At 44.1% G+C, this 144,179-nt stretch overlaps 7 protein-coding genes and 1 pseudogene across 10 annotated transcripts in view; 6 read left to right on the top strand and 2 right to left on the bottom strand.

Annotated features, from left to right (window-relative positions):
- The window catches only part of LOC115128557 (ubiquitin-conjugating enzyme E2 E2-like), a 58,814-nt gene extending 35,580 nt beyond the window's left edge, over positions 1-23,234 (bottom strand). Inside the window, exons 1-3 of the mRNA XM_029658479.2 lie at positions 23,063-23,234; positions 16,071-16,274; positions 12,479-12,529 (exon numbers count right to left, since the gene is read on the bottom strand). Coding sequence (XP_029514339.1) covers positions 12,479-12,529; positions 16,071-16,267 — 248 coding nt within the window. The 5' untranslated portion in view covers positions 16,268-16,274; positions 23,063-23,234. The remainder of the gene's footprint in view (positions 1-12,478; positions 12,530-16,070; positions 16,275-23,062) is intronic.
- A 6,039-nt stretch (positions 23,235-29,273) lies between these two features.
- Positions 29,274-34,597, top strand: LOC115128556 (splicing factor 3A subunit 3). Its single transcript, XM_029658478.2, has 15 exons — positions 29,274-29,492; positions 29,780-29,827; positions 29,984-30,036; positions 30,133-30,238; positions 31,385-31,457; positions 31,542-31,633; positions 31,723-31,805; positions 31,979-32,117; positions 32,204-32,340; positions 32,587-32,694; positions 32,792-32,861; positions 33,225-33,389; positions 33,556-33,666; positions 33,917-34,007; positions 34,262-34,597. The coding sequence occupies exons 1-15, from the start codon at positions 29,397-29,399 to the stop codon at positions 34,393-34,395; spliced, it is 1,506 nt and encodes a 501-aa protein (XP_029514338.1). The 5' UTR covers positions 29,274-29,396; the 3' UTR covers positions 34,396-34,597.
- Positions 34,598-38,124: 3,527 nt separating this feature from the next.
- Positions 38,125-52,798, top strand: LOC115128794 (metal regulatory transcription factor 1-like; annotated as a pseudogene).
- Positions 52,799-73,790: 20,992 nt separating this feature from the next.
- On the bottom strand, positions 73,791-87,012 carry LOC115128555 (glycoprotein endo-alpha-1,2-mannosidase-like protein). Its single transcript, XM_029658477.2, has 4 exons — positions 85,359-87,012; positions 85,014-85,123; positions 81,155-81,231; positions 73,791-76,345 (listed from the first exon to the last, which is right to left on the bottom strand). The coding sequence occupies exons 1-4, from the start codon at positions 85,864-85,866 to the stop codon at positions 75,709-75,711; spliced, it is 1,332 nt and encodes a 443-aa protein (XP_029514337.1). The 5' UTR covers positions 85,867-87,012; the 3' UTR covers positions 73,791-75,708.
- Positions 87,013-91,751: 4,739 nt separating this feature from the next.
- LOC115128793 (protein lin-28 homolog A-like) lies at positions 91,752-110,037 on the top strand. Its single transcript, XM_065018137.1, has 4 exons — positions 91,752-91,812; positions 95,102-95,277; positions 100,689-100,867; positions 105,006-110,037. The coding sequence occupies exons 1-4, from the start codon at positions 91,752-91,754 to the stop codon at positions 105,226-105,228; spliced, it is 639 nt and encodes a 212-aa protein (XP_064874209.1). The 3' UTR covers positions 105,229-110,037.
- Positions 110,038-111,182: 1,145 nt separating this feature from the next.
- LOC115128554 (serine/threonine-protein kinase pdik1l) lies at positions 111,183-121,785 on the top strand. 2 transcript variants are annotated; one of them, XM_029658475.2, is made up of 3 exons: positions 111,183-111,342; positions 114,393-114,688; positions 117,982-121,785. In XM_029658475.2, exons 2-3 carry the CDS (start codon positions 114,404-114,406, stop codon positions 118,720-118,722), a joined length of 1,026 nt encoding a protein of 341 aa, XP_029514335.1. In that variant the 5' UTR covers positions 111,183-111,342; positions 114,393-114,403; the 3' UTR covers positions 118,723-121,785. The 2 variants fall into 2 exon arrangements, with proteins under 2 accessions (XP_029514335.1, XP_029514336.1); XM_029658476.2 differs by lacking the exon at positions 111,183-111,342 and adding an exon at positions 111,519-111,796.
- A 1,681-nt stretch (positions 121,786-123,466) lies between these two features.
- Positions 123,467-127,734, top strand: LOC115128553 (replication protein A 32 kDa subunit-like). 3 transcript variants are annotated; one of them, XM_029658473.2, is made up of 8 exons: positions 123,469-123,600; positions 123,729-123,823; positions 123,979-124,077; positions 124,258-124,371; positions 124,505-124,579; positions 124,669-124,845; positions 126,805-126,905; positions 127,021-127,563. In XM_029658473.2, exons 2-8 carry the CDS (start codon positions 123,749-123,751, stop codon positions 127,100-127,102), a joined length of 723 nt encoding a protein of 240 aa, XP_029514333.1. In that variant the 5' UTR covers positions 123,469-123,600; positions 123,729-123,748; the 3' UTR covers positions 127,103-127,563. The 3 variants fall into 3 exon arrangements, with proteins under 3 accessions (XP_029514334.1, XP_029514333.1, XP_064873873.1); XM_029658474.2 differs by lacking the exon at positions 123,729-123,823 and having other exon boundaries at positions 123,467-123,600; positions 127,021-127,734; XM_065017801.1 differs by lacking the exon at positions 123,469-123,600 and having other exon boundaries at positions 123,624-123,823; positions 127,021-127,564.
- Positions 127,735-127,742: 8 nt separating this feature from the next.
- LOC115128552 (nuclear inhibitor of protein phosphatase 1-like) lies at positions 127,743-133,119 on the top strand. The gene is made up of 7 exons (XM_029658471.2): positions 127,743-127,848; positions 128,360-128,420; positions 128,950-129,103; positions 129,337-129,557; positions 129,692-129,836; positions 129,984-130,048; positions 131,942-133,119. The coding sequence occupies exons 1-7, from the start codon at positions 127,799-127,801 to the stop codon at positions 132,311-132,313; spliced, it is 1,068 nt and encodes a 355-aa protein (XP_029514331.1). The 5' UTR covers positions 127,743-127,798; the 3' UTR covers positions 132,314-133,119.
- Positions 133,120-144,179: the final 11,060 nt, after the last annotated feature.

The raw sequence follows: 144,179 nt of genomic DNA, 5'->3' as shown, positions 1-144,179 counted from the left end.
ATAGAGCTCCATTTTTATGGAATGATCTGCCTACCCATGTAAGAGACGCAAACTCGGTCTCAACCTTTAAGTCTTTACTGAAGACTCATCTCTTCAGTGGGTCATATGATTGAGTGTAGTCTGGCCCAGGAGTGGGAAGGTGAACGGAAAGGCTCTGGAGCAACGAACCGCTCTTGCTGTCTCTGCCTGGCCGGTTCCCCTCTTTCCACTGGGATTCTCTGCCTCTAACCCTATTACAGGGGCTGAGTCACTGGCTTACTGGGGCTCTTTCATACCGTACCTAGGAGGGGTGCGTCACTTGAGTGGGTTGAGTCACTGATGTGATCTTCCTGTCTGGGTTGGCACCCCCCCTTGGGTTGTGCCGTGGCGGAGATCTTTGTGGGCTATACTCGGCCTTGTCTCAGGATGGTAAGTTGGTGGTTGAAGATATCCCTCTAGTGGTGTGGGGGCTGTGCTTTGGCAAAGTGGGTGGGGTTATATCCTTCCTGTTTGGCCCTGTCCGGGGGTGTCCTCGGAAAGGGCCACAGTGTCTCCTGACCCCTCCTGTCTCAGCCTCCAGTATTTATGCTACAGTAGTTTATGTGTCGGGAGCTAGGGTCAGTTTATTATATCTGGAGTACTTCTCATGTCCTATTCGGTGTCCTGTGTGAATTTAAGTGTGCTCTCTCTAATTCTCTCTTTCTCTCTTTCTTTCTCTCTCTCTGAGGACATGAGCCCTAGGACCATGCCTCAGGACTACCTGACATGATGACTCCTTGCTGTCCCCAGTCCACCTGGCCGTGCTGCTGCTCCAGTTTCAACTGTTCTGCCTTATTATTATTGGACCATGCTGGTAATTTATGAACATTTCAACATCTTGGCCATGTTCTGTTATAATCTCCACCCAGCACAGCCAGAAGAGGACTGGCCACCCCACATAGCCTGGTTCCTCTCTAGGTTTCTTCCTAGGTTTTGGCCTTTCTAGGTAGTTTTTCCTAGCCACCGTGCTTCTGCTTTGAGACATCAGCTGATGTACGAAGGGCTATATAAATACATTTGATTTGATTTGATCCTGTAGCAAACTCCAAAAAGTTCATGGAGAATAAGAGCACCTCCTCCCAGCTGCCCACTGCACTGAGGCTAGTAAACACTGTCACCACCGATAAATCTACTATAACTGAGAATTTCAATAAGCATTTTTCTACAGCTAGCCATGCTTTACACCTGGCTACCCCTACCCCGGTCAACTGCCCGGCACCCCCCACAGCAACTCGCCCAAGCCTCCCACATTTCTCCTTCACCCAAATAGCTGAGATTCTGAAAGAGCTGCAAAAATTGTTGCAACCCCTATTATTAGCCTGTTCAACCTATCTTTCATATTAGCTGACATTCCGAAAGATTGGAAAGCTCCTGCGATCATCCCCCTCTTCAAAAGGGGGAGACACTCTAGACCCAAACTGCTACAGACTTATATCTATCCTACCCTACCTTTCTAAGGTCTTCGAAAGCCAAGTTAACAAACAGATCCCTGACCATTTCGAAACCTACTGTACCTTCTTCGCAATGCAATCTGGTTTCAGAGCTGGTCATGGGTGCACCTCAGCCACGCTCAAGGTCCTAAACGATATCATAACCACCATCGATAAGATGCAGCCGTATTCATTGACCTGGCCAAGGCTTTCGACTCTGTCAATCACCACATTCTTATCGGCAGACTAAACAGTCTTGGTTTCTTAAATGACTGCCTCGCCTGGTTCACCAACTACTTCTCTGATAGAGTTCAGCGTGTCAAATCGGAGGGTCTGTTGTCTGAACCTCTGGCAGTCTCTATGGGGGTGCCACAGGGTTCAATTCTCAGACCGACTCTTCTCTGTATACATCAATGATGTTGCTCTTGCTGCTGGTGAGTCTCTGATCCACCTCTACGCAGACGACACCATTCGGTATACTTCTGGCCCTTCTTTGGACACTGTGTTAACTAACCTCCAGACGAGCTTCAATGCCATACAACTCTCCTTCCGTTGCCTCCAACTGCTCTTAAATGCGAGCAAAACTAAATGCATGCTCTTCAACCGATTGCTGCCCGCCCGTCCAGTATCACTACTCTGGACGGTTCTGACTTAGAATATGTGGACAACTACAAATACCTAGGTGTCTGGTTTTAGGGAGCATTTGACAGTGAAGAGGGGTGGTCGTTTGACTGCAGACCCATTATGGATGCAGGCAATGAGGCAGTGATCGCTGAAATCTTGGTTGAAAACAGCAGAGGTGTATTTGGAGGGCAGGTTGGTTAGGATGATATCTAGGTTCATTGTACCTGGTAGGTTCAGCTATGATCCCTTATTAATGTTAAATCCACTTCAATGAGTGTAAATAAAGGGGAGGAAACGGGTTAAATAATGATTTTTTTAAGCCTTGAGACGTGGATTGTGTCTGCAGACCCATTCAGAGGGTGAATGGGCAAGACAAAAGATGTGCCTTTGAACGGAGTATGATAGTATGTGCCAGGCGCAACGGTTTGATTGTGTCAAGAACTGCAATGCTCCTGGGTTGTTCACACTCAAGTTTCCCGTGTGTATCAGGAATGGTCCACCACCCAAAGGACATCCAGCCAACTTGACACAACTGTGGGAAGCAATGGAGTCAACATGGACCAACATCTCTGTGGAATGCCTGGACAACTTAGGGCTGTTCCGAGGGCAAAAGAGGGTGCAACACAATATTAGGAAGGTGTTCCTTATGTTTTGTACCTTCAGTGTATATTATCATCAACAAGATGATAACATTCCCATCTGAATGCTCATATCTGATTATGTCTGAAACCGGGAGACTGATGTAAGTCAATAACATGCAAAGGAATTTGAGGCATATATTAGTCAATCACACACTACCACCGCCCTGAAAATCAGTGTGGAATGAGATATTTTCTCCTTCTGTAGTTCTCGGTTACGGTATGCCTCAATGCTTTCTATTCCACTTCATCACTTACCACTAGTGTTCATTTAGAATTGATTGCTCTGGAACAACACACAATGTTCCTGGGATTATGGATGGAGGGAGAGAGAGAGAGAGAGAGAGAGAGAGCAATCCTCCAGGGGATCCACATTGTTTCCTTCTGCCAAAGGGGATTCTTATCAAAACACTGCCAGGACCACCATGAAAGGAAATGGTAATTAACACACACACACACACATGGTATTTACATAGACTTGCAGAGCGCTTGTCACATTCAATTAATTACTCTCTGCTCGGGTGACAAACTTGATTAAACAAGAGAAAATATCCCCATAACATCCCATAATATCATCCACGTCCTGCATGCTTGGCTTGCTTCCTTTCAACATATCAAATCTCATTTTATTTGTCACATGCGCTGAATACAACACCTTACAGTGAATTACAAGCCCTTAACCAACAATGCTTTAAGAAGTTAAGTAAAAAAAAAATAGAAAAGAAAGTAACAAATAATTAACAGAAGCAGTAAAATAACAATAACGTGGCTATATACAGGGGGTACTGGTACAGAGTCAATGTGCGGGGGCACCGGTTAGTTGAGGTATGAGGTCATATGTACATGTTGGTAGAGTTTAAAGTGACTATGCATAGATAATAAACAGAGTAGCAGCAGCATAAAAGAGGGGTCTGGGTAGCCCTTTAATTAGCTGTTCAGGTGTCTTATGGCTTGGGGGTAGAAGCTGTTTAGAAGCCTTTTGGACCTAGACATGGCGCTCCGGTACCACTTGCTGTGCGGTAGCAGAGAGAACAGTCTATGACTAGGGTGGCTGGAGTCTTTGACCATTTTTAGGGCCTTCCTCTGACACTGTCTGGTATAGAAGTCCTGGATGGCAGGAAGCTTTGCCCCAGTGATGTACTGGGACGTACGCACTACCCTTTGTAGTGCCTTGCGGTCGGAGGCTGAGCAATTGCCATACCAGGCAGTAAAGCAACCAGTCCGGATTCTCTCGATGGTGCAGCTGTAGAATCTTTTGAGGATGAGGACCCATGCCAAATCTTTTCAACCTATGAGGGGGAATAGGTTTTGTCGTGCCCCCCTCATGACTGTCTTAGTGTGTTTGGACTATAATAGTTTGTTGGTGATGTGGACACCAAGGAACTTGAAGCGCTCAACCTGCTCCACTACAGCCCCGTCGATGAGAATAGGGGCGAGCTCGGTCCTTTTTTTCCTGTAGTCCACAATCATCTCCTTTGTCTTGATCACGTTGAGGGAGAGGTTGTTGTCCTGGCACCACACGGCCAGGTCTCCGACCTCCTCCCTATAGGCTGTCTCATCATTGTTGTTGATCAGGCCTACCACTGTTGTGTCATTGGCAAACTTAATGATGGTGTTGGAGTCGTACCTGGCAATGCAGTAATGAGTGAAAGAAGTACAGGAGGGGACTGAGCACGCACCCCTGAGAGCCCCCGTGTTAAATCAGCGTGGCGGATGTGTTGTTACCTACCCTTACCACCTGGGGGCGGCTCATCAGGAAGTCCAGGATCCAGTTGCAGAGGGAGGTGTTTAGTCCCAGGGTCCTTAGCTTAGTGATGAGCTTTGAGGGCACTATGGTGTTGAACGCTGAGCTGTAGTCAATGAATAGCATTCTCACATAGGTGTTGCTTTTGTCCTGGTGGGGAAGGGCAGTTTGGAGTGCAATAGCGATTGCAACATCTGTAGATCTGTTGGGGCAATACACAAATTGTATTGTGGTCTAGGGTTTCTGGGATAATGGTGTTGATGTGAGCCATGACCAGCCTTTCAAAGCACTTAATGGCTACAGACATGAGTGCTACACGTTGGTAGTCATTTAGGAAGGTTACCTTAGTGTTCTTGGGCACAGGGACTATGGTGGTTTGCTTGAAACATGTTGGTATTACAGACTCCGTCAGGGACGGGTTGAAAATGTCAGTGAAGACACTTGCCAGTTGGTCAGTGCATACTCGGAGTACACTTCCTGGTAATCCGTCTGGCCCTGCAGCCTTGTGAATGTTGACCTGTTTAAAAGGTCTTACTTACATCGGCTACGGAGAGCGTGATCACACAGTCATCCAAAACAGCTGATGCTCTCATGCATGCTTCACTGTTACTTGCCTCAAAGTGAGCATATAAGTAATTTAGCTTGTCTGGTAGGCTCGTGTCACTGGGCAGCTCGCGGCTGTGCTTCCCTTTGTAGTCTAATTGTTTGCAAGCCCTGACACATCCGGCGAGCATCGGTGCCGGTGTAGTACGATTCAATCTTAGTCCTGTGTTGGACAAGGCTAATTGCCAAATACATTCTTTAAAATGAGACACGTTTTGTTGAAAGTTAGAATGTTTTGTTTTCTCAAGGGGGAAGTATCACGACTCCCTCTCCTCTCTTTAAAATAGGGATGAAAAACAGACCGAGAGGGGGAGGAAGAGAAAGAGAGAGCGAGGAAGGGAGAGTGATAGTTGTGTTTTATTGAAATGAGGAGGAACAGAAGTGGTTCGCTGCAGAAGGAGAAGGATGGAGAAAAAATAAAGAGAAGCTAACGGGCGTCAGTGTCCACTCCTCACATATGCCTCTCCCCCTTCCTGTCCTCCTTTACAGTGAGTATTAATACTGTTGTCACATCAATTAGTCACGTATGTGAGGACAGGCAGAACACACAGCCTTTGATAAACAGATGGTGGATGTTTCTACCTGTTGCTCTATAAAAAGGAACACAGTACAAACCAAGAAGGGAATTAGCCTCGTATCTTTGAATCAGTGGTGGTTGGTGACATTTGGGATGAGGGAGGACAATATATTGTTTTTTTTAGGAGCATGGCCATATTTCTATTACAGAATATTGGATGACTGTCATTCACATTCCATTCACCCAGCTCAAATGTAACATCAATAGGTTTAGGCTACTACACGATACTCTAATTTTCCCTATACCCATCATGAGGTTGCTACAACCTAACCTATGAATGAAAGTTTACAATGTAACTAGGTGCAGAAGTCGAGAGAATTTTGAGTAATCAAGGTGACAGTGACACATTCAATACTGCCTTGCACACTCTTGCCTAAATCTAGCTGATCTACAATGTAATTATTAGTCCAGCAGTTACAAACAAGAGGTTGGGATAAATTCCGGTATGTTTATCCCCGTTTCTCTCCCGTTTGTTTCGTTTAACAAACATTTTTCAACAGAATCGGTGGAACGAATACAACCCTGATCACACGCAAACACAGTTCACTATCATAGCAGTCACATAAAAGGGGCGGCAGGGTAACCTAGTGGTTAGAGCGTTGGACTAGTAACTGAAAGGTTGCAAGTTCAAATCCCCAAGCTGACAAGGTAAAAATCTGTCGTTCTGCCCCTGAACAAGCAGTTAACCCACTGTTCCTAGGCCGTCATTGAAAATAAGAATTTGTTCTTAACTGACTTGCCTAGTTAAATAAAAAGGTTAAAAAATAAAAATACAATGAGCAAATTTATCATGCTGTTTGTATAATTCCCTTCTCAAATCTATACTCTTCGCTTGTGGACTTCAGTGCCCGCTACAATCCTACAGTCAGCAAGCAGTTACACCGCTGGGCCCCGGGGGCAATAAATTAATAAAACCAAAAGCTTACCTTGACTTGGAAGAGTTCCAGTGTTGGATAGCCATAGCCAGCTAGCTAACATAGCATCCCTCTCTGTTTTAGCCCGGTGTTTGAATAGGCTTAACTAGCTAGATGTATTCACTAGCTAAGTAAAAAATAATAAAATACAACAAAATATAGCCTCTCGCTTCTGCTTTTAAATAATTACATTTGTTCAAAACTCTTCAACTATTGGTCTTTCTCTCTACTTTTGACATTTTATGCACTGCAGTGCTGGCTAGCTGTAGCTTATGCCTTCAGTACTATATTCATTCTCTGACCCTGATTGGGTGGAAAACATGTCAGTTCATGCTGCAAGAGTTCTGATAACTTCCGCAGGATGTCCTCCAACCTGTCATAATTACTGTGTCTATGGAAGAGGGTGAGAACAATGAGACTCCAAGGTTTTGTATTGAAGTTAATGTACCCAGAGGAGGACGGAAGCCAGCTATCCTCCAGCTACACCATGGTGCCACCCTACAGAATGCTGTTAAGGCTACTCTAGACCTTCATTTCAAAACAGTGTGTTTTAATCAATTATTTGGTGACATGAATATATTTTGTATAGTTTTATTTGAAAATAATTATTTCTTCAATGTTTCACCATGTCCATTTTTATGACATTCACTTAGGGACATTGTCCTCCTCTTCCACCTCCGAGGAGCCTCCATTGCTTCTAATGTGTTGTGTAGGCTACCATAAATTATCCTTATGGTGTATTGCAGCCATATACACTAAACAAGTATGTGGACACCCCTTAAAATGAGTGGATTCGGCTATTTTAGCCACACCAGTTGCTGACAGGTGTATAACATCAAGCACACAGCTATGCAATCTCCATAGAAAAAGAATGGCCCGTACTGAAGACCTCAGTGACTTTCAACATGGCACCGTCATAGGATGCCACCTTTCCAACAAGTCAGTTGGTCAAATTTCTTCCCTGCTAGAGCTGCCCCGCTCAACTATAAGTGCTGTTAAAGTGAAGTGAAAATGTCTAAGAGCAACAACGGCGCCGCCGTGAACTGGTAAGCCACACAAGCTCACAGAACGGAACAGCCAAGTGCCTAAGCGCGTAAAAATGATCCGTCCTCGGTTGCAACACTCACTACCGAGTTCCAAACTGCCTCTGGAAGCAACGTCAGCACAAGAACTGTTTGTCTGAAGCTTCACAAAATGGGTTTCCATGGCCGAGCAGCCGCACACAAGCCTGAGATCACCATGAGCAATGCCAAGCGTCGGCTGGAGTGGTGTAAAGTTCGCCGCCATTGGACTCTGGAGCAGTGGAAATGCGTTCTCTTGAGTGATGAATCACACTTCACCATCTGGCAGTCCGATGGAAGAATCTGGGTTTGGTGGATGCCAGGAGAACGCTACCTGCCCGAATACATAGTGCCAACTGTAAAGTTTGATGGAGGAGGAATAATGGTCTGTGGCTGTTTTCATGGTTCAGGCCCCTTAATTCCAGTGAAAGGAAATCTTAATGCAGCAGCATACAACGACATTCTAGATGATTCTGTGCTTCCAACTTTGTGGCAACAGTTTGGGGGAGGCCTTTTCCTGTTTCAGCATGACAATACTCCCATGCACAATGCGAGGTCCATACAGAAATGGTTTGTCGAGATCAATGTGAAAGAACTTGACTGGGCCTGCACAGAGCCTTGACCTCAACACCATCAAACAACTCTGGGATGAATTGGAACGCCGACTGTGCCCGACCTCACTAATGCTCTTGTGGCTGAATGGAAGCATGTCCCCGCAGCAATGTTCCAACATCTAATGAAAAGCCTTCCCAGAAGAGTGTAGGCTGTTATAGCAGCAAAGGAGGGGGACCAACTCCATATTAATGCCCATGATTTTGGAATGAGATGTTCTATGAGCAGGTGTCCACATAAACTACATGGCCAAAAGTATGAAAAATATTAAATCACACATTGCTTTTATCTTACAAAATACACGTTGAAATGTTATATTGTTGTGTCGACTTTTACAAACCAAACACTAGAAAAGCCCACATGGGTTTATAGAAGACTTGGAGGGGAGCTTGGGCCTGTTTCTGTAAGAATGAACAAAACACCCCAAAAGGGATTCAATACAGAAATCTACAATTCAATTGTGTGAGAGCTCTTCCTCACAGTGCACTGTACTGAAAGATACTCCAGCAGTCTGTGGCCAATTCTTCACTCATCTCTCTCTCTCTCACACACACACACACACACCTCTCTGAGGTAACGAAATTGCCGCTGCCTGATGTCGAAGTGAATCCATTCGTCATGAAACTGCTTTCAGAATGGACATCCTTCAAATAACACATTTTCATACAAATGTAATTTTCAATACAAATGTCTCCCCATGAAATCTATTTCCCCCCTCTCCCTTTGTCAGTGAATATAATAGCATGCTTCATTGAGATTATCCATAGCTGAGGCTGAGGGCTACACCTCACGCTAAGAGAGGTATAACAAACACATTCTAACGAGGGGGAAATAGTTTTAGTTCCGTGACGGGAGTGTTTTCAGTCATGAAGTTTATTTTCTCTCAATCACCCATACCTTCACCTTTCTCAGCTCATACAAACACTTCTCTCTCTCTCACACACACACACACACACACACACACTACTTCCCCAAGGCGTCAGTCTCTCCGACAACAAACGCTAACTCGCCAAAGACCCACACAATGAAAACACACAGAAACTCTTGATTGACAGGCGTGCCCCCCTACCACTATGACTTAGTGTAAAATCAACTATAATTGCTTAGCCAGTGTGTGTGTGGATTGAAAATGGTGAGAGTGCCTTTCCCAGCCGCGGGAGTCAGAGCAAATACAGCAGCGAGCAAGCAACATTACTAGATTGATCTTAGTAGTGAACACACTGGCCAATCACTTCTCTTTCTACTCTTGCTGTGACTCACAACTCAGACAGCTCTGATAGGTACACTATACATAGCACCAGTCTAAAGTTTGGATACACCTACTCATTCAAGGGTTTTTCTTTATTTGGACTATTTTCCACATTGTAGAATAATAGTGAAGACATCAAAACTATGACGTAACACATATGGAATCATGTAGTAACCAAAGAAAGTGTTAAACAAATCAAAATAGATTTGATATGAGATTCTTCAAAGTTCCCACCCTTTGCCTTGACAGCTTTGCACACTCTTGGCATTCTCTCAACCAGTTTCATCAGGTACTCACCTGGAATGCATTTCCATTAACAGGTGTGCCTTGTTAAGTTAAATAGTGAAATGTATTTCCTTATTAATGTGTTTGTGCCAATCAGTTGTGTTGTGACAAAGTAGCGGGAGTATACAGAAGATAGCCCTATTTGGTAAAAGACCAAGTCCATATTATGGCAAGAACAGCTCAAATAAGCAAAGAGAAACGACAATCCATCATTACTTTAAGACATTAAACTTCCTATGGCTTGAAACCAGCTAACGGGATCTAACGGGATATGACAACAGCCAGTGAAAGTGCAGGGCGTCAAATTCAAAACAACAGAAATCTCAAAATTAAAATTCCTCAAACAAGAAGTATTTTACACCATTTTAAAGATAAAACTTGTTGTTAATCCCACCACAGTGTCCGATTTCAAAAAGGCTTTACGACAAAAGCACACCAAACGATTATATTAGGTCTGCACCTAGTCACAGAAAAACACAGCCATTTTCCCAGCCAAATAGAGGAGTCACAAAAAGCAGAAATAGAGATAAAATTAAATCACTAACCTTTGATCTTCATCAGATGACACTCATAGAACTTCATGTTACACACACATGTATGTTTTGTTCGATAAAGTTCATATTTATACACAAAAATCTGAGTTTACATTAGTAGTTCCAAAACATCCGGTGATTTTGCAGAGCCACATCAATTTACAGAAATACTCATAATAAACATTGATAAAAGATACAACTATTATGCATGGATTATAGATACAGCGGTTGCATTAAGGAGAAGTGTGTCAGATTTCAAAAAAGCTTTACCGAAAAAGCACACCATGTAATAATCTGAGTAAAGCGCTCAGACAACAAATCAAGTCATACACATATCCGCCAAGAAGTGGAGTCAACAGAAGTCAGAAATAACATTATAAATATTCACTTACCTTTGACCTTCATCAGAATGCACTCCCAGGAATCCCAGTTCCACAATAAATGTTTGATTTGTTCGATAAAGTCCATAATTTATGTCCAAATACCTCCTTTTTGTTCGTGCGTTTAGCCCAGTAATCCAAATGCATGACGCGCAGGCCAGACGAAAAGTCGAAATGTTCCAATAACAGTCCGTAGAAACATCAAACGAAGTATAGAATCAATCTTTAAGATGTTTTTAACATAAATCCGGAGAATTCCTGTGTCTTCAGAAATGCAATGGAACTCAAGCTAACTCTCACGTGAACGCGCGTGACCAGCTCATGCCACTCTGCCAGACCACTGACTCATTCAGCCCCCCCCCCCTCCTTCACAGTAGAAGCATCAAACAAGGTTCTAAAGACTGTTGACATCTAGTGGAAGCCTTAGGAAATGCAATTTGACCCCATAGACACTGTATACTTGATAGGCAAAGAGTTGAAAAACTAAAAACCTCCAATTTCCCACTTCCTGGTAGGATTTTTTTCTCAGGTTTTTGCCTGCCATATGAGTTCTGTTATACTCACAGACATCATTCAAACAGTTTTAGAAACTTCAGAGTGTTTTCTATCCAAATATACTAATACTATACATATATTAGCAACTGGGCACGAGTAGCAGGCAGTTTACTCTGGGCTCCTTATTCATCCAAGCTACTCAATACTTCCCACAGCCATAAGAAGTTTTTAACGTCAATGTGGAACATTTCAAGAGCTTTTAAAGTTTCTTCAAGTGCAGTTGCAAAAACCATCAAGCGCTATGATGAAACTGGCTCTCATGAGGACCGCCACAGGAAAGGAAGACCCAGAGTTACCTCTGCTGCAGAGGATAAGTTCATTAGAGTTATCAGCCTCAGAAATTGCAGTCCAAATAAATGCTTCACAGGGTTCAAGTAACAGATACATCTCAACATCAACTGTTCAGAGGAGACTGCGTGAATCAGGCCTTCATGATCGAATTGCTGCAAAGAAACCACTACTAAAGGACACCAATAATAAGAAGAGACTTGCTTGGGCCAAGAAACACGAGCAATGGACATTAAACCGGTGGAAATCTGTCCTTTAGTCTGATGTGTCCAAATTTGACATGTTTGGTTCCAACCGCTATGTCTTTGTGAGACGCAGAGTCGGTGAACGGATGATCTCAGCATGTGTGGTTCCCACCGTGAAGCATGGAGGAGGAGGTGTGATAGTGTGGGGGTGCTTTGCTGGTGTCAGTGATTTATTTAGAATTTAAGGCACACTTAACCAGCATGGCTACCACAGCATTCTGCAGCGATACGCCATCTAGTTTGCGCTTAGTAGGACTATCATTTGTGTTTCAACAGGACAATGACCCAACACACCTCCAGGCTGTGTAAGGGCTATATGACCAAGAAGGAGAGTGATGAAGTGCTGCATCAGATGATCTGGCCTCCACAATCCCCTGACCTCAACCCAATTGAGATGGTTTGGGATGAGTTGGACTGCAGATTGAAGGAAAAGCATTCTAACAGACAAAGAAACCACATTGTAAATGCAGGCAGCACTACAATAAGGTTGCTATCTGTATACCATTCATCTGAGTGACTCAGCCAACATAGCACAGGCCCTTCACCATCCTCTTTCCTTCTATGCCATGCACAGCACAGACTGACAGAGTGCTTCAGGTGTCACAGACACATAAAACAGGCGGAACATGCTCATATACACGCACAGACCACTATAAAACAGGCGGAACAGGCTCACACACACGCACAGAGCGTCATAAAACAGACAATCAACAAGCTCCTACCTGCAGTTAGGTGGCGGGTCCAAGGTTATCTCAGCGAGCTCCTTCTGAATCCTGGGGAAAGAGATGGAACTTACATGTGGTGGAACACACACACACAGATCATATACTGAGTGTACAAAACATTAAGAACACCTGCTCTTTTCATGACAGACTGACCAGGTGAAAGCTATGATCCCATATTGATAAATCCACTTCAATCAGTGTAGAGGAAGGGGAGGAGACAGGTTAAAGAAGAGTGTTAAGCCTTGAGACATGGATGCTGTATGTGTGCCATTCAGAGGATGAATGGGAAAGACAAAAGATTTAAGTGACTTTTGAATGGGGTATGGTAGAAGGGTGCCGGTTTGTGGCAGTTCTTGACACAAACCGTAGGAAGCATTGGAGTCAACATGGGCCAGCATCCCTGGGGAGTGCTTGCGACACCCTGTAGAGTCCATGCCCCGACGAACTGAGGCTGTGTAATGCTATACACACGCAGAACAGACTAGCTAGTGTGTTATATAAAGTCTGCCAGTAAAATCAATCTGTTAATGTACACACTGAATAACTCATTGATGTCCTAATGAGTGCCTAGAATTGTGATTGAATACAGGAATACGTCTTGTCAAACTATATCAACATAGGGACGCACTGTTAAATTCCTCACCTAGTTTCATGGGCAAGTGTAAATTGACATTGAGATCAGACAGGCCTTGCTGTGTAAAAGAGTCATATCTGCTTTCTGGACAAATACATGAGACAGATTGAGATAAGGATTTTAATGACTCAGGGTGAACTAAACATTTTGATTTAGTCTCTCGCTCCCTGTTGGAAGTATTTATGGAAGACTACATAAATAAACAGTGGTTTAGTATAGTGAGTAGATGGGATCAGGGCAGGGATTATGTTATACTGCCGTACACAGCACTGCTCATAACATAACTATGCCAATGATTTGCTCTGAGGATCCCAACAGGCAGGTGCAGTTTTTTTTTACAATCAGTTACTTCACCGTCCATTAAGGCTGCAATATTCCACTCACACGGAGCCAATACTGACAACAAGCTACTCTCCAAGGGGTTGGAACTGGTTCAGGGAACACAACCTAAATACGAACAACATTTTTATAGGGACAGAATCAGAACCGGGACCGAAAGTGATCTATACTGTTCCGAAACAGAACGATTATTTTAAAGGCATGGGAAAAGGTTAATAATGTTATTTTACGTACAGGGGTCTTATTTCCTGCCCCCCCCCCCCAAAAAAACGCAACAAAGCGTGTGTAGGTTACAAGCCCCTTCCCTTCCAAAGCTTAGGCTACTGTGGCTTACTGATGTAGAAATTCAATAATTAGGGAGAGATTATTTTCATTAGAGAAGAATGAATTAACTTGTTCAATGTTAGTTAAGGATACTATAGTTATAACGTTTCACATTGGATTTATTAACTATAAAAAGGTATGTTTTTATTTAAATTCTGGTAACACTTCACACACACACAAGCTTGTTAGCTAACTAGTTCTGGTGCAACGTTAAGCCACCTCTCTGAGGTTCAAAGACACTTCAAAGTTCCTCCATAGAAGCCGCTCCTCCTCGGTATAATTCTGTGGGCCTAATAAAGATAATACATGTCATAACAAGATGCCCAGCGCTTCAAGCCTCCTCCTCCACCTTCTCTCGCTCGCTCACCACCCACAACATTTAAGTTGCATCTCGGGCCCTACACTTGTCTGTCCAATGCATGTAAACAACTAGTTATAGCTTGCCCGCTCCATAGCAAGCTGCTCTATCCGCACTGATTGGTGAAGTCATTTAATGTTGAGCTAAATGTTAAAGAAAAGAGTATTTCAGAGGTTTAAAAAGGAACAGAAAGGAACGATATAAACCGTTACTTTTTTGGGATCTGAACCGGTTCAGAACATAATTTTGCTGGTTCAGAACAGTGGAACGGAACCAAATGAATAATCATAACACTACAGATTGAGATATAATCCTGGTTCCGAATGTATTTAGTGTCTCAGAGTAGGAGTGCCGATCTAAATGCTAGTCTGAGACACTAAATACATACAGCCCCTGACCCTAAATCATCTATTCACACTGTTCACAACAACTGTTGACCCTATCTGTTAGATGAGCCAAACAAACAGTCAGCTGTAGCCATGGTGGAGGACAACGACAACATCAGGAGACAGGGAAGTGTCACAACATCAGTAGAAATGGCACCCCACCACTCACCAGCACCACCGCTCAGAGCGGGAGAGAACCTCAGGTGGTCCTTTTGTTCATTTCACCTGTCATCCCTGTCGGCTCATTCCCTCGGTCCTCTCCAAATGGCACGCCATGGAGGAGTGCACACATTCACGCGCGCACACACACAGAGGAGTGCTGACAGGAAGGCACCACACCTCAGGGAGCGAGCGAGGGGAGGAAGAGTAGAACAAACGACAGCAGATCCCTTCCTCTCCTCTGTGTGTGCTTGTATTGATTATAAACTCTCTGGTTCATGATGAGAGGAGACTGTGGGTAAATCATTGTGCCCTACTATTCCTTACAGGCAGTGGGATAATACTTCTTTCTGCAAGGGGCTGTATAACTGTAATACAATCACTGCGGTTATGGAGTAAGTCGTTCCCAGGATTGAATGCACAAGAAGCTCTAATTTTATCTACAGTATTTTCTCATGAGGTGGCACATTTTACGTGGTAAGGCGGCAGGCTGTTAAGAGCAGATGGAGGGAAGAATAAACGAGAGAATGAACGAGGGAATCCAGGGGGAAATGGACCAATTACAGAACATGCCGTCCTCCCTCTCTCACGGTCACTCATCCATGGGTTCTCTCTCTGACACAAACACTTTGTTTGTTTTTCTCTAATGTCCCTCAGACCATTGCATTTCATAACCCATTGATGGTTATAATAAACCCACTGCTTCAAGGTACATCTAAGTCAATATAATCTCTGTATTATACTGCGTATGACATTTGTGGCTCGGAATGGAACACCTTCCTAGAGTCAGTTTTGCCCTCAGAACAGCCTCAATTCTTCAGGGCATGGACTCTACAAGGTGTTGAAAATATTCTACATGGATGCTGGCCCGTGTTGACTCCAATGCTTCCCACAGTTGTGTCAAGTTGGCTGGTGGACCATTCTTGATACACATGGTAAACTGTTGAGTGTGAAAAACCCAGCAGCGTTACAGCTCTTGACACTAACTGGTGCGCCTGGCACCTAATACCATACTCCATTCAAAAGGCACTTAAATAGTTTGTCTTGCCCATTCACCCTCTGAATGGCACACTTACACAATCCATGTCTCAAATCCTTCTTTAACCCGTCTCCTCCCCTTCATCTACACTGATTGAAGTGGATTTAACAAGTGATGTCAATAAAGGATCATAGCTTTCACCTGGTCAGTCTGTCATGGAAAGAGCAGGTGTTCTTAATGTGTTGAACATTCAGTATATTGGATAGTCCATTGTTGAGCTTGAGCTGTATTCCAAAGAAATTCCACAAAAACCATAAATGCACTACATGCATATTGTATATGACCAAGACCGTCAAGGACACTTCATTACACAATCTACCTGAACAGAATAGAGAGAATTGCAGATCTACCTCTTGGCGCTGGTGGAGAGCTTGGCAGCAGTCTTGCTAGATATCTTGGCCTCTTTCTTCTTGGGCGTTGTCTGATCCCTCTCCTGACCCTGCTCCTGAACCGGAGGGGCCACCTCTCTCTGCTCCACGTCCCAGCTTCCCCCACTGGTGTTGGGACTGTCGTCCGGCCTTGAGCTGGGCTGCACCTCACTGGACATCCTGGCTCTGACACACACACACACACACACACACACACACACACAGATCACTCAAGGGTTTGGGGTTTTCCTACACACCTGCCTAAAGCTACAGCAGTCGAAGGTGAGAATACTATTGGTTCTGTGGTTGTCCTTCAGTCTTTAGCTATTCTGATAGAAGTACGGTATTAAAAACCAAACCACCAGAGACAGCCAGCCAGCTACAGCCAACAGAATGAAATACTGTTCTCCTCCCAGCTCTCAGGTATTTTAAAGGTCATTATAGTAAGGAAGGCAGGTTCCTTGTCCTTACGGACCAGCTCACACTACAGCCTCTATAATCAAAGCTCCTTCTACAAGGTCGCATTGAGGAAATGTAATATGTAATTTCCCAACATACCATATGAGCCCTCAAGGTGAAGCAGTGTATTTTGAACATTCACAGAATGAGAAGTAGTTGTTTGGGTAAATGAGGGTTGTGTGCAGTGTGTGTATGGGGGGGAGGGGGGGGGGGGGGCTACTGTAAAGGAGCAGATGGTTACTGAAATGAGCATCACATTCCAGAAAGAGCATAATGACAGATAACAGATCTTTAAATTATTGCAAAGTGCAGTTCTACCACACACACTTTGGTCATTCAGGATCATTGGGCAACATTCTACACAGACAGTGTTATGCAGGTGAGTGAGGACCCAAAAGCGATTTAACAGAAACAGAGTCTTTTAATGTCCAAACAGGGAAAACATAAATCCTCAATCTTTACAGGAGATGTCCAAACAGGGAAAACATAAATCCTCTATCTTTACAGGAGAGTCCCCCTTCTAGTAGTAGAGGAGAATAGCAGGGCTAGCGGCAACAGACTGCTGGTCCCTCCGGGTAGGCGCGGGCCGTAGAGGACAGAGACACCTGCTCACACGCAGTATCTGATGAAGAGGCAGATTACGACAGGACGGGACAAGGGCAAAGCAAACAAGAATCCGACAAGGACAGAAGCAGAAACAGAGAGAGAAATAGAGACTAAATCAGAGGGCAAAAGAGGGGACAGGTGTGAGAGAGTAAACGAGGTCGTTAGGAGAATGAGGAACAGCTGGGAGCAGGAACGGAACGATAGAGAGAGAGAGAAATAGAGAGAGAGAAAGTAACCTAATACGACCAGCAGGGGGAAACGAAGAGAAGAGAAAGCACAGGGACAAGACATAACATGACAATACATGACAGTACCCCCCACTCACTGGCGCCTCCTGGCGCACTCGAGGAGGAAACCTGGCGGCAACGGAGGAAATCATCGATCAGCGAACGGTCCAGCACGTCCCGAGATGGAACCCAACTCCTTTCCTCAGGACCGTACCCCTCCCAATCCACTAGGTACTGATGACCACGGCCCCGAGGACGCATGTCCATAATCTTCCGGACCCTGTAGATAGGTGCGCCCTCGACAAGGACGGGGGGAGACGAACGGGGCGCGAAGAAAAGGCTTGACACAGGAGACATGGAAGACCGGGTGGACGCGACGAAGATGTCGCGGAAGAAGAAGTCGCACTGCGACAGGATTAACGACCTGAGAAATACGGAACGGACCAATGAACCGCGGGGTCAATTTGCGAGAAGCTGTCATAAGGGGAAGGTTACGAGTGTAGAGCCATACTCTCTGACCGCGACAATACCTAGGACTCTTAGTCCTACGCTTATTAGCGGCTCTCACAGTCTGCGCCCTATAACGGCAAAGTGCAGACCTGACCCTCTTCCAGGTGCGCTCACAACGTTGGACAAAAGCCTGAGCGGAGGGGACGCTGGACTCGGCGAGCTGGGACGAGAACAGAGGAGGCTGGTACCCGAGGCTACTCTGAAAAGGAGATAGCCCGGTCGCAGACGAAGGAAGCGAGTTGTGAGCGTATTCTGCCCAGGGAGCTGTTCTGCCCAAGACGCAGGGTTTGAAAGGAAAGACTGCGTAAGATGCGACCAATAGTCTGATTGGCCCGTTCTGCTTGACCGTTAGACTGGGGGTAAAAACCGGAAGAGAGACTGACGGAAGCCCCAATCAAACGGCAAAACTCCCTCCAAAATTGAGACGTGAATTGCGGACCACTGTCCGAAACGGCGTCTGACGGAAGGCCATGAATTCTGAAAACATTCTCAATGATGATTTGTGCCGTCTCTTTAGCAGAAGGAAGCTTAGCGAGGGGAATAAAATGAGCCGCCTTAGAGAACCTATCGACAACCGTTAGAATAACAGTCTTCCCCGCTGACGAAGGCAGACCGGTAATAAAGTCTAAGGCGATGTGAAACCACGGTCGAGAGGGAATGGAAAGCGGTCTGAGACGGCCGGCAGGAGGAGAGTTACCGGACTTAGTCTGCGCGCAGTCCGAACAAGCAGCCACGAAACGACGCGTGTCACGCTCCTGAGTGGGCCACCAAAAACGCTGGCGAATAGAAGCAAGCGTACCCCGAACGCCGGGGTGGCCGGCTAACTTGGCAGAGTGAGCCCACTGAAGAACGGCCAGACGAGTAGGAACGGGAACGAAAAGAAGGTTCCTAGGACAGCGCGGCGACGGAGTGTGAGTGAGTGCTTGCTTTACCTGCCTCTCAATTCCCCAGACAGTCAACCCGACAACACGCCCCTCAGGGAGAATCCCTCGGGGTCGGTGGAGGCTACTGAAGAACTGAAGAGACGGGATAAAGCATCAGGCTTGGTGTTCTTTGAGCCCGGACGATAAGAAATAACGAACTCGAAACGAGCGAAAAACAGCGCCCAACGAGCCTGACGCGCATTAAGTCGTTTGGCAGAACGGATGTACTCAAGGTTCTTATGGTCAGTCCAAACGACAAAGGAACGGTCGCCCCCTCCAACCACTGTCGCCATTCGCCTAGGGCTAAGCGGATGGCGAGCAGTTCGCGGTTTCCCACATCATAGTTACGTTCTGACGGCGACAGGTGATGAGAAAAATACGCGCAAGGGTGGACCTTATCGTCAGAATGGGAGCGCTGGGACAGAATGGCTCCCACGCCCACCTCTGACGCGTCAACCTCGACAATGAACTGTCTAGAGACGTCAGGTGTAACAAGGATAGGAGCGGATGTAAAACGCTTCTTGAGGAGATCAAAAGCTCCCTGGGCGGAAACGGACCACTTAAAGCACGTCTTGACAGAAGTAAGGGCTGTGAGAGGAGCTGCCACCTGACCGAAATTACGAATGAAACGACGATAGAAATTCGCGAAACCGAGAAAGCGCTGCAGCTCGACACGTGACTTAGGGACGGGCCAATCGCTGACAGCTTGGACCTTAGCGGGATCCATCTGAATGCCTTCAGCGGAAATAACAGACCCGAGAAATGTGACGGAGGAGACATGAAAAGCGCACTTCTCAGCCTTCACATAAAGACAATTCTCTAAAAGGCGCTGGAGGACACGTCGAACGTGCTGAACATGAATCTGGAGTGACGGTGAAAAAATCAGGATATCGTCAAGGTAAACGAAAACAAAGATGTTCAGCATGTCTCTCAGTACATCATTCACTAATGCCTGAAAGACAGCTGGAGCGTTAGCGAGACCGAACGGCAGAACCCGGTATTCAAAGTGCCCTAACGGAGTGTTAAACGCCGTTTTCCACTCGTCCCCCTCCCTGATGCGCACGAGATGGTAAGCGTTACGAAGGTCCAACTTAGTGAAAAACCTGGCTCCCTGCAGGATCTCGAAGGCTGAAGACATAAGGGGAAGCGGATAACGATTCTTAACCGTTATGTCATTCAGCCCTCGATAATCCACGCAGGGGCGCAGGGTCCCGTCCTTTTTCTTAACAAAAAAAAACCCCGCTCCGGCGGGAGAGGAGGAAGGGACTACGGTACCGGCGTCGAGAGCTACAGACAAATAATCTTCGAGAGCCTTACGTTCGGGAGCCGACAGAGAGTATAGTCTACCCCGGGGGGGAGTGGTACCCGGAAGGAGATCAATACTACAATCATACGACCGGTGAGGAGGAAGGGAGGTGGCCCTGGACCGACTGAAGACCGTGCGCAGATCATGATATTCCTCCGGCACCCCTGTCAAATCACCAGGCTCCTCCTGTGAAGAGGGGGCAGAAGAAACAGGTGGAATAGCAGACATTAAACACTTCACATGACAAGAGACGTTCCAGGAGAGGATAGAGTTACTAGACCAATTAATAGAAGGATTATGACACACTAGCCAGGGATGGCCCAAAACAACAGGTGTAAAAGGTGAACGAAAAATCAAAAAAGAAATGGTTTCGCTATGATTACCAGAGACAGTGAGGGTTAAAGGTAGCGTTTCACGCTGAATCCTGGGGAGAGGACTACCATCCAAGGCGAACATGGCCGTGGGCTCCCCTAACTGTCTGAGAGGAATGTCATGTTCCCGAGCCCAGGCTTCGTCCATAAAACAGCCCTCCGCCCCAGAGTCTATCAAGGCACTGCAGGAAGCTGCCGAACCGGTCCAGCGTAGATGGACCGACAAGGTAGTACAGGATCTTGAAGGAGAGACCTGAGTAGTAGCGCTCACCAGTAGCCCTCCGCTTACTGATGAGCTCTGGCCTTTTACTGGACATGAAATGACAAAATGACCAGCGGAACCGCAATAGAGACAGAGGCGGTTGGTGATTCTCCGTTCCCTCTCCTTAGTCGAGATGCGAATACCCCCCAGCTGCATGGGCTCAGCACCTGAGCCAGTGGAGGAAGATGGTAGTGATGCGGAGAGGGGGGAAATGGATAACGCGAGCTCTCTTCCACGAGCTCGGTGACAAAGATCTACCCGTCGTTCTATGCGAATAGCGAGTTCAATCAAAGAATCCACGCTGGAAGGAACCTCCCGGGAGAGAATCTCATCCTTTACCTCCGCGTGGAGACCCTCCAGAAAACGAGCGAGCAACGCCGGCTCGTTCCAGTCACTGGAGGCAGCAAGAGTGCGAAACTCTATAGAGTAGTCCGTTATGGATCGATTACCTTGACATAGGGAAGACAGGGCCCTGGAAGCTTCTTTCCCAAAAACTGAACGATCAAAAACCCGTATCATCTCCTCCTTAAAGTTCTGATACTGGTTAGTACACTCAGCCCTTGCCTCCCAGATTGCTGTGCCCCACTCACGAGCCCGTCCAGTAAGGAGAGATATGACGTAGGCGATACGAGCTGTACCCCTGGAGTACGTGTTGGGCTGGAGAGAGAACACAATATCACACTGGGTGAGGAACGAGCGGCATTCAGTGGGCTCCCCAGAGTAACACGGTGGGTTATTAATTCTGGGCTCCGGAGACTCGGAAGCCCTGGAAGTAGCCGGTGGATCGAGGCGGAGATTGTGAATATGTTTCGAGAAGTCGGAGACTTGGGCGGCCAGGGTCTCAACGGCATGTCGAGCAGCAGACAATTCCTGCTCGTGTCTGCCTAGCATCGCTCCCTGGATCTCGACGGCTGAGTAGAGAGGATCCGAAGTCGCTGGGTCCATTCTTGGTCGGATTCTTCTGTTATGCAGGTGAGTGAGGACCCAAAAGCGATTTAACAGAAACAGAGTCTTTTAATGTCCAAACAGGGAAAACATAAATCCTCTATCTTTACAGGAGAGTCCCCCTTCTAGTAGTAGAGGAGAATAGCAGGGCTAGCGGCAACAGACTGCTGGTCCCTCCGGGTAGGCGCGGGCCGTAGAGGACAGAGACACCTGCTCACACGCAGTATCTGATGAAGAGGCAGATTACGACAGGACGGGACAAGGGCAAAGCAAACAAGAATCCGACAAGGGCAGAAGCAGAAACAGAGAGAGAAATAGAGACTAAATCAGAGGGCAAAAGAGGGGACAGGTGTGAGAGAGTAAACGAGGTCGTTAGGATAATGAGGAACAGCTGGGAGCAGGAACGGAACGATAGAGAGAGAGAGAGATAGAGAGAGAGAAAGTAACCTAATACGACCAGCAGGGGGAAACGAAGAGAAGAGAAAGCACAGGGACAAGACATAACATGACAATACATGACAGACAGTAATTGGATACATTTCATTTTCTTCTTCTGATACAGAGATTGATGGTTTCTACTGAGGCAATTTAGGGATGTTGTTAATAGGCTAAGCATACAAAACACAAAGCATGATCTTCTAGAAAACTTGTTTATATTCTATTTTATTGATTCTATAAGTCATCTCTCTTTGACAAGTTAAAGTCAATTGAAAATACTCTTGAGTTTTGGCTATCAAAGACATGGGCACACTTTGTAACAATCATTTAACATCAATGTAACACAACCAACGGAACACCCCCCCCCCCTCCCCCCAATGATGATATCTTCTTCTCCCAGGCCATCGGCTCTTTAAACACTTTCAGTGTTCTCCTTTTATACCGAGACGGCGATGATAAAATCTGCTATAAAAAAAAGTAACACATCCCGTGTTGCATTGGTCTCACAGTCATTCATACGGACGAGCACATTTCTTTTGTGTGTAAATAATCCCTGTTGTCACGTAGGGCTGTCAGAATAACTGATCCACTAGGTCTACTGCTGGGGGAGCAGCCGTCATATCGCGTGCACTCCACATAATTGAAAAGGCCTAAAAAAATAACACCCTAACGGTAATCGGAGAGCCCTTGTGTGCCCTCATAGCCTCAAGATAAACACAACACAAAACGTTCGAAGCAGCTTGAGTGAAATATTAGCTGTGAAGCTTTCCCACATCAAGAAGACCCGTCTCCGCACAAAAGACACCGAACCTCCCACAACCCCCCCCCCCCCTCTCCCCATGAGGATATCGTTCTTCTCCCGGGCCATCGACTCTTTAAACGTTACTTTCAATGTGCAGTTGTTACAATGTTTCAGAAAGAGATTACCTTCCAAATAGTTGGACGGTCGATGCAAACAATCTTCTATCAACCCCTGAAGTAGGCTATATCCCGTGTGTTGAAGTAGGCTATATGCCGTGTGTTGCTCGGCCGTTCTATTCGATCTGTTTCTCCGTTCGCTTTCGTTATCCGCTCAGACTGGCTGCGAGAGAATGAGACAACCGGACCGCCTCTGAGCGCGCGCTCTCTTTTTTTACACAGTGAGTACACGAGTGCGCGCAACCAAGTGTGTGTGTATTGGGCTTTTCAAATCGGGTAACAAGCATTGGCAGTAGAGGGTTAACGGTTAACCAACCTAACAATATATAATGAATAGGCTAATGTCCTTTTGATATGTTAGGGTATTTTTCCTTTATTTGCAAAGTTCAAGAAAAGTTCACAGAAAACTCTTATCAGACGAGCTAGGGAAGATAGTGGATGTGGTTTCAATACAGAATTGTTTTTCTTTCAAAATAATTCATAGAAATATTGTCGATAGACCTACATTGCATTCGGAAATAATTCAGACCCCTTCCCATTTCCCACATTTTGTTACGTTACAGCCTTATTCTAAAATGTATAAAATAAAACGTTTTCCTCATCAATCTCCACACAATAGCCCATAATGACAAAGCGGAAACATTTTTTAGAAAATTTAGCAAATGTATAGAAAAATCAAAAACAGAAATACCTTATTTACATAAGTATTCAGACCCTTTGCTATGAGACTTGAAATTGAGCTCAGGTGCATTCTGTTTCCATTGATCAGTTTCTACAAATTGTCTGGAGTCCACCTGTGGTAAATTCAATTGATTGGACATCATTTGGAAAGGCAACCGCCTATATTAAGTCCCACTGTTGACAATGCATATCAGAGCAAAAACCAAGCCATGGGGTCGAATGAATTGTACGTAGAGCTCCGAGACAGGATTGTGTCGACTCTTCCTAGAGCTGGCCACCCGGCCAAACTGAGCAATCGGGGGAGAAGGGCCCTGGTTCAGAGCTGTTGCCAGAGAATTTAATGTTAATTTCTCTACCATAAATCGCCTCCAATGGCATTTTAGAGAATTTGGCAGTACGTCCAACTGGCCTCACAACCTCAGACCACAGACCACGTGTAAACACGTCAGCCCAGGACCTCCACATCCGGCTTCTTCACCTGTGGGATCATCTTAGGGGTTGGAGAAAGGTGTGCTAAGGAGTATTTATGTCTACAACAAAGCCCTTTTGTGGGGAAACCTAATTCTGGTTGGCTGGGCCCACCCATGGCTGCGCCCCTACCTAGTCATGTGAAATCCATAGATTATTTATTTATTTATTTATATTGACTGATTTTCTTAAATGAACTATAACTCAGTAAAATCTTTGAAATTGTTGCATGTGGTGTTTATATTTTTGTTCAGTGTAGAATGATATCACTCAACAAAAAACTGGGTGAAAAAATCTGATAATCTCTCTTTCCACACTCAAAAACTCACTGACGGTGGCGGAACCTAAATTATGGGAAAGATGTCTCCTCACGCGGTGAATAAACTGTGGAACGGTGTTGCTATGTTCGCGGTTTTCCTGAATTTGGGCTACTTTGAAAACGATGTCGCGGGTGAAATGTATTCGTTGTGGATTTTTAGGCTATTTCTAAATTGCACCACGGCCGCCAAGGCATTTCTCTTAAAATGGTGGATTTTGGGGCTATTTCTAAATTGCACCACGGCCGCCAAGGCATTTCTCTTAAAATATATATATTTCACTGTGACCAGCTCCTCAGTAGTGGTAAGGGAGAGGAGGTGTGTTTGTGTGTGTGTGTTCTGAGAGAGCAAAGCACAGCACTACAGTTATTGGCTGAATCAAGTGAGAGAGGAGAGAGAGCAGCACGCGCGCACGTTGTGACAGCTTTTTACCAGTTGTAGGTAGGCTATTTAGATTGTCGTTATAGAGACACCTATTTCCTAGTATTTTTTCCATTAAACATATACTGTTAAACATAAACATAATACTGTAGAAGTGATGCACATCAATAAATAATAGAAACAAAGAACTGGAAAACGACTTTGGGCGCACTACATTAATCCCTTGGAGATGGTTTAAACTGCATTCTAATGTTGACTGCTTAAAGAAAACTGTATCAAGCGAAGTGCTTTATGCATGCTCAGTTCTTCAGTCTCGGGGGCTGCCTGAGTGGACATTGGAAGTGGAAGTTGTGGAACTCCCTCGCGTGGTTCTTTTTATGGGGAAAAGTCCTCAATGAAACGGACATTAGGCTAAAAGTGAATAATTATACATTTGCCTCTGTTGGCCCTCAAGTAGCCTATTAATGTATATGCCATTGTAGGCTCCCACTTGATACAATAAATATGTTGAAATGACGATATTACTGGAGTCATTGCAAGTCAATTTGTGTCACTTGTGTCGCCTACCTGGAGCTGGCAAACCAATGTAATAAATAGCCTATTACTTGTTGTAGCCTTGTGTTATTATGAACGCGTTAGATTGACGGTAACAGTAGTCAGATTAGGCTAGATATAAAACGAATTCAAAAAAATAAACACTGGTTGTTGACAAGCATATTCAGTTCATAAATATATTATTAATATTTCATTCAGTGATTTAAATTATGACCCCATCCAACAGTAGCCTATTCCAGTAAGCTATTGAGGAAACAAGCACTTCGTATTGCGAAATCGCCTCGCTTTTCATGTTGAATAAATTAGTCTGTTAATTCGAAGTAAGCAAGCTGCTAAATCGTTCAGTTTACATTTAGCCTACATTTATTCTAGGCTACTGTAGACTATCTGAAATGAGATGTAGGCCTATCAGGGGCTATAGGCTACCTGCCTTTATCTAAGAAAAGTATGGACATTTTTTATTAGAATCATAAACCCAGATTTTAGACTGTAGCCTATGTCTATTGTAGAGGTCGACCGATTATGATTTTTCAACGTCGATACTGATTATTGGAGGACCAAAAAAACCGATACAGATTAATCAGCCGATTTTTATTTATTTATTTGTAATAATGACAATTACAACAATACTGAATGAACACTTGTTTTAACTTAATATAATACATCAATAAATTCAATTTAGCCTCAAGTAAATAATGAAAAGTTCAATTTGGTTTAAATAATGCAAAAACAAAGTGTTGGAGAAGAAAGTAAAAGTGCAATATGTGCTATGTAAGAAAGATAACGTTTCAGTTCCTTGCTCAGAACATATGAAAGCTGGTGGTTCCTTTTAACATGAGTCTTCAATATTCCCAGGTAAGAAGTTTTAGGTTGTAGTTATTATAGGAATTATAAGACTATTTCCCTCTATACCATTTGTATTTCATTAACCTTTGACTATTGGATGTTCTTATAGGCACTTTAGTATGGCCAGTGTAACAGTATAGCTTCTGTCCCTCTCCTCGCTCCTCCCTGGGCTCGAACCAGCAACACAACGACAATTAGCGCGCGCTAACTAGCTAGCTAGCCATTTCACTTCGGTTACACGAGCCTCGGGAGTTGATAGGCTTGAAGTCATAAACAGTGCAATGCTTGATGCACAAGGAAGAGCTGCTGGCAAAACGCACAAAAGTGCTGTTTGAATGTGAATGAATGTTTACGCGCCTGCTTCTGCCTACCACCGCTCAGTCAGATACTTAGATGCTTGTATGCTCAGTCAGATTATATGCAACGCAGGACACGCTAGATAATATCTAGTAATATCATAAACCATGTGTAGTTAACTAGTGATTATGATTGATTGTTTTTTATAAGCTACATTTAATGCTAGCTAGCACCTTACTTTGGCTTACTGCATTCGCGTAACAGGCAGTCTCCTTGTGGAGTGCAACGAGAGAGAGGCAGGTCGTTATTGCATTGGACTAGTTAACTGTAAGGTTGCAAGATTGAATCCCCCAAGCTGACAATGTGAAAATATGTCTTTCTGCCCTTGAACAAGGCAGTTAACCCACCGTTCCTAGGCCGTCATTGAAAATAAGAATGTGTTCTTAACTGACTTGCCTAGTTTAATAAAGGTATAAAAAAAACAAATTTAATATGCGCCCAAAATACCGATTTCCGATTGTTATGAAAACTTGAAATCTGCCATTCCGATTAATCGGACGACCTCTAGTCTATTGAAATGACAAGTCAATCTCGCAAATGGGCCATTTACAACCTTTGTAGTCTTAACATCTGGCACATAATAACAACACAATTAAAAATAGTGTTTTATGTTCATCCAAGTGTTTCTTGCTCAGAGATTGCGAGATCTTCTGTCAAACTTACATCACTCAAACTCTGCTGTCGGATTTATCTATAGTTATGCACATGCGCAAAGGGTTTATTTGTTTGGTCCAACATGATCCAAGCACAGCAAGACAGTCGTGATGAGGGCACGACAAAACCTATTCCCCCGCAGGAGACTGAAAAGATTTGGCATGGGTCCTCAGATCCTCAAAGCATCCTGACGGGTTGCATCACTACCTGGTATGGCAACTGCTTGGCCTCTGACCGCAAGGCACTACAGAGGGTAGTGCGTACGGCCCAGTAAATCACCGGGGCCAAACTTCCTGCCATGGACCTCTATACCAGGCGGTGTCATAGGAAGTTCCTAAAAATTGTCCAAGACTCCAGCTACCCTAGTCATAGACTGTTCTCTCTGCTACCGCACGGCAAGCGGTACCGGAGCGCCAAGTCTTATGTCCAAGAGGCTTCTAAACAGCTTCTACCCCTAAGCCATAAGACTTCTGACCAGCTAATCAAATGGCTACCCAGACTATTTGCATTGCCCCACCCCCTTCTACGCTGCTGCTGCTTTCTGTTTATTACCTATGCATAGTCACTTTAATAACTCTACCTATGTAATAGGATTGCTTCAGCCCCTCTCCTCGCTTCTACCTGGGCTCGAACCAGGGACCCTCTGCACACATCAACAGTCACCCTCGAAGCATCGTTACCCATCGCGCCACAAAATCCGTGGCCCTTGCAGAGCAAGGGGAACAACTTCAGGTCTCCGAGCGAGAGATGTCACCGATTGAAACGCTATTAGCGCGCACCCCACTAACTCACTAGCCATTTCACATCGGTTACACCTACATGTACATATTACCTCAATTACCTCGACAGCGGTGCCCCTGCACATTGACTCGGTACCGAGGTATTTTCTTAAATCTGCATTGTTGGTTAAGGGCTTGTAAATAAGCATTTCACAGGAAGGTCTACACGTATTGTATTCGGCGCACGTGACATCAATAAGTCTAAATATTGGTGTTACATTGCACAACCTTCAATGTTATGTCATATTTATGTAAAATTCTGGCAAATTAGTTTGCAACGAGCCAGGCGGCCCAAACTGTTGCATATACCCTGACTGCGTGTAATGAACGCAAGAGAAGTGACACAATTTCCCTAGTTAAAAGAAATTCATGTTAGCAGGCAATATTAACTAAATTATGCAGGTTTAAAAAGATATACTTGTGTATTGATTTTAAGAAAGGCGTTGATGTTTATGGTTAGGTACACATTGGTGCGACGACAGTGCTTTTTTCGCGAATGCGCTTGTTAATTCACCCGTTTGGCGAAGTAGGCTGTGATTCAATGATAAATTAACAGGCACCGCATCGATTATATGCAACGCAGGACAAGGTAGATAAACCAGTAATATCATCAACCATGTGTAGTTAACTAGTGATTATGTTAAGACTGATTGTTTTTTACAAGATAAGTTTCATGCTAGCTAGCACCTTACCTTGGCTCCTTGCTGCACTCGCATAACAGGTAGTCAGCCTGCCACGCAGTCTCCTCGTGGAGTGCAATGTAATCGGCCATGTCCAAAAATGTCAAGAACACCGATTGTTATGAAAACTTGAAATCGGCCCTAGTTAATCGCTCATTCCGATTAATTGGTCAACCTCTACTATTTGGGTGTGTGAGACTTGATATCAGAAGAGTTACAGGGTGTGAAAAGTGGTGGTGTCCCATCCTTTCAGGTTGTTGGCCTGACGTAGGACTAAATATATTTAAATAGTTGAGTAGGGTGATGTTATTTTTTTGTTAGTGTAGTGTTAGATTGGAGGGTATTTTTACAAATCTATTTTGTTATTTATTCAAGCAAAGTATTATGGAGTTGTACTCCAGTCTAGTAGATGGCGGTAATGCAACATTTATTGGATGCCAACCGCTGTTAAACCTAATAGAAGAAGAATTGGGATAGAAATTAATGCTTGACCTGGCAACCCTGCTGTGGAACTAGTTCCTCTCAGTCCCAACATGCGCCATTGAATATAAACGTAACCGAAGTTTCACGGCATTCATTGTTCAAGTCCTTCTTATTTCTGTAATTTGTTGGTCAGAAAATAACAATGGAGACGATTTTAGAACAACAACGTCGCTACCATGAGGAGAAGGAAAGGCTGTTGGATGCCAAAACTAAGGAAATGATGCATAAGAAAACCACGGTATGTGTTGCATCAACGCGAATGCTATTTAATGTTCATGAAGACGTTCATTGATTAAAGCATTAAACAAAATCAGATAAGCTAACGTTATTTTTGGGAATAGTAGCTTGTGTGTTATGATTTTGTTTATTTGTGGCTAACTTACCAGCTAAATTTCTGACTGCTATTGTATTCAGTTAACGTTAGCTGAATTAGATATAAGGCTAGTTTGTTAGCTAGCGTTTAACTGGTCCAGTTTCTGGCTTTGCCATCTTAGTTAATATTTATGGATGTTTCTTCTCAAACAGTTACGCGAACAAATAAACTCTGACCATCGAACAAGAGCAATGTTGGATGTGAGTATTCTATGTGATATTGAAAGATCACAACAGTAAATAACAAGTTGGACCTGTATTTTCATATTCACTTGTCTTGTGGTTAATAGCCTACTTGTCAAGGACATGCATGATGTGACAGTATTTTTTTGATAACTAGCTACGCCATCCTTTCAGAGATACATGGACGTGAGCTCAACTGTCAGGGAAGCATATGAAGACAAAGATGGGTATGTAATGTGTTTGTGTTTCAAGCGCTCATGCATGATCAGCCTTGTTATGCGAGTAAATCAGAGGTGTAGTATTTTTGCTTTCTCTATCCACAGTATGAGGAAGGATGAACTGAACGCCATCTCAGGACCAAATGAGTTTGCAGAGTTCTACAACAGACTAAAACAGATCAAGGAGTTCCACAGGAAGCATCCTAATGAGGTCATCTTTTTATCAGCTCCTTCCTGTCAGGCCTAGCTGTACACTGAATAAATCATCCCAGAAGTACACAGAGGGTACAAAACATTAAGAACACTGGCTCTTTCCATGACCTACACATACATTGATGTCACTTTTTAAATCCCCTTCAGTCTGTGTAGAGGAAGGGGAGGAGACAGGTTAAAGAATAATTTTTAAGCATTGAGACATGGCTTGTGTATGTGTGCCAATCAGAGGGTGAACGGGCAAAACAAAAGATTTAAGTGCCTTTGAACAGGGTATGGTAGTAGGTGCAGGGTGCACTGGTTTGTATCAAAACTGTATCGCTGCTGGGTTTTTTCACGCATAACAGTTTCCCGTTTGTATCAAGAATGGTCCACCAGCCAACTTGACACAACTGTGGGAAGCATCGGCATCAACATGCGCCAGCATCCCTGTGGAACGCTTTTGACACCTTGGGGGGGGTTCATGTTTTGTACACTTTGTAGGGGGGGTAGGTGTTTTTAATGTTTTGTTCACTCTGTGTATATCTTCTCAAAAACCCTAAGTAGTTCCAGACACAGAGATACGTTTTTAAAGGGGCAATCTGAAGTTAAAACAATTACACTTTACCCTGCCACTGTTTTGGTAAAAATGTTGAGGGATGGGGCAGGAGAAATGTAACCACTCAAATTCATAGACAGAGCTAGGTCTGACCATCCATGATATCAAAGTATAGTTTGAGATGTGTTGAGGCTATACACTAGTGTTTGTTTACAAATATGTTGTTTATAAAAAAAATAGAGTAAAACAAACTTATATTTTGAATTCTGGTGGGGTATGACAGTTGGAACTAAGCACATGCAACATTTATAAGTTATTCTTCCTGAATCAATCAATGGGTTTATGTAATTCATTTGAAAGTCCACACATAGATACACCAATCGCACATTGCCCCTTTAGATAACTATTGTATCATTCAATATGTCTCAGGATTCTATATGTCATTCTACAGTCCAGGTGCGCGAAGGCGGGGGAGTAATTTGTGTTATTGCATGTTCCACAATAAATGTCTGAAACCAAATCTTGAACTGAAGTTTAGGTCAATCAACCTTCATCAGGGTTTAGCATTTCTGCTGCTCTGGCTAAGTCTGTATGTTGCTGTTTCAGATCTGTGTGCCCATGTCTGTGGAGTTTGATGAGCTGGTCAAGGCTAGAGAGAACCCAACTGAAGAAACACAGAGTGAGTTTTCTACAGTATGGTGGTGGAGTCATTGTCTAACACTGTGTAGGTGTTAATGTAATGATTTATGTGGTCTTTCCCCAGACATGGTGGAGTTCAGTGATGAGGAGGCGTACGGACGCTACCTGGATCTTCATGACTGCTATCGGAAGTTCATCAACCTGAAAGGGGCAGAGGTAAGATGTCCACTCGCTACTCTAAATACTCCTCATCCGAGTCTAATGTCAAACTATACTAAAGCCTAACCTTCTGCCCTCTGTTTCAGAAACTGGAGTACATCAGCTACCTTTCCTCATTTGACCAGCTGTTTGATGTCTCCAAGGACAGAAAGAATGCTGAATACAAAAAGTAAGCATATTTAACTATTTGCTTTATTGTACAGACCTTTTCTTTGTGATTGTACTGTAAATGCACTAAATGCATTCCTATAGAATTGTAGTACCTTATATTAATTTGTTTGTAGTTCTCTTCCGCATGTTTTTCCATCAGGTTGTTTCACACCTGTGTTCGATGTTATACAGGTACTTAGAGATGCTACTGGAGTACCTTCAGGACTACACAGAGAGAGTCAAACCTCTGCTGGACCAGAATGATCTCTACGGCAAGATCCTGGGAGAGTTTGAGAAGAAGTGGGAGATGGGGACCTTCCCTGGCTGGCCAGTGAGTGTCCAAGATGGGGAACAAGACTACTATAGTGATGGTCTATATGGGAGTTTCACATTTTTTATTCTCTTCCTCTGTTATAGAAAGAGACGAGCAGTGCTCTGACCCACGCCGGAGCTCATCTAGACCTTTCTGCTTTCTCCTCTTGGGAGGAGTTGGCTTCCCTGGGTCTGGACAGGTTGAAGTCTGCCCTTATGGCCCTGGGCCTGAAATGTGGAGGGTAAGCAATAAGCATGCTCTTCTGTGGCTGGGAGGAGGTCTATGGACATACTTTAAACTTGGAATACTGGAATAACAGTTGTAATTAGAATATTATAACAGTAACTGGAATATTGTAATAACATCAAATTCCAGCCGTAGACTAGGAGTATAGATCGACGGTGTACTGATGACTAATATCGGACTGGGTGACTACTGTAAGGTTGCTAAATGGGTGTATATGGCTAATGTGTATGTGACCTCACAGAACCCTGGAAGAGAGAGCCCAGAGGCTGTTTAGCACCAAAGGAAAATCCCTGGAATCTCTGGATCCCTCCTTGTTCGCCAAGAACCCGAAGTCCAAGGGACCCAAGAAGTATGTGATTGTCAGTTAAACATTTGCATGTTTTATGTTTTTCTGCACCTGATAGCATGTTCTAGCCGTGTTATTCACCATTCCAATCTCTCTGCAGAGACACAGAGCGTAACAAAGAAGTCGCCTTCCTGGAGTCTCAGGTTTATGAGTATGTGGAAATCCTGGGGGTAAGTAAAAGATGCCAAGGATGACTCCTTTATAGAACAAGGCCCGCACACTGTTTAAGCTCCCAATTCACTGCTTTATTGACAACGTTTCCATCCTGTCACCTGACCAAGATTAGTTTCTGATCGAAACTTTGTCAATAAAGTGGTGAATTGGGAGCTTTAACCGTGTGCAGGCCTTCTTGTTCTATACTAGTGTTCTTTATTAGCCCAGCACCTATGTTTTTAGTCGTATTTAATGAATGTCTTTAGTTCTGAGGGCCTTTATATAATGGTTAGTCCCGGCCATACAATAGGTGTGTGTTACTCACAATAACCACACAAACACCTGTTAACACTTCCATTTGGTTGTCTATGGCCCTGTAGGAGCAGAGGCAGCTGACCCATGAGAACGTGCAGAGGAAGCAGGCCAGGACAGGAGAGGAGAGAGAGGAGGAAGAGGAGGAGCAGCTCAGTGAGAGTGAGAGTGAAGATGAGGACAACGAGATAATCTACAACCCCAAGAACCTGCCTCTCGGCTGGGATGGAAAGGTTTGGAGTCGGGCCCTGACATCAGACCTGTGTACTAGCTGTGTTAAAGCGCTGCAATACTAATGAAATACAAATTATTGTTTTATTAATAATGGTGTTATTTATTCAGACTTCATTGTACAGCGGTTGCATGCTACCACGCTAACCTTATTTTTAATTGTTCTAGCCCATTCCATACTGGCTGTACAAACTCCATGGCCTGAACATCAATTATAACTGTGAGATCTGTGGAAACTACACGTACAGAGGACCCAAGGCCTTCCAGAGGCACTTTGCAGTACGTTCAGATTTCTGTTCAACATTATTCGTAGAATTATTTGTGTATTGTTATTACAATGTCATATTAGGTTATTACAGTGTTATGTCAATGCCCTCCTTTCGTTTGCATGTGTGCATAAGTGAAACTGTAGAGGATTCGATTTTATAAATGGACTAATTCTGTCCTCAGCTGATAAGAGCATGTTGACCATGGTTGGTTAATATTACTGCTAGATAATATGTTGTCACCTGTTGTCTCCTCCCCTCAGGAGTGGCGTCACGCCCATGGCATGCGCTGCCTGGGAATCCCCAACACGGCTCACTTTGCCAACGTCACCCAAATCGAGGACGCTGTCTCTCGTAAGTAGTTCTGTTACAGCCCTGATAGAGGCTGAGGCAGATGACAAGTGAAAATAATGAGTATTGTTATTTGGGTTGAATAGAATAGTCATGTTATAGAAAATAGTGTTACCAGACCAATAAATAGTTGTACATCCAGATTGCCCTCACAAAAGATTTCTGACCGCAAGGGTCTTTCCTGGTTAAATAAATGATGAAAAATGACTGATCATTCAGTCCACGTTCTGGATAATAATAGTGTATTTTTAACCCAGTATGGTCAAAGCTGAAGTCACAGAAGGCATCAGAGCGCTGGCAACCAGATACAGAGGAGGAGTACGAGGACTCCAGTGGAAACGTGGTCAACAAGAAGACCTACGAGGACCTGAAGAGACAGGGTCTGCTGTAGAGAGGAGACCGACAAAGACTTGGAAACCTTGAAGCACAACGTGATGCCCCAAATTTTTTTTTTTTGGTCTTTGACCCTTGACCTTTTCATTTACACTTTTCATTTAGAAGTTGTGATGTTGTTTTTATTAATTCCTTCCTTTGACAACCATTTTGAAATGGAACAGCCATTGATTCTAATAATAAATGAGTAATATTTGTCACCATTGTTGTTTCTGAGTTAGTTAGTTCTATTAGAAAGCAATTGTAATGTCTTAAGTTGTTTAAGGAGTCACCTGAACCACTGTCCATTCCCTTATGGATGATTACACATTTTTGTATATCCAAGAACCCTCCCATTGTCAGGTGATGGACAGTCCCTTTAAAGGGAGTGTACTAGAGGGGAGTCTGCAGATATTTTCACACTTGCTCACCGATTCCTCTGTTTGCCTGGTAAGGAAAATTCACCTTTTATTTACTAATTCATACATTTCTTAAAATGTTGAAGATGCTTTCTCAGCTCAGCAGTTTTTTTTGAATTATACAAGACACTTGTGCTGTATTTGAGTGAGCTGTTAATGATTTAAATATTGTTATTTCATGTAGCATGACTTGCTTGCTATGACATGCAAATTGACTTACAGTATCAGTTTGCCAATATGAGTACAGTTGAGGGAAGAAATGTCTGAATATTGCTAAAATAATGTTGGATTTGGTCTGTTATCTATAATATACACCATCCAACAGTCATAACTGGTCATATATAAACAGGGATATGGGTATGATAGCGTTTAATTGTTTACCACTAATTCACATGACCATATTACCAGTCTCCAGGCTGCACCCATTAAAAGTAATTGAGAGAGGAGATAAGCATTTCCTTAGGTGATGCGTTGAGATGGAAGTTCTGGCTCCTGGTCTTGGCTAAGTGTATCCTGAGGGGATCATAAAGCTACCACGGTGTGTTCTACGAGTACTCCTGGACCCCAGGGTCAACACTAACTACATGGATTTATAACGTGTTTAAATTGATGGAATATTACTCTCATCAACATAACAATGCCCACGCCATCACATGACTGAGAATCTGAAACCTTCATTAATTAACACACATGTTTGTACGGGCTATGTTTGTACTGGGACTCAGGCTACACTTTTGCAGGTTAATTATCCACACGTCTGCTGCTGGGGGAAGTAAGCTAAGGATGTTTTTGAAACAGGACTGCAGAGGTATCCTCATCACCTTACCTAATCAATATCAGTAGTCCAGTAAATATCAGTTGTTTTTATACAAAAAATGACAGAGCTGACCTTGATTAGCATTTTTATTTGACCATTTCAATGCAGGAGTCCTTGGTCTTTCCGGTCCTCAAAGGAGATCTGTTGTATTTGTTCTTGGTAAGATTACAACATCTCTGATTTGTATTATCTGATTATCCCTGATTGTTTTAATAGCTGAGAGATTTAATAAGCTTTGATTATAACTCATTTGATTATTAATTCATTATCATTTAGTGCTTTTGAATCTAACCATTAAGAAAACTGTGGGAGACCAACTCCCAACTTCCACAAATGACCCCAAGATGACTGAAGCTCAAACCACCCAACCCACCACAACCATCAGCAAACTGTATCCTATATGCACAACCAGGTCAAAGACTGAAAACAGCCAAACCATTCACACCACCACTGTCCCTCCAGGAAGAGACTACTACAATACAGACCTCAACAAAGAAGTCTTCCCTACATCCCAGACTGGGGGAGAATACACCAGAGCTCAAGATTACATCACAAACATCTCTACACTCAAGACTGAGAGAAACGACACAGAAGATGATATTAACGTCACCCATTCTTTCAAGAATGAGATGGTGAAGTATAGTGATGTCATACCAACATCTCAGACCAATGGAAACCATACTCAAGATGGGGGCAAGGACTTTGATGACCAAGGCTCCATTGCCTCCGATATGACCCAAACTGAGAACTATAATATCACCACAGAGCCTACCCCTACAGCTACTGCAAGATCCACAATGGGAGACATGACTGTAAATGCTGCTTTAACCAGAAAGAAGGTACTAGATATTTCTTGCAAATGAATGCAAAATGCTGGCAATTTGGCAGAAATTTCAACTTTTCAACATACATTATAATTTGCTTTCCTTCACAGATGAGGTCTTGTAAAATATTTAGCTGTATCGGCATAACGTGCTACAAACATGTGAAGGTCATGGAGGAGTTGTGTGAGGAGGGTATGGACTTCTGTGAGGTAAGAAGAGACCCATTCCTTCTAACAAATGTCTTTACGATGCAATGTCAACTCAATTGGCTTGGTTATCAACATGTCAGTTCATCTGGATCTAAACCATTCATGGATGAAGTGTTGTTTTTGTTAATTATGATGATTCTTCCAGTCCTGATGGTTATGATCACAATGATGATATTGATGATGATAATTACAACTTATACACCATCCCACAGCTCAAGAAAGCCTCAAGCCAGGTCACCTGGAATACATACGTGGCAGTGTGGAGTGCTGGATGCGCCAGAGACTGCAGACAGAGCACTAAGTGTGGCCCCTTCAGCTCGTACCAATGCCACAATGAGTGTTGTGTGGCTGGGTCTGTCTCCTGTCTCAGACTGGATGGTTCTCTCAACATGCCTGTCAACTCTGCCTGCTGTGGCCTGGGGAGTCTCTCCCTCCTGGCTCTGAGTGTAACCTCTCTACTGGACAATCTACTCAACACTCGCTAATCTACTAACCTTCCTGTGACATTACACTCACTTTAGAATGCAGAGGGTTTAGTATGGATCGACTAAATGCTTTAGAATGCAGAGGGTTTAGTATGGATCGACTAAATGCATATTTCAGTTTTGTCATATCCACTGCTTGGGTGTCATTAGTTCTTTCATGTTTTCTTCATCTGTGAATGCAAGCTCTTGTGAAAATAAAACTGTTTTCCAGCTTTATGTTGTTCTTAAATAACACATCCCAACCTCTAGTGGATCCAGTCATGGGTTTGAGTGGGCTGTTCTTCTGTGGGTGTTACTGCCTGGGGATATATAGGCCTAGAATGAACCCGCTATGGACCAATTACTGTTCACAATGATTTCAACTCAGACAATTAGACTCATACCTCAATTATGTTACGCCTCAACCATGTTGATCATTATATTTCTCGGATTCTCATCAAGATTGTATCACTGTCAGGTTCACAAAAAAAGGTATTTCAGATGGTGTGCAGTGTGTTCAGCAATAATGAATCTTCACAAGATGGCGCTATAGCACAGTTATATGCAGGAGCGATAGCGTATACATGTATATGCCAAAACAATAGAAACGGTTGAGTAAATAATGGATACAAAGTATGTTGAAAGCAGGTGCGATTCCTGAGTTAATTCATCAATTAACATCCCATCTTACTTTGGGTCATGTATAAATTACTGGGCAGGCCATTATTTTGGCTACAATGGCTATGCCACCGGCCATAGGATGACAATGCCCACATCCACAGGGCACGAGTAGTCACTGAATGGTTGATGAGCATGAAACCGATGTAAATTATACGCCATGACCGTCTCAGTCATCAGGTCTCAACCTCATGCCACCTTGCATTGAAATTGCTCTGGCTCGTGGTGGCCCATGTTGGTGTTTCCTTTATTTTGTCAGGTACCGGTCGTTTACTTCACTGAGGGAGGGAGGGAGGGCGACGGTTCACGGTTAAGTGAGTTGAGTCTGGGCGGAAAGAGGAAGCTGGTTAAATAGGCTGCTAGGGTGACTACGATGTAGCAACACTGTAACAACGGAGGAATCGATTTTGAAACAGAATTAACAAAGCGGAAGACATGTTATAAAGACAAACGACCTTGTAGTTATTGTTGACTGCATTTACGTGGTGAACTTTCAAAACTGTGAGTAGCTAGGGATTGTTATTGAAACGTGGCAACATTTCTGTGCTGCGTCCTGCTGAATGGGTGCTTCTTAGTAGCAACAAGTAAAATAGTTTTGATGATAGCCTAAACTCGCTGAGGAATGCCGAGATTGTAGTTGACTTTGTATTAGGATACTGTAGTTTCAAACCGTTTAACCAATAGTCCGTTAATCTCAACTAAATTAAATGCATTTGTAGCTGCTGTCGTGAAAGCCTACTGTTACTTGATACATTTTCTAACCCTCTACTTCTCATTTCAATTGCAACCCAGTGAGTGTGTCACCTTTGTTACCATGTATGAGGATGAATGAGACCGTGCTCTTTGTCGAGGAAGAAGAGGCGGACAAGACAAATTAGCAGGTTGAAGAGGACAATGTCTCCAGGAAGATGGTTACTGTCGACTGGGACCAATGGGACAAGCTACTGCTGCCCTCTACACTGGACTCTGGTGTGCACAGTCTGGACACAGTGTATGACAGAACCACTGTGATGATTGAACAAGACCCAGTGGGTTCTAGAACTGACAATAAAGAGGAGGAAGAGGACATGATGATGTACCTACATGAGGGATGTGAGACGGAGTGCCGTGGAGGTCTGGAAGACCACTGGCAGGCCATGTCACAGGGGTACATCCACCACACCATCTCCCAGGACCAGATCCAGTTCACCATCAATCCTGGTTCCACACCCATGCCACGGCACATCCAGGGGGCCACCATCACACTGCACTCTGAGTGCCCAGATACCCACCACAGTGAGGTAAGCCTTGATATCCAAAGACCTGAAGACTTGTGTTAGCTAATTGAGCTAATGCCCAGGTTTTGGCCCAGTGGGCTAACCCCTGGTTCAACCCCAGTCGGTCACATAAGCCTGTTTTGATATCTGAGCATGTTCTGTATTTATTTGGATATGTTGTCAGGAAAACTCACTCCTGGTATTCTGGTTGTGAGGAGGAGAGGCATCATTGCTCATTCATATACAGGGCATTTGCAAAGTATTCAGACCCTTTGGCTTTTTCCGAATGTTGTTACGTTACAGCATTATTCTTTTTTCTCTCTTTTTTTAATCCACCCTTAATCTACACAATATCCCATAATGACAGAACAAATACTGTTTTTTTAATCAATTTTAGCAAATGTATAAAAAATAAATAACGGAAATTACATTTACGTAAGTATTCAGACCCTTTACTCAGTACTTTGTTGAAGCACCTTTGGCAGAGATTACAGTATTGAGTGTTCTTGCGTATGATGCTACAAGCTTGGCTGCTCTGGAGCAGGTTTTCATCAATGATCTCGCTATACTTTCCTCCGTTCATCTTTCCCTCACTCCTGACTAGTCTCTTAGTCCTTGCCGGTGAAAAACATCCCCACAGAATGATGCTGCCACTACCATGATCACCGTAGGGATGGTGCCAGGTGTCCTCCAGATGTGTCGCTTGGCATTCAGGCCAAAGAGTTCAATCTTGGTTTCATCAGACCAGAGAATCTTGTTTCTCATGGTCTGAGAGTCCTTTAGGTGCCTTTTGGCAAACTCCAAGCGGGCTGTCATGTGCCTTTTACTGAGGAGTGGCTTCTGTCTGTCCACTCTACCATAAAGGCCTGATTGGTGGAGTGCTGCATAGATGGTTGTCCTTCTGGAAGGTTCTACCATCTCCACAAAGGAACTCTGGAGCTCTGTCAGAGTGACCATCGGGTTCTTGGTCACTTCCCTGACCAAGGCCCTTCTCCCCCGATTGCTCAACTTAGCCGGGTGGCCAGCTCTAGGAAAATACTTGGTGGTACCAAACTTCTTCCATTTAAGAATGATGGAGGCCACCATGTTCTTGGGGACCTTCAATGCTGCAGAAGTGTTTTGGTACCCTCCCCAGATCTGTGCTTCGACACAATCCTGCCTCGGAGCTCTACGGACAATTCCTTCAACCTCATGGCTTGGTTTTTGCTCTAACATGCACTGTCAACTATGGGACCTTATATAGACAAGTTTGTGCCTTTCCAAATCATGTCCAATCAATTGAATTTACCACAGGTGAACTAAAATCAAGTTTTAGAAACATCTCAAGGATGATCAATGGAAACAGAATGCACCTGAGCTCAATTTGGATTCTCATAGCAAAGGGTCTGAATACTTATGTAAATAAGTTATTTCTATTTTTGAAATTTTTAAATAAATTAGCAACATTTTCTAAAAACTTTTTTTGCTTTGTCATTATGAGATATTTTGTGTAGATTGATATCGATTTGTATTTATTTAATCCATTTTAGAATAAGGCTGTAATGTAACAAAGTGGAAAAAGGGAAGGGTCTGAATACTTTCATAATGTACTGTATATTTTCGAACGTCCTAGTCATGATGTCATGATGTTACAAGGTTATAGATAGGCAGAGAGCCATTTTGTAGTCTTCTGGCAAACATCAACCCTTCTGGCAAACATGACATGGGGTTGGTCAGGCTTACACGTGATGATCATATCATATGATGTGTATTCTCAGTCTGTGAATAACTGAGACCGACCCTTTTCAGCATATCACATATACACAAGGGTACGAAAAAGGGTTCTTCGGCTGTCCCCATAGGAGAATACTTTTTGGTTCCAGGTAAACCCTTTTGTGGAAAGGGTCGTTCATGGATCCCAAAAGGGTTCTACCTGGAACCAAAAAGGGCTATTCAAAGGGTTCTCCTATGGGGACAGCCAAAGCACCATTTTACTTTCTATATAGCTCCGTTCTAAGAGTGTATAACATGTGGAAGGGAGTAAGATGTCCCCGAGGTCATTCATTCGCATCATCATCACAGAGAAAATAAACCATGCTAGGTTAGCAGCAGCAGAACCATATTGTGTGAAGGTGACAAGCCAACTGTTATGATGAAGTCAGTGAGTGAGAGGAAGAGACAGGAGAGGAGATTGGTTTGGGGTGGTGAAATTGGGCCAGCCCGGGAGCTAGCTGTGAAGCTTCTGTTTTCCCTCATCATCATCAGCCTCTCTCCCATCCAGAACCACAGAGTCATTATAGTCAAGGTCTCTGAAGATGTAAAGATGAGATGATAATTCTCATGCTTTACAGCCTCTTGGTTCTCTTCCTGTGAAGGTAATTAGATCTCATTCATAAATGTGCACTTCAATCTTCTCATAGAAACCAATACAGCTGATTCATTTCCAGACTTGATGTATAGTAATGTTTGTGAAGTGTTACATACCGGTACTAAAAACACTTCCTACATGTTAAACTTATGTTTATGCATATGGTGGTTTTCCATCTTGTTGACATAGTTTACGACCACAACTCTCTGCCTGTCTGTTCTGCAGGTGAAGCGTTACCAGTGTCTATACGAGGACTGTACTCGTACCTACAGCACAGCAGGGAACCTGCGGACCCACCAGAAGAGACACAGAGGAGAATACACTTTTGTCTGCAACCAGTTGGGCTGTGACAAGGCCTTCCTCACCTCCTACAGTCTGAAGATCCACGTCCGCGTTCACACCAAGGAGAAGCCCTTCGAGTGTGACCAACAGGGCTGTGAGAAGGCCTACAACACACTGTACAGGTAAGGGTTAGACCAGTGTTTTCCCTACCATTGACTAGGTGGGGCAGATACCACAACCTAGCAGTTTTCTCCGCCACATCTATTTAGTTCATATATTATTTACAGGCCCACTGGCACTAAAATTGTCAACTGAAGGAATCGCAGCCAAATTATTGTAGCGGGTAGCCTTCCTGCCATGACGTGTCACGTGATGATGTTTCATCAGTCATGAGTTGGGCACTCTTCTGACCCCCTGATCTCAAAGTTCATTTACACAGCTTAGTGGCCTTTGGTATGCTGACCCCAAGTCAAGCCACAACTCACAGTGACTGTATGTTGGTGTGTTGATCTGCAAACATCAGCCGTGTTTGTTTCTCTCTGTTGTGTTTGTGTTGATGTGCAGGCTGAAAGCCCACCAGAGACTGCACACAGGGAACACGTTTAACTGCGACTCGGACGGATGCACCAAGTACTTCACCACTCTGAGTGACCTGAGGAAACACATCCGGACACACTCCAAGGAGAGGCCCTTCAGGTGAGCTCACAATGAATGGCTGAAGTATGCAGTGGGTTGAAAGGACTAACTAATTCATGACCAAATGAATGCTTGCACAAATGAATACATGAGCACGGTTACATGCACACAATAATGTGATTATTGTAGATAGTCAGGTTAATATAATAGTTTGATTGAAAAGTTACATCCATTGCAAGAAAAACGATTTCCCTACATGGACACATCTGAAATTAGGCTACCGATGGGACTTTTGATAAATGCTGAAAATCGTCAATCAAAATAAATGTTCTACCACAGTGACCATGTTATTTTTGAGAAGACTATTAGATTCTGAGTTGGGACATATAAAGTTTGTATGTGAAAACTATTTATAAGATGCATACTTTCAGTTTTTCCTAACTTTTTTCCCCCGTCAATCGCACATAGCAAATAAACCACTGGAACATCGATTAAGCTGTTTACATTCCTAATAATTCTAAAGATTGCTCAGAAAACCAGATGTTTTCATCGGCATATGCTTACTTTGATTATGACCGATTTAAGATAAGCAGAGTCAGGTGTTTACATGACTAATGTCATGCTCTGTCAGATATGAAGGTAAGACCCAGATGCAGACCACGTAGAATAAACAAGACTTTAATATTCCAACAGGGGCAGGCAATAGACAGGTCAAGGCAGGCAGGGGTCAGTAAACCAGGGCAACGGTATCGGGCGGCAGGCAGGGGTCAGTAAACCAGGGCAACGGTATCGGGCGGCAGGCAGGGGTCAGTAAACCAGGGCAACGGTATCGGGCGGCAGGCAGGGGTCAGTAAACCAGGGCAACGGTATCGGGCGGCAGGCAGGGGTCAGTAAACCAGGGCAACGGTATCGGGCGGCAGGCAGGGGTCAGTAAACCAGGGCAACGGTATCGGGCGGCAGGCAGGGGTCAGTAAACCAGGGCAACGGTATCGGGCGGCAGGCAGGGGTCAGTAAACCAGGGCAACGGTATCGGGCGGCAGGCAGGGGTCAGTAAACCAGGGCTACGGTATCGGGCGGCAGGCAGGGGTCAGTAAACCAGGGCTACGGTATCGGGCGGCAGGCAGGGGTCAGTAAACCAGGGCAACGGTATCGGGCGGCAGGCAGGGGTCAGTAAACCAGGGCAACGGTATCGGGCGGCAGGCAGGGGTCAGTAAACCAGGGCAACGGTATCGGGCGGCAGGCAGGGGTCAGTAAACCAGGGCAACGGTATCGGGCGGCAGGCAGGGGTCAGTAAACCAGGGCAACGGTATCGGGCGGCAGGCAGGGGTCAGTAAACCAGGGCAACGGTATCGGGCGGCAGGCAGGGGTCAGTAAACCAGGGCAACGGTATCGGGCGGCAGGCAGGGGTCAGTAAACCAGGGCAACGGTATCGGGCGGCAGGCAGGGGTCAGTAAACCAGGGCAACGGTATCGGGCGGCAGGTAGGGGTCAGTAAACCAGGGCTACGGTATCGGGCGGCAGGCAGGGGTCAGTAAACCAGGGCAACGGTATCGGGCGGCAGGCAGGGGTCAGTAAACCAGGGCAACGGTATCGGGCGGCAGGCAGGGGTCAGTAAACCAGGGCAACGGTATCGGGCGGCAGGCACGCTCAGGGTAAGGCATGGTGGTCAGGCAGGCGGGCTCGGAGTCAGGACTGGCAAAGGGCGAGAAAAGAGAGACTGGAAAAAGCAGGAGCTGAGACACAAAACGCTGGTTGACTTGAACAAAGAAGACAAAACTGGCAACAGACACAGAGAACACAGGTATAAATACACAGGATAATGGGAAGATGGGCGACACCTGGAGGGGGCTGGAGACAAGCACAAAGACAGGTGAAACAGATCAGGGTGTGACAATACTCGGCCATAATCGGTTTAATGTTGCATTATTAGTGTGCATGTAAACGTACTCAATGAATGAACATAACTCAACTTAGTGTTGTTTTCTCACCAGGTGTGACCATCCTGGCTGTTACAAGGCGTTCACCTCTAGTGACCATCTCCAAACACACATCCTGGGACAAATAGGTGAAGGTGGCGTGGTGATACACAGCTAACTCCTTGAGCTCAAACCCTCTTTTTTTTAAATGAAACTAGGGGGAGTTGAAAACCCCTTTTTTCCGGAGTTGGAGATAAAACAATACGCTCTAGCACGTCGTTCTTTCCTCCCCGCTACGTTTTATTGAGTGCTCTTAATGGGGTATGGCTTCCTTAGCTGAGTCAGATTCTCAAGACAGATGTGTGTTGAAAACATCCAAGTTTATTTCAGCCCAGCCTCAGCACTGCTCAGCTCCCCAGCTTCTTATTGGCCCATTTATTCTCGCAACGCCCTGTCAGCGAATCCTGATGAGCCTATTTATCCACAGAGTGCTGAGATCATACACTCATACACACACATACATAAAACACTCCCAAAGATCCAAACCCAGTACATCTAGCACTCCAGACAGGCTCAAACAAACAGTCATATATTTGTAGGATTTCAAAATACTTTTTGAACCCAGGTCTGATTGCTGTTGTTGTTGTGGAGCTATTAATACTGCTGCTGTTGTGGTGGAGCTATTAATACTGCTGCTGTTGTGGTGGAGCTATTAATACTGCTGCTGTTGTGGTGGTGGAGCTATTAATACTGCTGCTGTTGTGGTGGAGCTATTAATACTGCTGCTGTTGTGGTGGTGGAGCTATTAATACTGCTGCTGTTGTGGTGGTGGAGCTATTAATACTGCTGCTGTTGTGGTGGAGCTATTAATACTGCTGCTGTTGTGGTGGTGGAGCTATTAATACTGCTGCTGTTGTGGTGGAGCTATTAATACTGCTGCTGTTGTGGTGGAGCTATTAATACTGCTGCTGTTGTGGTGGAGCTATTAATACTGCTGCTGTTGTGGTGGAGCTATTAATACTGCTGCTGTTGTGGTGGAGCTATTAATACTGCTGCTGTTGTGGTGGAGCTATTAATACTGCTGCTGTTGTGGTGGTGGAGCTATTAATACTGTTGTTGTTGTGGAGCTATTAACACTGCTGCTGCTGTTGTGGTGGAGCTATTAATGCTGTTGTTGTTGTGGAGCTATTAACACTGCTGCTGCTGTTGTTGTGGAGCTATTAATGCTGTTGTTGTTGTGGAGCTATTAATGCTGTTGTTGTTGTGGAGCTATTAACACTGCTGCTGCTGTTGTTGTGGTAGAGCTATTAATACTGCTGCTGTTGTGGTGGAGCTATTAATACTGCTGCTGTTGTTGTTGTGGTAGAGCTATTAATGCTGTTGTTGTTGTTGTGGTGGAGCTATTAATATTGCTGCTGTTGTGGTAGAGCTATTAATGCTGTTGTTGTTGTTGTGGTGGAGCTATTAATACTGCTGCTGTTGTGGTGGAGCTATTAATACTGCTGCTGTTGTGGTGGAGCTATTAATGCTGTTGTGGTGGAGCTATTAATACTGCTGCTGTTGTGGTGGAGCTATTAATACTGCTGCTGTTGTGGTGGAGCTATTAATACTGCTGCTGTTGTTGTTGTGGTAGAGCTATTAATGCTGTTGTTGTTGTTGTGGTGGAGCTATTAATACTGCTGCTGTTGTGGTGGAGCTATTAATACTGCTGCTGTTGTGGTAGAGCTATTAATGCTGTTGTTGTTGTTGTGGTAGAGCTATTAATACTGCTGCTGTTGTGGTGGAGCTATTAATACTGCTGCTGTTGTTGTTGTGGTAGAGCTATTAATGCTGTTGTTGTTGTGGAGCTATTAATACTGCTGCTGCTGTTGTTGTGGTAGAGCTATTAATACTGCTGCTGTTGTGGTGGAGCTATTAATACTGCTGCTGTTGTTGTGGAGCTATTAACACTGCTGCTGCTGTTGTTGTGGTAGAGCTATTAATACTGCTGCTGTTGTTGTGGAGCTATTAACACTGCTGCTGTTGTTGTGGTAGAGCTATTAATACTGCTGTTGTTGTGGTGGAGCTATTAATACTGCTGCTGTTGTTGTGGTGGAGCTATTAACACTGCTGCTGTTGTTGTTGTGGTAGAGCTATTAATACTGCTGCTGTTGTGGTGGAGCTATTAATATTGCTGCTGTTGTGGTGGAGCTATTAATACTGCTGCTGTTGTTGTTGTGGAGCTATTAATACTGTTGTTGTTGTGGAGCTATTAATACTGCTGTTGTTGTTGTGGTGGTGGAGCTATTAATACTGCTGCTGTTGTTGTGGAGCTATTAATACTGCTGTTGTTGTGGTGGAGCTATTAATGCTGTTGTGGTGGAGCTATTAATGCTGCTGCTGTTGTGGTGGAGCTATTAATACTGCTGCTGTTGTGGTGGTGGAGCTATTAATACTGCTGCTGTTGTGGTGGAGCTATTAATACTGCTGTTGTTGTTGTGGAGCTATTAATGCTGTTGTTGTTGTGGAGCTATTAATGCTGCTGTTGTTGTGGAGCTATTAACACTGCTGCTGCTGTTGTTGTGGTAGAGCTATTAATACTGCTGCTGTTGTGGTGGAGCTATTAATACTGCTGCTGTTGTTGTTGTGGTAGAGCTATTAATACTGCTGCTGTTGTTGTGGTGGAGCTATTAATATTGCTGCTGTTGTGGTGGAGCTATTAATACTGCTGCTGTTGTTGTTGTGGAGCTATTAATACTGTTGTTGTTGTGGAGCTATTAATACTGCTGTTGTTGTTGTGGTGGTGGAGCTATTAATACTGCTGCTGTTGTTGTGGAGCTATTAATACTGCTGTTGTTGTGGTGGAGCTATTAATGCTGTTGTGGTGGAGCTATTAATGCTGCTGCTGTTGTGGTGGAGCTATTAATGCTGCTGCTGTTGTGGTGGAGCTATTAATACTGCTGCTGTTGTGGTGGAGCTATTAATACTGCTGCTGTTGTGGTGGAGCTATTAATGCTGCTGCTGTTGTGGTGGAGCTATTAATACTGCTGCTGTTGTGGTGGAGCTATTAATACTGCTGCTGTTGTGGTGGAGCTATTAATACTGCTGCTGTTGTGGTGGTGGAGCTATTAATACTGCTGCTGTTGTGGTGGTGGAGCTATTAATACTGCTATTGTTGTTGTGGAGCTATTAATACTGCTATTGTTGTTGTGGAGCTATTAATACTACTGCTGCTGTTGTTGTGGTGGAGCTATCAATCCTGCTGCTGCAGGTTCCTCTGGGGCCCAGTTCTACACACACACACATTCTAACTGTAACACTGTAATTTGTCTTTCTAGCCTGTTCCTCTGATACCAGAGAACCCAACAAACTCTTCCTCCCTCTGAGGAGCTATGAGTCTCAGATGGGGTTTAGATCCATTACATGTGATCTGTGAATGCAAGTCACATTGATGTCAGAGGCTGAGGAAACATTATCTGCCTGCTTTTTGGGTTTGCTTCCCAGTGGGAGTTTCCATATGTATCCTGCAGAACTTCTTGTGTCTGTAGCCAGGACTTTTCTCAGTGTGTGTATGTGTGCCTGTTTCTCAAACAACACTAGTGGCTTGAACCTCCTTGCCCTTTCATCCCCCCCAAAAAACACATGCCTCAAGGCACTAAAGGCTACATCAGCATAAACTCATGTTATTAATGATCATTGTCGTTACGCATGGACTTGGATATTGCTGAGCGTATTTCTTTATCCTGCCCCTTCACCCATAAGGCAACGAGTTGTGGACTCAAATTACCGTTCTTTCTCCAAGCCAGGACTATATCTCAATTTCTTATGGGTTGTAGCAATAGAGTTGGCTGCTGTATAAGAGAGACCTATAAAAGTAATATCTGTGTGTGTGTGTGTGTTCTTTCTTCTAGGTGAGCCACCCCTCCTTCAGGTGGACACAGATGGTGATAACTCCCTAAGCTCCTCCAACAGTCCGAGGGACAACATCAAAGGTCACGACCCTGGACCGTCAGCTGACATAATTCACAGCCACTCCCACCATGTGACTGAAAATGGCACTTAATAATGATGTTTTGACAATGACATATTGCATCTGTTTCTGTCTCGCACGGTATGTGTCAAGACTTACTGGTCAAATATCCATGCAATCAATAGATTTGGTCTGTATTTTAAATCTGTTCTCAATATGCGGTGCTCTCTAATCATCTCTTATAATTAATCATGTTTTGAAACACAGGATTTGAATCCTCGTTCCCCATGTCTCAGTGATATGAGCCTGATTTCCACTGCTTCTCAGCTCCGAGAAAATAATGTAAGTCATTTTGTAACTGTTTTTTTCTCCAAATTTTCAATTTCGCACACTGTCTGAATAAACATCCATGTCTTAAAGACATACACTCACCGGCCAGTTTGTTAGGTACACGACTCCGTTCACGAAAAAGGATAGCTCCTACAGAAAATGAGTCACATGGCCGTGGCTTGCTATATAAAGCAGGCAGACAGGCATCAAGGCATTCAGTTACTGTTTGATTGAACATTAGAATGGGCAAAACAAGTGACCTAAGCGACTTTGATGGTCGGTGCCAGACGCGCCTGATTCAGTATCTCAGAAATGACCGGCCTCCTGGGCTTTTCAGGCACGACAGTGTCTAGGGTTTACCGAGAATGATGTGGCAAACAAAAACATCCAGTCAGTGACAGTCCTGTGGGCGAAAACAGCTCGTTGATGAGAGAGATCGAGCGGAGAATGGCAAGAATCGCACAAGCTAAGAGGCGGGCCACAAATATGCAAATAACGGCGCAGTACAACAGTGGTGTGCAGAACGGCATCTCGGAACGCACAACTCGTTGATCCTTCTCCTATCAGCTAAAAACAAGAAGAAGCTGCTCCAGAGGGCATGTGATCACCAACACTGGAGTATTGAGGAGTGGATTAACATTGTCTGGAACATGACAGTTTACTAGCGTGGCCTGTTCAGTCCACACACCTCCGCCCAAATAGAACGTCTTTGGGATGAGAGAACGGGCTGTTGGCAGCATGAATGTACCACTGTCCAATCTGCAGCAACTTCGTAATGCCATTGTGTCAGCATGGACCAACATTCCTGTGTAATATTTCTGACGCCTTGTAGAATGCCCCCCAAAAAATAATTCTGGAGGAAAGGGGGGGTCCAACCCGATACTAGATAGGTGTACCTAATAAACTGACTGGTGAGTATATATACACTATACAGTTATCCCTTTGCTATTGGCTATATAGACACTATTAGAGACTACAGTCATGTCCCAGGGCTAATTGTATACATGTATAATTTGTGCATACTGTATGGTAATTGTAATAGATGGTAACTAAGACGTGCTGTATATGTTTTGCTTGTTAGACTAACGTTTCTCTGATGTTGTCTTGTCCCTGTGGCAGTCTGATGCCCTGGACCTGGTGTTTGAGTTGCTGTTTCAAGACAAGACCCAGACACAGGGTGAGTACTGTACCATGTTGTGGTGAACACCACCAGTGCTTTGTGGTCTAAATGCCTTGTCTCCTGTTAAGCCCTTAAAAACATTTTATCTGTCCCCTATCTTATCCAGATGTGTCATCGGTGGCAGTGCCCTCGTATAATTTGGAGAACCCATCTCTAACCGTGGTGCTTTCAGAAGAATCTCAACCTTTAATATCTACCTGTCCTGAACCCTCTGACTCTACCCCTAGTGAACCCCGTCCTGTACCCCAGCCCACCGCTCTCCTCACCCCTGGTGAACCCTGTCCAGTTCCTGTTTCTCCCATGATCAGTGTTACACCTAAACATGAGGTGATTCCAGAACAGCCATCCAATCAGAGCCTACTACAACAGCTAGCCTCATCCCTCCATTCCCAACCAGGCTCCACCCAGAGCGTACTATCACAGCCAACCACCACCCTCCATTCCCAACCAGGCTCCACCCAGAGCGTACTATCACAGCCAACCACCACCCTCCATTCCCAACCAGGCTCCACCCAGAGCGTACTATCACAGCCAACCACCACCCTCCATTCCCAACCAGGCCAAACCCAGAGCGTACTACTACACCCAGCTGCCATGTCCTCCATCTATTCTCAACCAGGCCCACACCCTCCACCCTCCAGCTCCTCCCTCCAGGCCCCACTAACACCCCTATCCCTGGAGTACTCTACTCCTCCTACGGTTCCTGACCACAGTACCATCCAGCCCATCACCTTGTCCACTCAGAACCTCCAGTGGCTGTTGAACAGTATCAATGACCCGAGGCAGCAGGACATGCAGACACAGCTATCCGTGAGTCATCATTAACAACTTACTAATAGGTTGTTATTATAATTATAACAAGTCAGGTCCATTATAAGTTATAAGCAGATAATACGTTTTTCTATTAGATGTTGGTCTAATAATACAACAATCTTACATGTTTTTATCGGACAGTTTTTTATGAATTAATCATTTGTTGTCATACGGTATTTGTGTCATTATTCTAGATGCTTTATTGAAACCTCCTAACCTGGAGGGTAGTGAAGCCAGCTAATTAGAATATGGAGATGGCCGCAGTCCAATGATTTGGTCTTTTAATTCAAATATGGAGAGGTTCGTCCAATCATTGGCCTTTTTATTAGGATGTGGAGAAGGGCTATCCAATCATTGGCCTGCTGGATCTCATCCAGTCCAACTGTTAATTGACCTTCAGTTGTTTTAATGAAACTTTTCCTCTGTTTAGCCACGAGGCATTGACATTCTGTTAATTATATGCTGAATATGCTCTCTTCTCTTGTTCTGTTGTATTTCAGCAACAACACAGTGGCTCGACACTAGAGAAGCTCTATTTCACCACAGAAATACCAATGGGAGGGAACACAGGTAATTTATGGAGATTCATCTTTTGCTTCGTTATATTTACCGATATATGAATTTAGGTGTGGTTTTTACACGTATTCTACATGTTGATCATTTCAATGTATTTGGTCGCTAAACATTAGCAGTTGCAGAGCTGTAGATATTGTAATGCTAGCAACAAGACCGTATCTGAGAGGTTGTTGTACTGTACAATTTGTATGGATATATTGACTTTTAAAAAGATTATTTGACATGCAATCTGTCTTGTCTGCTAGGGACAGCTCTGCAGCAGATAGGCTTGAGTCTGCCTGTCATCGTAATTAGACAGGGAGAGTCATGCCAGTGTCGGTGCCCCTGCAGAGACGGCAGCGCAGCATCAGACACAGAGAAACAGACTGGTGCCCAGTTCCTTCAGTCCCAGGACCTATCAACCAAGGACCCACCCCCCCAGCCCCAGGACCCACCACCCTAGCCCCCTCAGCCCCAGGACCCACCCCCCAGCCCAAGGACCCACCACCCTAGCCCCCTCAGCCCCAGGTCCCACCACCCTCAGCCCCAGGACCCACCGCCCCAGGACCCACCACCCCAGCCCCCTCAGCCCCAGGACCCACCACCCCAGCCCCTCAGCCCCAGGACCCACCACCCCAGCCCCTCAGCCCCAGGACCCACCACCCCAGCCCCTCAGCTCCAGGACCCACCACCCCAGCCTACTCCACCATAGCATCCTCCACCTGTACATCCCCCATGAAAATTCAAGTCAACATTTTTATTACTGGAGAAACTGTTCCTGTTCCTTATCCAACTGAGGTGTCTCTATGCACTGTGCTGTGTACTTAACTCTTTCTGTTGTTAATACCTAGTTCAAGATCAGGTCTCCATACCCTGTCCCCATAACCTCAATCAATAGTAACCCAACCAACTCCGGACTGGTTGCTGAGGGTAGAAAGCAATCATGTGCTGCATTTCAGTGTGGATCAGGTCAATTCTGGTAGCAGACTAGCGGTCTATTATGAATTGGGCTTGAACAGTGGCTGGCCGCTGAAGGTAGTGTGGAAAACGGTTGACTAGAGCACAAATCCTCTGTAGCAACATTCCTCTTTACATCCAGTCCCACTGGAAACATGAAAGGTGACATTTCTTTTTGATGGCGCAGAAAGGTAAAGCACTGTTAAAACAGACTATCACTCCCCAAGCAGTACTTAACATTGCATTTTTTGCCAAATGTGTGTGGAATGCAAATTGTTGTGGCATCGCGTGCGTCATGTATCCGTATCGTTTCATTCTGAACCTGCAAATGATCTCTCTGTATTCAAGGATGTGGAATAATGGGAGATGTAAGTAGCAAATGCTGCTCTAACAATGCAGTGCAGTACATTTAGACACTAGCAAACTAACCTGGCAATGCACAAATATTAGTGTTTTCTTCAACGCACAAATATTAGTGTTTTCTTCAACGCACAAATATTAGTGTTTTCTTCAATGCACAAATATTAGTGTTTTCTTCAACGCACAAATATTAGTGTTTTCTTCAATGCACAAATATTAGTGTTTTCTTCAACGCACAAATATTAGTGTTTTCTTCAACGCACAAATATTAGTGTTTTCTTCAACGCACAAATATTAGTGTTTTCTTCAACGCACAAATATTAGTGTTTTCTTCAACACACAAATATTAGTGTTTTCTTCAACGCACAAATATTAGTGTTTTCTTCAACGTTTTCTTCAATGTTCACAATATAAGTGTTTTTAACATGTCATTTTTGAAGTAATGTCATCATCTGTAACTGTTTTACTTACTGACATGTTGACCAGATGGACAGGTTAGCTGAGGGGTCTGCATCAGGCTCCCTGTGGAGGAGCTCTGAAGAGTAACTGTTTTACTTACTGACATGATGACCAGATGGACAGGTTAGCTGAGGGGTCTGCATCAGGCTCCCTGTAGAGCTCTGAAGAGTAACTGTTTTACTTACTGACATGATGACCAGATGGACAGGTTAGCTGAGGGGTCTGCATCAGGCTCCCTGTGGAGTAGCTCTGAAGAGTAACTGTTTTACTTACTGACATGATGACCAGATGGACAGGTTAGCTGAGGGGTCTGCATCAGGCTCCCTGTGGAGGAGCTCTGAAGAGTAACTGTTTTACTTACTGACATGTTGACCAGATGGACAGGTTAGCTGAGGAGTCTGCATCAGGCTCCCTGTGGAGGAGCTCTGAAGAGTAACTGTTTTACTTACTGACATGATGACCAGATGGACAGGTTAGCTGAGGGGTCTGCATCAGGCTCCCTGTGGAGGAGCTCTGAAGAGTAACTGTTTTACTTACTGACATGATGACCAGATGGACAGGTTAGCTGAGGGGTCTGCATCAGGCTCCCTGTGGAGGAGCTCTGAAGAGTAACTGTTTTACTTACTGACATGATGACCAGATGGACAGGTTAGCTGAGAAGTCTGCATCAGGCTCCCTGTGGAGGAGCTCTGAAGAGTAACTGTTTTACTTACTGACATGATGACCAGATGGACAGGTTAGCTGAGGAGTCTGCATCAGGCTCCCTGTGGAGGAGCTCTGAAGAGTAACTGTTTTACTTACTGACATGATGACCAGATGGACAGGTTAGCTGAGGGGTCTGCATCAGGCTCCCTGTGGAGGAGCTCTGAAGAGTAACTGTTTTACTTACTGACATGATGACCAGATGGACAGGTTAGCTGAGGGGTCTGCATCAGGCTCCCCAGAGCTCTGAAGAGTAACTGTTTTACTTACTGACATGATGACCAGATGGACAGGTTAGCTGAGGGGTCTGCATCAGGCTCCCTGTGGAGTAGCTCTGAAGAGTAACTGTTTTACTTACTGACATGATGACCAGATGGACAGGTTAGCTGAGGGGTCTGCATCAGGCTCCTGTGGAGGAGCTCTGAAGAGTAACTGTTTTACTTACTGACATGTTGACCAGATGGACAGGTTAGCTGAGGAGTCTGCATCAGGCTCCCTGTGGAGGAGCTCTGAAGAGTAACTGTTTTACTTACTGACATGATGACCAGATGGACAGGTTAGCTGAGGGGTCTGCATCAGGCTCCTGTGGAGGAGCTCTGAAGAGTAACTGTTTTACTTACTGACATGATGACCAGATGGACAGGTTAGCTGAGGGGTCTGCATCAGGCTCCCTGTGGAGGAGCTCTGAAGAGTAACTGTTTTACTTACTGACATGATGACCAGATGGACAGGTTAGCTGAGAAGTCTGCATCAGGCTCCCTGTGGAGGAGCTCTGAAGAGTAACTGTTTTACTTACTGACATGATGACCAGATGGACAGGTTAGCTGAGGAGTCTGCATCAGGCTCCCTGTGGAGGAGCTCTGAAGAGTAACTGTTTTACTTACTGACATGATGACCAGATGGACAGGTTAGCTGAGGGGTCTGCATCAGGCTCCCTGTGGAGGAGCTCTGAAGAGTAACTGTTTTACTTACTGACATGATGACCAGATGGACAGGTTAGCTGAGGGGTCTGCATCAGGCTCCCTGTGGAGGAGCTCTGAAGTGTAACTGTTTTACTTACTGACATGATGACCAGATGGGCATGTTAGCTGAGGAGTCTGCATCAGGATCCCTGTGGAGGAGCTCTGAAGAGTAACTGTTTTACTTACTGACATGATGACCAGATGGACAGGTTAGCTGAGGGGTCTGCATCAGGCTCCCTGTGGAGGAGCTCTGAAGAGTAACTGTTTTACTTACTGACATGTTGACCAGATGGACAGGTTAGCTGAGGGGTCTGCATCAGGCTCCCTGTAGAGCTCTGAAGAGTAACTGTTTTAGTTACTGACATGATGACCAGATGGACAGGTTAGCTGAGGGGTCTGCATCAGGCTCCCTGTGGAGGAGCTCTGAAGAGTAACTGTTTTACTTACTGACATGATGACCAGATGGACAGGTTAGCTGAGGGGTCTGCATCAGGCTCCCTGTGGAGGAGCTCTGAAGAGTAACTGTTTTACTTACTGACATGATGACCAGATGGACAGGTTAGCTGAGGGGTCTGCATCAGGCTCCCTGTGGAGGAGCTCTGAAGAGTAACTGTTTTACTTACTGACATGTTGACCAGATGGACATGTTAGCTGAGGGGTCTGCATCAGGCTCCCTGTAGAGCTCTGAAGAGTAACTGTTTTAGTTACTGACATGATGACCAGATGGACAGGTTAGCTGAGGGGTCTGCATCAGGCTCCCTGTGGAGGAGCAACAGTTTTACTTACTGACATGATGACCAGATGGACAGGTTAGCTGAGGGGTCTGCATCAGGCTCCCTGTGGAGGAGCTCTGAAGAGTAACTGTTTTACTTACTGACATGATGACCAGATGGACAGGTTAGCTGAGGAGTCTGCATCAGGCTCCCTGTGGAGGAGCTCTGAAAAGTAACTGTTTTACTTACTGACATGATGACCAGATGGACAGGTTAGCTGAGGGGTCTGCATCAGGCTCCCTGTGGAGGAGCTCTGAAGAGTAACTGTTTTACTTACTGACTTGTTGACCAGATGGACAGGTTAGCTGAGGGGTCTGCATCAGGCTCCCTGTGGAGGAGCTCTGAAGAGTAACTGTTTTACTTACTGACATGTTGACCAGATGGACAGGTTAGCTGAGGGGTCTGCATCAGGCTCCCTGTAGAGCTCTGAAGAGTAACTGTTTTAGTTACTGACATGATGACCAGATGGACAGGTTAGCTGAGGGGTCTACATCAGGCTCCCTGTGGAGGAGCAACTGTTTTACTTACTGACATGATGACCAGATGGACAGGTTAGCTGAGGGGTCTGCATCAGGCTCCCTGTGGAGGAGCTCTGAAGAGTAACTGTTTTACTTACTGACATGATGACCAGATGGACAGGTTAGCTGAGGGGTCTGCATCAGGCTCCCCGTGGAGGAGCTCTGAAGAGTAACTGTTTTACTTACTGACTTGTTGACCAGATGGACAGGTTAGCTGAGGGGTCTGCATCAGGCTCCCTGTGGAGGAGCTCTGAAGAGTAACTGTTTTACTTACTGACATGTTGACCAGATGGACAGGTTAGCTGAGGGGTCTGCATCAGGCTCCCTGTAGAGCTCTGAAGAGTAACTGTTTTAGTTACTGACATGATGACCAGATGGACAGGTTAGCTGAGGGGTCTACATCAGGCTCCCTGTGGAGGAGCAACTGTTTTACTTACTGACATGATGACCAGATGGACAGGTTAGCTGAGGGGTCTGCATCAGGCTCCCTGTGGAGGAGCTCTGAAGAGTAACTGTTTTACTTACTGACATGTTGACCAGATGGACATGTTAGCTGAGGGGTCTGCATCAGGCTCCCTGTAGAGCTCTGAAGAGTAACTGTTTTAGTTACTGACATGATGACCAGATGGACAGGTTAGCTGAGGGGTCTGCATCAGGCTCCCTGTGGAGGAGCAACAGTTTTACTTACTGACATGATGACCAGATGGACAGGTTAGCTGAGGGGTCTGCATCAGGCTCCCTGTGGAGGAGCTCTGAAGAGTAACTGTTTTACTTACTGACATGATGACCAGATGGACAGGTTAGCTGAGGAGTCTGCATCAGGCTCCCTGTGGAGGAGCTCTGAAAAGTAACTGTTTTACTTACTGACATGATGACCAGATGGACAGGTTAGCTGAGGGGTCTGCATCAGGCTCCCTGTGGAGGAGCTCTGAAGAGTAACTGTTTTACTTACTGACTTGTTGACCAGATGGACAGGTTAGCTGAGGGGTCTGCATCAGGCTCCCTGTGGAGGAGCTCTGAAGAGTAACTGTTTTACTTACTGACATGTTGACCAGATGGACAGGTTAGCTGAGGGGTCTGCATCAGGCTCCCTGTAGAGCTCTGAAGAGTAACTGTTTTAGTTACTGACATGATGACCAGATGGACAGGTTAGCTGAGGGGTCTACATCAGGCTCCCTGTGGAGGAGCAACTGTTTTACTTACTGACATGATGACCAGATGGACAGGTTAGCTGAGGGGTCTGCATCAGGCTCCCTGTGGAGGAGCTCTGAAGAGTAACTGTTTTACTTACTGACATGATGACCAGATGGACAGGTTAGCTGAGGGGTCTGCATCAGGCTCCCCGTGGAGGAGCTCTGAAGAGTAACTGTTTTACTTACTGACTTGTTGACCAGATGGACAGGTTAGCTGAGGGGTCTGCATCAGGCTCCCTGTGGAGGAGCTCTGAAGAGTAACTGTTTTACTTACTGACATGTTGACCAGATGGACAGGTTAGCTGAGGGGTCTGCATCAGGCTCCCTGTAGAGCTCTGAAGAGTAACTGTTTTAGTTACTGACATGATGACCAGATGGACAGGTTAGCTGAGGGGTCTACATCAGGCTCCCTGTGGAGGAGCAACTGTTTTACTTACTGACATGATGACCAGATGGACAGGTTAGCTGAGGGGTCTGCATCAGGCTCCCTGTGGAGGAGCTCTGAAGAGTAACTGTTTTACTTACTGACATGATGACCAGATGGACAGGTTAGCTGAGAAGTCTGCATCAGGCTCCTGTGGAGGAGCTCTGAAGAGTAACTGTTTTACTTACTGACATGATGACCAGATGGACAGGTTAGCTGAGGAGTCTGCATCAGGCTCCCTGTGGAGGAGCTCTGAAGAGTAACTGTTTTACTTACTGACATGATGACCAGATGGACAGGTTAGCTGAGGGGTCTGCATCAGGCTCCCTGTGGAGGAGCTCTGAAGAGTAACTGTTTTACTTACTGACATGATGACCAGATGGACAGGTTAGCTGAGGGGTCTGCATCAGGCTCCCTGTGGAGGAGCTCTGAAGTGTAACTGTTTTACTTACTGACATGATGACCAGATGGACAGGTTAGCTGAGGAGTCTGCATCAGGATCCCTGTGGAGGAGCTCTGAAGAGTAACTGTTTTACTTACTGACATGATGACCAGATGGACAGGTTAGCTGAGGGGTCTGCATCAGGCTCCCTGTGGAGGAGCTCTGAAGAGTAACTGTTTTACTTACTGACTTGTTGACCAGATGGACAGGTTAGCTGAGGGGTCTGCATCAGGCTCCCTGTGGAGGAGCTCTGAAGAGTAACTGTTTTACTTACTGACATGTTGACCAGATGGACAGGTTAGCTGAGGGGTCTGCATCACCAGAGCTCTGAAGAGTAACTGTTTTAGTTACTGACATGATGACCAGATGGACAGGTTAGCTGAGGGGTCTGCATCAGGCTCCCTGTGGAGGAGCAACAGTTTTACTTACTGACATGATGACCAGATGGACAGGTTAGCTGAGGGGTCTGCATCAGGCTCCCTGTGGAGGAGCTCTGAAGAGTAACTGTTTTACTTACTGACATGATGACCAGATGGACAGGTTAGCTGAGGAGTCTGCATCAGGCTCCCTGTGGAGGAGCTCTGAAAAGTAACTGTTTTACTTACTGACATGATGACCAGATGGACAGCTTAGCTGAGGGGTCTGCATCAGGCTCCCTGTGGAGGAGCTCTGAAGAGTAACTGTTTTACTTACTGACTTGTTGACCAGATGGACAGGTTAGCTGAGGGGTCTGCATCAGGCTCCCTGTGGAGGAGCTCTGAAGAGTAACTGTTTTACTTACTGACATGTTGACCAGATGGACAGGTTAGCTGAGGGGTCTGCATCAGGCTCCCTGTAGAGCTCTGAAGAGTAACTGTTTTAGTTACTGACATGATGACCAGATGGACAGGTTAGCTGAGGGGTCTACATCAGGCTCCCTGTGGAGGAGCAACTGTTTTACTTACTGACATGATGACCAGATGGACAGGTTAGCTGAGGGGTCTGCATCAGGCTCCCTGTGGAGGAGCTCTGAAGAGTAACTGTTTTACTTACTGACATGATGACCAGATGGACAGGTTAGCTGAGGGGTCTGCATCAGGCTCCCGTGGAGGAGCTCTGAAGAGTAACTGTTTTACTTACTGACTTGTTGACCAGATGGACAGGTTAGCTGAGGGGTCTGCATCAGGCTCCCTGTGGAGGAGCTCTGAAGAGTAACTGTTTTACTTACTGACATGTTGACCAGATGGACAGGTTAGCTGAGGGGTCTGCATCAGGCTCCCTGTAGAGCTCTGAAGAGTAACTGTTTTAGTTACTGACATGATGACCAGATGGACAGGTTAGCTGAGGGGTCTACATCAGGCTCCCTGTGGAGGAGCAACTGTTTTACTTACTGACATGATGACCAGATGGACAGGTTAGCTGAGGGGTCTGCATCAGGCTCCCTGTGGAGGAGCTCTGAAGAGTAACTGTTTTACTTACTGACATGATGACCAGATGGACAGGTTAGCTGAGAAGTCTGCATCAGGCTCCCTGTGGAGGAGCTCTGAAGAGTAACTGTTTTACTTACTGACATGATGACCAGATGGACAGGTTAGCTGAGGAGTCTGCATCAGGCTCCCTGTGGAGGAGCTCTGAAGAGTAACTGTTTTACTTACTGACATGATGACCAGATGGACAGGTTAGCTGAGGGGTCTGCATCAGGCTCCCTGTGGAGGAGCTCTGAAGAGTAACTGTTTTACTTACTGACATGATGACCAGATGGACAGGTTAGCTGAGGGGTCTGCATCAGGCTCCCTGTGGAGGAGCTCTGAAGTGTAACTGTTTTACTTACTGACATGATGACCAGATGGACAGGTTAGCTGAGGAGTCTGCATCAGGATCCCTGTGGAGGAGCTCTGAAGAGTAACTGTTTTACTTACTGACATGATGACCAGATGGACAGGTTAGCTGAGGGGTCTGCATCAGGCTCCCTGTGGAGGAGCTCTGAAGAGTAACTGTTTTACTTACTGACTTGTTGACCAGATGGACAGGTTAGCTGAGGGGTCTGCATCAGGCTCCCTGTGGAGGAGCTCTGAAGAGTAACTGTTTTACTTACTGACATGTTGACCAGATGGACAGGTTAGCTGAGGGGTCTGCATCAGGCTCCCTGTAGAGCTCTGAAGAGTAACTGTTTTAGTTACTGACATGATGACCAGATGGACAGGTTAGCTGAACATCAGGCTCCCTCTGGAGGAGCAACTGTTTTACTTACTGACATGATGACCAGATGGACAGGTTAGCTGAGGGGTCTGCATCAGGCTCCCTGTGGAGGAGCTCTGAAGAGTAACTGTTTTACTTACTGACATGATGACCAGATGGACAGGTTAGCTGAGGGGTCTGCATCAGGCTCCCTGTGGAGGAGCTCTGAAGAGTAACTGTTTTACTTACTGACATGTTGACCAGATGGACAGGTTAGCTGAGGGGTCTGCATCAGGCTCCCTGTGGAGGAGCTCTGAAGAGTAACTGTTTTACTTACTGACATGTTGACCAGATGGACAGGTTAGCTGAGGGGTCTGCATCAGACTCCCTGTGGAGGAGCTCTGAAGAGTAACTGTTTTACTTACTGACATGATGACCAGATGGACAGGTTAGCTGAGGGGTCTGCATCAGGCTCCCTGTGGAGGAGCTCTGAAGAGTAACTGTTTTACTTACTGACATGATGACCAGATGGACAGGTTAGCTGAGGGGTCTGCATCAGGCTCCCTGTGGAGGAGCTCTGAAGAGTAACTGTTTTACTTACTGACATGTTGACCAGATGGACAGGTTAGCTGAGGGGTCTGCATCAGGCTCCCTGTGGAGGAGCTCTGAAGAGTAACTGTTTTACTTACTGACATGATGACCAGATGGACAGGTTAGCTGAGGGGTCTGCATCAGGCTCCCTGTAGAGCTCTGAAGAGTAACTGTTTTACTTACTGACATGATGACCAGATGGACAGGTTAGCTGAGGGGTCTGCATCAGGCTCCCTGTGGAGGAGCTCTGAAGAGTAACTGTTTTACTTACTGACATGATGACCAGATGGACAGGTTAGCTGAGGGGTCTGCATCAGGCTCCCCTGTGGAGAGCTCTGAAGAGTAACTGTTTTACTTACTGACATGATGACCAGATGGACAGGTTAGCTGAGGGGTCTGCATCAGGCTCCCTGTGGAGGAGCTCTGAAGAGTAACTGTTTTACTTACTGACATGTTGACCAGATGGACAGGTTAGCTGAGGGGTCTGCATCAGGCTCCCTGTGGAGGAGCTCTGAAGAGTAACTGTTTTACTTACTGACATGTTGACCAGATGGACAGGTTAGCTGAGGGGTCTGCATCAGGCTCCCTGTGGAGGAGCTCTGAAGAGTAACTGTTTTACTTACTGACATGTTGACCAGATGGACAGGTTAGCTGAGGGGTCTGCATCAGGCTCCCTGTGGAGGAGCTCTGAAGAGTAACTGTTTTACTTACTGACATGTTGACCAGATGGACAGGTTAGCTGAGGGGTCTGCATCAGGCTCCCTGTGGAGGAGCTCTGAAGAGTAACTGTTTTACTTACTGACATGTTGACCAGATGGACAGGTTAGCTGAGGGGTCTGCATCAGGCTCCCTGTGGAGGAGCTCTGAAGAGTAACTGTTTTACTTACTGACATGATGACCAGATGGACAGGTTAGCTGAGGGGTCTGCATCAGGCTCCCTGTGGAGGAGCTCTGAAGAGTAACTGTTTTACTTACTGACATGATGACCAGATGGACAGGTTAGCTGAGGGGTCTGCATCAGGCTCCCTGTGGAGGAGCTCTGAAGAGTAACTGTTTTACTTACTGACATGTTGACCAGATGGACAGGTTAGCTGAGGGGTCTGCATCAGGCTCCCTGTGGAGGAGCTCTGAAGAGTAACTGTTTTACTTACTGACATGATGACCAGATGGACAGGTTAGCTGAGGGGTCTACATCAGGCTCCCTGTGGAGGACATGATGACCATGACCAGATGGACAGGTTAGCTGAGGGGTCTGCATCAGGCTCCCTGTGGAGGAGCTCTGAAGAGTAACTGTTTTACTTACTGACATGATGACCAGATGGACAGGTTAGCTGAGGGGTCTGCATCAGGCTCCCTGTGGAGGAGCTCTGAAGAGTAACTGTTTTACTTACTGACATGTTGACCAGATGGACAGGTTAGCTGAGGGGTCTGCATCAGGCTCCCCGTGGAGGAGCTCTGAAGAGTAACTGTTTTACTTACTGACTTGTTGACCAGATGGACAGGTTAGCTGAGGGGTCTGCATCAGGCTCCCTGTGGAGGAGCTCTGAAGAGTAACTGTTTTACTTACTGACATGTTGACCAGATGGACAGGTTAGCTGAGGGGTCTGCATCAGACTCCCTGTGGAGGAGCTCTGAAGAGTAACTGTTTTACTTACTGACTTGTTGACCAGATGGACAGGTTAGCTGAGGGGTCTGCATCAGGCTCCCTGTGGAGGAGCTCTGAAGAGTAACTGTTTTACTTACTGACTTGTTGACCAGATGGACAGGTTAGCTGAGGGGTCTGCATCAGGCTCCCTGTAGAGCTCTGAAGAGTAACTGTTTTAGTTACTGACATGATGACCAGATGGACAGGTTAGCTGAGGGGTCTACATCAGGCTCCCTGTGGAGGAGCAACTGTTTTACTTACTGACATGATGACCAGATGGACAGGTTAGCTGAGGGGTCTGCATCAGGCTCCCTGTGGAGGAGCTCTGAAGAGTAACTGTTTTACTTACTGACATGATGACCAGATGGACAGGTTAGCTGAGGGGTCTGCATCAGGCTCCCGTGGAGGAGCTCTGAAGAGTAACTGTTTTACTTACTGACTTGTTGACCAGATGGACAGGTTAGCTGAGGGGTCTGCATCAGGCTCCCTGTGGAGGAGCTCTGAAGAGTAACTGTTTTACTTACTGACATGTTGACCAGATGGACAGGTTAGCTGAGGGGTCTGCATCAGACTCCCTGTGGAGGAGCTCTGAAGAGTAACTGTTTTACTTACTGACATGATGACCAGATGGACAGGTTAGCTGAGGGGTCTGCATCAGGCTCCCTGTGGAGGAGCTCTGAAGAGTAACTGTTTTACTTACTGACATGATGACCAGATGGACAGGTTAGCTGAGGGGTCTGCATCAGGCTCCCTGTGGAGGAGCTCTGAAGAGTAACTGTTTTACTTACTGACATGTTGACCAGATGGACAGGTTAGCTGAGGGGTCTGCATCAGGCTCCCTGTGGAGGAGCTCTGAAGAGTAACTGTTTTACTTACTGACATGATGACCAGATGGACAGGTTAGCTGAGGGGTCTACATCAGGCTCCCTGTGGAGGAGCAACTGTTTTACTTACTGACATGATGACCAGATGGACAGGTTAGCTGAGGGGTCTGCATCAGGCTCCCTGTGGAGGAGCTCTGAAGAGTAACTGTTTTACTTACTGACATGATGACCAGATGGACAGGTTAGCTGAGGGGTCTGCATCAGGCTCCCCGTGGAGGAGCTCTGAAGAGTAACTTTTTTACTTACTGACTTGTTGACCAGATGGACAGGTTAGCTGAGGGGTCTACATCAGGCTCCCTGTGGAGGAGCAACTGTTTTACTTACTGACATGATGACCAGATGGACAGGTTAGCTGAGGGGTCTGCATCAGGCTCCCTGTGGAGGAGCTCTGAAGAGTAACTGTTTTACTTACTGACATGATGACCAGATGGACAGGTTAGCTGAGGGGTCTGCATCAGGCTCCCCGTGGAGGAGCTCTGAAGAGTAACTGTTTTACTTACTGACTTGTTGACCAGATGGACAGGTTAGCTGAGGGGTCTGCATCAGGCTCCCTGTGGAGGAGCTCTGAAGAGTAACTGTTTTACTTACTGACATGTTGACCAGATGGACAGGTTAGCTGAGGGGTCTGCATCAGGCTCCCTGTAGAGCTCTGAAGAGTAACTGTTTTAGTTACTGACATGATGACCAGATGGACAGGTTAGCTGAGGGGTCTCACATCAGGCTCCCTGTGGAGGAGCAACTGTTTTACTTACTGACATGATGACCAGATGGACAGGTTAGCTGAGGGGTCTGCATCAGGCTCCCTGTGGAGGAGCTCTGAAGAGTAACTGTTTTACTTACTGACATGATGACCAGATGGACAGGTTAGCTGAGAAGTCTGCATCAGGCTCCCTGTGGAGGAGCTCTGAAGAGTAACTGTTTTACTTACTGACATGATGACCAGATGGACAGGTTAGCTGAGGAGTCTGCATCAGGCTCCCTGTGGAGGAGCTCTGAAGAGTAACTGTTTTACTTACTGACATGATGACCAGATGGACAGGTTAGCTGAGGGGTCTGCATCAGGCTCCCTGTGGAGGAGCTCTGAAGAGTAACTGTTTTACTTACTGACATGATGACCAGATGGACAGGTTAGCTGAGGGGTCTACATCAGGCTCCCTGTGGAGGAGCAACTGTTTTACTTACTGACATGATGACCAGATGGACAGGTTAGCTGAGGGGTCTGCATCAGGCTCCCTGTGGAGGAGCTCTGAAGAGTAACTGTTTTACTTACTGACATGATGACCAGATGGACAGGTTAGCTGAGAAGTCTGCATCAGGCTCCCTGTGGAGGAGCTCTGAAGAGTAACTGTTTTACTTACTGACATGATGACCAGATGGACAGGTTAGCTGAGGAGTCTGCATCAGGCTCCCTGTGGAGGAGCTCTGAAGAGTAACTGTTTTACTTACTGACATGATGACCAGATGGACAGGTTAGCTGAGGGGTCTGCATCAGGCTCCCTGTGGAGGAGCTCTGAAGAGTAACTGTTTTACTTACTGACATGATGACCAGATGGACAGGTTAGCTGAGGGGTCTGCATCAGGCTCCCTGTGGAGGAGCTCTGAAGTGTAACTGTTTTACTTACTGACATGATGACCAGATGGACAGGTTAGCTGAGGAGTCTGCATCAGGATCCCTGTGGAGGAGCTCTGAAGAGTAACTGTTTTACTTACTGACATGATGACCAGATGGACAGGTTAGCTGAGGGGTCTGCATCAGGCTCCCTGTGGAGGAGCTCTGAAGAGTAACTGTTTTACTTACTGACTTGTTGACCAGATGGACAGGTTAGCTGAGGGGTCTGCATCAGGCTCCCTGTGGAGGAGCTCTGAAGAGTAACTGTTTTACTTACTGACATGTTGACCAGATGGACAGGTTAGCTGAGGGGTCTGCATCAGGCTCCCTGTGGAGGAGCTCTGAAGAGTAACTGTTTTACTTACTGACATGATGACCAGATGGACAGGTTAGCTGAGGGGTCTACATCAGGCTCCCTGTGGAGGAGCTCTGAAGAGTAACTGTTTTACTTACTGACATGTTGACCAGATGGACAGGTTAGCTGAGGGGTCTGCATCAGGCTCCCTGTGGAGGAGCTCTGAAGAGTAACTGTTTTACTTACTGACATGTTGACCAGATGGACAGGTTAGCTGAGGGGTCTGCATCAGGCTCCCTGTGGAGGAGCTCTGAAGAGTAACTGTTTTACTTACTGACATGATGACCAGATGGACAGGTTAGCTGAGGGGTCTGCATCAGGCTCCCTGTGGAGGAGCTCTGAAGAGTAACTGTTTTACTTACTGACATGTTGACCAGATGGACAGGTTAGCTGAGGGGTCTGCATCAGGCTCCCTGTGGAGGAGCTCTGAAGAGTAACTGTTTTACTTACTGACATGATGACCAGATGGACAGGTTAGCTGAGGGGTCTGCATCAGGCTCCCTGTAGAGCTCTGAAGAGTAACTGTTTTACTTACTGACATGATGACCAGATGGACAGGTTAGCTGAGGGGTCTGCATCAGGCTCCCTGTGGAGGAGCTCTGAAGAGTAACTGTTTTACTTACTGACATGTTGACCAGATGGACAGGTTAGCTGAGGGGTCTGCATCAGGCTCCCTGTGGAGGAGCTCTGAAGAGTAACTGTTTTACTTACTGACATGATGACCAGGTGGACAGGTTAGCTGAGGGGTCTGCATCAGGCTCCCTGTAGAGCTCTGAAGAGTAACTGTTTTACTTACTGACATGATGACCAGATGGACAGGTTAGCTGAGGGGTCTGCATCAGGCTCCCTGTGGAGGAGCTCTGAAGAGTAACTGTTTTACTTACTGACATGTTGACCAGATGGACAGGTTAGCTGAGGGGTCTGCATCAGGCTCCCTGTGGAGGAGCTCTGAAGAGTAACTGTTTTACTTACTGACATGATGACCAGATGGACAGGTTAGCTGAGGGGTCTGCATCAGGCTCCCTGTAGAGCTCTGAAGAGTAACTGTTTTACTTACTGACATGATGACCAGATGGACAGGTTAGCTGAGGGGTCTGCATCAGGCTCCCCGTGGAGGAGCTCTGAAGAGTAACTGTTTTACTTACTGACTTGTTGACCAGATGGACAGGTTAGCTGAGGGGTCTGCATCAGGCTCCCTGTGGAGGAGCTCTGAAGAGTAACTGTTTTACTTACTGACATGTTGACCAGATGGACAGGTTAGCTGAGGGGTCTGCATCAGACTCCCTGTGGAGGAGCTCTGAAGAGTAACTGTTTTACTTACTGACTTGTTGACCAGATGGACAGGTTAGCTGAGGGGTCTGCATCAGGCTCCCTGTGGAGGAGCTCTGAAGAGTAACTGTTTTACTTACTGACTTGTTGACCAGATGGACAGGTTAGCTGAGGGGTCTGCATCAGGCTCCCTGTGGAGGAGCTCTGAAGAGTAACTGTTTTACTTACTGACATGTTGACCAGATGGACAGGTTAGCTGAGGGGTCTGCATCAGGCTCCCTGTAGAGCTCTGAAGAGTAACTGTTTTAGTTACTGACATGATGACCAGATGGACAGGTTAGCTGAGGGGTCTACATCAGGCTCCCTGTGGAGGAGCAACTGTTTTACTTACTGACATGATGACCAGATGGACAGGTTAGCTGAGGGGTCTGCATCAGGCTCCCTGTGGAGGAGCTCTGAAGAGTAACTGTTTTACTTACTGACATGATGACCAGATGGACAGGTTAGCTGAGGGGTCTGCATCAGGCTCCCCGTGGAGGAGCTCTGAAGAGTAACTGTTTTACTTACTGACTTGTTGACCAGATGGACAGGTTAGCTGAGGGGTCTGCATCAGGCTCCCTGTGGAGGAGCTCTGAAGAGTAACTGTTTTACTTACTGACATGTTGACCAGATGGACAGGTTAGCTGAGGGGTCTGCATCAGACTCCCTGTGGAGGAGCTCTGAAGAGTAACTGTTTTACTTACTGACATGATGACCAGATGGACAGGTTAGCTGAGGGGTCTGCATCAGGCTCCCTGTGGAGGAGCTCTGAAGAGTAACTGTTTTACTTACTGACATGATGACCAGATGGACAGGTTAGCTGAGGGGTCTGCATCAGGCTCCCTGTGGAGGAGCTCTGAAGAGTAACTGTTTTACTTACTGACATGTTGACCAGATGGACAGGTTAGCTGAGGGGTCTGCATCAGGCTCCCTGTGGAGGAGCTCTGAAGAGTAACTGTTTTACTTACTGACATGATGACCAGATGGACAGGTTAGCTGAGGGGTCTGCATCAGGCTCCCTGTAGAGCTCTGAAGAGTAACTGTTTTACTTACTGACATGATGACCAGATGGACAGGTTAGCTGAGGGGTCTGCATCAGGCTCCCTGTAGAGCTCTGAAGAGTAACTGTTTTAGTTACTGACATGATGACCAGATGGACAGGTTAGCTGAGGGGTCTACATCAGGCTCCCTGTGGAGGAGCAACTGTTTTACTTACTGACATGATGACCAGATGGACAGGTTAGCTGAGGGGTCTGCATCAGGCTCCCTGTGGAGGAGCTCTGAAGAGTAACTGTTTTACTTACTGACATGATGACCAGATGGACAGGTTAGCTGAGGGGTCTGCATCAGGCTCCCCGTGGAGGAGCTCTGAAGAGTAACTGTTTTACTTACTGACTTGTTGACCAGATGGACAGGTTAGCTGAGGGGTCTGCATCAGGCTCCCTGTGGAGGAGCTCTGAAGAGTAACTGTTTTACTTACTGACATGTTGACCAGATGGACAGGTTAGCTGAGGGGTCTGCATCAGACTCCCTGTGGAGGAGCTCTGAAGAGTAACTGTTTTACTTACTGACATGATGACCAGATGGACAGGTTAGCTGAGGGGTCTGCATCAGGCTCCCTGTGGAGGAGCTCTGAAGAGTAACTGTTTTACTTACTGACATGATGACCAGATGGACAGGTTAGCTGAGGGGTCTGCATCAGGCTCCCTGTGGAGGAGCTCTGAAGAGTAACTGTTTTACTTACTGACATGTTGACCAGATGGACAGGTTAGCTGAGGGGTCTGCATCAGGCTCCCTGTGGAGGAGCTCTGAAGAGTAACTGTTTTACTTACTGACATGATGACCAGATGGACAGGTTAGCTGAGGGGTCTGCATCAGGCTCCCTGTAGAGCTCTGAAGAGTAACTGTTTTACTTACTGACATGATGACCAGATGGACAGGTTAGCTGAGGGGTCTGCATCAGGCTCCCTGTGGAGGAGCTCTGAAGAGTAACTGTTTTACTTACTGACATGTTGACCAGATGGACAGGTTAGCTGAGGGGTCTGCATCAGGCTCCCTGTGGAGGAGCTCTGAAGAGTAACTGTTTTACTTACTGACATGATGACCAGATGGACAGGTTAGCTGAGGGGTCTGCATCAGGCTCCCTGTAGAGCTCTGAAGAGTAACTGTTTTACTTACTGACATGATGACCAGATGGACAGGTTAGCTGAGGGGTCTGCATCAGGCTCCCTGTGGAGGAGCTCTGAAGAGTAACTGTTTTACTTACTGACATGTTGACCAGATGGACAGGTTAGCTGAGGGGTCTGCATCAGGCTCCCTGTGGAGGAGCTCTGAAGAGTAACTGTTTTACTTACTGACATGATGACCAGATGGACAGGTTAGCTGAGGGGTCTGCATCAGGCTCCCTGTAGAGCTCTGAAGAGTAACTGTTTTACTTACTGACATGATGACCAGATGGACAGGTTAGCTGAGGGGTCTGCATCAGGCTCCCTGTGGAGGAGCTCTGAAGAGTAACTGTTTTACTTACTGACATGTTGACCAGATGGACAGGTTAGCTGAGGGGTCTGCATCAGGCTCCCGTGGAGGAGCTCTGAAGAGTAACTGTTTTACTTACTGACTTGTTGACCAGATGGACAGGTTAGCTGAGGGGTCTGCATCAGGCTCCCTGTGGAGGAGCTCTGAAGAGTAACTGTTTTACTTACTGACATGTTGACCAGATGGACAGGTTAGCTGAGGGGTCTGCATCAGACTCCCTGTGGAGGAGCTCTGAAGAGTAACTGTTTTACTTACTGACTTGTTGACCAGATGGACAGGTTAGCTGAGGGGTCTGCATCAGGCTCCCTGTGGAGGAGCTCTGAAGAGTAACTGTTTTACTTACTGACTTGTTGACCAGATGGACAGGTTAGCTGAGGGGTCTGCATCAGGCTCCCTGTGGAGGAGCTCTGAAGAGTAACTGTTTTACTTACTGACATGTTGACCAGATGGACAGGTTAGCTGAGGGGTCTGCATCAGGCTCCCTGTAGAGCTCTGAAGAGTAACTGTTTTAGTTACTGACATGATGACCAGATGGACAGGTTAGCTGAGGGGTCTACATCAGGCTCCCTGTGGAGGAGCAACTGTTTTACTTACTGACATGATGACCAGATGGACAGGTTAGCTGAGGGGTCTGCATCAGGCTCCCTGTGGAGGAGCTCTGAAGAGTAACTGTTTTACTTACTGACATGATGACCAGATGGACAGGTTAGCTGAGGGGTCTGCATCAGGCTCCCGTGGAGGAGCTCTGAAGAGTAACTGTTTTACTTACTGACTTGTTGACCAGATGGACAGGTTAGCTGAGGGGTCTGCATCAGGCTCCCTGTGGAGGAGCTCTGAAGAGTAACTGTTTTACTTACTGACATGTTGACCAGATGGACAGGTTAGCTGAGGGGTCTGCATCAGACTCCCTGTGGAGGAGCTCTGAAGAGTAACTGTTTTACTTACTGACATGATGACCAGATGGACAGGTTAGCTGAGGGGTCTGCATCAGGCTCCCTGTGGAGGAGCTCTGAAGAGTAACTGTTTTACTTACTGACATGATGACCAGATGGACAGGTTAGCTGAGGGGTCTGCATCAGGCTCCCTGTGGAGGAGCTCTGAAGAGTAACTGTTTTACTTACTGACATGTTGACCAGATGGACAGGTTAGCTGAGGGGTCTGCATCAGGCTCCCTGTGGAGGAGCTCTGAAGAGTAACTGTTTTACTTACTGACATGATGACCAGATGGACAGGTTAGCTGAGGGGTCTGCATCAGGCTCCCTGTAGAGCTCTGAAGAGTAACTGTTTTACTTACTGACATGATGACCAGATGGACAGGTTAGCTGAGGGGTCTGCATCAGGCTCCCTGTGGAGGAGCTCTGAAGAGTAACTGTTTTACTTACTGACATGTTGACCAGATGGACAGGTTAGCTGAGGGGTCTGCATCAGGCTCCCTGTGGAGGAGCTCTGAAGAGTAACTGTTTTACTTACTGACATGATGACCAGATGGACAGGTTAGCTGAGGGGTCTGCATCAGGCTCCTGTAGAGCTCTGAAGAGTAACTGTTTTACTTACTGACATGATGACCAGATGGACAGGTTAGCTGAGGGGTCTGCATCAGGCTCCCTGTGGAGGAGCTCTGAAGAGTAACTGTTTTACTTACTGACATGTTGACCAGATGGACAGGTTAGCTGAGGGGTCTGCATCAGGCTCCCTGTGGAGGAGCTCTGAAGAGTAACTGTTTTACTTACTGACATGATGACCAGGTGGACAGGTTAGCTGAGGGGTCTGCATCAGGCTCCCTGTAGAGCTCTGAAGAGTAACTGTTTTACTTACTGACATGATGACCAGATGGACAGGTTAGCTGAGGGGTCTGCATCAGGCTCCCTGTGGAGGAGCTCTGAAGAGTAACTGTTTTACTTACTGACATGTTGACCAGATGGACAGGTTAGCTGAGGGGTCTGCATCAGGCTCCCTGTGGAGGAGCTCTGAAGAGTAACTGTTTTACTTACTGACATGATGACCAGATGGACAGGTTAGCTGAGGGGTCTGCATCAGGCTCCCTGTAGAGCTCTGAAGAGTAACTGTTTTACTTACTGACATGATGACCAGATGGACAGGTTAGCTGAGGGGTCTGCATCAGGCTCCCTGTGGAGGAGCTCTGAAGAGTAACTGTTTTACTTACTGACATGTTGACCAGATGGACAGGTTAGCTGAGGGGTCTGCATCAGGCTCCCCGTGGAGGAGCTCTGAAGAGTAACTGTTTTACTTACTGACATGTTGACCAGATGGACAGGTTAGCTGAGGGGTCTGCATCAGGCTCCCTGTGGAGGAGCTCTGAAGAGTAACTGTTTTACTTACTGACATGATGACCAGGTGGACAGGTTAGCTGAGGGGTCTGCATCAGGCTCCCTGTGGAGGAGCTCTGAAGAGTAACTGTTTTACTTACTGACATGTTGACCAGGATGGACAGGTTAGCTGAGGGGTCTGCATCAGGCTCCCTGTGGAGGAGCTCTGAAGAGTAACTGTTTTACTTACTGACTTGTTGACCAGATGGACAGGTTAGCTGAGGGGTCTGCATCAGGCTCCCTGTGGAGGAGCTCTGAAGAGTAACTGTTTTACTTACTGACATGTTGACCAGATGGACAGGTTAGCTGAGGGGTCTGCATCAGACTCCCTGTGGAGAAGCTCTGAAGAGTAACTGTTTTACTTACTGACATGATGACCAGATGGACAGGTTAGCTGAGGGGTCTGCATCAGGCTCCCTGTGGAGGAGCTCTGAAGAGTAACTGTTTTACTTACTGACATGATGACCAGATGGACAGGTTAGCTGAGGGGTCTGCATCAGGCTCCCTGTGGAGGAGCTCTGAAGAGTAACTGTTTTACTTACTGACATGTTGACCAGATGGACAGGTTAGCTGAGGGGTCTGCATCAGGCTCCCTGTGGAGGAGCTCTGAAGAGTAACTGTTTTACTTACTGACATGATGACCAGATGGACAGGTTAGCTGAGGGGTCTGCATCAGGCTCCCTGGAGGAGCTCTGAAGAGCAACTGTTTTACTTACTGACATGATGACCAGATGGACAGGTTAGCTGAGGGGTCTGCATCAGGCTCCCTGTGGAGGAGCTCTGAAGAGTAACTGTTTTACTTACTGACATGTTGACCAGATGGACAGGTTAGCTGAGGGGTCTGCATCAGGCTCCCTGTGGAGGAGCTCTGAAGAGTAACTGTTTTACTTACTGACATGATGACCAGATGGACAGGTTAGCTGAGGGGTCTGCATCAGGCTCCCTGTAGAGCTCTGAAGAGTAACTGTTTTACTTACTGACATGATGACCAGATGGACAGGTTAGCTGAGGGGTCTGCATCAGGCTCCCTGTGGAGGAGCTCTGAAGAGTAACTGTTTTACTTACTGACATGATGACCAGATGGACAGGTTAGCTGAGGGGTCTGCATCAGGCTCCCTGTGGAGGAGCTCTGAAGAGTAACTGTTTTACTTACTGACATGATGACCAGATGGACAGGTTAGCTGAGGGGTCTGCATCAGGCTCCCTGTGGAGGAGCTCTGAAGAGTAACTGTTTTACTTACTGACATGATGACCAGATGGACAGGTTAGCTGAGGGGTCTGCATCAGGCTCCCTGTAGAGCTCTGAAGAGTAACTGTTTTACTTACTGACATGATGACCAGATGGACAGGTTAGCTGAGGAGTCTGCATCAGGCTCCCTGTGGAGGAGCTCTGAAGAGTAACTGTTTTACTTACTGACATGTTGACCAGATGGACAGGTTAGCTGAGGAGTCTGCATCAGGCTCCTTGTGGAGGAGCTCTGAAGAGTAACTGTTTTACTTACTGACATGTTGACCAGATGGACAGGTTAGCTGAGGAGTCTGCATCAGGCTCCCTGTGGAGGAGCTCTGAAGAGTAACTGTTTTACTTACTGACATGTTGACCAGATGGACAGGTTAGCTGAGGAGTCTGCATCAGGCTCCCTGTGGAGGAGCTCTGAAGAGTAACTGTTTTTTAATGTACAAAAATCCGCTTGATTGTGTCTCTTTGAATGTTCTGCATTATTGAACTAGCTTAATGGGCTTCCTGTTTTTAAGTGCTTTGGTTTGGAACTCTGAGTGGCAGAATTCCCTTGACGACATCCCCCCAGCCAACCCTGCTGCCTTTAGATACATTTCCTCTCTCTCTGTCTCTGTCTCTCGCGCCTTTCTTTTTTCTAGTGTGACTTTCTGTCTCTGGACAATGTTTTCACATGACCTCAATATTCTCAAAGTGTTTCTGAGTTAACAGAAGGAAACAGGTTTTTCCTAGCTTGCTTCTACTTCGCTGGCCTGATGGGCCCATGCAGGAGGATCAGATGGTGATGGATTCAAGATTGAACAAGCTCTGTATGGATTATGCTCATTTACAATCTGAACTGATATACTTTGTTTCACCATTGTAGAATGAACATCAGTTTGGATTCCAGGCTAAGAGGATGCTAGTAGCAAGGAACAACAGGCTTTCTAAATGTAAATGACTTCCTTATTTACGCCCTCCTGCTGTCTTGTCAGTCAATTCTATTTTTCATACTTCTCTCTCTCTTTGATTCTCTGTCCCTTTCTCTCCCCTCTCAGTTCACTGCCCTTCTACGGTTGACATTCTGAGGTACGAACCAGGAAGCTATAATGGTATGAATGCATCATCTGATCTGTCACCTGGTACTAGAAGGATCGGTGATGAGGAGTGTCAGGGCCGGCCGTCGCACAGTGCTGTGAAGCCTGACATTTCTAACCTCACCACGCCTGGTTGGTTTGGTGTTAAAGGCTAATGTGTTTGGAGCAGGACAGAGACTCAACACTGGCCCCATGGTTTCTATTTGTCCTGAGCTGAGTAGTAAAGTAGCTAGTGCAGTGTGTTGAGAAGGGACCAGGCAGCCTGCTACGGCTTGACAATGATAGAAGAGCGTGTTACAGGACAGGCTCCTTCCCAGATGGTGGGTCTGACCCTTGCTGATTCGGTTGAGTCGAAACCACCCTATTTCAAACACACCAAAGATTCCCACATAGTAACCAGACAATACGTTTATTTTTCACCATTTAAAAGTATTACAGGAAAGAATAAGTCCTCAATGTCAGAATGTCTCCATGCTCACCCACACTACACAAACCCCAGTGGCTATATCATTACTGTGGCGATCATCACAACAGAACTCATCTGAAAGGAATAGACTTAAGTCACTCAAAACAGGCTATTTCTTGGCACTAACATAAGTTGACTTAAACCAACCAATGAAACGTTGTACAAAAGTATTTGTGTTGTGTATTCAGATGTAAAATAAAAATAATTCAAAAACAGGCATCGGGATGAAATTCACATAAATGGAAAAGTTCATTTGAGAGAAGAACAGAAGAGTTGACGAAAACAGAGACAGGTTCAATCATGAGTGTACCCCTGAATCCCAAACCAACCCCTAGCCCCCTCCCCCTAGATGCTTCTGCAGATCTGAGAGGATTGGATTGGTGTAAGCAACCTTCATCTTGCCCTCTGATAGGCCAGGTGGAATTGTTGCTACGTCAATGGTGTGAGCAGTCTCAGTCCCACTTGCTCCACTGAAAAGCATACACTACTTGTATTTATTTGGACAGTGAAGATAAAATGTGTACATTTGGCTCTATACTCCAGCATTTTGGAATTGAGATCAAATGTTTCATGTGAGGCGACTACGGAATGTCACCTTTTATTTGAGGGCATTTTCGTACGTATCTGTTTTACAGTTTAGAAATAAAACACTTCTGTGTGTAGTCCCCCCATTTGAATAAAATAAATATTCTTATAAGTATTTGGACAAATTCACTTATAGTGTATTAAAGTAGTCAAAAGTGTATACCCCCCCCCAATTTTTTTTTATATATGCTAAGCTCTCACCATTACCAATAACAGGGGAGGTTAGCATTTTTGGGGTGGGTATGATCTTTGTTCCTCTGTAACTTTCTCACTCATCATTATTCAGGATAAATTCATTACTATCCATAATCATGGCAGCATCCACATTAATGTAGAAGTGTTCAGAAACATCTATTCTTATTTACAATAAAAGTGACTCCAGTACATTATTCACCATTCAGTTCTATTGGGTAAAATCTGTAACACATAATCTGTAACACAACCAAAACAAACTGCAAATGCATCCAACAAGTTTATAGAGTCACAAGCTTGACGTAGTCATTGCGTGCTTTGAATATGGGAACAAATACTAAACTTTTGAATACTTTAATATGCTATAAGTTCAATTGTCCAAATACTTATGAGAGGGAAAAAAAACATTTGAATAGGGAGGGGACTAGATACATTAAGGTTTTCATTTCTAAATGGTAAAACAGATATGTATGAAAATACCCTCAAATAAAAGGTGACATGCTGTACTCTCGCCTCATATTAAAAACAAATCTCAAATCCAAAATGCTGGAGTATGGGGCCAAATTGACATTTTTTTTGCTTCACTGTCAAAATAAATATGGTTTATATTCACAAGGACCCAAAATACCCAGCAATGAGGCCACTCCAAACCCTTTTCTCACTACCATGCTGAACCAAACTGTGTTGGCTGTGCTATTTTCTTTCAATTTTTAAAAATGTTTCAGCAGGTTCCAGCGACTATGGTGGATAGTAACCACTAAACCAGGACGGCTCAGTACAGCTTGGTTTGGCTCGGTTCGGCTCAGCTCAGAAATGTGAAAAGCTCCTCAGTTTTACTCGCTCCAGTCACACCCAAAAGGTATTATTCCCATCGACCCAGTCCAGTCAGGACTCCTGTCCTCTACATGAGCCACTTGTCTTTCTCCTTGTTGAAGTGTTCGGCCCACTTCCTGGTGAGTTCCAGGTATAGGTCTGACCGTTGGGGCTGGTAGTCCAGATACAGCCGTGTCACCGTCTTCCTGGGCACCGCCTTCTCAATCTGTGTCCCCTCGTGCCACTCGTTGAACGACGTGATGGTCACGATCTCCGGCCGCACCGACAGCGCCGCCTGCAGGCTGGTCTCATAATAGCGTCCGTTGACCCTGTTCCTCGTGTTGTGGTTGTTCCATGGCCTCACTGCGGTGTCGACGTATCCCGGCCCGGCGCTGGGCACAAACAGCAGGTTATTACCGTCACAGAAGTCCTTGACCGCCTTCCAGTTCTGGTGAGAGGAGCCGAAGGAGAAGCCGTTGGAGGCGAAGTATGTATACATGCCGTCGAAGCCACCGGCCAGGATGTCGTGTTTGTGGCGTTCCTCTACGACCAGGGCGAGGAAGACGCCGTCATAGGGCGTGCCGCGGAGGGTGTGGGCGCCGGCGGGGTGGAGCAGGTCGGCCCAGGCCTCAGGCGGGGTCAGGTAGGAGTCGTAGACATAGAACAGAGGAAGGATCCGCCCCGTGGTCGACCTGAAGCGGTAGAAGGCGCCATGGTTCCCATACCTATGAGGTCAAGGTTTTGTTTACTTTAGTTCATGTTTACTTATGCAGCTAGAAGCTGAATTGCAGTATACATACAAATCACACTTATCTTTATAGAGAAGTGAACAAGCAAGATGGAAAACATATCATGGCTCCATAGGTAGCCAATCTTCCACTCCCAATGTGTATCACCCACATGGGTGATTCGATTTTACAGTCAGAGATTATTATATAAAAGTGTGTTGTTGTTTTACACTTGTTACAAAACAGGAGGTTCTGCCAACACAAGGGTTCTCAATTGAGTGAAGTGCCAGATGTCTACAGAAAATGCTATTATGTGAAATGGTGCTATTATTTTCAAGAGCAAATTTGGAATGTGTGAACACTGTAGATGGAGAGATCAGCATTTATAAATGTACCCTCCATCTCTCATTCTCTCTGTGGTTTATTTTCAGGCAGATGGCTAGCACAGTTGCTTTTGCAGAAGTTGGCCTCAGTCACGATCATCACTGTTCAGTTAGCTTGACTACGATACGCTAACCCTCCCGCCGCCCACAGAGGGTGTCCAAAGGTTGGGACAATGTTAAGGTGGATCACTATCATGCCTCATTATATAAAACATCTCATATTCATATTTCTGTTCTCTACTGGTCTAGTCTGGTCTCGATCTGTTGGTGCACTGTAACCGGCTCCTACAAATGTAAGATCTTAATTTGATCATCCTGTAGCAGTAGAACTTTCCTGCAATGCAGGAAATATTAAACTTGTAGTGTATGAGGGTTAAAAAGGCTTCTAAAGTTTGTAATTTCCACTTTGAAATTTCAGACTTGATTTTCCCTTACGAAAAGTGTATCAACCCCTACAAAAATGTCCATACATTTTTATCCACATAATAATTCACATACCTATTGCTGCATGATTATTATCCTGCTGTAGCAAACTGGCTCAAATGAAGATCCTACATACAGTGGGGCAAAAAAGTATTTAGTCAGCCACCAATTGTGCAAGTTCTCCCACTTAAAAAGATGAGAGAGGCCTGTAATTTTCATCATAGGTACACTTCAACTATGACAGACAAAATGAGGGGGGAAAATCCATAAAATCACATTGTAGGATTTTTAATGAATTTATTTGCAAATTATGGTGGAAAATAAGTATTTGGTCAATAACAAAAGTTTTATCTCAATACTTTGTTATATACCCTTTGTTGGCAATGACAGACGTTTTCTGTAAGTCTTCACAAGGTTTTCACACACTGTTGCTGGTATTTTGGCCCATTCCTCCATGCAGATTTCCTCTAGAGCAGTGATGTTTTGGGGCTGTTGCTGGGCAACACGGACTTTCAACTCCATCCAAAGATTTTCTACGGGATTGATATCTGGAGACTGGCTAGGCCACTCCAGGACCTTGAAATGCTTCTTACGAAGTCACTCCTTCGTTGCCTGGGCGGTGTGTTTGGGATCATTGTCATGCTGAAAGACCCAGCCACGTTTCATCTTCAATGCCCTTGCTGATGGAAGGATGTTTTCACTCAAAATGTGACGATACATGGCCCCATTCATTCTTTCCTTTACACGGATCAGTCGTCCTGGTCCCTTTGCAGAAAAAGCCCCAAAGCATGATGTTTCCACCCCCATGCTTCACAGTAGGTATGGTGTTCTTTGGATGCAACTCAGCATTCTTGGTCCTCCAAACACGACGAGTTGAGTTTTTACCAAAAAGTACTATTTTGGTTTCATCTGACCATATGACATTCTCCCAATCTTCTTCTGGATCATCCAAATGCTCTCTAGCAAACTTCAGACGGGCCTGGACATGTACTGGCTTAAGCAGGGGGACGCGTCTGGCACTGCAGGATTTGAGTTCCTGGCGGCGTAGTGTGTTACTGATGGTAGGCTTTGTTACTTTGGTCCCAGCTCTCTGCAGGTCATTCACTAGGTCCCCCCGTGTGGTTCTGGGATTTTTGCTCACCGTTCTTGTGATCATTTTGACCCCACGGGGTGAGATCTTGCATGGAGCCCCAGATCGAGGGAGATCATCAGTGGTCTTGTATGTCTTCCATTTCCTAATAATTGCTCCCACAGTTGATTTCTTCAAACCAAGCTGCTTACCTATTGCAGATTCAGTCTTCCCAGCCTGGTGCAGGTCTACAATTTTGTTTCTGGTGTCCTTTGACAGCTCTTTGGTCTTGGCCATAGTGGAGTTTGGAGTGTGACTGTTTGAGGTTGTCTTTTATACTGATAAAAAGTTCAAACAGGTGCCATTAATACAGGTAACGAGTGGAGGACAGAGGAGCCTCTTAAAGAAGAAGTTACAGGTCTGTGAAAGCCAGAAATCTTGTTTGTAGGTGACCAAATACTTATTTTCCACCATAATTTGCAAATAAATAAATAAAAAATCCTACAATGTGATTTTCTAGATTTTTTTTCTAATTTTGTCTGTCATAGTTGAAGTGTACTTATGATGAAAATTACAGGCCTCTCTCGTCTTTTTAAGTGGGAGAACTTGCATAAATACTTTTTTGCCCCACTCTATGTATAGTCGTTGTTATAAATATGTTTGGCATGACAATGACCATGGGAGTTGACAAGACTTCACAAACAGATCTGGGACCTGCAGGCTACTACTGGTCCCTTCCAAAGCCAAACTATTTTCATACATTTTCCATTTACATTACATTTTACATTTAAGTCATTTAGCAGACGCTCTTATCCAGAGCGACTTACAAATTGGTGCATTCACCTTATGACATCCAGTGGAACAGTAGTGCATCTAAATCTTTTAAGGGGGGTGAGAGGGATTACTTTATCCTATCCTAGGTATTCCTTAAAGAGGTGGGGTTTCAGGTGTCTCCGGAAGGTGGTGATTGACTCCGCTGTCCTGGCGTCGTGAGGGAGTTTGTTCCACCATTGGGGGGCCAGAGCAGCGAACAGTTTTGACTGGGCTGAGCGGGAACTGTACTTCCTCAGTGGTAGGGAGGCGAGCAGGCCAGAGGTGGATGAACGCACTGCCCTTGTTTGGGTGTAGGGCCTGATCAGAGCCTGGAGGTACTGAGGTGCCGTTCCCCTCACAGCTCCGTAGGCAAGCACCATGGTCTTGTAGCGGATGCGAGCTTCAACTGGAAGCCAGTGGAGAGAGCGGAGGGAGCGGGGTGACGTGAGAGAACTTGGGAAGGTTGAACACCAGACGGGCTGCGGCATTCTGGATGAGTTGTAGGGGTTTAATGGCACAGGCAGGGAGCCCAGCCAACAGCGAGTTGCAGTAATCCAGACGGGAGATGACGAGTGCCTGGATTAGGACCTGCGCCGCTTCCTGTGTGAGGCAGGGTCGTACTCTGCGGATGTTGTAGAGCATGAACCTACAGGAACGGGCCACCGCCTTGATGTTAGTTGAGAACGACAGGGTGTTGTCCAGGATCACGCCAAGGTTCTTAGCGCTCTGGGAGGAGGACACAATGGAGTTGTCAACCGTGATGGCGAGATCATGGAACGGGCAGTCCTTCCCGGGAGGAAGAGCAGCTCCGTCTTGCCGAGGTTCAGCTTGAGGTGGTGATCCGTCATCCACACTGATATGTCTGCCAGACATGCAGAGATGCGATTCGCCACCTGATCATCAGAAGGGGGAAAGGAGAAGATTAATTGTGTGTCGTCTGCATAGCAATGATAGGAGAGACCATGTGAGGTTATGACAGAGCCAAGTGACTTGGTGTATAGCGAGAATAGGAGAGGGCCTAGAACAGAGCCCTGGGGACACCAGTGGTGAGAGCACGTGGTGTGGAGACGGATTCTCGCCACGCCACCTGGTAGGAGCGACCTGTCAGGTAGGACGCAATCCAAGCGTGGGCCGCGCCGGAGATGCCCAACTCGGAGAGGGTGGAGAGGAGGATCTGATGGTTCACAGTATCGAAGGCAGCCGATAGGTCTAGAAGGATGAGAGCAGAGGAGAGAGAGTTAGCTTTAGCAGTGCGGAGCGCCTCCGTGATACAGAGAAGAGCAGTCTCAGTTGAATGACTAGTCTTGAAACCTGACTGATTTGGATCAAGAAGGTCATTCTGAGAGAGATAGCGGGAGAGCTGGCCAAGGACGGCACGTTCAAGAGTTTTGGAGAGAAAAGAAAGAAGGGATACTGGTCTGTAGTTGTTGACATCGGAGGGATCGAGTGTAGGTTTTTTCAGAAGGGGTGCAACTCTCGCTCTCTTGAAGACGGAAGGGACGTAGCCACAGGTACTAATCTTTTAGTGGCGCTATCAATTGTCTCAAGCCCTCTGAGTAATACTCTAAAAATGCAAGTGAAATCAGGACAAAGGCCACTTGCGTTTCATTCCTTAACCTCCTTTAGACCTGAAGAAGACTCAGATTTCTCCAGATCAAAGTCACTGGAAATTGACATGGGAAGCAGAGCTCTGACCTTTGGCTGAAAGTAAGTGATAAGAGCATCTTAATCTGTGTGAGTTTGAGAGAGAGAGAAGGGGGGAGTGAGAGTGGAGAGGTAAAAGGAGAGGAGAAATGGAGTGGCTGGATGTACAGAACAGTCGAAGTCCAACCTGCTTGTTAATGTGTATCTCAGTTAGTAGAGCATGGCGCTTGCAATGCCAGGGTTGTGGGTTTGATTCCCACGGGGGACCAGTATGGGGAAAAAAGTGTGAAAATGTATGTTGCTCTGGTTAAGAGTGTCTGCTAAATGACCATGTAAATGATCTAGCGAGTAAGAGAAGAGGAATGGAGAGATGTGTGAATTGTTTAAGACTGACCTAATTGTCAATGATGTAGTTTGAGAGAGAGAGAGAGAAGAGGACATGTTGATGCATAGGACAGTGGAAGGTCAACCTACTTGTCCATTATGTATTTGATGTTATCGTACATGCTGAGGTCAGTCCGTCCCTTGTACGACTGGATGTGGAACGCCACCTGTGGGAACCGAGTACAGATACAGATCATTATAAACTCTTAATAAAGAGGACAATACTGTCTGCAGTACACATTTTCATAGTCTTTGAAACATTATTATACCACTTGAATGTAAACACTGTCCTGTAAATGAAGACTTAATGAAAAGCAATGTTCACATTCATTAGTATATCAGCACATTGCCATTTTATTGATGCATTGAAATGCAGTAAGGCATTGACTGTTCAATGCACTGGCATAGAGAAAGAACAAGTACTGTCGATACCTCGCTTTCCAACAAAGTCACTGTATTTATACACTGTCCCCAGCAGGATAATTATTTCTGGTTCCAGGTAGAGCCATTTTTGGTTCCATGTAGAACCCTCTGTGGAAAGGGTTCTACATGGAACACAAAAGGGTTTTTCAAATGGTTTTCCTATGGGGACAGCCAAATAATACTTTTAGGTTCTAGATAGCACCTTTTTTTTAAAGAGTATGTTCTGTATGTTGACTTTGTGTCTGTATTGTTTGTACAATGTCTTCATGGCAGCACCTTCTCACTAAGTTATATTCTGGGTATGTGTTAATGTACTATGCGAATAAAGTGATTCTGATTATTGTTCATAACCAATGCATTTCGCCATGTTGCCCTACAACTGGCATATCCATCGGTAAATAGTACTCTCTTAGAAAAAAGGTGTTATTTAGGACCTAAAAGGGTTCTTCGGCTGTCCCCATAGGAAACCCCTTTGAATAAACCTTTTTGGTTCCATGTAGAACCCTTTCCAGAGAGGTTTCTACATGGAACACAAACGAGTTATCTTTTTCTAAGAGTATAGAACCTGTTCCTCAGGGAATTCATGTGCAATATGTGTTTAATCAAATGTCATGGACTCCAGTGTCCTTCCTGAATAACAGATGAAATTGACCCTGTCAGACTAGAGTGTCAGAGGCCTCCGGGCTGGGATCAGCCAATCAGAGATTGCCTATAACTGGCAGATCATCTATAAATCCTTCTGACTCCAGGGCCTCTGTGTCTCTGTGTGTGTGCTCCTGGCGATGGGAGAGCTTGTATCCCAAGTGTAAAGATATAAGGTGCGCAGGGCAGGAGCTAAGTTCTTGAAAATTAAAAAAAAGACTGGAAGAAGAAGAAGAGCAAACCACTGAAGCAGAGGTTCTTAGCTCCCTGCAGTCATATCCAATATCCAAACTCAGGATCTCACCCTCTCTGTCATGTCTTAAGTGATCCTCCATCCTCCTCGAAGAAAAGAAAAGAGATTTGGAGATATATTCCTTTCAGTGGTACTGCAGTGAACCTTATCTTGCTGGAGATAGATAATGAGCACGATACTTACTGCTCTCTACTTTAAAGCAATAATACTCTCTCCCTTAAAGTATTACCTAAGGCCGTTTTCCCTCTGTGCCTCTGTCTTTGCTGCAACTGAGAGACAATGCCTGCCAACCTTTCAATGAACCACTCAAGGACCTTACTTGGAGATACAGTAGATGGCATACATATAAGGTCTATACATCCAACCAGGATGAAATCCCTTGAGGTTTCAAAACCATTTTTCAAGGGAGACCACATACCAGAACCTTGAAGGGTCAACAGGGAGTCTCTCAGCATTCAAATGACTGATTGCGGTGTGACACAGATTGCTGTGAATGATACAAATGACATGAATGGGACTGTGGCAGCAGGGCTGACATACTGCTGAGGGGTGGCTGCCCTCTCTCACCCCAGGGTTAGACAAGCCTGATTCCATATCTGTTTGGGCTGTATAGCCTACACCTACTGTCATTGTCGAGGGAGCACAAACAGATTTGGGACCAGGGTTAAACTGCCTGACGACTAGGAAGTTTACCTCAGCTGCTGTATAGCAAAAGGTCCACTTCAGCTCACCGACAACCGCTGATAGAACCGTCGAGCCATGAAGGAGCGTGGCGGGCTACATAGAAAGGAAAGAACACCCACTCCCTCTCTCTAGCTCTCTTTCATAAAGAGTTTCCATGGCAACACTGTGTTTGGCACGGCAGCAACCAGGTTCACTCGCTCGCCGAGCTGTCAGTTTGTATCTTTGGCCTCAGAAAGGCCAAGCGGCAAGGTGAGCTGATGTGCTGTTCAATCTGTCGCTTTCCTCAGCTGAATAAACTGTGTGTGTTTGTGTGTGTGTGTGTGTGTGTGTGCGTCTCTACTGGAGATGAGAAGCTGTTTTTCAGTTTGTTCACACGTTGTGCTGTGTGGTGAGAACAGATTCTCCTATTAGCATTCTGCCCTTAGGTGCAGCTACGCTTACTGTAAACTGGGAACGTCGATCGTTATTGAAACATCTAAAGATTTAACACAGATGTTTGTTTTGTCATTGTTTTTTTGTGAGACGTAATAATAAGCTAGGCCCGAGGCAGTTTAATGTTTACACATTAGGCTCTGTATATTCTTATTCATGATTTAAGGTGATGATCATGTAAACAAAGTAAGTGAATGGAACAGTCAGTGTGCATATTAAAGGCTTTATGAGTAGAAAAGGCAGGTTGGCACAGATACACTGAGGACATATGCAAGGAAAGAGATCTCTCAGTCCCTCTACCTCAACCTATAATTCCTGTGTGGCAGGGATTCTGCAACACTGGTTGGAACAGAACAAAGCAGAGTTAGCCCTCAGGTTAGTCATACAGAGATACAAACCGTTACTGTTGTGTAAGTCCCATACAGACCTACAGTGCTTCTCATTATTCATGCAATTCCACACTACACACACGGTTGGAAGTGAAGTCTGCACTGTCTTCTGCAAAATGTAGGCCTGACATATTCTACATATGAAAGCGGATGGAAAGAAGAACCTTGGGCTATATTTAAATAAATGCATGCACTGTACTGCATGCTATGGGTTTATGCAGTGTGTGCGTGCGCGAGAGAGAGAGAGACCATCTCGTGCCATGCACACAGGCCTCAGGCTGCATGATCAGCCCCAGTTATGCCTTGGAGGCCAATGCTGTGTGTGTGTTTGTGCGTGCGTGTGTGTGTGTGTACAGAACATCTCTAATTGCTTCAATAGACTGAATGGCAAACAGTACAACAGTGCCTTGAACGGTATCCCCTGAGTCACTCCTCCATCAATTGGAAACGGTCTTTCTTCGGTTTTAAAATACTGAAGAAAAAAAAAGTCTGCCTTCAGAGGACCTTGTGAAGCACCCAAAGACTTGGGAGGTAGTTGAAGAAATGTGTTTTCTCTGACTACATCAATAACATACAAGATTGAGGAAGAAAGTGGGCTAGAACAGATGGTTTTAGGTATAGAAAATACATTCCAAAACCAACATCACACACTTCACCCTAAAAAAGAAATGCATTGCGTTTGTCTTCGAGGGAACACAGTGAATTTATACATAGACAGTGGCTGTTTTTGTAGTGTGAATATTTCAAAGTGTATGTATTTAGTTAGGTACAAAGGCCAGGACTGATACTCAGACTACTACAACAAAGGTCTGAGTTAACGTAGTCTCTTGTGACAGACTGTTACAGAAGAATATAGGTCTATTTTCTGAATCTCAAGTTTAGGATCTGAGCGAACAACATAACCCTTAACCCTTAACCACCTACCAACCAATCATCACTGCCAGACGGCCGGTCAGCCAGCCAGGGTTGAGGCCAATTCCTTTTGAATTCAATCCATTCCAGAAGAAAACTGAAATTCCAATTGACTGAATTGGAATGGAATCGACCCCAACCCTGTAGCCAGACATTTATTTCTTCAGTAAAGCACCAGAAAGTGTAAAAACATACCGGTTCTCTCACCAGTTACCTTGATGCTGTGTCTGTGGGCAGCGTCCATGACAGCAGGCACCAGGTCTTCACATGGCTCACCATGGTTGTCTGCAATGCCAGGCGGGTACCAAGACAGAACCAGTACCCCTGGGGCAAAACAGTTAGTGAGGACACTCTCTGGTATGACTATTGACAGAAGGGTAGGTCTATAACACATCCCCTTTCATATGAAAGAGCATTAGGTGCACAACATTGGTGCAGATTGAATGAGGGAGTTTAAGTGAAGCTACGTCAATACTTGGGAGCGACAGTATCATGTCCAGGACACCGCTTGATAATGATATTTCAGTTTGGATGGGTTAGTCGTGCCGAAATCCCTTACCTGCTGCAGCCGCTTCAATCTGCGACATGTGTGACTCCAGCACGGTGGGGTCTCTGGAACTGTATGGTCCTAGCTCCGGGTAGAAACTCGACGCTATGTCCTCCGGAGGAGTGTGTCTTCCTTTGGCGTGGCTGGCGGCGATCTTAGGGTCCCAGTGCGGTACTAGAACATGGTCCCAGTGAATATATTTACCGTCCATCTGTGGGTTGCCGTACCATAGGTAATAGAAGATTTGTACATCGTAGAATATACTGTAGTCACGGTCGGATTTTGTGAAGACGACTTTGGTGTCACTGGCTAGATGGGGCTGACCAGGGGAAACTACCATGTCGTTCGAAACTGGCCGTCGCCGGTCACCTCCTCTTTCCCCCACAAACTCTCCCATTCCCGGGGCCAGGTCTGAGAAGCCATCGCTGGGTTTCAGTGCCCTGAGGCCCATCATGGTCCCGAAGATGAAGAGGGTGAATAAGAAAAGTGCAATGAAAGCTTTCTTGCGCAGCCGTGTCATTTTGGTAGCTGTCCGTAGTGCTGAAGGAAGCCTAGTAGAACGCTCTGTGCTGAGGTGCTGAAGGAAGCCTAGTAGAACGCTCTGTGCTGAGGTGCTGAAGGAAGCCTAGTAGAACGCTCTGTGCTGAGGTGCTGAAGGAAGCCTAGTAGAACGCTCTGTGCTGAGGTGCTGAAGGAAGCCAAGTAGAATGGTCTGTGCTGAGGTGTTGAAGGAAGCCTAGTAGAACGCTCTGTGCTGAGGTGCTGAAGGAAGCCTAGTAGAACGCTCTGTGCTGAGGTGCTGAAGGGAGCCTAGTAGAACGCTCTGTGCTGAGGTGCTGAAGTGAATAGATAGCCAATCCGTTGAGTGCTTTCGTTGAAACTATAGCGTCGTTAGATCTACGTCAGTCTCTTCCATCAACATGTGAAGTCTTCAAGTATACACACTTAGCATGAGAAAAATGTGGGAAAAGCCACTCAATCTCTACAGTGGTTTGTGCGTTTCGTTGTAGAGTTCAGTGCCAGCGTTCGAGGCTTGAGTTCGATGTCTGACTTGAAGCGCAAAGAATCAAATGCATGTCCCTTCAAACATCTAAGATATAGCCTGTCAAACCATCACCGTTTACTGGTAATGTGTTTTGAAACGAATCTCTCCTTTGTGTTAAGTTTTCTGCTTCTATCAACGAATAGCATATATATCTCTAGCATTAAGGTTTAGCTTCTCCTAACGACTGACTGTCATTACCATTTCAGGGCATCGTCATATTAGGGGTTTTATGCTTGCCGACCGCCGAGAGTTCATTTGTGGATTCCACTGAGAGAAACAGAGAAAGCATGTCGCTCTGGTCGTATTTTAAAAGCCAATCTCTCTAGTTATTTTTCCCCAAACTGTGCCTCCACACTCACAGCTGCTCTTCTGGACTGTTAATTCATCACATAGTTCGCAGCACAGTTACCTTTGTCTTCTGCAAGTGCTCTCCGCTCGCGTGCTACCCATACCCCTGGTTTATCCGCGACTCTTATCTACCTCGATTATGCATTTGAACCTGCTCTTCCGGGAGCAAACCGTTATAATCCATCACATTTTCAGAACGGTAGAATTGGTCGACATTTAATTGTCTGCGCTAGGTCGATTTGCGGTTTTAGGCAGACAGATATAAAAACAATCGTTTTCTCGCCACACACAGAAGGAGGAGGAGGCTGAGCACAGCGCTCGATGGTGCGATGCGGGGGCGAGCAGAATGGGAGGGATTAACCCTGGTTTTAAAATCTATGAATTAACCCCGCACACTGCCATGAGAGGAAAATAGAGCGCGCGTGGAACCAATGGGTAGCCTATTGCTTTTGCCTTTGTTCTGTAGCCTATGTGGTTACTTTAACTCAGTGTCTATGGATAGAAGTAGGCTACGTTGCATTCTCGTGCTATCCTTCTATTTCAAAATATCCTCCTATTTCAAAGCCTTTCTCTCACGGATCAGTTGGCTGTTCACACTATAGGCTATGTGGGCTATATGTTACAATATGGGCACATTGACTTACATCTACTATTTATTGAACAAAAGAGATTCAACCTGTACGATGTTGGCTATATGATACAGCCTATGACGAGAGGCTATAGAACACATTTTGTCAGTATATGTCAGTGGAGCGGAAAGAGATGACATTTGAATACAGATAAAATAACAGAGGGCTAAGGGCCCTTGTGTGGCCCCAGTTGAGCGCCTTTTCAAATGTATTTTGTTCCTTGCCAATAAAGACAACAGCAAAAGAATCTGAATCCTAAATCTTTGAAATAGCCTACTTCTGCTTGATCATTATTGCTTTTCACACAGGAAATTTCCAATTCCACGAAGCATCGGTGGGCTGAGTAGGTTTATGTCGAAAACATTACAACATTTAAATATGTAGAAGCTTTGAAGTTGACGGTTGAGATGAAAGATGATGCCACCCACTACATCCTTTTGGACGAGCTAGAAGCCCTGGCAAGATTAGCTCCTGGGAGGCAGATAAATACCCACTCACAAGGTGGATTAGAGCCGCAGCACTGGCAGCTGGCACTGGGAACCGGAGTGGACACCCACGGCTAGGATCTTCTCCTCGAATCAAGCCCACTGGCACAGCTCGCTTCTCTCCATAATAATCAGTTAGGCTTTTCTATTATGAAGGCCCCCTGACTGTGCTTGTGTTGATTTTTTTTATAGCCCAAGGCTTCTTATTTTTCATTGTTTTCTTCTTTTTTAAAGGCTCAAATCTCATTAGCATATATAGTCAACAAAATGGTTTTTCATTATGTTATTCTATTGATGTTGTCTTCATTATGATTTGTATATGAGTGTGTCTTTAGGTTTCATGCACAAAAACATAGAAACTCTATCTGTTTAATTCAAACAAGCCTCGATCCAGTTTAGGCCTCTGCAAATTTGTAATGGAACCAGAGTGACATCTAGTGGGATGAGAGATACATTGTTTTACAGTAATCTTGTTGATGTGAGAAATATGACTGGTGAGGATCCGAGCCACACCGTATTAATAAAAGTGACAGGTTCAGTTACATTCAGTGATGATAGAGAGGACTGATTTAATGTAATCTCTCACTGTATCCATGCATATACATTTGTCACCACCAGGTGGAGTCTATGTATCATTAAAACGAGTTTGAATTGTGAGACGAATTGAAAGGTAGACTATAGCACCATGCACAACAAGGGATGGGTTCACAAAATGTTTACATGGGCGCTTTTCGTTATCGAATAACGATATCGATCGACACATGATCAGTTAAAATGTAAATAGAGACACCTTGAAGTGAATCATAAATCCCGTGTTCTAGCCCTGCAATTGACTTGATTCTGCATAGTGATTTGAATATTTGAAGCTTTATGAAAAAATGACACGTTGTGGTTTGATGTATGAACGCTTCTTCTGACTAGTGGTCTTCGTTGAGCGCCAAATTTAACTTTCAGAAATCATCAACCGTTTGTTTTTAGAGGTTTCACTTTAGCGATAAGAGCTGTCCAAGGTGCTGAAATAGTCTAGTGGTTAGAGCGTTCATGACCGTAAGCGAAACGTCGCTGGTTCGAATACCCGAGCCGACAAAAGTAAAAAGTATTTCGATATGCCCTGGAGCAAAGCACTTAACTCTAATTTGCTCCAGGGGCTCTGTACTGACCCTATAAAATAACGAATTTAACTCCACCTATCCAGACCAGTCAAACGTTTGGACACACCTACTTATTCAATTATTATTATTTTTTAAATTAAAAATATATATATTTTCTACATTGTAGAACAACGCCTCCAAACTGTGTAAAGCTGTCATCAAGGCAAAGGGTGGCTACTTTGAAGAGTCTTAAATATAAAATATATTTAGTTTTGTTTAACACTTTTTTGGTTAATACAGGATTCCATGTGTGTTATTTCACTATTATTGTACAATGTAGAAAATAGTAAAAATAAAGAAAAACCCTGGAATGAGTAGGTGTGTCCAAACTTTTGACTGGTACTGTATATACATATAACACACACACACACACACAGAGAGAGACACACACACACAGAGAGACACACACACACACACACACACACACACAGAGACACACACACACACACACAGAGAGAGAGACACACACACACAGAGAGACACACAACTGTAGAATATCTCAAATTCTTATGTGAAAATGAACTTGTTGAACCTCTGTTGCTCAACCCCTATTGGCAGATAATCAGCAAAACCACCAGACAGTGTCACAGTAGTTTGATGTATTGGCTCATTTCACATCATAAATGTATCAATTTAGGTTGGAAGGTTCAACCAAATCCTATACGGATGTGTCTGTAAATACTACATCACTATCATCCTACATCAGCCAGTGTGCTTCAATACAGTAGGGCAATGTGTAAGGAGTTACCATTTTAAATTATGTTGCAGTAGTTTACAATGCACTTCTGAAATACCTGGTTTGTAAATGACAGTATTTTTCACTTATTATCTGACTTTTGCTGTTGACTTTGTCAAGCAGAGCGAGAGAGGTATTACTGTAGAAGTTACAATAACAAGTCACATAGAAAAGTTGATATTGTGCAATGTTGCATAGGGCAGAAATGGCATACATATACCAGGCTACACCAATACCTTTTAACTGTAGGCTTCTGCTTTACTGCACATGCCACAATACCCTATATCTGATGATTTATTCTATATGTGTGCTGTTTACAGTAAGGATACTGAACCTGTGAATCTCATTTTTCTCAACACGCTTCAAACTTTACATTGGATGCAAACAAATGCTGAAAAAAAAACCATGTCCGTAAACTTAAAAAATGGTACATACTGGTACATAGCTAAATACTTCATGAAAAATTGTATTTACCTTATTTTATTCCTTCTATTCAGCACATCCAACCGATTTATTTCAAAAATTGTATCTTGCATTTTTTGCTATTAGATTACATGCGAGTTAAAATGACTAAATGGTGACTATTGGTGACAAAACAAAATGGTGTCATAGTATTTGACAAGAAAAATTGATATTGCATGAATAACTCAGGGGTGAAAGAAGTGTTTGACTCCAATGAATGCTCAGTCAAAGGTTCTGAACATAAGACAAGTGTTATCAGTTATGAAAATATACCACTTGCATCTGAAAAAATGTACCACAGTGATTGAATAAAAGCGTAGATATAAAAGCAACAGCCTTTTCTAACAATTTTTTTTTTGTGGGAGGGAGGAAGAGAGAAAAAGAGAGAGGGAGGGCTACCTGTCAGAACATCACAGTATGATGCATGGATCAGGTACAGATGGATCAGGTTATTGATCAGTGCTGTGTCCCCTGGGGGAGGAAGGTGAGATGTGAGCTGACAGCTGAAACCATATGGAGCCATTGGGCTTTCTCCTTCAACCAACCACAAGGCCCTAACATGTTTCCCAGGTCAACTACTCCTCAATGCAGTTCTTGATATGAAAACATGGATCAGTACACCTCATGCTCCTCACAACACATGCACGCATGTGTGCGCACACACGCACACACACACACACACACACACACACACACACACACACACACACACATACACACACACACACACACACACACACACATACACATTAAATTAATGAACCCAAGAGAGAAACACTATACACTCTTGAAGCCTGGTTGTAGATAATCTTACAGATATCTTGCCTGCTGTTACAGGAATGGTAGTCAACAACCATGGAAGGGGTAAGATAGATGGAACCCTCTGCCCTTTCAGTCACTATTACATAACATCTGGTAGTGTGGGTGCATGCATTTGTGTGTTTGCTAGCATGCGTGTGTGGAAGTTGGGTGGGGGTTGCAGTGTGTGTGACCAGTGAGCACATGTCGAGGCATTGTAATTACTAAGCCCCTGTGTGTGACAGGGGTCACCTTAAGGCCGGCCTTCTTTGTGCTCTGACCAACAGATCCAGGGCCCTTCGTCTCCATGGTGACCCAGAGAAGACTGCAGTGTAGCAGCAAGCCTGAGAGATTATTAGAGAAGAATTTGAATGAAACCAGTCATATAGTTTTAATTAGCTAACACCTCTCTCATTCTCTCCTCTCTTTCTCTCTGTCCCCCCATTCCTCTATCTGCCCCTCTCCCTCTCACCTCTATATATCTCTATTTCTCTATCTACCATTCTCCCTCTCCTTGTGTGTGTCTCTCGCTCTCTCTTTTGCTCCCTATCGCTCTCTCTCTCTTTCTCTCCAGTGTGTAATGCTCTAGGATGACTGATGGTTTTATAAGAGGAGGATCCTATGTCCATCCCAAAATGACTCCCTCCTCCACTTCCCGTTCATCCTGGGGACGCCTTATCTCACAGGTGTCGTTGGCACACATGTAAAGAAGAAGGGTAAGGCACGAGGGTGCAGGTGACAAGGGTCCCATATGGCCCAGCACACCAGCTGCCCTACGGACATGCACGACCTCAAAGTGTCCCGTTCACAGCGTACGATTGGTTTCCGTTTCCTGTATCTGACAAGGTATCCACGTTTTACTATTTATGTGCGTGACTCAGTGTCTTTGTCAGGCGCTTTACGGCAACAGGTGGATGGGCTTTCCACTTATGATGCAGCTGATTCCCACAACCCAAGTTATCTTAGTCATTTTAATCATCCAACATTGTAATTGACTTGAGGTATTGTAGCCTATTGCGTTCATGCGGTGTACTCAGTGCTTAGAGAAAAGCCGGATGACACCTGCATTTTCAATGTCATGACAGCTGCCATTGAAAAGCGTTGACGGCTGAGTTAGAGCACAGATCCGGTAAAGGTGACTCATCGTCGCTAATTATTCAAATGCTTCAGCAGGGATCCTGAACCTTTGGGTTTCAGAGGCCATAAATACCCATGTCAAGTCGGTGAAGGGACTGACAGGTTTTACGTATAACCTTGCTTTTGAAGAGCTCACCAAGAATTACTTTCTAAAATGTGTCCAAAAGATCCCAATTGTGGTGAGTTGACCATTTTATTCCTTTGTTAACCTGAAATATATGCCAAATATATGGGCACTATGAAGTAGGACTATTTTGTGTGTGTGTGACTTGGTGTGTTTTACACATGTTTACTTGTTCTGTTACCAGGCCTTTTATCCTATTGTTATCTCACGTTTAGTCTGCAGTGTCTACCAGGGGGAATTGTCTCATTGATTGGGATAGCATTTGGTAGCCTGTAAACGTCTTATTTTTCTAGATGGTCTTTTCCTCCTCCCTATCGCAATTGAGATGGTGAGAAATAGTCAGATTTGTAGAAGTGACACTTCACTCAACTTTTTATATTCCTTTCAAGGTTATTCTATCTGGTTTTATTTTCCATTTAAACTTACCAATATTGAGAGGGCACTACAAAGTTATAACAACGCACCAGTAATAATGTGCCATAGCCTTGTAGCCTATGAGGACAGGCCCTCCCCCTCTCACACAAGGCAACACAACCCCTCTGTTGACGTGCATATTCATTATCTGTATCCGTCAGCGATTCTGAGGGAATTGGATGGAAACCTATTTCACCGTCTTTCACAGACCGTGCACCCCCAACACAAATAACAAGCAAGTTATGGTGAATTATAAGAGCAACATTCACGGGAGGGTTGTGTGGAACTAGTATCTCAACCGATAGGTGTTTATTTATTCCCTTTGTTTACAGCGTGGAGTCGATAGTAAATCCTAAACACGTATGACAGTAGCAAAATATGTTAGCTCAAAATTGTTTCAAAAGAAATGACAAAGGGGAATGCATGTAGCCTGCCTATCCTGGATATTTCTACAAGATCAGCTACTTTAAATAAGATCTTCTATTTTTTCCTGCTCACTGCTACATGTATTTCTGATATTAACCTATTCTTTGGTTTGTAGATTATTTTAATGTGACTTTTTTAGTGTATTCATGTGTGAATGCAACAAACAGACACAGAACAGCTGGATTTAGATGTCCTTGGTTTTTGATGGTGTGGAATGTGGAAGGGCAAGGTTTAATTTGAATGGTTTCCGTGAAACCATGCACCTGAGTGACTCATTATCCGCATATTCAAATGCTCCAGGCACTGTGGGGGTTGTGGCTCTCTCCTGTCCCGGAAGTGGAGGGGGTCGCACGGGGTGTGAGTCCCCCAAGGCCCCGCTGCTAACATCTAGGTGGTCTTCGCCGCTGATTGGTCGCTCGGCGAATTTGGGCCCTATCACCGTGGAATGTCTCATTTATCAGCCAGAAGATTGCAATTGAGCATCACGCGGTGGCCTGGATCGAAAAGGTGGGGGTTAATATTAGAGGTATAGGAGGGTAAGAGTGGGCTCCCTTCCATATTGTGCAAGAGACCAGGAGAAGGAAAATACACTATTTTCCAAAGAGGGATTACCGAAAAACGTGCACGGATGTTGACGATACAACCAGAGTTTATTGCCTGATTCTTCTGGAGTTGTAGGAGGGCCAGGAACCCCCCAAACCATGGCAGAAGGTACAGGCAATGGTTCCACAGGTTCTTTGAAGATCTTTGAGGGGATTCGATGGAAAGATCTCTTTATGAGAAGAGACAAAAAGAGGGCGGGTTGGGTTTCCTTGTATTGTCTTTCAGATTTGGGGATTCTTTTGAGAAATGATTCCCAGCAGTTTTACACCACCGGTTGTCAGGGCGAAAGTATCTCCAACACTCTTTGTTTGTTTCCGTTGCTGTTCTGTTCCTCTTCTGCGCCTTTGTTAAACTGTAGAGTGAAGGAGGGTTGAAGGTGGACAGGGCAGGGGGATTGGGGAGAGGAGGACACGGTAACCACGGATTAAAATATACCCGGGAAAGGGATGGTCTCTTTTTCCGAACAGCAGTTTACAGGTAGATCGGTCATTAGTGTTTAGATTAGGAACGTTTTCCGAAAGCAACAGCACACGTTTGCCTGAGAATGTTTTTGTAATGACGTATTCTTCGATTTGGGACCTACAATCTCTTTTCATGGAAGAATGGTTTTCAGTGCTGGGTTGACATTTTGGGATAAATTATGACAATAGGTGATGCATTTTGCTTTATACTTTTCATTTGTAACTGAATCTTCAAGTTTAATATTTTCTATATTTTTTTCTTCAACTATTCAAAGATATTGTGTTCTCGGTTTTCGTTGCTCCTCATGGGAAGAAAATGCAAACTTTTATTAGGCTACATTATCAGAGTCAATCTCTTACGTGCTTGGGAATTATTTAGGCATGTATCGTGTAAATCAACACGTTAGAAGCTATACTATTGTAATGGTAGATATATTTAAAACGTGTACATTTATTCAAATGATTCATTTTGACGATATTATTTCGATTAGCTTATATTTATTACGCATATTATTATTTATAAGAATGCATCATTATTATCGTATTGTTATATATAATTAGGCTAGTATGATTAGACCTATTATTATTATTACCATTAGCGTATTGTTTCCATTTCAAAACAACTTGAAAAAGAGTCCGTTTAATATACTAGTTTAAAAAAAGTGTATTCCTACCGATAATATATCGACATTGTTTCGAATAGCAACATTGTTTACACCCATGTGTTCCTAGCTTGCTGCGCTGCTCTCGAGCTCTTTACCATTACGCAACCCATTAAATGCCTTCTTCATGTCGAACCAAAGAACTGACGCTGAAAAACATCCCAGTAAGAGCCTCCCCAACTCGTTTTCCTGTCACAATTGTTGACAAGATATGCCATATTTCAAACATCTATATTTTCTAAACTGACTGAGTGACATTATTTTATCTCGAAAGGGGGCTGTGCAAAGACGGAAGAGGAGGAAGCCACGGGCTCAGAGGAGGATCTGGGTTCGTCTCGTGGCAGCGGCGTGTGTAAATGGTTCAACGTCCGGATGGGTTTCGGGTTCCTGTCGATGACCAACCGAGATGGGACACCGCTCGAGGAGACTGTCGATGTATTCGTTCATCAGGTGAGGTCTGCTGTGGGACTAGGACTCGAAGCGTGTGGTGTTGATGTTCGTCAAGGCCTGTCTCGAGCTCCAAACAGGTCCGAATGGTTCTATTGGCGCGTTTTTGTGCGAGTGCATGTCTTATTTATCAACAATGTAAATATCCCACTTTTGTGATGTTTTCGTTAAGGTAGGTCATTATTATTTACCTGCCTTGATTTAGCGTTTTTAGGCATTTGAATTTATCGATCATGCAATTATATAGGCCTATCACTCATTGTTTATAGTGCTTGAAAACCACTTTGCTGCACTCATTCAAAACGAATTTATAGTTTGTATGTTTTCATAGCTTATATGTTGGGCAAGAGGCAATAGGATTTTAAAAATCTCTTTTAAACATTTGACAACATTGTCTTGAAATTGTCAGCTGATTCACGTTTTAGAAATTAAAATATGTAGGCCTATTTCTCAGCAGTGCATGTGGTTTATAATGTTATTCTTACAGGCTGAACAACTCTTATTAGGCCTACATTAGTTTGTTACTCAGTTAAAACTTATTGTGTAGCTAATATTACCAAATCGAAACAAGCATGATAAATAAAGTCAAGTAGCTTTAAAACTAAAAACAAGATTTTGTTTATTTTATGTTCAGATGATATGCCATCAATGCTATAACTGGAATCAGAGGCCCATCATCTTTGTAGTTTGCATGAGAAAGTTAATGTTGTTGTCAATAAGTGACATGTAAAAGAACCTCTCTAAAGTAAGATATAAGCCAGCCAAGAACAAAAGATTTTGGTTAATTGATCAGTTGTTACATCTGATTAGGCTTCTGATTAGGTGTTGCAAGCAGGGTAATGGTAGCCTTTAGGGAAATTGATTATCATATTGCCCTAAAACTAGCTAATGAATGAAACATTTACAGACAAAAATATAACATTTTCATAATAATAGATTGTTTGTATTTGGTGTTTTAATAAACCTACCAGAAAATAAAATGAATTGAATGTGAATATTGGTTTTGAAATACAAAAGGATGGGTTCAATATAAAAAATATATTGGCACATTTTTACCTCACAATCTTTTAGAGTTTTACAAAGGCAGATAATGAATGACAATAAATGTTGGGGAATAAGTGTTATGTAAAATGTCGGAATTAGGAGTAATGTAAAACCAAGTTAGTAAAACCGGAGGGGAAATCTAGTTTGTTTCAAATGGAATGGAACGCGAAGCATCCTGAAAGACAGCCTAATGACTCCAGGATTGTTTTGTCAAATTAACCTGGAGATTATCAACATGCCCGAGAATCAATCAATCAATCAAATGTATTTATAAAGCCCTTTTTTTTACATCAGCTAATGTCACAAAGTGCTATACAGAAACCCAGACTAAAACTCCAAACAGCAAGCAATGCAGATGTAGAAGCATGGTAGCTAGGAAAAAACTCCCTAGAAAGGCAGGAACCTAGGAAGAAACCTAGAGAGGAACCAGGCTCTGAGGGGTGGCCAGTCCTCTTCTGGCTGTGCTAGGTGGAGATTATAACAGTAAATGGCCAAGATGTTCAAACATTCATAGATGACCAGCAGGGTCAAATAATAATAATCACAGTGGTTGTAGAGGGTGCAACAGGTCAGCACCTCAGGAGTAAATGTCAGTTTCCTTTTCATAGCCGATCATTCAGAGTTAGAGACAGCAGGTGCGGTAGAGAGAGAGTTATGAGTACCATCATGTCCGAGGCTGTCTTCTCCACCGTCCTTCCTGACTTAAGGTAGAGGTCTGAGGGACTTCAAAGTAGAGTTTGGGCATAACATTTAAAATATGCTAAACAGAGGAGATTGATTTACAATAGGGATTTGGTCTGAAAGTGCTAATATTGGCAATTGGACTAAAAAAAGAGTAGACAGAGAGACAGGGGTTAGTCTAAGCAGAGATAACAAGGCTCATTCCTCTCGGTCCCCAACGAACCCTACTTCCTGTTATAAAGTCCTTCAAACGTCAGGGGAGTTGGCATCTCATGTGGCAGCCCACCCACCCCAGACTAGCCATACCCTGACTCCCACCCAGACCCTCTGCCCGTAGCCCCAACCCATCCACCCACCCCAGACTAGCCATACCCTGACTCCCACCACTACCACCACCCCCACCACCACCACCAGCCCTCCACACTCTGTAAACCTGGATGCTAAAGACCAAAGTCCTCTCCTCAAATTTCTCTGCTCCATGTTCCGGTAAACTGCTTAATCAAAGGAAGAAAAATGAGTGATTCACCCATAAAAAGGTTATCAAACACCCACATTACCAGTCCCCTAATCCACCTCTGCCCTCATACAGGCCTGTAGGGACTGCTGGACAATGGCTGCTATTGTCAACGTAACAGAGAGGAAATCCTGCTGGCTGTGATCTTGTACTATCTGTGAATGAAGAGTGGGTGGTGGGGAGGTTGTGTGAGTGTGTGTGTGTGGCGGGGGGGGGTATGAGTGTGTGTGTGGATAATATTGTGTATTTGTGTGTGAGAGAGAATGAGAAACGGAGAGAGAAAGAGAGAGCTTGAGAGCTGTGTTCATTCACAAGAAAGCAGTCAAGGGAGGGAGAGTTGGGGTGGGGGTGATTGAAGGAGGAGAGGTCAGCGGGGTCAGGGGATAGTTCCGGCCCGTTCACCTCCTGAAGGGGAAGGAATGCTGAAGGTTGTCAGGCCATCATGACTTGGATTCCTTTCCCACCATTATCACTTCAAACCCCCAAGAAGAGACCTCACAGTCTGGGTTAAGACTGATGCTATGCAAGGGCCATAAACTGACCCTCCACATCACAGCCCTCTCACCATCATCATAAAATTCTGCTCCACAACATTTTAAGATTGGCTTTAAAAAAATCTATGAGCATAGTATAATCTGGTAAACCAGCCCAGTATCATAGAATAGACGTCATATAGTAAATGTAAATTCGGGACACTCAAATTAGGATAATATGTTACTTTTGGTATGGTTACAGACGGCAGAAGGTTAATTAAGGCAAAAACAGAGCATTACGCATGATTCTTTATGTAAATCCGAGAAAATCCATTTAGTATGATATGTCATGTATTCATTTGTGGATGTCCAGCATACAATTCGTATTGTTATGAATGTATGAAAACATACAATACCTTACGAATTTTTAAAATGTATGATACGTCCATGAATTCCAACTTTTTGTGGCTAACGCTAACATTTGCAAGCTGGCTAACGTTAGCTAGGTTATGGTTTAAGGTTATACACCCCAACGTATAGCAACCCAAAGGTTGCGTGTTTGAAATTTCATCACGGACAACTTTAGTATTTTAGCTAATTAGCAACTTTTCAACTACTTACTACTTTTTAGCTACTTTGCAACTACTTGCCTGTTAGCTAACCCTTCCCCTAACCCTAACCCTAACCTTAACTCTTTTAGTTCATTCTTCCCCTAATCCTTAACCCTTTAACCTAACTCCTAACCTTATCCTCTAATCCAGCTAACGTTAGCCAGCTAGCTAATGTTAGCCACAACAAATTGGACTTCTTAGCATATCATACATTTAGCTAATTCTTAAAATATTGTACTTTTGGAAAATCATAATATATTGTACATGTTTGCAAATTCGTAACATATCATACGAATTGTAATTCGGAACATGTCATACAAAATGGCTGATGGACATCCACAAATTAATATATACCAGATGAAATTTAACATATCATACTAAATAGAGTGTCTCGGATATACAGTGCCTTCGGAAAGTATTCAGGCTCCTTGACTTTTTTTCAATTTTGTTTAGATTACAGCCATTCTAAAATGGATGAAATTGTATTTTTCCCTCATCAATCTACACACAATACCCAATAATGACAAAGCAAAAACAGGTTTCAGAAATGTTTTTGTAATTTATTTAAAAAAAAACGGAAATATTACATTTACATAAGTATTCGGACCCTTTCCTCAGTACTTTGTTGAAGCACCTTTGGCAGAGATTACAGCCTTGAGTCTTTTTGGCTATGATGCTACAAGCTTGGCACACCTGTATTTGGGAAGTTTCTCCCATTCTTCTCTGCAGATGGGGAGCAACGCTACACAGCTATTTTCAGGTCTCTCCAGAGATGTTCGATCGGGTTCAAGTCCGGGCTCTGGCTGGGCCACTCAAAGACATTCAGAGACTTGTCGCGAAGCCACTCCTGCGTTTTCTTGGCTGTCTGCTTAGGGTTGTTGTCCTGTTGGAAGGTGAACCTACTTTTCTTCGTTCATCTTTGCCTCAAACCTGACTAGTCTCCCCGTCCCTGCCGCTGAAAAACATGTACGTAAAGAATAATACGAACCAGATTAGGGAAACAGATCAGGGTTACTTTCTGTGTCTCTGGAAGGTCTTGAACAAGGCATGATTCTTCACCTTGAGCTCAATGGTATGAAATTAAATTAGTGTCATACCTACCGCTGTTCAGGCAGCTGCACATGAGACAAAGCACATGAGGACGATAGAACTAGGTGGCCACGAAATCCAAGCTTCTTTTTCCAGAGGCCCTGGACTAAGGGTGACAATGGCAAGGAAATTTCTTTCTCAAGGTGGACACATACATTCTTTAAACCATTATTTATGTGCCTTTTGGGCAGCTATCCCAAGAATGCACACCTTTCCCCTCCTCCATTCTTTTCCCAACATCCTTAGCAGTGGTCAGTCTGGGACTTGACCAGATAAAGTTATTTTGGAGAGTCTATTGGCTGTTCTGTGTGGTGGTGGAGAGGAAGGGGAGGGGGAGCTTGGAGCTTGGAATGCTGTGACTAGCTTGGGGGAGGGGGTAACGTTGTCCACGCAGACACCCACACACAAACACACACGCACATTCTGAAGTGGGAAGGGTGTAGTGAGCAAGCAGTTATTGTTGTTTTAATAGGGCTGTCAATGGGACTGGAATCTGGATTGGCTGAGGGGGTTGGCCCCTGAGAAAGCGCGAGAGTGCCTGGATGTTTCCATTGATGTATTAAAACCTATGCAGAACGTTAATGTATGCATGTAGGATCCCAATTAAGGAACAGCTCTTAGCTGTAAGCACACCAGAAGACAACATGTGAAGGGGACCAGCTATATGCACAAACAATGGCAGAGTCAAATTAATTTAAACTCTTTTTGTCTCTGCTTCCTGACCAGGCTGGGAATTGGGCTGGGGAACAAATGCACCCTTGTAGACACAGGAAGGGCATCATATCTGGCATTAGAACTGTTTTCCACAGTTCTTCACAGGCTTAGAACCATTTTAATATCTTCTCAACAGTTCCCTGGCCAAATAACCTTTCTCCAACTCTGACTACTCATTCCCCATTCCCTCACAGGGTAACGCTTCCGCTCTACCCTCACCTAGAACAGTTCTCATGCTGTTCTAAACTATTCCGCGGACCACACTCATGCTCCCTCTCCCCTACACAGAGCAAGCTGCACATGGAGGGCTTCCGTAGCCTGAAGGAGGGCGAGGCGGTGGAGTTTACCTTCAAGAAGTCGTCTAAAGGCCTAGAGTCTGTCACGGTGACGGGGCCAGGGGGAGCACAGTGTGTGGGCTGTGAGAAGACACCTAAGGGGCAACAGAAACGACGCTCCAAGGGGGACAGGTGAGACAGTTCAATCAATATCTTTAAATGGCACATAGCCGAACCATGCATCACTGAACATCCCCACTTACTCAAAATAATTCCATGATATGGAAACACTGTAACACTCTGCTTATAGTATTAACTATGAACATCGCTGCAATATTAACAACAAGTTTATCTGTGGCATGGTTGTTAACAAATAATTTGAGGGTGTTGAAAATATCTGGTGTCATCATCATGAAAGTTGCCAAGTTTACCGTTTTAGCCACAATGGTCTGACATCAAACAGATTTATTTATCCTCTTTGGTGGAAATTCAGGACCTAGTTACGCCAGCATAAACACAACTTTATTCCCTTTTTATGCATTTCTCTCTCTACGCATATTCTGACCTTAAATTTAAGCATGGGGGAAACATCAACGCCAGCGAGGTACGCGTTTGGGGTGGAGATAAAATAAATGTGGCGGAGGTGTGTCTACAGATTCTGACAAATAATTCCACCACCTTTACATGTGAGGAAACCATGAGTAAGGTCAAGCGTACCTGCCTGTTCCAAGTAGAAAGAGCATCCATATTTTTTGCAATATAAATAACAGCGTTCTCCATAAACTGTCATTTAGCCTGCAGGGATTCAATAAAAAGGCAAAGAGTCACGCAAAATGTAACCTTTGTCCTCTCTAGAACGGTTTAATCATACAGTATGCCCCGACATTTCCAGTTTCCTTCAATTAGTAGGCTAAAGCCTAAGTTATTATTAGTCACTATCAGTAGGGATGGTAAGTAATAACCATGTATAGCTTATATCAGTAGAGGCTGGTGGGAGGAGCTATAGGAGGACGGGCTCATTGTAATGGCTGGAATGGAATCAATGGAACTGAGTCAAACATGTCATTTCCGTTTGTTTGATGTGTTTGATACCATTCCATTCATTCCATTCCAGCCATTACAATGAGCCCGTCCTCCTATAGCTCCTCCTACCAGCCTCCTCTGGCCTATACTTAATTACCAATTTAGTGTTCGTTCCCTTCCCTACATTTGTATTGTTCCTTTACATCGTTGGCTTTAGCCTACCTTTAGCCTACCACATGATTGTGGTTGTGGTTAAGTGTCAAGGACAAATGCAAATTGTAGTAAAAATAAATTGGGACATGTAGGCTTATTAAAAGCTCCTAAAGTCGATGTCCGGGTCCCCGTGAAAATTGAATTAGCATAATAAATAAATCCCTATAGAAATCCATTAGTTTAAACTAGAGATATCTGTTTTTTTTTCATTGGATGCATCTCAATCCACCACTTCCGCCTATGTCACGGGGGAAAGGCGGGGAAAGGTGACAGAGCTAGAGTGGTGTTTGTCAGACCATGAGACATCCCGAAAACCGTTCTTCTCACAAAATCGTCTGTAGCGTCCGAACGGTTTGGCCTACAAACTATTATGACACCTCTATGGAAAGATGAGACTCTCATGAACATGATGGCGTCTTTAGCTTCTGTCTTTAGCTTCTGAACAGTTTGGGCTACACACTAATATGACCCCTCTGTGGAAAGGTGAGACTCGAACATGAACACATACATGTCGGTTGTTTTGCTCTTGCTCACAGGCTTCACACGACTGGTCTGAAGGTCCCCAGGTACCAGTTGAAAAAATGAATGGAAGTATATATTGAGACTGTTTAAGTGCCAAAAATATGGGGTTAAATACATGTATAAAAATGGTTCCTGATCTTTCATCTATCATATATAGGACAGACACTTCAAAACAAACTTCCTTTCGATTTTTTTGTGGGACTGTCTGTTGCTCCATGTAGGAAATCTGTTATTCAATGAGTGTATGGGCTAATAGCAGGACAAAAATATGTTTTCATCAAAGGGGTCTTAAAATTCAATATCAACTAGCAAAAGGATCCTTGGTATGACTTTCTTTAAAACATTTCCATATAGCTTAGTAGAACCCCCCCCATTCCTTGGCTTAGACAGGGCTTAGACTCTTATGGGTTAACCGTTAAATCATTAAGGAGCTCAAACATAAAGAAGCAATACAACTGGTCTTCTTTAGTCTAGTTGAGTATCTGGAGCATCAGCATTTGTGGGTTCGATTAGAGACTCAAAATGGCTAGAAACAAATAACTTTCTTCTGAAACTCGTCAGTCTATTCTTGTGCAGATTTGCCAAGAAAAAGCAATATCTCAGACTGGCCAATAAAAATAAAAGATTAAGATGGGCAAAAGAACACAGACACTGGATAGAGGAACTCTGCCTAGAAGGCCAGCATCCCAGAGTCACTTCTTCACCGTTGACGCTGAGACTGGTGTTTTGCAGGTACTATTTATTAAAGCTGCCAGTTGAGGACTTGTGAGGCGTCTGTTTGTCAAACTAGACACTCTAATGTACTTGTCCTCTTGCTCAGTTGTGCACCGGGGCCTCCCACTCCTCTTTCTATTCTGGTTAGAGACAGTTTGCGCTGTTCTGTGAAGGGAGTAGTGCACAGCGTTGAATCAGATCTTGAGTTTCTTGGCAATTTCTCGCATGGAATAGCCTTCATTTCTCAGAACAAGAATAGACTGATGAATGTTAGAAGAAAGTTATTTATTTCTAGCCATTTTAAGCCTGTAATCGAACCCACAAATGCTGATGCTCCAGATACTCAACTAGTCTAAAGAAGGTCAGTTTTATTGCTTCTTTAATCAGAACAACAGTTTCAACTGTGCTAACATAATTGCAAAAAGGTTTTCTAATGATCAATTAGCCTTTTAAAATGATAAACTTGGATTAGCTAACACTACGTGCCATTGGAAAATAGGAGTGATGGTTGCTGTTAATGAGCCTCTGTACGCCTATGTAGATATTTCATAATAAATCAGCTGTTTCCAGCTACAATAGTCATTTACAACATTAACAATGTCTACACTGTATTTCTGATCAATTTTATGTTATTGTAATTGACAAAAAAATGGCTTTTCTTTAAAAAACAAGGACATTTCTAAGTGACCCAAAACTTATATATATATATATATATATATATATATATATATATATATATATTATAAAGTTGTGTCCTTGTTTTTGAAAGAAAAGCAATTTTTTGTCCATCTATATATATATATATATATAGACAGTGCGACTCTTTATTTATTTGTATAGCTTGCAGTTCATTCACTGTTAGTCACCACCTCCACACAAATTACTTTTCTCTGGGTGTGCTCCAGCTATGCTTTTTATTAGCCTATTGAGTCTTATGACCTCAAACACCACATAGATGTGAGTTTATTTAACACGGTCTCTGTCTCTTTCGCCGACTCACAAACATAACAGTGGAATGCAGAAGTAAAAAGGGAAAAGGATCCTATCCATTTAAACTCGCTGACTCCCAAACATGAAAGTGGGAATAGGGGATGCAGAAAAGGGAAACGGATCCTATCCATTTAAACTCACTGACTCCCAAACATGAAAGTGGGAATAGGGAATGCAGAAAAGGGAAAAGGATCCATTTAATTGATACCAGATGTAGGTACCCTGAGAAAGGTCATAGGTCATGGCAGCCATGGCAACAGTGGGGTGTGTTGTGTAAATTAGGTGGGGGAAAGGCAGATCCAGAGAGAAAAGGTCAGGGGTTAGAGGTCAGGGTGCAGTATTGAAACAAAGAGCCCCCTCTCCTCTCCCACCCTGGTGCCCACACTGATCAATAATCAACGGCATCCTAGAAGAGGAGAGGGTGTGTGTATGTGTATGGTAGGGGGTTGGGATGCAAAGGGCAGAGGACAGAAGGAGGGAAGTGGTAGTAAGCTTGGGGAGGCTCTGATGCTCCATCTGCGTTGGAGTTAATGCAATCACAAAATTCCCCATTGTTACTGTACTCACATCTACTGATTTGAGATTGTGTGAAATGTATGTGTTGAGGCATTGGTTTTAATGCACTATACACCTCCTAAAATGATCATACACAAGTATGCAGTAAATAAACTGTGCATACATAAGAGGCAGTCATACTAATAATGCTGATACTTTCTCAAGATTTACTTAATCTTATCATAGATGAGATCTGAGGAAATTCAAGAATCTGAAACTATATGTGGGAGAACACTGCACTCTGGTGGAAGAAGGTGTTAACTGTCTGAAATCATTGTATTAGTGTGAGTCCCCTTCTCCCATTGTGTTCTAGATGCTACAACTGTGGAGGACCTGACCACCATGCCAAAGAATGCCAGCTACCTCCTCAGCCCAAGAAGTGCCATTGCTGCCAGAGCATCAGCCACATGGTGGCCAACTGTCCAATCAAAGCACAGCAGTCCTCCCCTGGCTCTCAGGGAATAGCATCATCATTGAGGGATGAGAAAGAGGAGCAGAGCCACGCCCCCTTACTCCCCAGGGAGAGCTCTGATTGATCCATTCAAGGATTCAGCCAATCACAAGGTTTCATTGTAATGCTGCTGTTGGAACTACATCAGGCTGTCTTTATTTATCGAACGAACAGCAAGAAAATTGTACTTTTATTGATGCGATAGTTGAGATTGAGAGTTAGCTCTGTGTTTTAATGCACAGAGAGACACATCTATCCACCTTCTTTGCAACTCAAATACTTGTAGTAATTCCTTTTTTTTGTCTATGAAGGTATTCGTTCTGCATTAGATAAAGAAGTGTCTTAGCTTCACACTGAAACAATCAAAACTCACTGTGTTTACAAACTGCAATAAGCCTTGTATTGTCAGTTTTTACCACTGTACCAATGTGCACTGATTATTTTATTTCCCCTGCTGCAGCTAAATCAGAGCTAGCCTACGTGGATTTTACTGGAGATGATCGTGAGTGTTTTCCCCAAAAGCTTTTGTTAGAAAAAGGTAAAGAAAATACAATCATCCAAGTGAATATACAGAAGTAGATTGTTTCTTGGTCAAAAAGGAGTGTGTCTTTCTGCTTATTGAAATCTTCATTGGGTATTATAAGTCATTGTGCATTTCTTCGGCCAACTGAATGTTTTAACCCTTTCTGCTGTATGAATGTTGGTACACCATGGTTGCCGATAGGACTGTGTACAATACAGCTTGTCATAAGTGCCATAGCCTGGCCATTTGTCTCATGGGTGGTTGGATGTTGCCTCCTCCCATGCATTTCACAAAGCTTTGACTCAAGGCTAATTGCTAGACCAGCGTTGATTGTATGACAGACTGTGTCTTTCTGTCTGTCCCATAGCTTTTACTTTGGATGTAGACTTGGCTTTCTAACATATTCTACATATTAGGGGTGTTCTCATACCCTACCCAATACATTACCTGTTTATCATTGTCTCATTGTACTTGGAAACTATTTAGAAAAAAATGTGCTTTCTTGGATGGAGCTGAGTGTTTTTTCTTCAATGACATATTTTCATGATTGAGTGAAATGATAAAGGGACTCAAGTGTTGAATAAGATGGTTCTAAGTGTAGTCTTCATTCCTCTTTTACAGAGGTGACTGGAATACTTTACACTACTTAAATGGATATAGATATTGTTATCTTTTTATATTTATTATTTATTCATTGTCTTAATTCTCTAAGCCTCTAATTGATCCAGTATTACAATTTCTAGCTCATTTCTGTTTAAACTGAAACTGGCTTTGGTTGTGGGCTCTTTAGAGCTTCATGGTCATATTTAGGGGCTTCGTTTTCAGTTGACTTCGTAATATGTGGTGCGTAAACCATTGCAACAATACTCTGCACTAATCATGTATGGAGTATGAGTATGGGCATTTCTTAAAGATACTTAATAACTCATTCATCCTTATGATTGTAGCTAGGGTTTAGTTTCTCTGAAATCCTCATGTTGAACTCAGGGAAACCCATTTAAAGAGGAGCTACTTTGGAAGGAGGGGTAAAGTGTATTATGTGTGTACCTATAGCCTATAGGCTGGGTTGCCGGAAAACCCATGCAGAACATTGATTGCCAAAAGAGCCAAAAGGGCAATGCACTATTTACACGTTGCTATGACGTTACAGTAGTACAGCTAGCTATATTTAATGTTATATCCTAGTTTTGCTCTCTTTTTCTGATTGAATTGGTGATCAAGTTGTAAGACAGCGTAGGTATTAGAGAATAATGATATTTCCTTAGACACCCTGAGTTACTTTTCCGGTCTCTCTCTGGAGGTGGCATAAGACCAGTCTGAAGCACCAAACCATCTACCTCCCCACTTTCAGTGGTTATTGTAAATATACAGCTTCGTCACAATATTAATATAATGTTGTTTAGTCCCGTGTTTACTTTGCATGGTAGTCAGTCAGTAGTTAGAATAGAGTAAGACTTGCCTCTCCATGTAGGAACTACAGAATGGGCCCCTTTGTAGACAAAGCATTTTGATGACCAGGGTTGGACTGGCCGGTCCATTTTTAGCCCAGTGGGCCTGTCTAACTTGGGTTTTTTGGGCAAAATGATCATTATCCGGTTAATAATGGGCGCCTTGAGGGAATAAATAGGCCGGTGTGGGGGTTCAAGAAAATTAATGACCTTGTCTATGACCTTTTAAGAGCTTGTGTTGATGGGTAATGACATTTGCCATTTGATGTCACACAGTCATATGGGTTTGAGCCTAGTATTTTATCCCTTAATTTATTTAGGCTGTAAAGTCCAGACAATGGGTTTAATCTTTTTATTTTATTTAGAGTGGGTCGTGTTTTTTATATTACAATGTTCTTACTATATGAAAACAAGACAGAAATGCCTTGTCAAGAATCTATACAAGTCTACCTCAGGATGTTTTTGAAAATGGACAATGACAGAGTTTTTAAAAATCAAGATGAAATTGTCCATGAATTTTGTGAGATTTTTTTGAATTTTTCCTTTTATGTGAATGATTTATTTGTTTCAGTTTGCAATGTGATGTGTTCTACCTCCCACGGAAATGCTGTTGAATGATTGTTTATTGCTTTTATTTTTTGTGATTAAGCATTGTCTGCACCAATACATCACAGACATTTTTGAATTATTCTCTGCATTGATATTATTTTGTGTATGTATAACATGATAATACTGAACTCAAAGCAAGAGGGGTATATTACTCTGCATGTAGGTGACAACAGTGCCTCTTGAACAAATCACCTTATCTATACTTACCAGGACAGGCAAACACCCTAACAACTTCAAGCAGCCTCAATAAACCTCTGACATCTCTGTTGTGTTTCTGCAGACGTGTGACACTAGGCCTACTTAAATACCAAAGCATCAAATATAAACATATACAGCATAGGCTGTGGGAAAAACCCATATTTACTGTCAGAAACACATTTGTTAAATTTTGTGAAAAATCTGCCACTGATCTTTTGATACATTGTAATGAGTTTGTGTAAGTTATGCTTTTGCATATGTTTATTTCTTATATGAGTTGAAAGTATGGTTAAAAAAATATTCTGAATCATTCCTCACAAAATGAATATCCACCTCTTTTCCCTCATCTATTCTTTCTTGTCACTATCTCAATTAGGCCTATATGTCAGTGTTCAATGCATAGAGGTAATACACAGTGCCTTCAGAAAGTATTCACATCCGTTCACTGTTTCAGCGTTTTGTATTACAGCCTGAATTTACAGCGGATTCAATTTAGATGTTGCATTACTGGCCTACACAAAATACCCCATAATGTCAAAGTGGAATTATGTTTTTAGAAATGTTTACAATTTAATTGGAAATCAAAAGCTGAAATGTATTGAGTCAATAAGTATTCAAACCCTTTCTTATGGAAAGCATAAATAAGTTCAGGAGTAAAAATGTGCTTAACAAGTCACATAACAAGTTGCAAGGACTCACTCTGTGTGCAATAATAGTGTTTAACATAATTTTTGAATGACTACCTCATCTCTGTACCCAACACATACAATTATTGCGCAGTGAATTTCAAACACAGATTCAGACACAATGACCAGGAAGGTTTTCTAATGTCTCTCTAAGAATGGCTGCTATTGGTAGATTGGTTTTTAAAAAACAGACATTGGATATCCCTTTGAGCATGCTGAAGCTATTAATTACACTTTGGATGGTGTATCAATACACTCAGTCACTACAAAGATACAGGCGTCCTTCCTAACTAAGTTTCCGGAGAGGAAGGAAACCGCTCAGGAATTTCACCATGAGGCCAATGGTGACTTTAAAACAGTTACAAGGTTTAATGGCTATGATAGGAGAAAACTGAGGATGGATCAACAACATTGTGGTTACTCCCCAATACTAACCTAAATGACAGAGTGAAAAGAAGGAAGCCTCTACAGAATAAAAATATTCCAAAACATGCATCCTGTTTGCATTAAGGCACTAAAGTAAAACTGCAAAGAATGTGGCAAAGAAATCAACTTTTAGTCCTGAATACAAAGCATTTTGTTTTGGGGCAATCCAACACACCACTGTGTCCCACTCTTAATATTTTTAAGTATGGTGGTGGCTACATCATGTTATGGGTATGCTTGTCATCTGCAATGACTAGGGAGTTTTTGGGGGATAAAAAGAAACGGAATAGAGCTAAGCACAGGCATAATCCTAGAGGAATACCTGGTTCAGTCTGCTTTCCAACAGACACTGGGAGAAAAATGTATCTTTCAGCAGGATAATAATCTAAAATACAAGGCCAAATATACACTGGAATTGCTTACCAAGACAATATTGAATGTTCCTGAGTGGCTTAGTTACAGTTTGGACTCGGCTTGAAATTCTATAGCAAGACCCGAAAATGGCTGTCTAGCAATGAAAACAACCAATGTCAGAGCTTGAAGAATTTTCCAAATTATAATTTGCAAATATTGTACAATCCAGGAGTGCAAAGCTCTTAAGAGACTTAACCAGAAAGATTCAACAGCTGTAATTGATAAATGTGCAAAGAAATTCTAAAACCATGTTTTCACTTTGTCATTATGGGGTATTGTGTGTACATGGGTGAGATTAAAAAAAAATATTTAAGCAATTTTGAATTCAGGCTTTAACTCAAAATGTGAATAAGACAATGGGTATGAATACTTCCTGAAAGCACTGTATGATGCACAAAACAAACAATAGGCCTCATATTGTGTGTTACTTGATTTCTCTGCTCTGCTGTTTATTAGACCAAAGAATGTAGCTATGTTGACTGTTATCACCAACCACAGTATGTGGTATAGTAGGCCTATAGCTCACTTTGACAAATCATGTATCAAGCTGTATTACAAACTGAGTTGCGAACCAGACATAGTAGTGTTGACTAGCCTGTTAATAAAAATATATCAATATGATACACAGTGGTGGGTCTCTTTTTAGCCCTATGTCACATCATCTTTTTGTTATTCTTTAACTTAGGCTGCAGTTTCTGACACACTGAACATGTGATGCAATGTTGGGCCTATAATTGATTAATGGGTTGGTAGTCTAGTGCCTAGAGACTTTAAAGTTGTTTTACCAAGTAACAAAACAACTTTTCAAGAGACAATGTTTATAATAACCGATTTATGAATACTTTGTTGCAACATTGTGCTCGTCTCTTCCAGTACATCATGGTGCTATCCATTTTAAGAGCATGTTCCAGACAGGTACTGTGATAGGGGAGTTACATTTTCTGCAAACCGTTTTGATTAAGATATAATTCATAATCTAGTTCTTATTGATACTGCCTACTGTATAAAATTATGGTTGAGATAAAGGTCTCTTTCAGTGTGTCATTTCATTCAAGGTCATTGACTTAGTCGCCTGTGTTGTGTCAAATATAATCTTACATCCTGCATGGCATCACTTTGGCGCAGACTAAATGTGGCATTCAGCGGGGTTTCCGGGAAAAACAATAACATTTTACAAACATTAAATGTCACGATACCTTAAAAATTAAGTTCCTGCCATAGATTTGTATTCAAAATGTTTGAATAAATATTCAAATGATTTTACTTAAACATTTTTTAAACTAGGCAAGTCAGTTAAGAACAAATTATTATTTTACAATGAAGGCCTACCCCAGGCCAAACCCTCCCCTAACCCTAATCCTCGTTTTACTGGTGTAATTAAGCTTTTCGGTAGAATATGGGAGGGAGTTGCAAGGGCAAGAATCCATGGGCATGGTCTGACACAGGAAGTTGGTGGCACCTTAATTGGGGAAGACGGGCTCGTGGTAACGGTTGGAGCGGAATCAGTGGAATGGTATCAAATACATCAAACACATGGTTTCATTTTTTTAATCCATTCCATGCGCTCTGTTCCAGTCATTATTATAAGCCGTCCTCCCCTCAGCAGCCTCCACTAATTTAAAGCTATGCAATGAACGGGGGGACACTTATTTCCCCTTTCAGCTAGCTGGAAGCTTGCACAAAAGGCTCAACAAAAAAGTGAAAGGAAGGGGGCAGTATTTCCCACGGCTGCTGCTGTAGAGCACCCTGGCTGTGTTGTTTTGGGAGCGAGCAAGCGGGCGCGCGCTGTTGACGGGGTACTTGAGCTGCAGGTTTGCGATCTCTCATCACGGACCTTGTCTTGTCTGCCAGAGAAAGTCAACAACAAATGAATCGTTGAGGGAAGACGAAAACAGGTAAATGTGTAGCTTGCTAGAGTTATAGTTAGCTACTTTGTTTCCTTTCCTCGTCTTCAGAAGAAGCCAGCTCTTTTGTCTGCCCGTGCGACATGGTGCTTGGTCGTGTGCGCAGGTGTGGGACTGCGTTACGTTAGCTAGCCGAATTGTGCGGAGCCAGAACAAGCTGGCGCAGAAGGACAATAAAGGTGTCGAGCTAACTAGTTAGGTAGTTTACTTTACGTAAGACCGGGTCATCCCCCGGGTTCACGTTTAGGTTTTTTGCCCAATCTGATTCAAAATAACAAACTCATCAGGCCGTCATTGTAAATAATCATTTGTTTTCTTAACTGACTTGCCTAGTTAACAACAAAAAATCACCAGGCTTTGATTTATTTAATGTAACGCCAGAGCAAAAACCTGCAGCTAGCGGGCGGGGGACCCAGGACCGAGTTTGGGGAAACCCTGACATAAGGTACTGAACTAGCTAGTTAACTTGTCTACATTCCCCTGTGGCAACATAGTAATATATCATTTACATGTATATAGCTAGCTAACGGTAGTTATGATTCTAACAAACTATTCATGTATTTTTAGCCAGCAGTTTCTTCCTTTGCTTGCTAGCTAGCTAACGTTAACTAAAAACAGTTTCGCTTCCGTGTTTAGCTAGCAAGCTAATTCTCCTAGAGTTTAGCTAATTACACTGAACTTACTATTTGATAATGTTTATTCATTCTTGCATATTTGGGCAGTAGGCTGACATGTCAGGAAATGGCATAGCTAACTTCAACTTTCCCCTCAAATGCTGTAGCTGTCAGCAATGCGTTAGTGCGCAAATAAAATCTGTGAGGGGGAAATGTTAATTTGTTTACATGTCGCATGCTTTGGCCTCTGAGGTGTTAACATTTGCTCTCTTGCGGGTAGTCCAATATGTAATCTTTTGGAGCCTACCATTACTCGTTAAGGTCCAAGGACTTTATGTGATATCGTCAGAGGTAGACTGGCTCAGGCAGCCAAAAACTCAATCTAAACGTGAATTGATTCCTAAATTGCGATACGGTTCAACACTGAACAAAAATATAAACGCAACATGTAAAGTGTTGGTCAGATGTTTCATGAGTTGAAATAAAATATCCCAGAAATGTACAATATAAACAAAAAGCTTAAGCTCAAATTTGGTGCACAACAACACAATGTCACAGATGTCTCAAGTTTAGGGAGTGTGCAATTGGCATGCTGACTGCAAGAATGTCTGCCAGAGAATGTAATGTTAATTTCTCTACCATGAGCTGCCTCTTAAGGTTGTTTTAGAGGAGTATTACTGTCTGTAATGAAGCCTTTTGTGAGGGAAACACTCATTCTGATTGGCTGAGCTTGGCTCCCCATGGTTGCATCCCTGTCCAGTGATGCAGAATCTATAGATTATGGCCTAATGAAAATATTTCCTTATGAATTGTGAATTATGACTCAGTAAAATCTTTGAAATTGTTGCATTTGTATTTTTGTTCAGTATAGAAACATAAAGCTTGTTACTTTTAGTATCACATCAAATAATTTCACAAATGCAAAATATACACTTACTGTACACTGTTTTAACTGGGTTTATCATCAACAGTATTTTTCAGTGATCAAACGTTTCTCGTGGCTGCCTTTTGGTAGACACAGGTGAAATTGTTGCATTTGTATTTTTGTTCAGTATAGAAACATAAAACATTACTTTTAGTATCACATCAAATAATTTCACAAATACAAAATATACACTTACTGTACACTGTTTTAACTGGGTTTATCATCAACAGTATTTTTCAGTGATCAAACGTTTCTCGTGGCTGCCTTTTGGTAGACACAGGTGTTCGGGGCATGCTAGATAGCTAATTGTCACCCGTAAACATGTGCTCTATGGTGATGTGGCCGGGTGGGCACCCTAACCCTCTGTGGCCGGGTGGGCACCCTAACCCTCTGTGGCCGGGTGGGCACCCTAACCCTCTGTGGCCGGGTGGGCACCCTAACCCTCTGTGGCCGGGTGGGACCCTCTGTGGCCGGGTGGGCACCCTAACCCTCTGTGGCCGGGTGGGCACCCTCTGTGGCCGGGTGGGCACCCTAACCCTCTGTGGCCGGGTGGGCACCCTAACCCTCTGTGGCCGGGTGGGCACCCTAACCCTCTGTGGCCGGGTGGGCACCCTAACCCTCTGTGGCCGGGTGGGCACCCTAACCCTCTGTGGCCGGGTGGGCACCCTAACCCTCTGTGGCCGGGTGGGCACCCTAACCCTCTGTGGCCGGGTGGGCACCCTAACCCTCTGTGGCCGGGTGGGCCCTAACCCTCTGTGGCCGGGTGGGCACCCCCTCTGTGGCCGGGTGGGCACCTAACCCTCTGTGGCCGGGTGGGCACCCACCCTCCTGGGCACCTAACCCTCTGTGGCCGGGTGGGCACCCTAACCCTCTGTGGCCGGGTGGGCACCCTAACCCTCTGTGGCCGGGTGGGCACCCTAACCCTCTGTGGCCGGGTGGGCACCCTAACCCTCTGTGGCCGGGTATCAATGAGAACTGTTGTAATAAGTATGATTTCTTGCTGATATGGAAGATAACGTCTTTATGCTTCCGAGTGTTAGCTCTCTTAACAAAACTCCCCAGTACAGAATACGCCTTCCTTCAATGACTCTTATGTGTAATTTAATGGACTGGGAGTCATGATCAAGTGCTATCTTGCGGGTAGAAAGCCAACTGTCCTAATTTTACTTGCTAAAACTTAAACACTGTTAAACAACATTTTTGTCATCCATCTGACAGTGTGTCACTTGGCTAGTTCATTTTCCTGAGATAAAACTTATCAGACTACATCTAGACTAGGCCTATAGCTGGGTTTTGATGTGGTCAGGAGCAGGGGGCTGTCATGTCAACTCACAGATATGCTTTTCTTAATTTAGTATGACGGATAAACTCACCTTGTTGGGATATTATTCAGTAACTGAGGGTCATCAAGGTTACATTCTCAGTTTGTTCTGCTGACCACCTAGCTCTCAACAACAATCAGTGGTACCCCATTAACCCCCCCCCCCCTCCCCCCCACACAGTGAGGAAGAGGATGGTGAGCAGCCAGCCGAAGTATGAGCTGATCCAGGAGGTAGGACGTGGCAGCTACGGCGTGGTGTACGAGGCGCTGGTGAAACGCACCGGGGCCCGGATGGCCGTGAAGAAGATCCGCTGTCACAGCCCAGAGAATGTAGAGCTGGCCCTCAGGGAATTCTGGGCCCTGAGCAGTATCCAGAGCCAGCACCCCAACGTCATCCACCTGGAGGAGTGTGTCCTGCAGAGAGATGACCTGGCTCAGAGGATGAGCCACGGGTCCAGCTCCCCACTGTACCTAGAGGTAATACATTTTATATGGATGGATGGCTAGAAAGATTTATAAATAACAGGCTAGCTGTAGTAAAATGCAGATAGACCTGTCCAGAGGATGAACCACAGATCCAGCTCCCTGCTATACCTGAATGTATTGATAATAGACTTAAAACAAAATGTACAGATACCACCTTTTACACATGAAGCACAGGGATTCACAATGAGTACAAACAATAGATGAGTAAATAATTCAAATGTAATACATTAGAACTGTAGTAAAAGCAATGTATTGCATCATTGCATTTGTATAGAAAGTGGAGGAGGCAAAAACAACTGGGGGAGATGGGAGGGCTACTATGGTTCAGGTTTCCCTTTGTCAATGTGACAGGGTTGTTCATATGAAAGGACTCTGCTAGCGGACAGGAGAGGGTTATATATGATGTCTTCAAATAGGCCCCAGGAGGGTAGGCTTGGGCGCTATCTAGTATACTGGAGTATTTTGAAATAGCCACGGGCTAAAATAAATGTTTTAATACCTCAAACTATTTTTTTGAAGTTGAAGTACGTTTGAATATTTGTTGGTACTTTTTAAGAAAATGCCTGCATCAACTTGTGCAATAAGTCACCTGTCACATACTTTTCCATTATGAAACTTACCAGTAGTCCCCAGTCATGTGGTGTTTGTTTACAAGCACATAACGATGAGAGACTGGAGCCTTGTGAGTCACTCACTGTTGTTCAGCACGGGTCAGGTGATTTAGTTGCAGGATGGTATTCACAACTGTTTGTCTGCTAGATATCTTAACTGTCTAAAATATGCTAGAATGCTCTGCAGTTGTGCGTTTTGTTTGCTAATTGAGTTGCTAGTTAAGTGGTTAGCTTGCTCGAAAATCAGGCTTCGCTTGGTAACAGCAGAGAATGCCCCGCCTGGATGAAGAGCCTTGGATATCCCGGTATGGCACACTGTAAGTATGAGAATCTGGATACCCCCAAGCCTACAAGTGGGTTTATGTGTAGGTTTTAAGGATGGGCCTAGTTTTTGAACCCCCCCCCCCACCAAATATCGGACTTTATGTAGCCTACTTAACATATCAGATATTTATGAGTAAGGTTAGGCCCTAGTTCAAATGCATTGTAAGCACACGGAAGAGTACAAATTCAGACCAGAGGAATCACATCTTGAGCATATCTGTTGAAAGACCACAGCCACAGAAGAACCTCACAAATGGATCTGTGCTGGCAGGGCGGAACTTACCATTCAACCTCAAGGTTCTGTCTCGCATATGCTGAGAAGCAACTTGGCAGCCGAAGAGGATGTGGTCAGAGCAGAGGTGAAGGAATCTGTTTATTTTGATGGGTAGAATGTTAGTGGAGAAGCTTCTTTTTGAATTCCTAAACTCAATTCACCAAAGGGCAATTATAGAAGTGATAGAAAACACAACACCAGGATAGCCTAAATACATTTACCATATCACAACTTAATGTAACAAACATACCATAACAATTGAATTATGTAGAACAAGACAGGACCGATGCACACACTCCGTAGATCCCAATGTTGGCTATAGGATGATGTATTGGACATTGAGCACAGTCACGCTACTTGATAAAGGGAGTGCTGGATTGTTTTCCCTTCTGGTTGTTCTACATATTGTTGCCAGCCACAAGTGGCAGAGTACACTGCTGTACCGACGGACACAGAGGTGACCGAAATGGGTAGTCCAGGGTTTGCTAGTAATTCAAGGCGTTAGCTAGTGTTGCTTCCAGTGTTTTGGCCTCTCATTCAGCCTGTTGCATGCCTCTACAGTGTGTTCATACTGTGACTAGTTACCTCAGAAGACTGTGTTCTGTTTAGCTAGTCATCCTTGTGGCTCTGTGTTGTCAGGTGGTGCCTTGAACACTGGTTTTTAAGGGGGTATCTCATGTCCTCATTGAGCACTGTGTTTTAAAGGGACTCCTCTCCCCAGTCAACCTGTCTAGTCTGTTACCAACAACATGTTCCTCCCTCTTGGCTTACTGAGGGTTTAAAGGGCCTGGCAACAACTGATTGTAGCCTCTCAGCGGCACGTGGGCCATTGTCACACTCGCATACATTGTCCGACCCGCTCTACGAGCTTGTTAAACACTGCAGCATGTTGGGCTTGGCCGCTTTCCCAGAATCCTTTGTTCCGACCGAGTCTTCTTTTCTTGTTGTACTGCTGCTTATAGAGGGAGAACATTTTGATAATGGGACAGGATTACCATGTGGGGGAGGAACCATCATTATAATAGATCAGAGGCCAGGGACTGCATTATCTGACTGGCAATGATGGTGAATTATTTCAATCTATTAGGTTACGGATGGCTTGGCTCACTGACCAATTTTGTGTGCAGACTGGTTTTCCCTAAGTGGCGGGACTGTCAATGTGTTGTTTTGTACCATAAAGATTGTCAGGCATTTGATTTGTCTGTAATTCAAATCCCAAATAGTTGTGCTGCTGGTGTGTGCATGTCAAAAACCTGCAGCACATTTTCTATGGGAGAGGATCGGTTTTAAGATCTGGTCAGCTGTCAAAAGGAGACGTGTGCTTGATTAACCCAGATCCCACAGCAGAAGTCTTTCTAAGATCAGAGGCGTCACAACGAGTTTAGATTTAAAACAAAAAAACCACAAGGAGCCAGCGAGACAGAAAAACCGACAACACACACACCCTCCATTTGACGGCTCACAGAGGAGGCTGGCAGTCACGCTGTGAATTCAAAGCCAATGGCACGAGACAAGGCAGTTTTGCTTGTTTGTTAAATCCCCCCCCCCCCCCCCCCCCAAGGAATTTAAAAGAAGTGTTTTTCGTCTCCCATCTTGGCTTATCAATAATCAGGACTGCCACTGTGTTTTAGATTACATAATCAATTTCCCTGTTTCCCTGTCAGGTAGGTACCGCTGCTAGAAATAGCATTTTGTTCTGTTTTCATAGTAATTTTCCTCCAGTTAGCATTTCCTCTGAAACGTGATGGGAATTGACACAGAGAGCCTGTCGGCTTGCTCCCAGCAGCCTTTTTGAACGATTTCTTTTTGATCTGTTCAGCAGTCAGTTCAGCATTCATCTTATTGGTGACATTTTCTGAAGCGAGCCAAGTGTTCCAGAATACAGAGCATTACAGTCATTGGTTAGAGCATGGTGCTGGCAACCCCACGTGTTTGGGCAAAATTCCTGCATGGGCACATACTGAATGCCTGTATATACAGTGTCTGTTTTGGATTGTGTCTGGCTGTCTGCTGAATTACTATATGATGTACTATTAATACTAATGGCCTTTCTGTTGTCTCTGTTCTATCTCCAGCTGGTGGAGACATCTCTGAAGGGAGAGATAACCTTCGACCCGTGCTGTGCCTACTATCTGTGGTTCGTCATGGACTTCTGTGACGGAGGAGATATGAACGCTTACTTGCTGTCCCGTAAACCCAGCCGCAAGACCAACACCAGCTTCATGCTGCAGTTAGGAAGTGCCCTGGCCTTCCTGCACCGAAACCAGATCATCCACCGAGATCTGAAGCCTGACAACATCCTCATCTCCCAGGGAAGGACCTTTGCGGGAACCCCCGAGCCCACACTGAAGGTGGCAGACTTCGGGCTGTCAAAGGTCTGCTCCACGTCGGGCCTCAACCCTGAGGAACCAGCCTCCGTCAACAAGTGTTTCCTCTCCACAGCGTGCGGCACGGACTTCTACATGGCTCCAGAGGTGTGGGAGGGCCACTACACGGCTAAAGCAGACATCTTTGCCCTGGGTATCATCATCTGGGCCATGGTGGAGCGGATCACGTTCGTTGACGTGGAGACCCAGAAGGAGCTCCTGGGAAGCTACGTGCAGCAGGGGGAGGAGATTGTGCCCCTCGGGGAGGCGCTCCTGGAGAACCCCAAGATGGAGCTGCTGATCCCAGCCAGGATGAAGAGCATGAACGCGGGCATGAAACAGCTGATCCGGGAGATGCTGTCGTTCAACCCTCAGGAGAGACCTGACGCCTTTGAACTGGAGCTCCGACTGGTCAGGATCGCCTGCAGGGAGCTCGACTGGGACACGTGATAATTGATGTGGATAGGAGGAGAGCGGACCATGGGACTAGTAGTCACAACATCAAGCACTTGTATCTAGTCCTAATTCACCACTGTTAGCTCTGGTGGTCGAGGCCACACAATGGGAGGTTTAAAAAAAAAAAAAAAAAAAAATGTTTTAAGAGAACAATTCAAACGTTGCAAAGATTTTGGCTTTGCAGTTGGATATTGGTTTAGATGTAGGACTACTGGTAAACCTAGCTCAACGGGTTGATAGCCAGGCTGTAAAAATGTTTGTTTTGAATGTTAACAGAGCAAGGCTGTCCATAAGCACATTCAGCTGTTTGTCTCTCAGAAGGAGAGGTGTTGCTAGCCACCCCAGTGGTTTAGGCTAACCTGTTAACTTTAACTCTAACTCTCTTTAGTTGTTTGCCTACAAATTTCACCCCAGTCTCGGTGCTAATAATCGTACTTCGGATGCAATTTATGAAACAGGGAGACTGCATCCCGTGTAGATATGATGCAATTAAATTCCAATTTAGACACGCCTCAGTGATCGTAAACTGTGCACGGCTGGTTTTAACAGTATTCTGTGACCACACCCTGCTCCTCCCCATCACACACACACACACACTTCCCACTGCTCAGGTAAAATCAAAGATATACTGTTGGTTGCGATTTGTAGACAACCAGCTGTTTGAAGAGACATATCACACAGGACAGTATTATGAGCTGGCCCTGAGCCAACTATGGGATCAGGCTAAGTCTTGGTATGCCAGCCCAGACACAACCTAGTATAACCCCCAGCCCAGACATAACCTAGCATAACCCCCAGCCCAGACATAACCTAGCATAACCCCCAGCCCAGACATAACCTAGTATAACCCCCAGCCCAGACATAACCTAGCATAACCCCCAGCCCAGACATAACCTAGTATAACCCCCAGCCCAGACATAACCTAGCATAACCCCCAGCCCAGACATAACCTAGCATAACCCCCAGCCCAGACATAACCTAGCATAACCCCCAGCCCAGACATAACCTAGCATAACCCCCAGCCCAGGCATAACCCCCAGCCCAGGCATAAGCCCCCAGCCCAGACATAACCTAGCATAACCCCCAGCCCAGACATAACCTAGCATAACCTCAATCAGCCAGTGTCATAATTGTCCTGGAATGTGTCATGATTGCCCCATAATGAAAATAATTTTGAGGAATGGAGTGTTTGGAATGTAATTAACTTGAGTCACCATAATTTAAAGTCCAGAGATAGCAAGCTGCTTATTCAAAACACATAAAGGAATGTGTTGTTGCCCCAAACTAACATTGATGTATTTAACTGAAGAGCCAATGTTCTGCTTGTATTATTAAAATATAGTGCTTTAATTTAGACTTGAATTCTCACAACTGAAGGCCAGCGGAGTTCCAAATTAAACCTGTGTGAACGGAATGGTTAGGGGTATGACTTCACTGGCAATCACTTGGTGAAAAAATGCACTTTTATTTAGTTATTTTCCTTTTCATAACTTACCATGCTATTATCTATCACCTTGAGAAACAGTGTTTACTTGGGGCCTGGGAAGATATATTGTCAAACAGCAAACAAGAAGTCTCTCTTACACACACACACCGGTGTATTGTCAGCACACAGAACGTCTACTTATGCATGCAATGCCTCTCCCCTTCAGAGAGAAGATGGAGGCAGCACAGCACACAGTTGTCCCTGAGCCCAGAGGATCTATTTAAAAAATACAATTTTGTGTTTTAACCTGATCTCCTCTCACTGTCAGTTTTCACCTGGGTTTCCCCAGGACAGACACACACCTCTGTTTCCCCTGGGTCCTGATGGATTTAACGGTAATCCCTTTCCCCACGTTTCCTTCCGACAGACTCCTACTAAGCCTATTACGTTTGGTGTAGGTGGCAGAGGTAAAGGAAGGCACTCTCTGGGGACCCAGGCCTATTGCCTTGCAGGTCATAATTTGTGCGCTTCTAACAGTTGTGGAAATGAAAAAATTATCAATATCTGAAAAAAATGTGGTTTTAGTGTGTCATTCAAACAGTGGCATAAGTTTGAAAATATATTTAATACGAGCAGACTGTCGCCAACATTAACCTGCATTATTGCCTTTTTTAAATGTCTTCCATTGCCAAAATCCTCTTGTCTTTCATGATATTAACATACTTTATGCCTTATTTTAATATCTCCACAGCACCTAGCACTACATTGTGTGATTGTTGTGGTGGCCAGGCACATTTTGTTCTGAGTTTTGGCTATTGGGTTTTTATCTCTGCTGTTTTACCCCCTTCAATATTAGCACTGATTTCCCCTTTAAAACATGTCTAAGGCACAATCAGCAGTTGCTATATTTAACAAAAATATAAACTTAACAATTTCAATGATTTTACTGAGATACAGTTCATAAAAATAAAAAAATCCAGTCAATTAAAATACATTGATTAGGCCCTAGTTTATGAATTTCACATGACTGAGCAGGGGTGCAGCCATAGGCTTGGGAGCCAGGCCGAACCAATCAGAATGAGTTTTTGCCCCACAAAAGGGCATTATTACAGACAGAAATCCTTCTCAGTTTCATCAGCTAGTGGGCTGTCTCAGATGATCCCGCAGGTGAAGAAGCCAGACGTGGAGGTTCTGGGCTGGCGTGGTTACACGTGGTCTGCGGTTGTGAGGTCGGTTGGAGGTACTGCCAAATTATCTAAAATGACGTTGGAGGCGGCTTATGGTAGAAAAATTAACATTCAGTTCTATGGCAACAGCTCTGGTGGTATTCCTGCAGTCAGCATGTCAATTGCACACTCCCTCAAAATTGAGACAACTGTGGCACTGTGTTGTGACGAAACCACATTTTAGTGGCCTTTTATTGTCACCAGCACAAGGTGCATCTGTGTAATGACCATGCTGTTTAATCAACTTCTTGATATGCCACACCTGTTGGGTGGATCAATTATTTTGTCAAAGGAGAAATGCTCACTAACGGATGTGCACACAATTTGAGAGAAATAAGTTTTTTGTGCATATGGAATATTTCTGGGATATTTTTTCTGCTCATAAAACATGGGACCAACACTTTACATGCTGCGTTTTATATTTTTGTTCAGTATACATCCATTTTTGGACTTTTAATGATATGTACTCATTGATTAATGAATATACACTGTGTACAAAACAATAGGAACACCTTCCTAATATTGAGTTGCATCCCCTTTTGCTCTCAGAACAGCCTCAATTCATCTGGGCTTGGACTCTACAATGTGTTGAAAGCATTCCACAGGGATGCTGGCCACTGTTGTCTCCAATGGTTCCCACAGTTGTGTCAAGTTGGCTGGATGTCCTTTGGGTGTGAAAAACCCAGCCAGCATTGCAGTTCTTGACACTCAAACTGGTGCGCCCTCCACATACAACCATACCCCGCTCAAAGGCACTTAAATATTTTGTCTTGCCCGTTCACCCTCTGAGTGGCACACATAAACCAGTGGAGGCTGCTGAGGGGAGGACGGCTCATAATATCTGGAAAGGAGCGAACGGAACGGAATGGCATCAAACACATGGAACCCAAGTGTTTGATGTATTTGATACTATTCCACTCCAGCCATGACCATGATGCTGTCCTCCCCAATTAAGGTACGAACCTCCTGTGATATTCTCAATTGTCTTAAATCCTTCTTTAACCTGTCTCCCCTTCATCTACACTGATTGAAGTGGATTTAACAAGTGACATCAATAACAGATCATAGCTTTCACCTGGTCAGTCTGTCGTGGAAAGAGCAGATGTTCCTAATGTTTTGTACACCTTGTGTATATGAGCTACTACAGAGGCTGAAGGAGGAGTTTATGGACATGTGACTGTGAATTATTACGAGCGCCTTGACATTGTTTGAGTTGTATGTTTGCTGTGATGGTTGATCCTTTTTCAACAGTTACTTCAGCTTCCCATATGTTCTGTCATTGATACAGAAGTGGTTTTAGAGTTGGATACTGTGTTGGTGTGCTAGTGGTGATAATTATGTCTTCATTAGCCCAACTTTGGTTGGTCATTGATGTGTTTGTGTGTGTATTGATTGTGTACACACACAACTGGGGTCACCTACTCAAAAACGTCTTTGCTGCTTCTGATGAACTTGATAAGGAGATAAAAATAGCTTGTTGCCTGAAATATAATCCTACCAGACTCCGCGATGTGTCACCTTTGTGGTGAAATCTGCATCCAAAATGGCACCCTATTGCCCATATAATGCACTACTTTGGACCAGGGCCTCTGGTCCAAAGTAGTGATGTGATATATATATATATATATATATATATATATATATATGGTGCCATTGGGAACACAAATTGTAAGTGCCCTATTCAGAACAGGACCCATTGCAACGACAAACCTCATCAGTTGAAGATCAACACCAAGCGTCATCAGTGTACATTATAACCAGGTGTATGAGGGGCTCAAACTTTTCTATGAACAATATTTCCTTTGTATGTCGTAAGATATTTTGAAGAGATTCAGTGAAATGTATCAACAAATGCTGTAAAATGTCATTCATTGTTGAATTGATGGTGTTCTAATTAAATAAAAAAAATAAAAAAACATGGATTAAAAAATATATATTCGATTTCATATCATAGTAAATGTTTTAGTGAGAATGAACTTGTCTGCAAGTTTTCAATTTATTTAGCTGCTGATTGAGTGGGAGATGTCCTTTGTTGATTGCTGAGGTTATATGGTTGCTACACTTTGGTCGCTGATTGGTTAATTGGATAATTGGCTAACGTTTTTTGCTAGTGAGCTGAAATGTGGTGATCTGTCAAGTGTTGCACCTTTCAGTCTTATGGGATAGTTGTAATGATCAAATCTAACTAAAATCCCTCTTCCAACTACAAGTGGGGTCAAGGTGAGTTTTGAAGGGACCTGCAACTAAGATGTCACACAAATTAATTTAACTAGCATTTTAAAGTTTTAGTCACTCATTGTACCTGCTTTCAGTAGATGTGTTGTGCAGTTCAATGTGTTTTTCCAAAGTATACAACAGGGGCTCATATATGGGAAGTGGATACAGGTACAATCAGTCCACAGGTGGATTTACCACCTTCCAGTCAGGACAGAAGACAACCAAGGTGTTTATTTTAACCCCCATGTCGTCACAACGTAACCCATAACTGAACAAGGACAATGTTGTCTTGGAATGCATTGAACTAGCATTCTTATATTTATAAAACGGACAAGCTTCAGTGGACCAAAATATGACTCTTTCATTGCCCTGCTGTGACAGTGGTCAGTACTTCAGATGATGCCGTGCACTGTGTCCCAACTGCTGTCTGCCACGGCTGTCGGGGAAGTCTTCAGAGTTGGTGACATTGAGGTCAACCAGGTGAGTGTTTCTGTTCCACCAGGTGAGGGTCCCTGTTGGTAGAGAAACCTAGAGCTCGTTCCCAGTAGGTCCTATATCATGTTTATCCACTTTATTCACCGCAAACCAGAAAAAAACTTCTGGCAGCGCCGCATTGATTCAACATCTACACCTGTCCTTGTATTTGATTTCTGGATGAAGGTATCTGTGGTGGGTATCGTCAGGAGAACGGTTCCCTCAGTAAACAATGTCTTGTACTCTGTGGATGACATGACTGGACCACCATTAGGCGTGAAGCTCTGGGTGGACACTGCAGTAAGTGGATAATTATAGGTCTTCGTCCAGAAATGTTTGAAATGAACTAGGTCGGGGAGAAATAGGGCATTGGCAACTTTTTAAAAGCATTTTTAGTTTCTCCTATAGCAGATAATATACTGAATCCTTACAGGATCCTGGTGTGGACAGTACTTTTGTGTCCCCAGGGACTTATGTCAAGGTCTCTGGAAGCCTGCGTATCATTCAGGTAAATGTATATGATTTAGTACTTTAAGTATAGTATTTCTCTACATGAGTATGGCACATTTCTGTACCCCTTCATATACTTCCTGCCAGGGCCAAAGATCATTGGTGGCTTTCAACCTCTGTTGCCTTGAGGACCTGAATGAGATCACCTCTCACATGCTGGAGGTAGTGCAGGCCCACATGCAGCACAACAGGAACCTTTGTGGTGGTGGTAATCCTGGAGATGGAGACGCATCAACCTACGGGCTGAGTGCCAGTCAGAGCCAGGTCAGTTCTCTAGTCCTGCAGCACATATAACGCCTAGACCCTAGCTTCTAATGCCTGACTCGGATTATAGGGCTGAACCGTACTATGTTGGTTTAGATATTTTCTTTTCACATTGTCCTTTTGTCACGAGAGTTTTCAATCCCAATGATAATAACAATCAATCAATAGCTTTGGCCAATCCCCGAGGTTTGTAAGACCATGGGTTTAATAATTATTAGTCTAAGACTGAGCTTATGCAAAAGGCTAGTACAGTTTATTCGGAGAACGTTCTAAAGTCAAGAATACAAAAACATCAATTTTATAGCTGCGCACATACTTCCACACAAACGGTATGTATCCTACGCACATACATACACACAAACAGTAGGTGAGTTTTATCCTTCTCCATAGTTCTCACCACTGTGTATCACTACCCAGCCGACAGTTCCATTCCCCCGAAATTAGGGAGACCTTGAGAAGTACTCCCTGTCCTCTCCCAAGTCTCTGAGGCCTAGCCAGGTCGGTCCAAACACAGTTTTAATTGTACTTCGATATTTTACTAGGCACACACACACAAACAAGTTAAAATCCTAAACTACGCCTTGCTCAGACAGTCTGTGTTTTTCCACTATACAGATACATTGTTTAACCTAATTCAGACTAAAACTACACACATCAGATTATAATTGTATGATTCTAATACAGTTAAAATTATACAGTTATACAGTTAAAATAATTCCACTCTGAAACCTTATCATTCTCTTTCAACATTTAAATGATTTTATCACCTTTCCAGCACAGTTCCAGCAACTAGTGCGACTGCGAAGCCAGCACCGCTAAGCTTAGCTAGGTTTGTCTAAGTAGTGTGAAAAGGGTTTGTGTCTTGGGACAGGGGGTAGGGGTTGTTTCTGGTCTCAGTTTACAGTTTTGAAAGCAACGTGACAATGGATTTGTCTGTGTAATAATAACTATATATTAGGCCTTCTATGATATCATGGTGGTCCGCAAACAATTGTTTAAGTGCATGCTGCCACCTACTGTGGTGGGCTGTACGATCAATCATGATCTGCCCAATTCTGTACTACCATGAAAATAAAATTCTAAATAAATAAATCCTTAACTTCTACCACACCCTCCCCAACCCCATTAAACTTTATCATGCTGAAACACTCCACCCTTAGGATTGTTCAGCATGTCAAAATAACCATTTCAACAGTAATATGTTACCACCAATATTTCTTGCCGTCTCCACAATAACCTTCAACCTGGCATTTCTGCTTTCCTCAACCCGAGTCGTATTGATAACCTTACCAATAAAAGCTATGAAGTCAAATTCATTCATTATCACCGCACATTCATGAGCACAATATTTCTGAATTGGGCCTCCACACTGCCAGGACCATTAGAAGCACCAGCCCATACAGTAGGTCCACTTACTACAGGTATGTCCATGTAAGATCCATCAGTCCACACTGTAGTTCTATCAATCTATTTTATAGCCTCTGTACACAATACATCATGACTGATCCTATATCTCTGAGCCTCTCTAGCCTCTCTCTGTACCTGGCATCTACCAAATGCTGCGCAGGACCCTCTGCACACATTAACAACAGTCACCCACGAAGCATCTTTACCCATCGCTCCACAAATGCCATGGCCCTTGCAGAGCAAGGGGAACCACTACTTCAAGGTCTCAGAGCAAGTGACGTCACCGATTGAAACACTATTTAGCGTGCACCACCGCTAACTAGCTAGCCGTTTCACATCCGTTACACTGAGTTGGAATAGGCTTTGTCGTGCCCTATTCACGACTGTCTTGGTGTGTTTGGAACATTCTAGTTTGGCATGTAGGTTAAGGCTACATTTACACAGCCAGTCCAATTCTGATATTTTTTTCACAATCAGATCAGTTCTGAAAAAGATCTGATGTGTAATGTGATTTGGTCAAAAGACCCATGGCTTTATTTCTCCTCCTGTAAGGTGTTGAACCTGATCAGGAGTTGCTCAGACTCCAAGCCCAGGGGCATCAGTCTAGAGGAGCTAGACATTACGCTGGGGTACCTCAGCATGACTGCCATCAGGTAACAGATACTCTTTTTTTTTTTTGGGGGTTCAGTAGGGAGAACTTAAAAAAAAAATCTTAGTGAAAAGAGACTATCTGGTCTAATGCTTCCTTTTCCCCTTTACTCCATGCAGCCAGACCTTGGAGTTTCTTATCAGAGAAGGTCACATCTTCTCCACCATCGATGACAAGCATTTCAGCTCCACTACTGGCTAGGCCCCCAAACTCAACTCTGGACCTTGAAGCCAGTCCACTGCATGTTTTCATTGTTCCCCTCTAATCAGTTACTGATTAGGTGTGAGTGCAATTATCAGGTAGAACAGAACCAGCAGGTTGTGGACCTCATAGGGTAAGAGTTGTTACCCCTGGGCTAGAGAATTTCTTCTGTTGTTTAAGGTCATCTTACATCAATGGCTATAGGACGTTTTTAAATAAAAAGACACAACATTTTGGTTTATCAACATGCATGTCTGTTTATGATTTGTTATTTATATTATTTACTCTCAAATATGGTGACTCTGTGGGCTAATTTTATTTTATATAGTTTTGTTTTGAGGTCCTCTGGTATGTGACAGCTGATGTACAGTGTAAAATGTTGATTGGATAAATGATTGTTTGGTGAAATGTCATTATGCAATGAAAATAATGAATAGTCAAAATTGTATTGTCTTGATTTGCCAAACAACAAAAGATGTTGAAACGAACCTCCACAATCGTGGGAAACTTGTTATAAATCTACCCCAAACAATTTGATCTCCAACGTATATAGCATAGATATTTAAACCAGGGGAATTAAAGTAGGTTTATTAACTTCCATAATATTATTTCATAATAAACTACGATTCCCAGCTTTCTACAGACTTCCCTGTAGTCCTCACATTCCCAGCATTCACTACTAGTGCACGGTGTAAGATGGCAGCAAACCCAAGCACAAACACACCTCTTTTTGACTGCCCGTCATGGTAAGACCAGCGACGATGTCTAATGCATAATTTTGACTGTCCAAAATCAAAAGCATGCAGTAGAGTGTTGTAAGGTCCATGTCGGTGAAGTTGATTAGATTGTCGCATCGAAATAGGAAAATAGGATGTAGTTTGCTTGCTAGAAACATGAGCTAACTAGCTAGCTATCTGGGTAACTTCGCTATGATATTGGAGTGCTCAGTCACAGTAGTATGCTAGCTGTTTGAATGCTCTAACGTTAGCTTGTCAGTGAAATCCAGCAGCAGGGTTTGCTAAAGCTGTATGGTGTGCCAGAATGCTTACTGTTATGCAGCATTTGCAAGCGTGTTCCTTTCTCAAGACAAGAATAACAGTATTGCTTGTGCAGTTCACACATGCAAAACATTTGAAGAAATGGTATTGCAAATCCGTAGTCTTGATCAACTAGTTATGCAGCAAGGCGGCAAAACAGCCTCCATTTGAATAAAAGCATAATTACAACATGCAATTGACATTCACTTTGTTTTGTCAGGGCAGGGAAACCTCCCCCTGGACTCCATCTAGATGTGGTGAAGGGAGACAAGCTAGTAGAGGTAAGTCTACTAGTCTTAACCCCGACCCCAACTTCAACCTTTTTGGTGCTGGACAAAAATAACCACAGAAGCAAGAGCAATGCCTCTGTGCAGAAGATATGGCTTGTATCAAGTAGCCTAATGTTAATTTAAATATAAGACTTAAAGTATGTTATAAGGTGTAGGGCCTATATTATATATTTGCTGCACATGTCACTGTGTTGGAAGATGTGCTTAAACAAACATGGATTAATGTCCGTTCTCTCTGCCTACCTAACCTAGTGACCCCTTGGATTCCAATGCAGTCAAAGACCCACTAGTCATTTATCCCTAACCCTAACTTTCCCTTGAACCAGGCACTTAACCCTAATTTGCGCCAGGGCTGACATACTACTATGGTTGACCCTGTAAAACACCACATTTCACTGCACCTATCCGGTGTATGTTACAAAAGTTTTTCTATAGAAAACCATTGCAAAACCAGTCCATGACCTTAGATAGGCAACTCTGTTGACATTTCATCCTGGCAATTTTTTTTCTCATTTGGTAGAAGCTAATCATTGATGAAAAGAAATACTACTTGTTTGGGCGGAACCCAGACTTGTGTGACTTCACGATAGACCACCAGTCGTGTTCTCGTATCCACTCAGCCCTGATCTACCACAGACACCTCAAGAGGGTTTTCCTGATCGACCTCAACAGCAGTAAGTATCTAGTACTGCTTAGTATCCTGCAGTGTTTCTTTGTTGTCTGGCAGTCAGTTGTCAAGGGTTTGTTTCAGTGTAAATGTTCAAGAAAGAGAACCGTAGCTTGCTGGCCCCTGGTACAAAAAGGTTTGGGTCATGCCATGTCATTGTAGATGCCAAATAGAAGATATGTGAACTTCAACAGGAAGTTACATTTTGAAAGGACAATCCATGTTACTCTGTCCTCCTAGCACATGGTACATTCCTGGGTCGTATCCGTCTGGAGCCCCACAAGCCCCAGCAGGTGCCCATCGACTCCACCATGTCGTTCGGGGCATCCACACGGGTCTACACCCTGAGAGAGAAGCCCCAGACCCAGACTAACACCATACCTGGAGGGGAGGTGAAGGCAGGGGAGGACGAGGAGCTCAAAGGACTGCTGGGTCTACCTGAGGAGGAGACTGAGCTGGAGGTGTGGGGCAGGGGACTGCTTGAGTTCTTGTGACATATATTTGTTTTGTTCAAGCAGCTAATGTAGAATTTTCTGGTTTCTCCATCTGTTTGATGAACCTGACTGCATCCATCCTCTTGTTTCACCTGTTCCAGAACCTGACAGAGTTCAACACGGCCCACAACAAGCGTATCTCCACCCTGACCATTGAGGATGGCAATCTGGACATTGTGAGGCCCAAGAGGAAGAGGAGGAGTAGCAGGGTCTCCTTCAGTGAGGAGGAGGTCATCATCAACCCAGGTGTGTTAGTTAGGGTTGATGACCCACGTGCCCATACACACAAGCTTGCACACAGACATGCAAGAACACACACCCGTGCACAAATGCAGATGCATGCGTGCGCACACATTTCAAAATGTAATCCTGTGTGTCTTCTTGTTTTTACAGAGGACGTCGACCCATCAGTAGGGCGCTTCAGGAACATGGTACAGACTGCTGTTGTCCCAATCAAGGTAAACTTCTTCACGTCTATCTCTTACTTTATGCTGGGGATGATTCTTGAGAAAAAAAATGTTGTGTTGACCAAGGTTGTTGTTGTTATAATAATGAAAACAAATCAAGAAAAAACGATTTAGTGAACAAAATAAAATCAAAACTGTTTAAAAAACTAAAACTATACCGAAAACAATATCTTTGACTCCAAAACAAACTTAAATAAAAACCATCATGAATTTTTCTTAACATTGGGCAAAAATTTTATGGTTTTCAAGCTACTGAAGCTGGTGTGTAAATGCGGCTAGCTTTTGATTTATTTCTGCCTCTTAACTTATTCACGATTCGTTCATGATTATCCCAAATTATGGTAGCATGACACATTAATGTAGAGGTTAAAACCTCTTAAGGATCTGCCCCTTTTTTATATTTTTGCCTAAAATGACATACCCAAATCTAACTGCCTGTAACTCAGGACCTGAAGCAAGGATATGCATATTCTTGATACCATTTGAAAGGAAACACTGAAGTTTGTGGAAATGTGAAATACATGTAGGAGAATATAACACATTAGATCTGGTAAAAGATAATACAAAGAAAAAAACATGTATTCTTTTGTACCATCTTTTAGATGCAAGAGAAAGGCCATAATGTATTATTCCAGCCCAGGCGCAATGTAGATTTTGGCAGCTAGATGGCAGCAGTGTATGGGCAACGTTTTAGACTGATCCAATGAACCATTGCATTTATGTTCACAATTTTGTTTCAAGACTGTCCAAATGTGCCGATTTTGGTTTGTTAATAATTTTTCATAACTGTGCACTCCCCTCAAACAATAGCATGATATTATTTCACTGTAATAGCTACTGTAAATTGGACGGTGCAGTTAGATTAACAAGAATTTAATATGTCTATGTCCTGGGTAATTTTCTTGTTACTTACAACCCCATGCTAATCGCATTAGCCTACGTTAGCTCATCCGTCCTGCGGGGGACGGGGGGGGAGAGGTTTTAAGAAACATATTCTTATTTACAATAAAAGTGACTCAAATTACACAATACATTATTTACCATTCATTTCTATTGGGCACAACTTAATCTGAAACACGACCTCTACATTATTTTGGGGGACTACTTTAATACACAAGTGAATTTGTCCAAATACTTTTTACACCTTCAAATGGGGGGACTAGATGCATAAATTGAATTAATTTCTAAATGGTAAAACAGATACAGTATGTATGAAAATACACTCAAATAAAAGGGGACATTCTGTACTGTCGCCTCATATGGAACATTTGATCTTAAATCTAACATGCTGGAGTATAGAGCCAAATTAAATGTTTTTCTTCACTGTCCAAATAAATACATAGGTAGCTGACTTAATTATTTTGAACATATTTTTTGCACCTGTTTCGGTGCTTTTCCTTTTAAATCCAAGTCTCATTGAGATTGACTTAATAATTTAAACCTAACCTAACCTATGACCTCACCCATCACATTATTTATTACTGCCCCCCCACTTGAAAGAAGTGACATGCTCAAAAACACCCCAAAAAACTATATAGCACATGTCTCCAAGCCTCCTTCTGTTCCTAATTCTAAAACTGAATATAAATAATATAAAAACTAAATATTTGTATACAACTAAAACTAAATAAAAACTGAACTGACACTAAACTAATAGAAATATAAAAACACAACTATAATTACCTTCGTGTTGATCCATCTCCAATCAATTCATGCTAAAAGTTGATGTTGTGTTGACAAATTGAGGTCAATCAATCACATTTGATTTATAAATCCCTTTTCAGACTATTTGTCAGAGAGTACTTCACAGTGCTTTACAGTTGACACTACTATATTGCCATCTTCAATCTTCTCATTCCCCCCTAAACCCTGCTACCCAATCAGAAGAGGAAGATGGAGGGTCACGCTACACTAGGTCTGGAGGACTCTGTGGCCAGACGCATGCAGAACTTCCCCTTCAGTGGAGGGCTCTATGGAGACCTCCCACCCACCATTGGAGAGGCCGGCTCCCTCCCCGCCATGGCCCAGGGTGGAGCTACTATCCTGGGGGGCCTGCCGCTAGTCTTCCCTAACCCTGCTCCCGAGGTGGACGTCTCCCCCACCTCAGCCTCAGCACAGCCCTTCGTCACCCCCAGCCCTGCTGTTATCCTCGCCCCCGGACCCTACACCACCGAGGCTCTCAACGAACCACGCAAGAAGAAATACGCCAAGGAGGCGTGGCCAGGGAAGAAGCCCACCCCTTCTCTTCTAATATAGGTCATTTTCAAAATGGCAACCTATTTCCCTTAGTGCACTACTGGCTAAAGGTAATGCACTATATAGGATACCATTTCAAATTTGCACATAGCACCTCCCTGGACAATATAATGGGAGGGGTTAGTATTAGTTAGGAGAGTGGTCACGTCTCTGGACAACCAATCAATCAAGACTTCCTGTACTGTACAAGCTGTGACAAAGGGATATAGGGATCTCTGATATAGGGAAATGTTTGTGAGAATAATATATTATTTTGGTTTGTCTGCTTCATACGTATATTGTTGTATTTTTATTGCTCAACTCACTTAAACTGACAGTAATGTCTGACTGACCTCAGATTAGCGTATTGTAACTAACACAGATTGGTCCATTTGAACCATTGTTTTACAGCTTTATTTATTAATTATTTTAAACAAAATGAAACATTGCTCTGTTGCAGAAAAATGTCTTATAAACTCGCTATTCACTCTCTGACTGTTTGATTCACAGTATGATTTTGCCTTTGTGGATATTTTTAGTGCTGTTGGTTTCACTGAAAACCATGTTTCTGTCAATACAGAGGGTAACATTAACCAGACAAGGTCTGCTAGATGTTTTAATAATCCACTCAGACAAGGCTATGAACTGTGGGTACAGATTGGCTTTAAAGAAACTATGAAGAAACAGAGCAGTTTTTGTGTGTGAGACAGTTGTATTATAATTTGTTGCTATTTTTATATGAGAATTGGGGGGTTGGTTGAAATGGAACCCATTATTGTCAGATATGTATGAAATTCAGTTTAGAAAATAAATCAAGTTTAAACAAAGTGACATGCAGGTTATTAGAATTCATATCTTTGATATTTGTATAATAAACAGTAATAATCCATACTCCTCTCTCTCCACTGTGTGAGATGATGGTGGGAGAGGAGGATTAGTTTCGTCCCTAGAGAAATCTCCCACTGGGTCTCTGCTGTTGCTTTCATGTTGCCAGTTTTGCACTTTTTACTTGACATGATGCCATCTACTGAGGAAGCTCCTGGGATGGCTAGTTAAGGGATTGTTCAGCTAAATGAATGTGATTGTCTGTTCTGGGAACATGTCAAATGTGTCTGTTACTTCCTCAAGGTGATGAGTTTGACGTAGGTCTCATTTAATTTAAAACCTCAAATTTCATCCATTGTTTTTTGTTTGAGTATTACTTGTGGGTTTGTTAAAGCAAACATTGTTTGAAAAGGAATCTGTCCTCAAAACCATTCTGAGGTTTTATAGGAGTAAAATTAAGAAGGAAATTCTTGTAATCCCATAGATGGCAGTGATTAGCAATCATTGCTACTTGCTGCATCACGAAGGGTATTTATCCTTCACACTATCTATTTGATGCACAAGCTGCAGACAATGTTAAAAACATCTACAGTGTGGCTCATTTTGAATGGCTGTATTTCCATGGTCAATGCCGTGTCCGGTTCAATCAACATATGTGGCTCATTTGAAATGGTTGTGTTCTTATAGTTGTTGATCTCTTTTCCACCAGAGGGCAACATGTCTACTGTGCTCTGCTCTCTTTGTGGAGTGGAGAAACAACCCAGGATGTCTACCTCAGTGGATCACTAAACTCATACTCGTTGTGTCACAAATGTTCTCCATCTAGGAATGAAAATTAAACCATTATTAGGAAGACACATCCATATTGGAGATATTGATATTGTTAGTATTCTGTATAAATGAATAGGTAATAGCAGACACAGGGTTCATGATTAATATTGTGAATAGGACTGATCATTGTTGATTTTGAACGGACCGTGATAAAGGTCAATCAAAGACTCATCCTCTCCCAATTTCGAGGGCCAGTAGTAAAGCTGTCCGTGTTTTGCCTTTTGGCTGGTATTATATATTTTAGTAACATCTTAATGCTTGTGATAGTCTGCTGTAAGGGAATGTTGTCAATACCATAGTCATGCTGTGCTCAATGAGGTGATCTTACTTAGAGAAACTCTGGAGTGGGTTCGGTAAGAGAATATGCAGCTGCACAATTTCACCTGTAGGGGTCTCTGGGGCTCTTTTGCTGGCCCTGCTTTGCTGTCTGTTTTTTATGTCTCAAATGGCACCCTATTCCCTTTATAGTGTACTACTTTCAACCAGAACTCTATGCACTAGATAGGGAATAGGGTGTCATTTGGGTTGCTATCTGTCTCCCCAGTGCAGATAAACCACCAGCAACTCCTTAATCAAATTTGCATGAGTGCGCTCAGGTTGCCATGGCAATAATTATCAGCGCTGCCTAATTAACTTTCTCAATTGCTTAATGAGATACGACCCTCTGAACTCTTTTTTTTCTTCTTTCTAATCCATGTTTTCTTTTTTTATTCTCTCCATCTTCCCTTCTCTCTCGCCTCAGTGTTAACCTGTGACCACTGAGATAATAGAAATAAATTCTGCCTCACATGGTTTAACACGAGAGTATACGGCAGAGAACAATCAAATATATTTCCTGATAGTTTCACACATGGAATGCAAAATGGAGACTAAAATATACTACCTGTAATACTGGTATATTATCCATCCGTATATATTATTATATTGAGTATGCAACTCACATGTTGTGATGTAGTGGCCCCTGAAGGCTTCAGGGGCCACAGGTGACCTGCTGAGACAGTTGAGTGAAGGAGGGGTGGAGAGAGCCCGCCGGCCCTGATCACCCCAATCGCCTGTCGCACACAGTGAAGCGGAACTCTCAAGACGTTAGAGAGACAGGGTGGAGACGGGGGAGACAGGGAGGAAACCACTTGGTGACATCCTCACAAAGCCTCCTACCCCTCTGCCACCTTGTCACACCCAATGTTCTACACCTCTACATTCCTACTAGGCCTCTGTTGTTCTGATTCAATTCCCATCTCCCCTGGAGTGTGCACTTGCTCATTCCTTCACATAGGTTCAAGTATTGGATTGGTATAGGCATGTGGTAGAGGTAGAATCCAATATATTTCCACCAGTCCATTTCTGAGGTCACATTGTGGGGTAGTGAACGAGTGCTCACTTCTGCAGACTGTAGGCAGGCTCTCTTGTAGTTGTGCCTTGGTCCCTGGGAGTGACTTCATCATGCAGTAAGTGTGTTCCCTACTCCACCCTGTAGACAGAGCTGTGTTGGTCAGTCAGCCAGCTCAAGGACTTTCCTTCAGTGTACAGTAAGCTAGGCAGGCCAGCCAGATCCGTTATGGGATCACTGCTAGGGCAGCAGACCACAGCGGTCACACCAGTTCATGGGAACTCCTGCTCCATTTTTCATAGGAGGGATATTTCAATGTCTACAGCCGGGTTGGGCCAAGTTCAGTTTAATGAATTTAAATGATTCATGAGTTGAAAATGGTCCATTGTTTAATATGAGCATTTTTTTGATTCATGAATTGACTGAATTGGTAACTGAATGGACCCCTGGTCCACAGGACTGGGTCATTTAATTTACACATTTACTGTGTATATGACACATAGTTGCTTTGCCTTTAGGGCAAACCCTGTGTTTTCAGTGTAAAATAAATAGAGGTTATTCTCTATTTCCCTTCTAACCTGAATCGTCTGTTTTTATCTAGTGGTTACATCCAGTTATGTATGGCTCTGGTTACATCCAGTTATGTATGGCTCTGGTTACATCCAGTTATGTATTGCTCTGGTTACATCCAGTTATGTATGGCTCTGGTTACATCCAGTTATGTACGGCTCTGGTTACATTCAGTTATGTATGGCTCTGGTTACATCCAGTTATGTATGGCTCTGGTTACATTCAGTTATGTATGGCTCTGGTTACATCCAGTTATGTATGGCTCTGGTTACATCCAGTTATGTATGGCTCTGGTTACATCCAGTTATGTATGGCTCTGGTTACATCCAGTTATGTATGGCTCTGGTTACATCCAGTTATGTATGGCTCTGGCTACATCCAGTTATGTATGGCTCTGGTTACATCCAGTTATGTATAGCTCTGGCTGCATCCAGTTATGTATGGCTCTGGCTGCATCCAGTTATGTATGGCTCTGGTTACATTCAGTTATGTATGGCTCTGGTTACATTCAGTTATGTATGGCTCTGGTTACATCCAGTTATGTATGGCTCTGGTTACATCCAGTTATGTATGGCTCGGGTTGCATCCATCTGACTGCTGTCATTATTTAATTGTGCCATTTCCTTTCTGTTTCCTAACAGCTAGAGGAGGAAAGTGACGGGGAAGATTATCTTCGTTGCACCTCTGCCTACACTGCATCACTGTGTATTTTCTCTCTCTCTGTGAGTGGATTTCATGGTTTGAAGGTGCAATCTGAAACAGGATTAGCGTTACAGTAGGTGTGGGAGTGTTAGCTAAACCTCTCTTATGCAGGTGTGGCAGAGGGACGACTGTCTGTCGCACACACACACACACACACACACACACACACACACGGCACAATGAACACAGGGATTCTTAAAGCGGGACAGAAGTTGACAACGTGTTTTGGTAAAAAGCTGAGGGATGGGGCTGGAGAAATGTAACCACTCTCAAATTCATAGACAGAGGTATGGATGCCAGGACTGAGCATCCATGATATCAAAATTATCATTTTATCCATGTTCTGAAAAACAAGCTTACATTTTGGGTTCTGATGAGGTATGACAGTTGAACTAAGCTCATGAGGCATTTATAAGTTATATTCTTCAAAAATCAATGGGTACACATTGTTTATACAGTACATCCAAAAATGAATATTGCCACTGCAGATTTAAAAATATTGTTAATACCACATTGGTATTCATCAAAGCTTAGGGAGGCAGGGCCCATTCTGCATTATTGTTTGGTTTTCAACTAGAAAAAGACAAAGAATCCAAAGCAGAAAGTGTTAGTCAAACCAGCACACTACTGCCAGTGCCACATGAGAGTAAAATAAAACGCAGCCTTTTTGTCTTTGGGAAAGTCTACTAAAAAGTGAGAGAAGTAGAATTGAGTGGCCTGGTCCCAGATCTATTCGTGCTAACTAACTGGTATGGTCATTGTCACACCAAACAGAACAAACAGATCTGGGACCAGGCTAGGAGCTGAGGAACGTGGAGTGTTTCTCCATGGTTCTGTGACTTTGAGAAGCCACATGCTTGGCTACAGCCCAGGCCTCCTGGCAGCTCATCCCCAAGGATGAGACACATCCTGGGATGGCCATGGGCTGTGTACTGGCTACAGACACCCAGACTTTCCACACACACATGCATACACACATCCACGCACGCACGCACGCACGCACGCATGCACTCACACCACACACACACACAACCCCCAAGTGTCTTCACTGACATTTTCAACCTTTCCCTGACCCCGTTTGTAATATCTAAATGTTTCAAGTAGACCACCCACCATAGTTCCTGTGCCCAAGAACGCCAAGGTAACCTGCCTAAATGACTACCGACCCCATAGCACTCACATCTGTAGCCATGAAATGCTTTGAAAGGCTGATCCATGGCTCACTTCAACACCATCATCCCAGAAACACTGGACCCACTTCAATTTGGATACCACTCCAACAGATGACACAATCTCTATTGCACTCCACACCTCCCTTTCCCATTTTGACAAAAGCAACACCTATGTGAGAATGCTGTTCATCGAATGCTGTTCAGCGTTCAACACCATAGTGCCCTCCAAGCTCATCACTAAGCTAAGGACCCTGGGACTGAACACCTCCCGCTGCAACTGGATCCTGGACTTCCTGACTGGCAGCCCCCAGGTGGTGAGGGTGTGCAACTACACATCCGCCTCCATCATTAAGTTTGCCGACGACACGCCAGTGGTAGGCTTGATCACCGATGACGATGAGACAGCCTATAGGAAGATCAGAGACTTGCCAAGGTGCTGCCAGGACAAGAACCTCTGTCAATGTAAGCAAGACAAAGGAGCTGATCGTGGACTACAGGAAAAGGAGTGGCAAGGACACCCCCATTCACATTGACGAGGCTGTAATGGAGTGGGTCAAGAGTTTCAAGTTCCTTGGTGTCCACATCACTAAGGACTTATCGTGTTCCAGACACACCAACACAGTCGTGAAGAGGGCACGACAATGCCTACTCCAGGAGACTGAAAATATTTGGCATGGGACCTCAGATCCTCAAAAGGTTCGACAGCTGCACCATCGAGAGCATTCTGACTGCTCGACAACCCTGGTGGGATAATAAAGTTGATCTGAAGGTGCTACAGAGGATAATGCGTACGGCCCAGTAAATCACTGGGGCCGAGCTTCCTGCCATCCAGGACCTCTATACCAGGTGGTGTCAGAGGAAGGCCCTAAAAATTGTCAAAGACTCCAAGTCATAGACTGTTCTCTCTGCTACCGCACGGCAAGCGATACCAAAGCACCAAGTCTGGGACCAAAAGGCTCCTTAACAGCTTCCCGCTGAGCAGTTACTCAAATGGCTACCCGGACTATTTGCATTGATCCCATTATTTTATTATTATTTGTTATATTTTTTTGACACAGGCTCGATGTACACACACACACACATATTCACATTCCTTCACACTCTTCACATACGCTGCTACTACTCTCTGTTTATTATCTATGCATAGCATCTTTGCCCCTACCTTCATGTACATATTATCTCAATGACCTTGACTAACCCATACCCCGCACATTGACTCGTACCGGTACCCCCTGTATATCGCCTCGTTATTGTTACTTTATTGTGTTACTATTTTTCATTTATTTTATTTAGCTAATTTTTCTTACCTAAAAAACAAACAAATGCTGGTTATGGGTTTGTAAGTAAGCATTTCATGGTAAGGTCTAAACCTGTTGTATTCGGCGCACATTTTACATTTTTTATTTGACACTATGAAACAACACCCACAGCTCTTCTTATGTAACAGCACAAGGTCGTAGAGGAGGGGTTGCTAGACGGAGGGAACATCATTTGATGAACAAAAAGAGAGGGAGAACGTGAGATTGAGAGAGAGAGGGGAAGACAGGGAGGGAGATGACTGCTGTTAAGGGGCTTTAGAGCAAAGATTGGGCTCACATTTGAGGACCTAAACAGTACAGAGCCAGAATGCAGTCTGGCTCTCAAAGTCAAATCCGGAAGGGTTTTTAAAAAGGAGAGGACAACAGGACAACGACCCTGATTTTTATGGCAAATATTGAGTGGTCCAGACTGTGTCCCATGACCTATAATTATTGTTATGTTCAGTGGACATCCCTCACCTTTTGTACAGTGTTAGTCTACTCTTCTGACATACCTAATTAGAGCTGTAGTCAGTCATTCTGGCGTTGTTGCTCAACACAAGGGTGGGAGTGACGTCATCACCCTGTCCCAGTAAACACATCAGTAGTAACCTTGGCTGACTAGCTGTCTTAGGTAGGTAGGTTACACTGTGAAAAAAATCCTGTTGTTTTAACGGTAACTTACTGGCAGCCAGTTACCTGTAAGTTACTGTAAAAAATAAAAAAATCTTTACAGTAATCTGCTGTTAAACTAAAGTTTCTTTGGAATTTACCGTGACATAATATACCTTTATTATAGTAATGAACATGAAAACAATAATAATGTACATTAGGTTAGAGTAAATTCCAAAGAAACTTTGATTTAACTGTACATTACTGTAAACTTTACAGTAATGTGCTGTTAAACTAAATATCCTTTGAAATTACGGTAACATAGTGTACTTTAAGAAAAAAAGTAATTTACAGGTAACTGGCTGCCAGTAAGTTACCACAAAAACAACAGGATATTTTTTACAGTGTAACCTTTATACCTAAACCAGCTAGTCAGCCAGGATTACTACTGGCAGTTGATTGGTTCAAAGATCTTCTCATACTGATTTATCTCCTTTTGTTGTTATTGTTGTTGTTGTCTGACTCTGGAGCTGGAGCTTCCTTGGTTGTTTGTCAGTGCCAATGCCCAACAGCTTAGTTTGCTACGGGCCACACCAGATCAGTACACACATCGACTCAACTCAGCTCCACTCAACTGAGCTGGCAGTGGCTCAGTGTTTGCATTCCATAGGATAGAGTCACACCGCATTCCGGTTACAACTTCACTGCGGTGCATAAAAATATCCTCTCCAGACCGCAGGGCAGGGGCCATGTGTTTTGAATTACCCCTTTGTTTCTCATTTACAGCATCTCTCCCTCATTTATCCCCCTCTCTCTCTTTCTTTCCCCATCCCCTCCTCTTCTCGCTCTCTCCTCCCCTCCTCTTTTTGTTCTCCCTCTCCTTCACTCTCTTGCACTCTACTCTTCCTCCTCTTCTCGCCCTTCCCTTCTCACACACACCCTCTCCCTTCCTCCCTCTCTCCTTCCCCTCTCTCCCTCTTGCTCCACTCTCTCCCCCTCCTTTCATTGCCCCCCCACTCTCTCTCTCTTTCCCTCTGTCACTCTCACCCTCTCCTTCCCTCCTCTTCTCCCACCCCTCTCTCTTTCACATCTCATGTTGTGATAGACCCGTTTAGTCACCATGAAAGCATTCCACTGTAGGAGCATTTGAGGATATGGTTTCCCCTGACAACCAAGCTGTCAATAGTGGGGGTAACATCACCACCCACCACTGGGGAATTTTCCATTGAAAAAGGGTAATGGGGTTATAGAATATATTATAGAATAGAGTATAGTAGAATATATTATAGTAGAATATAATTCAATCAAGTAGAATAGAAAATAATAAAATAGAACATAATATAATATAGTAGCAAATAATATAACTTCATATCAAACTTCAGGTGCATAACAGTCAAATAACCCTTCATTTGATAGAATAACAGTCAATGCATATGTAGAGAGACACTATTAGTTGGAAGGAGATCAGTATGGATACCCCACAACTTGAACCCAATGAGGGTTCAGCCCGCGGGCGCCAAATGAGTGTGACATTCACAATGGTCGCTTCCGCCTTTCCCTGCTGGAGGAAAACACCCGTACGGAGAAAGGATGGTATGAAATGAAACCGCGAGACAATTATTATTTCAAAGGGTATGTAATTGAGACTTTTCTGACCTTCTTGTCTGACTGCAATGCATAGGGAATCTGCGTAGGGAATATGGTAGACGTTCATGCATAAATTAATAAATATTTATTTGTAGCATTAATTAACCGGGTAATAATTACATATAATCATTCAATACAGTGTTGGCAGTTCATGTAACTGAACTGACGTGCACAATACGGCATAGTCACTTAAATAACTCTACCTTTATGTACCTCAACTAACCGGTGCCCCCTGTATATAGTCTCGCTATTGTTATTTTACTGCTGCTCTTTAATTATTTGGTACTTTTATTTCTTATTCTTATCCGTATTTTTGTAAACTGCATTGTTGGTTAGGGGCTCGTGAGTAAGCATTTCACTGTAAGGTCTACACCTGTTGTATTCAGCGCATGTGACTAATACCGTTTGATTTGATTTGATTAAGAGGTTTATAAATGCAGCACTCTTGAGGTGAATATGTCATGCTTATCCCAGTCTATCTCATCAACAGGTAGACATCTGACCACTGACTGACGATCACATGCAGCACATGGAAAAGCATCACAAATCGGATGGCTAAAGCACACCACGTCAACTGCTCTTTTATTTAAGCATTCCTGTTTATTCCCAAAGCAATAAACATCAATGAAACAATGCAATCACATTTATCAAGGTATTTTATGAACTGTGAATAAATATTCTCTATATGGGATATCAACGTGAAACGATGTTGTATACAGAACAAAATGGATATTCCCTTTCGCTAAACCTGTAATAGAGGAAGTGAGTTGATCTAAGTCTCATATAAATATGTGTAAGCAGCACACATTTATTCAACGCTACAGTTTAGTCGCTTGATAATCAAGCCTCACTGACGGATACACACTGGTGTACCAATGTGGAAGGAATATGGTTGGGTAATAATCAACAAATCTAACGAAATAAGGGAGGTTAATTGCATGTAATGCACTTTATGGCGGGGCGTCTTCGTCGCGTGAGAGAAGGAAGACAAACATAGCATGCTCCACGAGCCGATACTTTTTTCGTCTGGAATTCTGCGGGTTGTAAAATGATTCATAGAGCAAGCTTATTTTAAGCGGAGTAATTGCGCGCAGCTCGCACAGTTAGTCCGTGTGTGAGTTCCGCTATGAGTGTGTGTGTTGTTTTCGGGTGAGCGCTTGCGTGTGAGTGAAAGCCGGTCACCAATCTGCAGAGGAGACGGAGAGGAGATTCCAGACGAAAGAAACAGTGAGCGTGAGCAGACTTCGTGAAAGAAAGTCAAATTAATTTGGCTTTAATTCTGGGGTTTTATCGAATATATCGTCCAGCCCTGCCAGTCCAACGGTTGGTCAAGGAATCAACTGTTGCTGCGGCCGAATGGTTTTTAAAGGGACATTAGGCTAATCAGAATTTACCAAATCCGTGTTGCTGACTCTGAATCTGGACATGGGTTTGAGAATGCATTTTTAACCATCACCTGGACCTGGTTTATTTATCGTGCTGCGCGCACCCGGCGGCCGGATGCATGTTGTTCATGGTCTGTTCTGATACTGCATAGAGAATACATGCTCTTCCAGAATGATCCTACTCCACGCCTCTCCTGGCTTTTTGATATTGGTTTATCATATTTTTCTATCAGTCAGTAGCAGTTGCTTGTAGGCAAGTAGACACATTTGGGCTATTTGAACAATTCCAAAGGCAGTTGGAGGATAATAGTGGATTTTTTGTTTCTTTGTGACCTTGCCTTTTCGGCGTTAATCCAAGAGGATAGATGCTAATGATGGAGAATAACGGCATGGACGCGCATCAGGTTGGAATCAATCCTGAATACGAGCCGGAGAGCCGGCCGCGGTCATGCACTTGGCCGCTGCCGACGTGTCCGGAGGATTTCCCTCGGGGAGTGGATGAAGCAAATCGAGGTCTGCCCCTGGCATCTGTCAAACTGGAGCAGCTTCAGTACAACGTGTCGGCATGCCGCGGTGGAGCAGCCGAGGGAAGAGGTGGCGCACCCGCGGAGCTCAAACATCCAGCCGGCGCCCCGGTCCCCATCGCAGCCGGCGCTCCTACATGCATGTCTGGGGCTGCCCTCGACGTGGCCGGACAGCTGCGCAAAGCCAAGTCATCCCGGAGGAACGCGTGGGGAAACCAGTCGTACGCGGACCTCATCACGCGTGCCATTGAGAGTGCCCCTGAGAAGAGACTCACTCTGTCGCAGGTTTACGATTGGATGGTGCGCTTTGTCCCTTATTTCAAGGATAAAGGCGACAGCAATAGTTCAGCTGGATGGAAGGTACAGTAACATAGCCTACTTGAAATTCCTAATAATTAGCCTCTATATGATGATGGTGTGTGTTGATAGGGGGTAACCTATATGTCAGTCTTTCCATAAAATCAATTTTAGATCTTGATCACTTAATTTGGGTTGTGCATCTTAACCACACATGGTTGTTCAGTCTTCAGCCATAAAAATGGACAGCTCTCAACTGATGGTTAAAGCAAATGACTTGTTCCTGGTTAACGATGTATGGTTTTCGCATTTCCCCACATTCTCCACCGCTACTCTCCAGTCAGTCAGTTTGTAGAAAGGGGCGGTGAGATGGGACTGAGGGAGGCGGAGAGAGGTTACTGGGTTCATCCTATTTTACAGTCTATAGGCTATGCATAGCAAAGCAGAGCAAATCAGTATCAACATAAACGCTTTGTTTGTGCTATGGTGGAAAATACTGTTTGCGCACTTCACTGTGACGTGTCCACGTCCTGATTTTATTATAAAGAGATTATCTGACAGTAGAAGTGACTGCGTGACGCCATGTTCCGTTCGAACTCAACGTTGTTTCATCTCTGTCTCCCAAGCCATATGTAGAGGAGAGGAATAACGAGTCACGCCGGGCACAGAAAGTCAGGAGTGTGTCCGGGTCAAT

This window comes from Oncorhynchus nerka, linkage group LG4 (genome assembly GCF_034236695.1).
Source record: "Oncorhynchus nerka isolate Pitt River linkage group LG4, Oner_Uvic_2.0, whole genome shotgun sequence".
Taxonomy (NCBI): domain Eukaryota; kingdom Metazoa; phylum Chordata; class Actinopteri; order Salmoniformes; family Salmonidae; genus Oncorhynchus; species Oncorhynchus nerka.
Note: the sequence above shows the minus strand (reverse complement) of the source record. Positions and strands in the feature narration are given on the sequence as shown.

Coding starts and splice junctions, on each gene's coding strand:
- LOC115128556 (XM_029658478.2), top strand. CDS start 29,397: ATGGAGACGATTTTAGAACAACAACGTCGCTACCATGAGGAGAAGGAA. Junction 29,828..29,983: donor GAACAAGAGCAATGTTGGAT/GTGAGTATTCTA, acceptor CCATCCTTTCAG/AGATACATGGACGTGAGCTC. Junction 31,806..31,978: donor AAGAATGCTGAATACAAAAA/GTAAGCATATTT, acceptor GATGTTATACAG/GTACTTAGAGATGCTACTGG.
- LOC115128555 (XM_029658477.2), bottom strand. CDS start 85,866: ATGACACGGCTGCGCAAGAAAGCTTTCATTGCACTTTTCTTATTCACC. Junction 81,232..85,013: donor CCCACAGACACAGCATCAAG/GTAACTGGTGAG, acceptor CGGTTCCCACAG/GTGGCGTTCCACATCCAGTC. Junction 76,346..81,154: donor ATCAAATACATAATGGACAA/GTAGGTTGACCT, acceptor TTGACCTCATAG/GTATGGGAACCATGGCGCCT.
- LOC115128793 (XM_065018137.1), top strand. CDS start 91,752: ATGGCCCAGCACACCAGCTGCCCTACGGACATGCACGACCTCAAAGTG. Junction 95,278..100,688: donor TCGATGTATTCGTTCATCAG/GTGAGGTCTGCT, acceptor TCCCCTACACAG/AGCAAGCTGCACATGGAGGG. Junction 100,868..105,005: donor CGACGCTCCAAGGGGGACAG/GTGAGACAGTTC, acceptor ATTGTGTTCTAG/ATGCTACAACTGTGGAGGAC.
- LOC115128554 (XM_029658475.2), top strand. CDS start 114,404: ATGGTGAGCAGCCAGCCGAAGTATGAGCTGATCCAGGAGGTAGGACGT. Junction 114,689..117,981: donor GCTCCCCACTGTACCTAGAG/GTAATACATTTT, acceptor TTCTATCTCCAG/CTGGTGGAGACATCTCTGAA.
- LOC115128553 (XM_065017801.1), top strand. CDS start 123,713: ATGTGTTTTTCCAAAGTATACAACAGGGGCTCATATATGGGAAGTGGA. Junction 124,846..126,804: donor TGAGTGCCAGTCAGAGCCAG/GTCAGTTCTCTA, acceptor TCCTCCTGTAAG/GTGTTGAACCTGATCAGGAG. Junction 126,906..127,020: donor CTCAGCATGACTGCCATCAG/GTAACAGATACT, acceptor TACTCCATGCAG/CCAGACCTTGGAGTTTCTTA.
- LOC115128552 (XM_029658471.2), top strand. CDS start 127,799: ATGGCAGCAAACCCAAGCACAAACACACCTCTTTTTGACTGCCCGTCA. Junction 128,421..128,949: donor AGGGAGACAAGCTAGTAGAG/GTAAGTCTACTA, acceptor CTCATTTGGTAG/AAGCTAATCATTGATGAAAA. Junction 130,049..131,941: donor CTGCTGTTGTCCCAATCAAG/GTAAACTTCTTC, acceptor CTACCCAATCAG/AAGAGGAAGATGGAGGGTCA.